Source organism: Hyaena hyaena, unplaced genomic scaffold (genome assembly GCF_003009895.1).
Source record: "Hyaena hyaena isolate Hyena2069 unplaced genomic scaffold, ASM300989v1 scaffold_73, whole genome shotgun sequence".
In the NCBI taxonomy this organism is placed as follows: Eukaryota; Metazoa; Chordata; class Mammalia; order Carnivora; family Hyaenidae; genus Hyaena; species Hyaena hyaena.
The window spans coordinates 367,356-473,804 of NW_024080705.1; the positions used below are offsets into that span (position 1 = coordinate 367,356).

At 55.3% G+C, this 106,449-nt stretch overlaps 1 protein-coding gene across 1 annotated transcript; it reads right to left on the bottom strand.

Annotated features, from left to right (window-relative positions):
• Positions 1-4,855: 4,855 nt before the first annotated feature.
• PALD1 (phosphatase domain containing paladin 1) lies at positions 4,856-78,959 on the bottom strand. The gene is made up of 20 exons (XM_039233219.1): positions 78,908-78,959; positions 41,709-41,922; positions 38,945-39,047; positions 37,543-37,722; positions 36,628-36,792; positions 35,612-35,772; positions 35,322-35,397; positions 34,039-34,190; positions 33,584-33,683; positions 33,274-33,378; positions 30,664-30,759; positions 30,112-30,240; positions 29,439-29,555; positions 29,206-29,361; positions 28,703-28,885; positions 27,513-27,653; positions 27,211-27,282; positions 25,025-25,165; positions 8,183-8,338; positions 4,856-6,468 (listed from the first exon to the last, which is right to left on the bottom strand). Exons 2-20 carry the CDS (start codon positions 41,891-41,893, stop codon positions 6,316-6,318), a joined length of 2,571 nt encoding a protein of 856 aa, XP_039089150.1. The 5' UTR covers positions 41,894-41,922; positions 78,908-78,959; the 3' UTR covers positions 4,856-6,315.
• Between the last annotated feature and the right edge of the window lie 27,490 nt (positions 78,960-106,449).

The following is a 106,449-nucleotide window of genomic DNA, read 5'->3' on the forward strand; positions in this document are numbered from 1 at the left end:
GTGTTGAGGGGAACCTCTTGAAAGCATGTAGGGGTTTGAACAGCATCAAGTCCGAGAACCACAAGCCCTTGAGGGAGGGTTTTTCAAAGAAATCTTCCTGTCCCCCTCCACCCCTCCACCACCCAACCGAAGATGACTCGGGCACCCTTCCAGAAGGATTCCACTGAAAATGTCAAAGACGATGCCAGGACCAAAGGGGATTCCGATATTGCTGGCTCCAACTCCCACCTGCGAAACAGGCAAGGGCTTGGAGTCAGATTCCCTCCAGCCTCAGCATCCTGATCTAGAAAATGCAGATCATAACATGGCCTTGTGGTATTGTTGGAGTGTTCAACGGGACGATGACCATCCACAAAGCCAACTATAGTGCCCGACAAATAAGTATTGTCATACAAACAGAATAAAATAACCCAAGGTTATTGATCTGAGAACAGATCGGCTGCAGTGTAGACGGAAGGCACAGAAGAATGGAGAGGACGTTCCCACTAAGGGAACGTGTGTGTCTGATGATATTTTAAAGCTAAAAATAATTCAATGTATAGGGGAAGTGAAGTGTCCCCATTTATACAAATCAAGAAGAAAAAGACAAAAAAGAAAAAGGGTGGGGGGCGCCTGGGGGGCTCAGTCCGTTAAGTGTCAGACTTCGGCTCAGGTCATGATCTCATGGTTCATGAGCTGTAGCCCTGCATCGGGCCCTGTGCTGACAGCTCAGAGCCTGGAGCCTGCTTCAGATTCTGTGTCTCCCTCTCTCTCTGCCCCTCCCCCACTCTCGCTTGCTCGCTCTCTCTCAAAATTAAACACATTTTAAAAATTTAAGAAGAAAAAGACAAATACCCTAAAGGAAAAAAGTCAGCAAAAGACACAGACAATTCATAAAAGAGAAAAATGTAAGTGGCCAATATCCATGAACTACTACAGTTCAATCTTACTATCAATTTATAGAAATATAAAATTAAACAAGTAGGAGATTCTAATTTGAGCTACCAAACCGGCAAGAACTCTTAAACAACGTAACAGGAAGTGCTGGCGAGAGTGGGGAACAGCATGCTCATCACCTGCTCCCTGGGAATGGAGGTAGGATATTTCTAGAATACACACTGGAAAGTGTGTAGCCAAAAACTTTGAAATGGGCATTCCTCTTATTTAGAAAATAATCAGAAGTTTGCGCCCCCATATGCATCAACTTCTTTCTCCTCCACCCTTCTATCCACAAAGAAGACTGAGCAACGATTTCCTGGCCCCAGTGGACAGGACCAGGGGCTCCTCACATGAGGTGGGGGGGGTGGGGGTAGGGAGGGCAGTACAAGAGACAGAAAGACAACTGAGTCTGGCTGGAACCAGAACAGATAAAGTTGGAGACAGGCAGTCGGTCATTTTCCCAGAGGCTGACCTTCACCAGAAAAAAGGACAAAGCAGCTGCTGGAGGGTGGGGGACAAGACAGAAGTGACAGTGTGTCGTCAGGTCGTCAGAGTGACAGACAGACACCAAGAAGGGATTCGATGGAGGCCAGATTTACTGGGGAACTCCCTGTGAACGGTAAAGGGGGAGGGGAAGAAGGCAGAGAGGGCCTTCAGACCACGATGCGGATCTGGCGGATCTGACAGTTGTGAAAGGAGAGAGGGAAGGAAGGGCCCCACGTGGCCGTGAGGCCTGAGGCGCCCTCGGGCAGGCCGAGCACTGGGAGGGACACAGGCCAGGCTGTCAGCTGGAGAGGCACCTCCATGGGCAGAAAGCGCCCGGCTCCAGCGCCCCCTGGAGCTTCCTGACCCAACCCTGCCCGGTCCCCGGCCACCCAGAGGCAGGGAAATTTTCCGGGAGCCTGCGGTCTGGATCAGAAACGCCCTCCTGTAGCTCAGCCAGGGTCCCCCCACTGCTGGCTTCCTGCAGGACACCCCCAAGTGAGCCCTTCCCAAGGCCTCTCCCGCCAGGCTGCCCCACACCTGCTCTGGTCATTTAGAAGTCCACACAGCTTTCTTAGGAGAGCAGTGGCACGGGACCCTGAGGAGTGCCCTTGTCCCCTCGTCCTGGCTCCCCTAGGAGGGAAGGAGCCGCGGACAGAGCTCTGCCCGCCCCCCCCCCCCCCCCCCCCCCCCCCCCCCCCCCCCCGCCCCGGGCCCCTGACTCCCTGGCAGTATTTGCCGACTGGCTCCAGCTTCCAGGACTTTTAAGGAGCTTCCTGTGTTCACGTGACGCCTTTGGTGGCACCTGAGCTGGGCTCCTTTGCTCCGGTCTTGCGCCCAGCATTAACCTTGATCTTACCCTACAAAATAAGTATTTTGATCCCACTCACAGTTGAGGAAATGGAGACTCAGAGAGACAAGGGGATCCACCTGCCAGGGTGTGGATGCTAAACCGCTCTTGCTACCTGAGCAGAAATGGGGATGTGTCTCAGTATTCGGGGCCAGACAAAGGGGCGGGGAATGCCACAGCCAGGGACGGGGAGGCATGGGCTGCTCTCGTGACCCAGGTATCTCTCTAGAGCCAGAGTGTGGAGAGGGGGTGGGACAGGGGGGGTACAGATACTGGCTGGTTTTTCACACCTAGCAGCCGGTCATGCTCTATTTATGTGAGTAAAAGATGAACAGCCTGGGCGCCTGGGGGGCTCAGTCGGTTAAGCGTCGGACTCTTGATGTCAGCTGAGGTCATGACCTCACGGTTTGTGAGATCGAGCCCCGCGTCAGGCTCCGTGCTAACACAAAGACGGCTTGGGATTCTCTCTCTTCCTCTCTCTCTCGGCGGCTCCCCCGCCCATGCTCTTTCTCTCAAAAATAAACATAAAAAAAAAAAAAAGGCAAATGGCCTTTTGTAAGGTAAAACCCACGTAAAGCTACAATGGTGCTGATTCCGCAGGAGAATCCGGGGGACCCCCTATACTGGACACAGCAGGGAAGATCTGTTGGGCAACTTCGGGGCAGGCACTCCATTTTCCCAATTCATCCTAAACGCGTTCTTGGGATGAGGAGAGGAACCAAAGGCCCTCTAGGGCTCCCTCCTGCACGGAACATGGCCAATTCCTGGTGTCTGGTCAAGGCTGGGGGGTAAGCAGGGTCAGGAGGGGCTCGGATCATGGTGCTGGGGGACCCCGGGGTGAGGTGGCTTGACGCCAGGCACAGCATGCCCGCAGGCTCCATGCCCGCAAGCTCCATGACCTCCATGTCTCCTCATTCTAGAAGCTCCGTCAGAAGAGAGCAGTGGAAGTCAGGGCCCCAGCCTGGACTCCGACCTTGTGCTCTATCTCACGGCTCCCGTCCACCCGCACCCCATGCCATACCTGTCCTCACTATACCCAGTGCCAATGACTCGTTCACTCCCTTCCCTGAAATACCGCAGGCTCTGGAAGGCCGGGTATCCCTGTACCCAGACCAACTGGTATCTGTTGAATCACTGCCCACAGCCCACATACGGGCATCTCCAACTTCCACACCCACCCGTATGTACAGGAGCTTGCATGTGCTCATCGGCCCCCGCGGGTACACCCCTGAGTCCCGGCTGAGGCCCGTCTGGTCAGGGCACAGGGACACTCTGGTGTGGCAGGACCCCCAGCAGACCCGCAAGCCTTTGGGAATGAACACGGCACACGGATGTGGGAGCCAGGCCCTCGGGGGGCAGTGGGAGGACACGGTGGCAGCTCACCCAAGTCACAGAGTCGGGCTCCTTCACCACAGGTGAGTGCAGAGCCCGGGCCCCGCCCGGGGTGAGACCTCCCAGCTGGGCGCCGGAGCGGGGCGGGGGCTTCAGCGACGTCTCCAGGCCTGGAAGCAGCAGGCCTGCCCACACGACCGTGAGCGGACATGTGTAAGTGAGGGACTCTTCCTGAGCATGCCAGGACCGGGAGAGAGACTCTGCAAAGTCGGCCACAACTGACGGCACAGCCCACAGTGTGTCAGGGGCCGCGGTAAGGGTTCGTGTGTACTCCTCATTGAACCCCAGGCTCCGCGTGCCCTCCACCACAGGCACTACCGGAAGGTGAGCCAGTGCTGTCACTGCTGCATGCCCTCCCCCAGACTGGACGGGCCCAGGGAGCCCAGGGACACAGCCGTGAACACACCACCCACTCCTGTGTGTCCCCACCCAGACCCTCTTCCCCCAGGCAAAGAAGTGCCCCTCCCCCGCCAGGCATGCACACACAGACACACACACACACACCCTGTGTGCATGTCTCCATGCTCACTCAGAAGCCACACGGGGCATCCCTGGACTTTACTGTGGGGGGAGGGGGGTGGGGGGAGGGGATATCCCCAGGAGGCCTTCCCTCCCTGGCTGGGAAGATCACCAACTCCAGCTCACAGGGCTCTGGGTTCCATTCTGAGCACCCCCAGCTGACCTCGGAAATAGAACCCAGAGGTCTTATTCCTCTAACCCTGGGAGAACGTGGGGAGAAGCCTGGGGTCATGCTCTCTGCCTCACTCTCCTCACTGCCTTGTCACACACTAATCAATGCAATCGTGTCTGAGCATTTGGGGGCCTGAAAGGGTCAAGGAAAGCCTGCAGGGCTGAGAGGAGGGAGTAGAGGCTGAGACCCATCCTCTGTCATAGCCCATGAAATTCCATTTTGCTCCATGTTCCTGACCACAACAGTCCTTCACACTTGAGTATGAATTAGCCTATTGTGCTGCTTTCTTCAAGGAAGGGCTCAGCATGACAGCCCTGGGCATCCAGAGTGAGATGGTCACACATGAAGGATGTGAAGGAAGGAGAGGGATGTCAGGAAAAACTTACCTCCTCTGAGAACTGGGAGTTCTAAGGGCTGGTACTTTCCACTCACCTTGCCCCCCCACCACAGCTGTATTGGGTCTGTAACATCTGCCCACACTATAGACATCAGCAGGCGGGCACATTTCACATTTAGCCATTTTTAATGCTCAAAAGCTCTGTACAAAAAAAAAAAGTCACAAATGAGTCCTCACAACATCCCTGTGAGGTAGGTAGGCAAGTATTATTCTCCCATTTTACAAATGGGGAAACCGAGGCAGAGAGGCGCAGTGACCAGCCAGGGGTCCCAGCACAGCTGAGAGTCAGGGCCAACCGTGAAAATACAAAGGATCCCTCTCGGTTCAGCCTGAGCTCTGACCCCTCCTCTAGACCTGGTCTGCAAAGAAATCAAACCACTCTAATATATGCAAAAATAAACAAGACCGGCAGATCTGAAAAGAGAGCCAAGGGGCATACAGTAGTTCGGCAGACTTCAGCCAAGATGGCCCAGTACTTTCCAATGCCAGGCGGGCGGCCACAACACAGACACCCCACCTGCTTTTCCACAGACGCGCGCGCCCAACCAGGGAGGGCTCCGGCCCCGTGGGCAGTCTCCGCCCGGCCGGGCCCTGGGCTTTAGCGGACACGGGTCCCCAGAGGAAGAGCCAGACTCAACTGCACAGGGCCGCGCCCTCCCGCCGTCGGGACACAGCGGCTGCGGAGGTCTCCCGCTCACCAGCCCTCCGCCCCTTCTGCTCCCTCTGGAGGGAAGCTCGGGGGTCCTCAGCTCGGATGGCCTACAACCCAGGTGAGCCCGGACACCCTCCTTAGCCCACTTCACCGTTCCCTTCCCTTGGGATCCCCCAGCAGTGCTTGGGGCTCCTGCTGCAGCAGACGGGGACTGAGGTCACCTGGGCCACCAGGGCAGGGAAGTACAGAGGGACCCACCGCTGGGAGCTTTGATTTCCTCAGTCCTTCCCGCCCTGGCTCCTGGGGGAATGGAGCAAGCCCCTTCCCGGGGCTGCAGCCACCTTCTAGAAGCTCTTTCCTCCCGAGGGAACTCCTTCCATCCAGCTCCCTGGAGACCCTCAGAGTCCTACCAGCCCCAGAAGATGGGCAAGTGGAAGGAAGCAGAAAGGGCACGAGAGGCCAGGGAACTGGGTGAAGCCGTCATTAAGGTGGCCAGTCCCCCAGAGCACCATCCACTCCCCAGGGCCCCAGGGGCCCCAGGGCCGTGCTCAGGCAGCAAAAGGGGAGAAGCAAAGCAGGGAGCAGCAACCGACTCTGCACCTGAGGCTGTCAGGACCGCTCCGAAGCGGGAGGGGAAGGCGCGTGCGTGGAAGTGGAGCGTGGCTTCGTTTGGTGGCTGCTTGGGGCCTGAGCTCCTCGGAAGCCGTCTTCGGTCCGCAAGGCGCACGCTGGGCCGTACACCTCTGGTTTACAGGTATAATTGTGTGCTAGTCGTCCTACAAAAACCTCTGTTTAAAAAGGGGTCCCGGCCCCACTGCAGTCTCTGTGGGAAGCTGGGGAATGGGTTCCTCAGGACCGCTCCCAGGGAGGAGCGCCTGGAGCACCGCCAGCCTGCGTGGGGCCCCGTGGGAGGGGCGCATGGGGGGTGGTTCCTACAGGAAGTCTCCAGCAGCAGAGGGCTCGAGGCCGTGGCTCTGCTCCTGCCACCGGCAGCGCAGCCTGGAGAAGGGCAGGTCCCGCACGCTCTCCAGCTCAGGGAAGCCCAGCTCGTTGAGGATCTCATAGACTCCTGCCTTCGATGCCACCTGGGGAAGACAGCGGAGATGGGGCCGGAGGTCCCAGGGGGACAGGTCACCCCAGCCCCCACGACATCACCCCACCTGCTTCCCTACGCTAGGCTCCAAAACACGCCTCCCGCCAGCTCGGTGACCCAAACAAGTTTGTGTTTTGATCACCAGCGATGGCTGAGGTCAGCTCCCTTTTAACAGGGACACGGTGTCTGCCTCCCAGGACGATGATGGAAGTCTACGGGAGCACAGGGAGCACCCAGCGAGGATACAGGAGCCAGCAAGCATCCTTTGGCTATGTGTTGGGGCCATGAACCGGGCAGGCCCACCACAGGCCTCAGGGCAGGCAGGCGGGCTGGGGGCTCCCTGGACATTCTCCGTGCCGCCCCGCTGCCCAGAGGCCCATTGCCTGGCACTAGACTCAACCCATTCAACAATCAGCCCCCTCCTCTCTCCTCCATCTTTGGAGATGGGGAGGACGCAGGTTCCACTCCAACCAAAGGTCCCCAGGCAACCCCCCCACCTCCATTCATCCCCAGAAGGGAGGGACTGAGGGCCCCAGAGGCCGGAGCCTGCACTCTGGACTGGACCAGTTCTCTCCTTCCTTGACACCCCCTAACACAAACCACCCAGGGTCAGCTGGGGAGGGGATCAAGTTCCTGCTTCTAATTTCTACTCTCCAAGCAGAACCCAAGCAGAAGCGTCCAAGGTCCCCCACTACCTCCATCCATCCCACCCAAGGGTCCAGAGAGGAAGCTGAGCCCAGGCCTACTCAGGAGGGGGGCCCTGACGTGGACTCGTTGTGATCCATCTCCATCACGTCCCCTGACTCAACACTCATCTGCGCAAGGACCACACGTAAGGCTTGTCTTCGGCACAAGCAGCCGGCCGCCAGCAGGCACCGCCATGGTCTGTCTGCAGCTCTGACCTCCCGCGCTCCTGCCCGAGCCCCGGTGCCCTTCCTATGCCCACTCTGGCGGGGTCACCAGCTCCCACTCTCCCACCCACCTGCCCCAGGGGGACTAACTCCAGCCTTGAGTCCAGATTAGAACTGTCAGGACAGGCCGGCAAGGTCAGGAGAGGCCGGCGTCTGGGTGGAGGGTAACGACGGGCTGCTTTGCCAAGTGGTGGGAGGAGGCCTCTCTCCTGGCCTAGAGGTGCCAAGGCAGCCGCTCTGCACCCAAAACCAGCCAAGCCGGAGGAAGAACGAGACGAACCGGGAAGCCAGGCGTAGAGAGGGGCAGCAGAGAGAGGTGGGCTTTGCGGCTAACTGACCGGCCCTGCTGCTGGCCGTGAACAAGGTACTTACCGTGTCTGTGCTCCGCCTCCTCCTCTGTACAATGGGAGAGCAAGAGTGGCCACGGAAGGCAGACCTGCCTACCCAGGGCCTAGCACGTGGCACCGGGGGATCTCATGGAGTCCCCCCCACAGCGCTCTGAAGCGGCACCGACTGTATCAAGATGCACCTTACTGTTGAGCACTGCTGGGTAGAGGGTCACCTTGTCCGAGGTCACAGCGGGAAGGTGGCAGGGGCCAGGCCACCATCTTGCCCCTCACAGGGCACAGGTGAGGGGTGAACACGGTAATGGGCATGATGCACCCGGGGAATGGCAGCCTGGGGGACGCAGCTGCTCCCCCCTGCCCCCTCCTCACGCATCCACTCGTCCAGCCTTCCCCAGCTGCCTGCCGCGCGCGGGTGCCTCGGGGGCGGCCTCGGCCCCCCGCGTCTCACCTGCCGCATCCAGGTGCTGAAGGGCCTCTGCCAGGACTCGGCCTTCTCCAGGTGGAGGTAGGCATTGAAGAGCACCAGGTACACGTAGCGCTCCAGGTACTGCAGGCTCCGGAGCTGCAGCCTCCGGGCCTCCGGCTCCGACTTGGCCGCTTTGGCCTGGAGGACGGCACGGGGTGGGAGTCAGACGCTCTACACGTGGCACACTCACACCCGCTCACGCGCCCACTGCCCTCAGCACCAGCACCGGGACAGGAGGAAGGGATTCAGCCGGCAAGGGCCAAGGGCACCGCCCTGGTTACAGCAGAGACCAACATGGCAAGGCTAAGCCGTCGGGGCTCTGATTGTGGATGCAGCACGGCCTCAACCCCCATGTTTCCACACCCCCGTGGCCCAGGCTCCGTGGCCACCAGCTGCTCACAGGCAGGTGAGTGTATCGCTGCCTGGGAGGGGGACCGCCTCTTGGCCTCCGACCCCAACTGGTCCCTCACTGACTTCCCTGCCCACTCCTCAAGTGGCTCAGGATCAGGGGCAGGAGGGGGTGAATACAGCCCTTGGCCGTGGCCGCACCTCCCCCAAGGTCAGGACAGATCCCAGAAAGGCCACCAGGGCTCGGGATCAACCAGAGATACAGCGGCCGAGGGAAGAAAGAGCCGTGTGCACGCTGGGCGGAGGGACATCAATCAGTTTAACGAGCCATCTCGAGCACCTGCTAGGAGAACAGCACCAGGTGACATGCTGGGGAGAGAAGGGACAGCCATGCAACTAAAGACAGGCTTCCCAGAGAGCGTGGGATTTGGCTGGGCCGTGGGGGTGACACGGGGACCAGAAGGGGCTGGCCTGGCTGGAACGAGGGTGTGAGGGGACACGAGGGGAGCTGAAGCGAGAAGTGTGGAAGCCCACCCTCTAGTCCAGCCCAGTTCCCACCAGGCATGCAGATGCCTGGGCCCCCACCCAGACTGATCAGATGACAGCCTGGGTGCCTACACGGCAGGATTAGGAGAAACTCCCCGGTAAGTCTCTGTGGCCAGGGTGTAGCAGCATGGCTTCAGCAAGGAGGAGCCACTGAAGGTTTGGGGGTAGGAGTGACCTATTAACAGAAGACGCACGGGCAGCTAATGCTCAGGAGGAAGGGGGCTTAAATGGGGTAGTGGCTCTCAGGGTGGGCATCAGTGGGCACCCCAAGATACAGTCAGCTCCCCCGCTGGACAGCGTCCCATCCACCACGCCTGAGTTGTTCCTCTGACCTGCCACAGACACAGCCCAGCCTGGAGGTGGAGCCCCGGAGAGGGAACACTGCGCCTTATCTCACACCCGCCCCTTCTCACCCCACACCCTCCAGGCCTCCACCCAGGGCCCACAGCAGGTCTCTGTGCTCCAGGAAGAAGAGGTAGCGCCGAGGCTGTTCCCTGCAGTGCCAGGAACATCTGCAGGAGGGGGCACAGTCAGCCCAGGGCCTCCCAACAGCTGGGCTGCAGCTGGAAGCCCTCTCGCACGGACACACCTCAGCGCAGTACGTCTCCTCCAGCCGCTGCAGGAAGGCCCCGGGGGTGGGACCTCGCCCCAGACATGACATGACCCACAGCTGGATGGGGACAGTTTGCAGGGCCTGAGCTCCCCTACCCCCACTTCCGCCTCAGGTAACAGCCTTCCCAGGGTGGGGTGAGTAGACAGCAACTTGCAGAGCCAGCCCACCCACACCATCCAAAAGGAGCCCTGGGGCCCTAGCGATGGGGCAGGGGTGGAGGGTGGGCAGTGGATGGGGTCCCAGAGCCAGAAGGGCGCACAATCACCGCTCTGACTCCCTGGGAGACGTGACGGGGCTCTGGTCCCGGCTCTGCCATTTAAACTGTCAGCCCCCGTGGTTCTGGAAGTGCGACAGCTCAGGCATGTAAGGAGCGAGAAAGCAGAGTGCTGCAACAGGAAGATGACGCGTGCACAGGCCCTGCCTGCAGAGGACACTCACAGTCTGGGGGGGTGGGGGGCAGAGGACACCCGCAGAGCACCCAGAGCCGCCAACTTTAGCTCAGGTCAGACTTTAAGGTCTGACTTTAGATCAGGTCATGATCTCACAGTTCGCGAGTTTGAGCCCCGCGTCGGGCTCAGTGCTGACAGCTGGGAGCCTGGAGCCTACTTCAGATTCTGTGTCACCTGATCTCTCTGCCCCTCCCCTACTGGCTCTCCATCTCTCTCAAAATAAATAAACTTAAAAAAAAAAAAAAAGGTGGTGATATTAGAGGTGGGTTAGGAAAAAGCAGGGCAGGAAGGTGCCCTGAGAGGGGGAGGAAAGGCGTCAGAGAGTGAGGTGCGTCCAAGGTAGACTGACACGGGAGGGGGCGATGGGGGAGGCCAGGGCCCAGAATATGGCGTGGAAGCCACACCAGGCCCTGATGCTATGGACAAAGAGGCCACTGAAGGCTTCCAGGGGACGTGAGGGTGGAGATGACCCCAGGGCTGCTATAGGAAGATGAATGGAGCAGGGGAAGGCAGGTGCCTCTTGTTTTAAGGATCAACCAACTGGGTACCCAAAAAAAAAAAAAAATGCAACTTTGCTTAAAAATTAGGAAGTGGACAAAAAAAAAAAAAAGATTTTACCTAGATACAAAGTATGGCTGATACACCACCATCTGCCTTCCCCTAAGGGTGGCCGCGCCGTGCTGCCCTGCACTGGACACTCACCACCCCACCCCTTCCGCTGCCTTCCCCATCTCCATCCCTAGAGGCTACTGAGCTCTTTCTTAGAGGAGAAGAGGAAGTCACCCACAGACCCACCGGGCAGGAACCCTTTTAAACTACATTCAGCCACCGCACTCGAACGAAATGTCCCGCGCGGCTCTGGGTCAGCCCGTGGGCACAGCCACACCTGCCCTATCCTCTCCGAGCCCCAGCTCCCATGGGCACAGAGGCTTGCTGCTCCTGGACCGAGTCTGAGGAACGTTCAGGGTGGGGAGGTTGAGTGAGTCCTTCCGAGTGCTCCTGGCAGGTAGGGTAGAATTATCTCTAAATTTGGACTATGAGTAAAAGTGACACGTGACACCCCTAGGAGGTGCTGTGGGCTATTCCTGCGCCATCGCAGGCTATGATTTGGGACGGTGACCCATCTTCCTATCAAAGCCCTGGTTTCCTTAAAATCACCCCACATTGGCACCGTCTGGGGAGGCGGAGAGGCCAGCCTCCTCCGGTTGATAAAAATAGTGGCACTGTTTTTAAATGGCCCAGCCGGCCAGGCTGTCATTAGCTGTGGTGGACCAGGCTTCCTCATCCACTGGGCCTGAGCCCTAAAATAGAAGGGGCCTGGGAAAGGTGGCCGGGGTGCTGGGCACTTCAGCCCTCTCCAGCCTGCGATCGGCCAGCCTCGACGTGGGCCCAGCATGGCAGGCGGTGGCTCTCCTCAAGCTCTGCTCTTTGCTGGGCCACTTGGGAGAGGCCATGGAGGCAGGGCTGATGTCCCTCCCCAGGTGTGCCCAGGGCCCACTGCACGCCACATGCCAGGCAGAGCACGTCACACCCAGAGCTCACAGTTAGATCCTAAGACACCCTCCTAGTGACCCTGTGAAGGAAGAGGGACATCCCATTCTGCAGATGAGGCTGGGCGAGGCTACGTAACTGCCCCACGCCAGAGTTTCCAGCGGGGACGTGAATTCCAAACACCCAGCTCAGCTCTCTGGCCACCCTGCGCCCTTTCACCACAGCTGAGCTCAACCACACTCTGTGTCACCCTTGCCTCCACACCTTCACCCCGCACCCTCCCCCCTGCCTTCCTCCCGCTGGGAAAACCCTTCCCCTCCACCCAGGCCTGGCCCTGCTCCACTCATCCCTGAGCCCTGGCTCTCCTGAAGCCTGCTCTGAGTGCTCCAGCCCCTTCTTGGCCTGCTCTGCTCCTCAAGGAAGGATGCAACCCAAAGACAAGCCTGGGGGCAGGCACCAGATTATAAGTAGGCTCCCATCTTCCCTGCTCCCCTGAAGGCCAGTGTCAGGGCTCAGACCGGGTGTGCAACAGGCATGGGGTTGGTGGGTGAGCACAGACTCCCCGGCCCATCTCATACTCCCAACGCCATCTGGAATCGGGATTCCAGGCAGGACAGCGGGGACCCCACATGTGCACCTCCTCCCCGGGGATCCGGACTTGGACGTGCTACCCCTGCTCATGGGCCCCAGGTGGGTATGGATCTGGCTTCTCAAACTCACAGAGCGCATCCCAGGCAAACCTCCTGAGCTCTCCCCAAACCTGCCCGTCCACGTGTCTGCCCATCTTAATGCCCATCCTTCCACTGCTCAGCCCAAAGCCTGGCATTCCTCCCCAGTGTTGCCCTTTCTCAGCCCTACATCCAACTAGTCAGGGCGTCTCGTCAACTCCACTTCAAACACTCCCAGGTGAAGCTCACCTCTCACCACTTCAAGCCAAGTGCCTGCCTGGCCTCCCTCCTGCCCACTCCCGTGGCCTGTTCTCAACACAGCACCAGAGAGACCCTGCTAGAACCTTAAGTCGCCTCCTCTGCACAATCCCCTGCACTGGTCCCCCACCCGCACAGAGTAGAAACCCATGTCTGTGTGATCGTCCCTGCAATCCCAGACCAGGCCCCATCCGGCCTGCCCCCTGCCCACGTAACCTCTGACCTCCTCTCGTGTCCCTCCCTGCCCCTCAAACACACCAGGCAGCCCCCACCTCAGGGCCTTTGCACTTGCCGTATCCCTCTGTCTGGACGTCAGCATGGCTCCCCCATTCACCCCCTCAGGTCTTTGAGCAAATGCCACCTTTTCATCAAGCCCTTTTCTGAGCCAGGCCCTACGTTAAACAGCAAGCCCTAGGCCCACAGACGTATTGCCACCTGACACAACGTGACTTTGACTCGTATACTGTTCCTTGTGTGCCTCCCTCATAGGGTGTGGGGTTCACGAGGGTAGGAGCGCCCCTGACCTGAGGTATGCCCAGGACTTGCACAGCACCTGGCACTTAGCAGGTATACAATAAACGCTTGCCAAATCAGTGCCTTACTAACAGTTCTACCTTCCATGTTTATTAAGCTCCAAATCACAGGCTGCCCGGGGTTACCTAGATCAACCCTTCCACTTTCCAGAAGGGGAGACCAAGGTCAGAGAGATGAATTGACCTGCCAGGGTCACCCGGAGAGCCGGACGAAGCATAGGCTGCCGGGCAGACAGAGCCCAAGAAGAGAAACGAGAGGCATAAGTGGGCCAGGCTCAGGGCCTGAATCAGTGAGGCCGGACAACACCCGCTACTAGAGTGTCCTTGCCGCCGTCCTCCCGACCCACTCAACTGCAACCAACATGGCCTGGTGGCCTCTGGGGTCCAGGTGAGGTGGAGTCTGGGCTGGGCCGGGAAGTGACAGCCCTCAAAGTCAGTTAGTCTCTACAGGGCAAGGTCCCAGAGCTCAGACCCCATCGTTCTCAAGGTTCACCACCACCCAGTCCTGGTCACACACTGGCCCTGAAGTAATCAGTGGCAGCTGCTTCCAGGGCTTTCTAGAGTCCCTGCAAACTGTCCTCGGGACAGTCCTGGGGCCTCGAGCACAGGATGTTTTCCGTGCCCAGCACCCAGAAGAGAGAAAATGGCCCTCGGCCCATACACCAGGAACCCCAAAGAACACATCCCGTTCAGCACTTTCAAAGCAGGAAGGGACTAACCTGGCACCATGGGCCTCTCTGTGTGTCATTCATTCAACAAACGTTGTTCGTGGCCAGGCCAGGCTCACTTGCTTCAGGGCCAAGCACAGTCCCAGCCCTCAGGAGCCCCCGCCCTGCACACAGACTGGTGAGCTGACTAGGTGTCCCAGCCCTGCTGCCCCCCACACCCTACACACCCCACTGCCACCTCACCTTGTACCCCGGCTGGTGCTCACCACCACCCTTCAAGGCACACAGGGCAAGCAATAGTGACCCCAGGTGACAGATGGAACAGGAGAGGCCCAGGCAGGCCAAAACAATGCGGCCAAGGTCGTGCAGGGAGCTGCTAGCAGAGCCCAGGCTAGAGTTCGGGTTTCCGACCCATACCCAGGGCTCCTTCTGTCGCTAGAGACGACTGCCCTCTCCTGGCAGACCGTCAGGGTGGACAAAGAACAAGAAGGTGTAAGGAAGATGGGGCTGAGTTTTCCTGTTTTATCACACAAGGACTCATTCACCCTCCGGCCCACCCATCTGCTCACTAGACAGGCGTCCTGGAGACCCCTGCGGTCAGGGTTTCAGAGCTGAGCCCCTGCACAGCAGACGCCATACGAGCACAGAAAGAGGCAGCCCCGGTGACAACCACAACCCTAACAATGACAGCCAGGCACCCAGAGGCAGGGTCTCGTAGACGCGGAGTGGGCGCGGCTGAGGTGTGTACTCTCCCAGACCACCGCAAGTTCCAACCCTCGAGTGCGCACCTAGGAACAAGCCTGGCACACCACAGGTGCCTGGTGGCTGCATGCCGCTGCAGAAACCAGGAAAGGCCCCTGCAGGGTGCAAACCGTTCCAGGCCAGCTGTGCAGCACGGAGGAAGGGAAAGCAAGAGACGGCTCAGCTACTGGGCACGTGTGCGCCACACGCTCACATGCACTTGCGCATGCATGAACATACACATGCATGCGCATGTGCACATGCACAGACACGTACACATGGGCGCGCTCTCTCTCTCTCTCTCTTTCACACACACACACACACACACCCTGATTCTGGTCACCACTCACCAACCCCCTGGCAGGCTTTGGCCAAGCCAGAATCTTAGAGAGACTGACGAGACTGACAGAGACCCTGCCTGGGGCTCAGAGCCAGAACTGTCCCACTCTATATTTTTCTCAAGATAATAACCTTCTTCTTTGTGGGCACTGAGCCCAATCTCTGACCTCCTGGCAAATATGGGCCAACCCAGGTAGTCACATGCAGGAAGGCCTGGGGACTTCCTTGCCGGCCCCTCCTTTTCCCACCACGATAAAACTGCTCCCTGGGTCATGGCCATCCAGAAGGAAAGGAACATAGGCGGAGGAATTGGAAGACAGTTCTGGTCCTGCCTTAAGCCAGTCACAGTGTCATTAGGCCTCAGTGTCTTCCTCGGTAAAGTGGGCCTCATAAAACCCACTGTCATCTCCTTACCAGCTGCTCTGAGGACCAAAGGAGACAAAAAAGGAATGTCTGAGAGAACTCAAAAAGCACTGCTCAGAGTAAAGGCACTATAGTCTTCATAAAATAAATCTCAACTTGAGACCAAAGGACAAGTTTCTTTCTCTTTGTGTGGCTTTTATCTCAGCTTTTCTTCAAACTTTTTTTTTTAACGTTTTATTTATTTCTGAGAAAGAGAGAGAGAGCATGAGCAGGGGAGAGTCAGAGAAAGAGGGAGATACAGAATCTGAAACAGGCTCCAGGCTCTGAGCTGTCTGTCAGCACAGAGCCCAACACCAGGCTCAAACCTACAAACTGTGAGATCATGACCTGAGCTGAAGTTGGATGCTTAACCAACTCAGCCACCGAGGCCCCCCATCTTCAAACTCTTTCTGAAGGGACAGAAGGGAGACACATTAGCCTGTTTTAAATACAGAACACTAAGAATGAACATCACCAGCCAAGGCTAAGGAGAAGGCCCCCGGGCAACAATGATTCTAGCTGGACTTCGTCCAGGAGCCCTGACCTTGGTTTCTGTCACGAAACAACTAATTCACCAGATGGTGTCACCCCTGTGCGCTGGTGGCCATCTTGGATTCTCGCAGCCTAGGGCCCAGCCTTCTCACCTCTATCGAAAGAAACCTCAAGGAGTGGCTTAGTTCAAAGAGTTTTCTCTTTCTTTTTTCCTTTTGAGGTGGTTTTCTACATGGCCTGAGCATTCTGGCCCCTCACACACAGGACTGATCAGGCCCTGACCCGCTCTCACAGACACTCTAGAGAATAGAGGAGGCATCACTGGGCTATAACCCCCAGAGGCCACGCAGCCCGAGGGGGGCCCAGGCAGAGAGGGTGGCCAAGACTCACACAGGGGAAGGCCTGTGTCCATGGAAAACATGTCTGCAGGTTTGGTCCCACCCCCGCTCTGCACCTGGCACCCAAGGCTGGGACGTGCTCCCATCCTCCGCTTCTCAGGCTGGGAATACAAGGGCGGGGATCATGGCTTCTAGTTCTTATTTTCCCCCACAGCAGGGCTTGAGGTGAGAGGGTGGTGAGACTGTCCCCCCGACTTGGGAAGCAGTGTGGCACAACGAAGTGGACGTCATCTGGGAGGGGGTCTGGGGCCTCGCTCTCCTCCTGCCATCCACCAGCTGTGGGTTCTTGGGCACCCCCAGTGCCCCCCTTCCTCACATGCACTGTTACAGCCTGCCCTTCATCAGGCACGGGTATAGAGTAGGACTGAGCCAGCAGTACCCCCACCGCTGGGGGCACCTCCCATGCCGGTTCCCAGTTGGGACACATTGGGGCTGGGTCCCCCGGCCTCCAGCACTGGCCTCCAGTAACTCCCAGCCTCCCCCCAGGAGCCCCTCCATCTTCCTTCTCCCAGCCCCCCCAGGTCGCCCAGACCCTCATCACCGACTCCGGGTCCATCCGCGACGGGAGGAACCTTAGGGCTCACCAAGCCCAACAGCTTCCCCTCGGCTTTAGGGAAGCCCCTCCCAGACCTCTTTTGAACAGGAGCAAATCAAGTGAAAAAGCCAGCTCTGGGGGCGCCTGGGTGGCTTAGTCGGTTGAGCGTCCGACTTTCGCTTAGGTCATGATCTGGCGGTTCATGGGTTCGAGCCCCGCATCGGGCTCTGTGCTGACTGCCAGCTCAGAGCCTGGAGCCTATTTCAGAGTCTGTGTCTCCCTCTCTCTCTCTGACCCTCCCCTGCTCGTGCTGTCTCTCTCTCTCTCTCTCTCTCTCCTAGAAATAAAAAATAAAAATTAAAAAAAAAAAAAAAGAAAAAAAAGAAAAAGCCAGCTCTGGGCCCGCCTTCCTGCTACCACTGCACCCGGGCCGAGTATCTTTCCGAAAGTACTGCAGTTAATCAGTGGAGAGGGAAGGAGAGAGCCAGTGTGTCACCATTTTGCAAACCCTCAATGACACAAAGAGCGCAGGGAACCAGTCGCAGAAGCTGCCGGTTGCAGAAGAGACCACGGGGCCTTCGGAACCCGCGTGGTGGCACACAGCACCACTGCGACACTGGGGCCAAAACAAGCCGAATCTGATCGAGCCTCTGGCTCCATCCGGGGACAGGAAGCATGGGAGCTGCGACTTGACTCAGCTAACCGGGGGGGTGCACTGAGCAAGGTCCAGACCGCGGGATGCCCAGCGAGCAAGCCGGTTACCTCAGCAGATACACTTTAGGAGAAGAAGGGCAGGCAGAGGGCTTCTAGATTCCACGGGCCACATCTGTCAAAGGTGAGCTGTGGCTCTCGTTAGGATCCTGCTCCAAAGCAAACAGACTGGGAGACCAGGTGAGAAAATCTAAGCACTGACCAGGTGCCGGATGGTAAGAAATTACTGTCATTTTAAGTATGATAATGGCGGATGATGACCGTTTTAAAAAAGATCCCTCCTCCTTTAAGGCATGTGCTGAAATATTGACAAAGGAAGTACCAGGAGGTCAGGGACCTGCTTCGAAATAATCCAGGGTGGGGAGGGCGGAGGTGGGGCCTGCAGGGGCTTTAGGTGAACTAAGACTAGCCCCGACTGCTAATTCCTGAAGCTGGGAGGTGGGCACACAAGGGTTCATGAAATCACTCTCCCTATTTTGAAACTCTCTGTTTGAAATTCTCCAAAATAATTAAAAGAAAAATGAGGTCTGACCTTTCAACTCCGTCAACAGTCCTACTTCTAAGCATCAGCCTACAGAAATTATCCGCACCGATGAAAGAGTAACACGCACCCCGACGCTCAATGTGCCACCATCCACCCAGGGAACAACAGGAGGCAATCTGACAGGCCACCTCTATGGGGACAGCAAGTGACACTGAACGCTTCCACTCTACAGACTTTGTGAACATTAAATAGGATGATGTAAGACTCTTCAGCAAACAGGATAAAGTGTCCATGAGCTGAAACTATGGTCTAACAATGTCTTTATAATAACAAACAAGCTGTTTAAATAAGCAGCCAGGTACTTGGGGCGCTTGGGGAGCTCAGCCGGTTAAGCGACCAACTTTGGCTCAGGTTATGATCTCATGGTTCGTGGGTTCGAGCCCGTATTGGGCTCTGTGATGACAGCTCAGAGCCTGGAGCCTGCTTTGGTTTCTGTGTCTCCCTCGCTCTCTGCCCCTCCCCCACTCATGCTCTGTCTCTCTCTCAAAAATAAATAAACATTAAAAATAAATTTAAAGAAACAGCCAGGTACCAGGGGTGAGATGCACCTGCCCGTTTCTAGAGGAGGCAGTCCACTGGAGGGAAAGGGTAGAGGAAGCAGCTGCCTTTCTTAAGCCTCAAGAAGCAAGGCTCGCAGATCCTCAGGTGAAGGGTGGTGTGATCAGGGGAGGGGAGTGAGAATTTTTGCATCTCATCCCCGCTCTGCTATCAGCTCACATGGGACCCTAGACAACCCACACTCTAGCTCATCTGTAAACAGAGGAGACAGACACTCTGTAAGTCGTTCAGCTCGAAAATCTGAGGGTCTGCATGGGGACTTTGAAGCTCCGGGAATGTCACAGGACACTCAGGCACTGCAGTGGTCCTCAGAGCTCTCCTGTTAGCTGACCGCTTCCTGTGCTCGGTGCCACAGCCCTGTCAGGAAGCGGTGCTGGTGCAGCCTGGTGGGGGGGCGGAGGGCAGGGGGGGAGACACAGGCAGTCAGAGGGGCTGTCGGAACCCAGACCCCTCCCACTCCCACATCCACATTCCTTCTGCTAGTCAGCCCAGAACCATCTAACCTGCTTCCTTAATGAACTCCATTCCAGAGTCCACACGCACACACGCGCGCACGTACACACACACACACACACACACACACACTAAGCGTGTCAGCCGCCCCTTCTAATCTGGAGACAGCAGGGGCAGCTCTGGCCAGCCTGACCTCAGGCAGGACACGTGCTCTGGGTCCAGCCAGGTCAAGTGCAGGGTGACCTTGAAGGAGGCGCTCTGCCTTTCTGACCAAAGGACATAGCAGCCTGGTCGCCAAAAGCTGTGATTCCCAAATCCGGGTCCATAACTGGTTTCACGAGTCCACAGGAATTTAGAAACCTGAACCTGTTCAAGGACCATTCTCTACTCCGAGATAATGTCCCTTCTCTTTTTCCGGTATGGACATATCCTTTCCTTCAGGAAACGCCAACCATGTTAGATGGTTTTGCTTCTTTCCTTCCTTCCTTCCTTTCTTGAAAATGGATACATTTAACAAGGTCATACACTGGCAACCTTAGAAAGGCCCTTCCCTTTTTAAAACTGGCCTGGAAAATCCCCACCACTGGGGTTCAGATTGCTTTTAGCTCCTTCTTTATTCTCCGCCTGCAGTTCCGGGACCTCTAAGGTTAGTGTCCTTATAAGAAAAGGCACCAGAGGGTCCCTTTCCTCTCTCTCTCCCTCCCTGCTACCTGTCCACATATCCAGGGCACCAGGGAAAGGCCACGAGGGGACATGACGAGAAGGCGGCCATCTGCATGCAGGATGAGAGCATTCACTAGAAACCAAATCGGTCAGAACCCTCATCCTGGGCTTTCCAGCCCACACACTGTGAGAAAATAAGTTTCTGTTGCTTAGGCCACGCGGTCTGTGGTATTTTGTTGTGGCCTTCCGAGCTGACTAATGCTCTTAGGATGGCTTCTCTCCTGTCTAGGTTTCAGTCTCCTCTGCAAAAGTGAGACCGTGACATTCCACAAGGCCAGCATCACTCTAATGCCAAACCAAACAAAGACATCAAAGGAAAAAGAAAACTACAGATCAATATTTCTTATAAATCTGATGCAAAAATCCTCAACAAACCAAATCTAGCCACATAAAAAAAATACACATCATGACCAAGTCGGATTTATCCCAGGAACGCAAGGCTGGTTTAACATCCAAAATCCAATTAAAGTAACATACCATATCAATAGAATAAAGAGCAAAAACCATAGAATTATCTCAACAGACATGGAAAAAGCACCTGACAATATTCAATGCCTCCTCGTGGGGAAAAAAAAAAAAAAACACTCAATAAACTAAGAATGGAAGGGAACTTTCTCAAGCTGACAAGAGTATCTATGAAAAGGCCATAGCTAACAGCATACGTAATACAAAAGGCTGAAAGCGTTCCCCCTAAGATCAAGAACGAGACAGGGATGTGTCCGTTCTAGCTACTTTTATTTAACATTCTGCTAGAGGATCTACCAGGGCAATTAAGCAAGAAAAGTAAATAAAAGCCATCCAAATTAGAAAGGAAGAAGTAGGGGCACCTAGGTGGTTCAGTCAGTTGAGCATCCAACTCTTGATGTCAGCTGTCGTCATGATCTCATGGTTCATAGGTTCAAACCCCAAGGTGGGCTCCAGGCCGAGAGCACAGAGCCTACCTGGGATTCTCTCCCTCCCTCCTCTCTGCCCCTCCCCTATGCTCATGTTCTCTCTCTCTCTTTCTTTCTCTTAAAATAAATAAACTTTTAAAAAACAGAAAGGAAGTAAAACTATCTCTATTTGTAGATGACGTGACCTTATAAATAGAAAACTCTAAGAATTCACTAAAAAAGTATTCAAACTAGTGAATTAGGTTAGCAAGGTTGTAAGACAGATCAAGATACAAATATCAGGGTGCCTGTGTGGCTCAGTCAGTTAAGCATCTGACTCTTGATTTCAGTTCAGGTCATGATCTCAGGGTTTGTGGGATCGAGCCCCATGTTGGGCTCTGTGCCAACAGCATGGAGCCTATGTGAGATTCTCTCTATCCTTGTCCATCCCCCACTCACACTCTCTGTCTCTCAAAATAAGTAAACATTAAAAAATATTAAAAATATTTATATACAGGGGCGCCTGGGTGGCTTAGTCGGTTGGGCGTCCGACTTTCGCTTAGGTCATGATCTCGCGGTTTGTGGGTTCGAGCCCCGTGTCGGGCTCTGTGCTGACTGCCAGCTCGGAGCCTGGAGCCTGTTTCCAATTCTGTGTCTCCCTCTCTCTCTGATCCTCCCCTGCTCACGCTGCCTCTCTCTCTCTCCTAGAAATAAATAAAAATATTTAAAAAAAAAATTTATATACAAATATCAACTGTACTTCTATATAGTAACAATGAACAAACTAAAAATGAAATTGAGAAATCAGTTCTATCTATGATAGAACAAAAGCAGTCAACTCCTTATGAATGAACTTAACATAAGAAGTGTAAAACTTACAATCTGGAAACTATAACATGTCATGTAAAAAAGTAAAGAAGACCTAAGTAAATGGAAAGACATCTCATGTTCATGAAGCAAAAGAAGTATTGTTAAGATGGCAATACTTCCCAAAGTCACCTACATGTTCAATGCAATCCCTATCAAAATCGCAGCTGTAATCCTAAAATTCACACGAAATGCAAAGGACCAAGAATAGGTCCTTAGCCAAAAAAATAATAATAATCTGAAGAAGAAATTCATAGTTGGAGAACTCATTTCCTAATTTCAAAATCCGCTACAGTATTATAGTAATTAAGACAGGGGAGCGCGGGCACAGAATAGACAAATGGATCAATGGAGAAGGATTGAAAGTTCAGAAATAAGCCCCCACAATTCCAGTCAATGGATTTCTTGAGGGGCGTCACAGCAATTCAGTGGGGAAAGGATTGTCTTTTCAACACATGTACCAGGACAACTGGATTATCTACATGCAAGAGAATGAAACTGGATCCCTATCTCATGCCATATATAAAAATTAACTCAAGATGGACCAAAGGCCAAATGTAAGAGTTAAACTATACAACTCTTAGAAGAAACTATTTGCCTCTTAGAGGTAAATCCTCATGACCTCCAATTAGGCATGACACCAAAGCACACAGCAACAACAAAAGAACAGATTAAGTCAAAATGTAAAATTTCTATGCATCAACGGACACCATCCAGAAAGTGAAGACAGCCTAAAGAATTTCAATCCCAGTCACTGGAGAAAAATTCTGCAAATCATTTGTCTGATAAGAGATTTGTATCTGAAATAAATAAAGACCTCCTGTGACTCAACAATAAAGACAAAAAAATGTTTAAATGGGCAAAGGATCTGAAGAGACAGTTCTCTAAGACAGACAAGTGGGGGCGCTTGGGTGGCTCAGTCAGTTAAGCATCTGACTTTGATCTCACAGCTCGTGAGTGTGAGCCCCCGATCAACACTCTGCTGTCAGTGCGGAGCCTGCTTCAGATCCTCTGGCCCCCTCTCTCTCTGCCCCTCCCCTGCTTAACTCTTTGTCTCTCTCTCAAAAATAAACATTAAAAATTCTTTTTAAAAAAGGAAGCTAGACAAATGGCCAATAAGTTCATGAAAAGATGCTCAACATTATTAGTCAAAAGGTAATGCAAATCAAAACCATGATGAAATATCACTTCACACCAGCAGGAAGGCTACAAATGAAAACGATAATCACCACTGTTAGCAAGATGTGGAGAAACCAAAACTTTCACGCGTGCTGCGAGGAGGAACGTAAAATGGTGCAGCCACTATGGAAAGTGGCATCTCCTCAAAACCTTAAACGGAGAATCAGCACATGACCCAGCAGGTCTACTCCCAGGTGCACTGCATGTTCACACAAAACCTTGTATATGAACGTCTGAGCAGCATTCTCTTCCTAATAGCCAAAAAGTGGAAACAGCCTGAACGTCTGTCATCTGAAGAACGATGAACAAAGGGTGAGGTAGCCACATGATAGAGTATTAGTCCTAAAAAGGAACGAAGTAGTGGCCCAAGCTACAACACGGACCTGAAAGCACCGTGCTCAGTGACGGAAGCCAGTCACAATGGAATACATATTGTATGATTCCTTTTTATGAAATGTCCAGAATAGGCAAATCCACAGAGCCAGAAAGTAGATTCATGGTTGCCTAGGGCTGAGGGGGGTCAGGGGGTGGGGGTGGGGTGCTGGGGTATGAAGTTTCTTTTTAGCGTAATCAAAATGTCCTAAATCTGGCTGTGGTGAGAGCGACACAGCTCTGTGAACGTCCTAAAAACCATCGAATTGCACACTTTAAATAACTGGAGTGTATGGTATGTGACTTATTGCTCAGTAAAGTTTTTTTTTAAAAGAGGCAAGAGGGTGAGACACTATTGCAGCAGATCCCCCTCCCAGCATGCCCCTCCACCCCACCAGGAGGATCAGCATCATCTAAGAGTTGGCCAGACATCCAGACCTATGGAATAGGCAACTCAGCACAAAAGCTCAGCAGCATGCATTTTTCCAGGTGATCCTGAAACTCACTGAAGTTGGGGACTTCTGCCTAGACTATGTGGTTCTCAACCTTGACTCTGCATTGCAATCATCTAGGGAACTTAAAAAAAAAGACCCACTCCCTGACCCCCCAAGCAGTCGTACTAAATCAGACTCACTAGGCAGAGAACTCGGGCATGGGCAAGGTTTAAAGCTCCCAGGTGAAACTATGTGCAGCCAGGGTGAAAAAGACTAGGTTAGAGAGTAAAGACCTTCTGCTTGTTCTTCATCCTCTTTGAGTGTGGCCCAGGCCCAGCTCACTAAGGCCACCTGGTGGTCATACTAGGGAACGACTCTATATCTTGCTTCTGCTTCCCATCCACCCCTTCCCACTACTACCCCCGCCACCAGGAAGCCCTGGATGGGGTTCAGGGATCCCCATCCTCCCACAGCTGAGGTCAGCAGCATCCTGGCCCTTGGAATGGGGGTGGGTGAGCCTGGTTACCAAAAGGTAATGCCAAGTCACATGACTGGGCCAGGAGGGCTGTATATGACAGAGCCCTCCAAACAACTAAGTGAAAGGCACATTTTTTTTCTAAATAGGCTAAAATCCTGCATTTTTCATAAAATTTGTACTTTTATGGAAATATTTTATTTTTTGAGAGAGATAGAGAGTGCATACACATGCACACACATAGGAAGGGCAAGAGAGGAAGGAGACAGAGAGAGAGAGAGAGAGAGAATCCTTAAGCAGCCTCCATGCCCAGCATCACATGCTCACGACTGTGAGATCATGACCTGAGCTGAAATAAAAAGTTGGACGCTTAACCGACTAAGCCACCCAGGCACCCCAATCTTTTAACTTTTTAAAAAATTTTTTAACGTTTATTCATTTTTGAGACAGAGAGAGAAAAAACATGAGCAAGGGAGGGTCAGAGAGAGAGAGGGAGACACAGAATCCGGAGCAGGCTCCAGGCTCCGAGCTGTCAGCACAGAGCCCGACATGGGGTTTGAACCCACGAACTGCAAGATCATGACCTGAGCCGAAGTCAGACACTCAACCACCTGAGCTACCCAGGCGCCCTTTTAACTGAGCAGGTCACAATTTTTAACTGAGCAGGTCAATCTGGGCCCAGCCCTGGGCAGCACAGACATACACAGGTCCTGAGTGGGCAGTCATGGCATCAGGTGCTAAAACGCTGAGTGGCTTCCCTGCCGGTGGTTACATGCCCACCTGCCAAGACCTTGGAGTGGCCCCATCTACCAACCTGACTCCTGCCCGAGACCCTCGGAACCCCTCATGACCCAGAAACTGAAGGGTTAACACCCAGTACCACAGAGGTCTAGAAGAGGGTGTTCGCTCTGACCGGCCACACCCCTGACTGGTCCCAAGGCGCATATCGCCGGTGCTGGGCACCAAGCACTCCAGAAGCAAGCCAGGATGAGTGGAGGCTGGGCGTGTGTCCATGTCACAGATCACTTCCGGAAGGTGAAGAAGTAACTAAGAACTGAGGAGGGTCCCCCAGGATCCCTAGCCACCTCATACCCAGCCAAGCACAACCCGGGCTGTGCACATGGGGAAGGACAGCTGGGTCGGGGCGAGGCTCACCTGGCGGTAGGTGCAGATGATGATTTCCCGCAGGTGGTAGTGCATGGGCGTCATGGTCTCACTGACTGTGTCCAGGGCCGCATCCACCTCCTTCTTCACGTGGTGCCCAGCAGGCAGCAGCTGCACCACCTTCATCACCACCTGGGACCAGAGGAGCACTGAGAAAACCAAGGGGAGGAGGTGGGGCCCCCAGCCCCAGGCTCACCCCACAGGAAGGGCCACCTCAAGGCCCATTTCCAAAAAAAAAAAAAAAGCAATGCTGGATATCGTTTGACCGGATATCCAGCATCTGGATATTTGCATGGATGTTCACATGCAAATTTAACTCAAACTGGATCAAAGACCTAAGCAAAGAGCTAAAACCATGAGACTCTCAGAAGAAAATACAGAGGAAAGCTTCATGAGGTTGCATTTGGCAACGACTTGTTAGATATGACATCAGAAGCAAAGGCAACAAAAGAAGACACTATCAACAGTGTAAAAGCGCAAGCAACAGAAGGAAAGGAAATATTTACAAATCACGTATCTGGTAAGGGATTGATATCCAGGATATATTTAAAAATTCCCGTAACGCAATAACAAAACAAGCCAAATCAAAAATGGGCAAAGAACTTGAACAGACACTTCTCCATAAAAGACATGCAGGCAGCCAACAAGCACATAGAAGGATGCTCAGCATCCTTCATCATTAAGCAAACACAACTCAAAACTACAGTGAGGTGCCACCTCACACCCACTAGGGTGGCTGCTATCAGAACAGAAAACAAGTGTGGAGAAATGACAACTCTCATGCTTTGCTGGTGGAAATGTAAAATGGTGCCACTGCTATGGAAAACAGTGTGGCAGTTGTTCAAAAATTACACAGATTGCCACAGGATCCAGCAATTCTCCTTTGCAAAGTGCAAGCAGATATTTGAACAGACAGTTGTACTCCCCTATTTACAGCAACATCATTCACAATAGCCAGAAGGTGAAAACAACCTGTGTCCACCAACAGATGAACTGAGAAACAAAATGGCGTCTGTTTAAACAATGAAATGCTACCCAGCCTGGAACAGGAGTGAAGTTCTAATCGACACTCAACACGGATGAACCTCGAGGACACCATGCTGTGCCACATGAAATAAACCAGATGCAAGAGGACAAATTCTATACGATTCTACGTATACGAGGTATGTAGAGCAGTGAAATCCATAGAGACAGAATGTAGGACAGTGGTCCCCAGGGGTTGGGGGGAGGGAGGAACGGGGAGCTACTGTTTTATGGGTATGGTCAGGTTGCAATGAAGAAAATGTTCTGGAGGTGGGTGATGGTAATGGTTACTTGACAACGTGAAGGTACTCGATGCCACAGAGCTGTACGCTTAAGGATGGTTAAAACGGTACATAAGGTAGTACGTATATTCTACCACAATTAAAAAAAACCAAAAATCTAAGAATCAACAAACTAGCGAGGGGAAAGAAAAGAAGAGTTTCAGGAGAGGGAACAGCATATGCAAAGGCCCAGAAGCTGAGCGAGCTTGGCAAGTGTGAGGGAGTGCGTGGAGGCCAGGGTGACAGGGGAGCGGGAACGGCAAGGCACAAGAGCGTTGTGACGAGGCCAGCCGGCTAGGCAGGAGCACCGGCCACAGCAGCAATGGCACAGAGCCACGTGCCAGCTCTGAGCTCCACATCCCCACCTGTAAGACAGGCACATGGCTGCCTACTTGCGGGGTGTCTGGGATGATGACATGTGGCAGGCACACAATAGGGGGGGGTGACTAAATTGGAAATGTTAGTGGCTGTCCCTTCAGTGCCCTGGACTGAAACGGGGGTGGGGCAGGACAGGCCCTGGCCCGGCATTGAGGTCACCAGCCACGGCTGGGTCCCGGGTACCTGTGGGGCAGTCATCAGTGTCACCCAGACAAGGTGGTGGTGGCCAGAGGCCTCCCCAGGGCAGAGCAGCCAGCGGCAGGGCCAGGCTAGAGCGACCACCCTCTTCTCCAGTGGCCGCTGGCCAGGGCCCGGAGCCGAGCAGACCTGTGCTTTGGTTTGCACACTGCGAAATGGGACAGGGGAGCACGGAGACGACGAGGTGGAAGAAGGTGACATATTAGGAGGAGCTCTGAAGATCCCCAAGCCTGCCAGCGACATGCGCCCTCTCCCCTCGCCCAGGCATCCCCCAGGGACCCCTTAGGGCATGCTTACCTCAAATTCACCCTTGGTGAACTTGGCATCAGGCACACTCACCAGCTCCTCCTCGCCCACCTCGGGGAAGCCCTGAGAGAGGACAGCTGCTAGGAGAGGGAGCACCTGTGTCCAGTCCACGCCCTCCCCCTGTGAGGAGCCCCCACATGCCCCCTGTCCAAGAGGAGAGGCTCTGGCCCCACAAACCCTCTGCCCAAGACTGACGGGAGAGGTCCCAGGACCATGCCACGCGCTGTCTCTGCCCCCCACTCCTCCTGGTGAGCACCACCCTGCCCCATCTACACGTGACAGGCCACACATACTTGGATGTGCCAGAAGGCGAGCACAGCCACCACCATGGCGGTCGTGGTCCGGCCCTGGCCACTGAGGCAGCTGAACACGAAGCCGGTGCCTGCATCCTTGGCGAGGGCAGCCCGCAGGGCCTCGAACAGTCGGTCAAAATCCTGGGTGGGGAGACCAGGGGCTACGTCGGCAGGTGCTCCTGGCTGCAGACTCCCTACATGGCCCGCCCCCTCCAAACAGCAACCCCAGCAGCTGTCCCGGGTTCTGACACCCAGCTGCCAGGTTCTAGGTCAGGCTCACAGCCTGGGCACTCACAACTCAACTCACCACATGCATGCAAACAGCCACAGCCCTGTGTACTGTCACCCCTACCCCAGGCGCCAGGACCAGACATGTGAGCTCTCTCTCTCTCTCTCTCTCACACACACACACACACACACACACACACCTTGGGCTCATGGTGCCCACCCTCCACCAGGCAGGACACGAAACATGTGAATGCTGCCCCCACGTGCTGTGCTCCCCAGGGCTGCATAGGGACCCCTCCCCGGCCCTGCTGCCTGTATGGGAAGGACCCAACCCACGACCCAGCCGATCACTGCAGCACGTGTCCACCAGGGGGAGACACACCACAGAGGCAAGGCAACAGAGCCCCACTCAGGACCTATCACAAGGTGCACCTCAGAAGTCCCCACACACGCCCTGCACAGAGCCACACCCTACACACACATGTCACCCAAACAGCCAACATATCGCACAGGCACCCAGCGACCCACAGGGAGCAAGTGGAGGGCACACACAGCACAGACCCTAGAGGCACACAAACTACACAGACGCCTGCAAAGACACAACCCTGCAGAGACCACACACACACACTCACACACGTGCGCGCGCGCGCACACACACACACACACCTGGTCACCCACCAGCACCCCATAGCTCCCTCTTCCACAAACCCCGTTCACATGCCCCGACACACAGTTCCCCAAAGACCTGCTCGCCACATACCCCCTGGAAAAGCCGGGTCCCACACAAACATAGACACACACACATATGCATACCTACTCCAAACACATTTCCCCGACAGACGCACATTCACCACTAACACCGTGACTATGCTTTCCCCCCACGGCCGAGGCCCAGGCCAGAGGGGAGGCGGGAGAGGGCCTCCCCTCCCCGCACAGAGGCCCGGCCTGTGCACCCCCCTCACCTCCTCACAGGGGGCGCAAAAGTCCGGCACGGGGATGCGGCGGTAAGTAAGGCCGGGGTGGGCCCCGCGGTGCCGGGCGAAGACCTCCTGCGTGGTGAGGCACGTCTGGAAGCTGTGGGCCGGTGGGCCCCCCGTGCCTGGGAGAGGCGCACTCAGGTGGGCCTTCAGCTGGATCTCCAGGTGCTGGCGGAGGGTGGGATGGAGGGCTCAGGCCACCGAGGCCACCTCCAGGCCGGCCTGGAAGGCCAAAGCCTGCCATGGCCAGGACCGACCGGTTCCGGCTGCTGCGAGCAGCCCTGCCCCTTCCTGAGCCTCCAGGGGGCAGAGCCAGACCCAGAGCCAGGGACACAGCCGAAAAGGGAGTCCTAAATCAGTCCCTCCCTGAGTCTGCTCTCCCTGCGGGCCTCAGTTTCTCCATCTTACAGGAGGAGCATAGAACCTTCTGGAGATCCTCCCAGGCGAGGGTCCAAGGTAGGGGCATGCAGAAGGCAGGAGAGCCTCACCTCAAGCTGGTCAGGGGCCATGGGGGGCCCAGGCCACCGCAGGCTGTGAGTGTTCCCGTCACACTCCAACACAGCCTCCTCCCTCAGGTTGACCCACACGACATGCCGCAGCTTCCTCTTGGCATCGGTCAGGTAGGCCAGGATGCTCCCCAGGGCCTGGGGGGACAGGAGGGCCATCAGCAGGAAGGCTCCAACCTCTCCCCCGAGCCCACCAGGGCCCCTGGGGTGGTCACCTTGGCACTGGGCTGGGCCGTGCCATAGATAGGCATGCGGGGCACCCGCCGGAAGTTGGCCACGTCCATCTCTCTGACGGTGCTGAGTGCGTCTGGGGAGATGAGGTCGTCCGCCCGCTGTGGGGAAAGCAGCAAACCCGTGACCACAGCGGCCGACTGGGATTCGAGGCCTGGCCCGAGGTGGGCCAAGGAGGGCTGGGAGCAGTGCTGTACAGTTTACAAAGCACTTCTGCACACTTGGAATGTCATCCCCACCCGGGCAAGGAGAAGAGCAATAGTGCCCACTCTCCAGGTGAGGAGGTGAGGCTCAAACACAAGAGGCCGATGGGGCAGACATCCAATCCGGGCTCCCTGACCGCCTGTCCAGGGCACCAGGGTCTGAGAAGGAGAAGAGGGGACTACAGCAGTGGCCAAAGCTGCAAATGCTTCTTGGGCCCTGAGATCAAGTGCAGGGAGAGCCACTCTTGGCATGGGCAGGGAGAGCTGGGTCCCCAAAACAAATGTCCTAAGTCACTCACAGGAGGATTCTGCCACCCCAAAGGTCATCACCCCTTGGCCTCCTGTGAAAGGGAGCAATGTTTAACCCACCCCGTCAGGAATCAAGGACACACCTGTCCCGCGGCCAGCCCACACCCATTCCCACCTCCCCGGACAGCCAGCCGGCCACACTCACCAGAGAGCCCTTAGTGAGGAGGTCCTCAGGGGCGACAGGCCCCGCTGAGCTCAGTGTCACGGGCAGGCGGTACAGCTCAGGATGGGCACAGAGCCAGCGGCTGAAACTGAGGGCAAAGGCCAGCGGGTACTACAGCCCGAGGCGGAGAGAGATGGGAGTTCAGGGGCATGAGGCCACCTCAAACTCTCCCAGCCTGCCCTGTGGTGGGGAAGCCCCAAGGGATATCCATCATGGTCCAGGGCGGGGGAGGGCGGGGGGTGGAGAGGACGAGGAAGTCCAAAGCGAGCTTCTTCCAGGCCCTGAGACCCTGGCTAAGGGTACAGAGATGAACCCAGGGGAGAGAGAGGCGGCCCTCCCTTTGCCTGACCTCCTCTATGTGGGTCCCTCCTTGCCTGCCCACACCCACCTTTCTCTGTAACCACCACACATGCCCCCACACTCCTCCCCAGCTCCAGCGGGGTCCTTGGTGACCCCATGCCAGTCGTCATGCTGGAGAGGCCTGGAGGGACTCCAGGAGAAGGGGTTGTGGGCCCACTCATCCCCCGGCCCCACCTGCTCATGCAGATAGTAGTTAAACAGGATCAGGTAGAAGTACCGCTCCAGGCTCTGCAGCGCCCTCTGCCGGACACCGTGCTGGCTGCTGCTTCCCTGGGAGGAGGAGAAGAAAGGCTGGGCGGTAAAGATGGGGCTCCTGTGGCCACCCCGTTCCCATCCCCAGAAAGGCAGGAGTTAAGCCTCAGAAATCCCCAGGACACAATCTCCCCTCCCTTTATAACACAGTCCTGCCAGGCTGGAAATTCTTCCAAGCATCTAACCCTATCCCATTTGCTGGGATTAATCTGTGGCACCGGGAAGTGACCCCACCAGCACCACCACTATCGGAGGAGGGGGCTTCCCCAACAGGTTCCGGGCCAAGAAATAGGCTGGGACCCACTCCCCTTTGCGCCAAGACCACCCCCCACGCAGGGCCGTGCACAATCGTGTTGAAGAAACACTTTCTGTAAGCCAGAGGCTTAAGGACTGTGACCCTCCCCGCAAGAAAACAGAAAGACCCTCATAACGGTGCTCCAAGGGGGGCATTATCACTATCCTCACTTTACAGAGGTTCTGAGAAATGACGTGACTTGCTCAGTCACGCAGCTGATGGCAGGGAGAGCTGGGTCCCCAAACAAGTGTCCTAAGCCCAGCCCAGCGTGCTCCGGGTAGGGAGCTGTCAGAGAGAATCGCAGAGTCCCTCTCTCCGCCCTCGGATCTCAGGGTTCTCCTGCTGGGTCAGCAGTGCCACCTCCTGGAGGGTAAGCCCCACAAGAAAGGGCGTGCCCTTGGATCCCATTTAATCCCATCGTTGGAAATCTAGGCCAGAGGCCGGCAAACTTCTATTTCTATAAAAGGCCAGGCAGTAAACATTCTAGGGTCTCTCTTCCAGCTGTGCCACAGACGGTCCTGAAGTGAACGGGCAAGATCGTGTTCCAGTAAAACGTATTTACAGGGGCGCCTGGCTGGCTCAGTCGGTTAAGCAGCCGACTTCGGCTCAGGTCATGATCTCACGGTTCATGGGTTCGAGTCCCGCATCGGGCTCCGTGCTGACAGCTAGCTCAGAGCCTGGAGCCTGTTTCAGATTCTGTTTCTCCCTCTCTCTCTGACCCTCCCCTGCTCACGATGTCTCTCTCCCTCTCTCAGAAATAAATAAAACACATAAAAATTTTTTTAAAAAATACAAAGCTAAATAAAACTTAGCTACAAAAACAAGGTGGCAGGTCGGATTTGGCCTACGGGTCATCATTTGCCAACCTCCGATCTAGGCGAAGGGAGAAAACCCTAAGTGCACAACAGCTTCATATTCATGAAGGTATCTTGATGCAAAAGAATTCGCACTGATGAGCAACTCCAGTGTCTCACAAGTGAACCACGGCAGATGACATCCAGGGACATTTGGGCCAGGCTTCCTGCTAAGCGCTCTGTGGCCGTCACTCAGCCGATCCTCCCAACAACCGTATGGGGTGGCTGTTACTGGTGGTCTCATTTTACAGGAGGGGAAACTGAGGCACAGGGCAGTTAAGCAGGTTGCCCATGTCCACACACCTGGACGTGGCCCAGCCAGGACCGGAACCCAGGCGCTCAGGCCACACACAGCCTGGCCACACCCCACCAGGCCAACAATGGCTGAGCCAAGCAATGGGCTTAAGTGACACAGCCAGCAAAGACCTCGATGGCAACGAGCAGGGACGCATGGGAGAGCAAAGCAAAAGGCAATACGCATGGGGCGCCTGGGTGGCTTAGTCGGTTAAGCGTCCGACTTTCGCTTAGGTCATGATCTCGCGGTTTGTGGGTTCAAGCCCCGTGTCGGGCTCTGTGCTGACTGCCAGCTCAGAGCCTGGAACCTGTTTCAGTCTGTGACTCCCTCTCTCTCTGACCCTCCCCTGCTCATGCTGTCTCTCTCTCTCTCTCCTAGAAATAAATAAAAAAACAAAACAAAACAAAACAAAAAAAAAAAAGGCAATACGCAGGACACAAAGCGTCCCCCGGGGCGCCCCGCACGAGACGTCACAAACAGACCCCACTGAAGGAAGCTGGCCCCAGACTCGCACGGGGATAACGGGTGACCCTTTTCCTTCTCTAATTTCTCAACTTTCTGTACGATACTGTTGCTTTTAAGAGATATTTTTTGTAAGTGTGAAGAAAAAGTCTCCGCCGGCCTTAGATTCCTTCCATGCGCTGTGTGCAAACACTGTCAAGAGAACCCCCTCACCCCAGAGCGTAGGGACGGGGCCGCTGAGACAGCCCAGAGCCCATCGCTCTTCCAGAAGCAGCGTGCTGGACCAAACCCCGGCCTCCCCAAGGACACAGCGAGGGACCGACTCGCAGGGGGGAGCCGTGAGCAGTCTGGGAAGTCTCCGGGCCTCAGGCAGCCCCGCCAGCGGCCCCCTTCCTCCGTCCTGTTTATTCTGCAGCGAGGAGACCTGGCCAGGGAAAGTAAACTTCCACACTTCCTTGTCCGTCCTTCCTGCAGGCCCAGCGCCTCTATCTGCCCGACCCCTGCACACCTCTCTTCTTCCCGAGAAGCAGCAAGCAGGAAAAGTCAGTCGGAAAGAAACCTGTCAACAGGCCTACCGACGTGAGGTTGCGGGACCCAGGCGAAAGCGGACCCTCTCTGTGCCTCACCTGGGCTGGGCTGTCCGGCCGGACGCCTTCCAGCTCCCTCTGGCTTTCCAAGACGACCTCCTTCAGGTCCTGCATCTCCGCACAGGCCGTGATGGCTCTGTCCACCTGGTGCCCCGACCAGGGCAGAGAAGAGGGGCGGGCGGCAGGGAGGGCACGGGGCCGGGGGGGGAGGGCAGAGACGGACGAGGGGGGAAAAGGGAAAAGAACGGTTTGCCTAGAAGGGGGCAGTGTCGGGGAGGAAGAGACCCCAGCGGGGGAGGAGTGACCGCCCCTCCGCCGGCCGCCCCCGCCGCCAGCCCCCCTCACTCACCTCGTCCACCATCTTCCTCCCCTGAGGCACCATGTGGAGAAAGCTCTGGATCACCCGGAGCTGCTCCATGGGCAGTGGCCTGGTCTGCAGGGGGACAGCCCTGACAAGGAAGGGGCCGGTGGCACGGTCAGTGCTCCCACAGGCCTCTACGACTGTCCTCCGGACCCTGGTCCGTTCACGTGGCCGCTGAGGGGCACCGGACCACCGGCTCCAAGTCTTCCCTCCCGTTCAGGTGGGAGGAAACAAGGGGCCTTTTCCCTCCTGGGGAAACTGAAGCCCAGGAAGGTCAAGCGACTCTTGTCACGTCACTCAGCAAGTCTGTGGCAACCCAGGGAATGGAATGAACCCCACCCGTCCCATCTCCAGCTCTGGCCCTGGGCCCCGGACCCGTCCCCAGCATTCTGGCAGCCCCGCACCCTCTTCTACTCATCCCTGCAGCATCCTGGGACACTCACTCCGGCCTCGAGGCAGCCCGGCTGTGGTGAAACAGGATGAGGGTACCCAGGGTCATTCCCAGGTTGGCCCTGCCCACGCCCGTCTGGCAGCTGAAGAGGAGAGCAGGGGGAGGCCCGTGGGCATCTCGGAGCAGCAGCAGGCTGGGGGTCTCCTGGGAGAAACCGCAACCGTCAGCAACAGTGTGACCCCGAAACCCCTTCCGCCGGGGCCCAAGACAGGGGAGGGTGTCACGACACCAGCCCACCCCTGCCCCACAGTCTTGGGCAAGGGAGACCCGGACAGGTGGCTCAGCCTCTTTTACTAAACTTCAAAGCCCACCTGCCCCACCTGCCCCTCTCCCCCACCCCCACACCCCCACCCCTACCCCCCCACACACACACCCCCGAGCGTGGCCCTGCCCCCTTCCCAGGCCCCGGGGAGCTCCGCGAGCTAGTCCTCAGTCCTGGAAGTGAGACTGCTCAGAGGGGCCAGACCTGGACTGAACAACCCCCGACCCCAGGAGATGCACATTAAATAAGGTGGCCTCCCACAGGGGCTGGGGACCAAATGCCACCAGTACTCAGGAAACACCTGCTCAGGAGCCTGCGCTTAAGAATTGTTTAGCTCTAGAGAGGTCATGTGACGTGTCCAAGGTCACACAGCAAGTCAGCAGCTGGGCCTGCCCAGAGTCCAGTCCCTCAGACCGTCCATGCCGGGGCTGTCCTTAGAGAATATACAGGTACACTCCCCCCCACACCCCCCCCACACCCCACACACCCCCAACCTCCTACACACACACACACACCCTCCTACACACACACACCCCCACACACAGCCTCCTACACATACCCCCCACACAACACACACAACCTNACACACACACCCTCCTACACACACACACCCCCACACACAGCCTCCTACACATACCCCCCACACAACACACACAACCTCCTACACACACACACACAACCTCCTACACAGACATACACATACACACAACCTTCTATACACACACACAACCTCCTACACACCCCACACCCCCACAACCTCCTACACACATACACAACCCATACACAACTTCCTACACACCCCACACCCCCCCACACACACACAACCTCCTACATACACCCCCACTCACACACACAACCTCCTACACAACTCAGAAGGCAGCCTTCCTCTGAGGAAAGCCAGAGGCCACACTCGCCCTGAGCACCTGCACGGAGACCAGGCCTAGACGCGGGCCTGCTCCCCAGGGACCCATCCCTACTCCGTGCTCCCACCACCCCCTCCTGCCCCGACTTACCCGGAGGACACTCACAAAGGCATCAAACTGGGCTTCCAGGGGGGCCCCTTGCTCTGGCAGGGGCAGGCGGTGGTACCTGCCAGGCGAGGGGAGAGACCCATCAGGCGGCCTACCCACCCCGGGGCACCCCCCCGCCCCCACAATCCCATGGGAGAGGTAGGTGTGGGGAACTCGGCCCAACCTGCAGACGGTGAACCTGAGGCCAACGGCTGGAGAGCGAGGCCAGAGACCCCCCATGCCCCGCACACCGGCCGCTCATGCGGCGGCCCAGGCGGGTCCGCCCCCAGCACCTGTAGGAGGGCTGCAGGAAGAGAGGCCGCTTGAACACCTCCTCGGCCACGTGCACATCGTCCTCGCCCCGGATGGCCACGGCGTGGGGCTCCCCCAGCAGGTCCTCAGTGTCGTGGTACACGTGGTACGTGTTCTCACTCAGCTGGGCAAAGTCATGGATCTGGATGGAGGAGTGGGGGCCAGAGGGGGCCATGACTGACCTCGAGGCCCTGCCTGGCCATCCAGGCTGAGCTGTAGAGCGAGGAGGCCACACAGAAGCCACAGACGGGCGGCTCCCCTACCAGGGGGAACTTCCCGGCCACAATGCTCTGGGCTCTGGGAGTCCTGATGGGACAGGGGCGGCCAGTGGCCTGAGGACAGCCACTGTGCCCAAGGTGACATGGCCCGTACCGGGACCAGGGAGGAAGTACCCTTCCCGGGGGAGGGGGCAGGGGAGGGAGGGACGCAGGAATTAGTGAAGCCATCACACTGAAGGACAGGGAAGGCTCAGGTGCTAGAGGAGACAAGGCCTCACAGGGAGCTGGGCAACAACCAGGTGCCTGCCTGTGATGGTCTCCGGGGGCACCATGACCGCACACTCATTTACACACCTCTGCGGTGGCTGTGTCAACAGCCTCAGACACCTTGACGGGCCTCCGTGTTGTGAAGGAGGAGAACGAACAGAGGCACCCCAGAAGCAGACAGAGAGAGGCCCATGGAGAGAAGTCTCACCCGGGCCTCACAGCTCACAGAGGGCCGAACGTCAGTGTCGGGGCGCCTCGTCTAAGTAAGGGTGCCGAGCGTGGAGGAGGTGTGCAGGGTGAGAAAGGGGCAGAGGCAAGCAGAGCCAGGAGTGGCAAGTCCCTCCTCTGGCTTCCCGGGAGCTGGCCCTGCAGACAGCTACTCGCCCAAGCGAGGCACAAACGTGGCTGAGTGTGGGCCAGTGAGAGCTAAGCTGGGCTGGGGGCCAGGGTCCCAAGTCGGCCGCCCGCAGCCTACCAGGGAAGAGGGCCTCCACCGCGCCACTGACCCTCACCTCCTTCCGGATGGCCAGCTCCAGGCTCTCTGCCCGGATGCCAGGCCCCAGGCCCTGCAGGTTCTCACGAAGGTTCTGCTTCTCTCGGGGCGTGTAGGGCACGAAGTCTTCACTGGCACGCAGGAACAGCACGGGCTCCTCCCGCACGCAGAAGATGAGGCACTCCTGCCAGGGCCGGAGGGGGAAGGAAGCCATCACCGCTACCCGGCACGGACCCCCAGCCCACGCCTCCTTGTGGGACTTGCCGTCAGGCTGGGAAGATGGGATCTGCACAGGGCTCGCACCCCACCCCACTCTGGCTCACTCAAGGACTCTCCAGCTACATCCCAGGTCAAATGAGACCCGGGCTGTCCACGCTGAGCGTGTGGTCACAGTGGACCCTCAGCCTCTGCCCTGCAGACACTCAAAACCCCGCCACGGCCTCAGGCAGGACAGAGGAGTCACCAAAAGCTGGCATTTCAAGTCCAGATGTCTGGTTTGGGTCTTGGGAACACCACTCATAAGCTATGCCATTTATCCTCTCTGGGCCTCGGTTTTCTCAGTGAAATGGGAGTAACTGCCCCACCTTCATAGAGTTGACATGAGGATAGAAGTGTCAACTGTGATGATCAAGCTGCGATTCTCTTGTTATGACCTGGACCCTAGTGTCACCGTCACTTCTCCAAGGTTCTCAAAGTGGGGCGTATAAGGGGCTTCTGACCTCAGCACTCCCATGACCACACATAACAGAACAATTAATATTCACCCAGAACTTCCCAACCATGCCCGACCACGATGATCATCATGGCACTCGAGGCCTGGCAGAGCCAGCTCTGGGTCACCAGCCACCCTTCCCGTCACGTGGCCAGGCCACTCCAGAAGTCCCTCCCCCAGACCTGGGGGGCTACCCCCTGCCTGGGAAGCAGTCACGCTCACCCTGTGTCCATCCTTCTGGAGTTTCTGGAGGACCCGCCTGAATCCGGAGAGGGTGGGCTGCCCCATGCCGAACACAGAAAGCCCACCCCGCACCTGCCGGAAGTTGGGGGCCCCACAGCTCTGCACGGTGCCCAGCACATCCATCTTCTCAGTAACATCTCGCACCAGGAAGTAGCGTCCCTGGCAGGGGGAGAGACACGGGATGGGGGGTCACTCAAGATGGCTCAGGGACATCTTCTACAGCCCTGTCCCAGGCCCCAGAGGATAAGGAACAGAGAGACGGGGCAGGGGACATGGTCTTCAAGTTGTCTGCAGACTTTTGGAAAAGACAAACAAAATACATGACCATCTGTGATCCCAGGAAAGGTCTTATTTGGCATGGGAAAGGGAAAGACAACTCCTTCTGATAGACAACCAGAGAAGGCTTCATGTAGGAGGCAGCATCAAAGCCAGGCCTTGAGGAAAGAAAAGCAAGGAGAGGCACACTAGCAGCAGGAAATGGAGTGTGGCTCTAGGGTAGGGCCCGAGGCCCTCCAGGAAGAAGGCCTATGTCTCCCCCAGCCAGAGGAAGGGCATGGAGAAGGGGCCCAAACAGGGAGGCACAGCTAGGGCCCCAGGAATCAGTGACAGGAAAACTGTACCAGCTCCTTCTTAAGGCCCTGAAGTTCTGAGGCTGGCCAGGTCTCTCCCCTCCCCGGCTGGGGTGAATGGATGCAATTACTGCCGAGTAGAAGAGGGAGGGCAAGAGGAGCCCGGAGAGTTCGTTCCTGGGCACAGAGGACCTCTGGCATCCTCTGTCCAGGCCCCTGCCTCCAGTACGACCCACAGGACATTGCCTGACAGATCAGAAATGGATCCAGATCTTCCAAATGCCAGAAAATCCCAGCTACTCTTTCAACAAGTATGGTTTAATCGGCATGACTATTCATTATTTATTGAGCACCTACACTGCTAGAACCAAGCACCCCCATTCTAGGGCTGGGGGCTCAGCAGTAAACCGGAAAAATGAAAGTCATCTGTTCTTGGGGACCTCGTTTTCTAGGGGATATTGGGGGGCAGGGGGAACAGCTAAGAAATAGAAGTTCTGGAGCTTAGAGAACAGGATGGAGATTCCCCAGGCTGGGGGGAGCAGTCTGGGGCCCCATGGCTGTTCTCCCTGCTGCTCCGAGGGAGGGGTGTAGGCAGGCTGGGGCCAGGCGGGGACCTGCCAGAAGAGAAGAGTAGTGGCCCCAGGAAACCAGAGGGTGAGAGGAAGTGGGTGAGGACCCCAGAGGGTGGGGTGGAGATGTGAAGCAGAGAAGGGGCCAGAGGGGAAAGCAGGAGGGAGGGAACCTGTGAGGAAGGAGGACAGGAGGGGGTGGGGAAGGCCGCGGCGGGGAGGGCAGGGCAGGGCTGACCTCACCTGCACCAGGTAGTGCTCAGGGGTGGCGTCTGAGAGCCGGCCCAGCGTGTAATGGGCCTTGAGCAGCTCATCGTGGATCTGGAACTCCTCCCTGCAGTTGTACCTGCCAGGCCAGAATGGAGCCCAAGTCAGGATCCACCCTCACCAGACCCTTCAACAAGGCCACCCCACCCCAGCCCACGCAGCTACAAGGTTGTGGCAGAGTGGCCTGTTTTCCCCAGTACAGAACCCTGGAATTGTGATCGGGCATCCAGCTGAAGACTACATTTCCCAGCATCCTTTGCAGCTAGGATGGTCACGTGGTTAAGTTTTGGCCAATGGGATAAGAGGAGATGCTCTGTGTGCAACTTCTGGGTCACTCCCTTAAAGGGAAGGTGGGTGCCTCTACTTTCTCTCCTCCCTGGCTAGCATCCAGAAGAGATGGGGAGAAGCAGATGCTGATGATGGTGGAGCAACAAGAGAGGAGAAGCCTAGCCGACCACGAAGTGGCCATTCTGGCCTGGAGCACCTTCCTGGACTCCTGTGTAGACAGAAAGGTCTTGCTTAAGGCCTCCGATTCAAGGGTTACTTGGATCCCACGCTGTCTCTAAGCAATCCCACAGCAAACTGAGGTGGCACAGGATGCTGCCTTCGGGGTTTCGTGACCTGGGCATGAACCCAACCCCAGTGCTCGGCAACTCTGTGGCTTTGGAGTTCCTCACTCTCTCTGTGACTCCGTGTCTGGTAATTCTCACTTCCTAGGGCTACTGTGAGAATTCAATGCACTGCCACGTGCAAGTGCTCAGCCGAGGGCTTTGGGCACAGTAAGTGCTTATTAATGTAACAATTCTTTTTTTTTTTTTAATATTTTTATTGATTTCTAGGAGAGAGAGAGAGAGAGAGACAGCGTGAGCAGGGGAGGGTCAGAGAGAGAGGGAGACACAGACTCTGAAACAGGCTCCAGGCTCTGAGCTGGCAGTTAGCACAGAGCCCGACGCGGGGCTCGAACCCACGAACCGTGAGATCATGACCTAAGCGAAAGTCGGACGCTTAACCGACCAAGCCACCCAGGCGCCCTAATGTAACAATTCTTACTAGTAGCAGTGCTGCCTCCACACAGGGTCGTTTCAAACAAAACCCACAGGTATAAAACCAGATATCTGCCGATGCTAAAGCAGGGTGGGTCTGTGCACTCAAGAGACAACAAAGGTTCTGTGCTGATTATGACAGCAATGTGGCCTCCCAGCACTCGGGCCATGGCGTCTGCTCTTTACAAAAGAACTGCATCTAGGAAAGGCAGGGCGGTGGAATGAGCGGGGCAGGGGAGCACTCAGAGAGGAATCAAGAGACTGGAGATCCAGCTCCCAGCTCTGCCTCCATCTCACCACTTGCTGGGCAAATCCCTCGACTCCCAGAAGCTCGGTTTGTGTATTTAAACCCACTCTTCACAACTGATCTAAAACGTAACAGATCAGGAGTCCGCAAACCTTTTATATCAAGAACTGGGTAGTAAATAACATTGGCTTGTGAGCCACACACTTTCTGTCGCACCAACTCAGCTCTGCCACTGAAGTGCTAAGCACCCACAGAGAGTCTATAAATGAATAGGAATGGCAGTGTGCCAATAAAACTTTATTTACAAAAACAGATGCTAGGTGGGATTTGGCCCACAGGATACAGTTTGCCAAGCCCTGTGTTGGATGCTCTCTAAGGTCCCTTGCACCCAAACATGCTATAGCCCACCTGATCTGATACGAAAAATGAGACCCAGAGAGGGAACAGGATTTGCCCAAGGTCACAGAGCAAGGCCCAGGATGTGTGTGGCTCCAATACTACCCCCGAGAGCCAAACCTAGATTTCACCTCTGGAAGAGAGAATACATCATCAGGTCTCTTGTATGTGACATCTCTTCTCGTGCCCTGGCCGTGGGCACAGCAATGGATCCCAACAATGTTCCTGTTGGCCCCAAAGCCAGCAAGGCCAGATTTATCATTCGCACCCCTCGGGTTTCCTCACGCAGGAAGTCCCGCCTGCTGGGTCTCTGCCCAACTTCTGTGTATGGAACACGGTTCCTTCTCAGCTCATCGTGTCCTACTTCCTGCATCCTGGAGGGCCCCAGAGCAGATTCGACGTAACACGAGGCTTCCTGATTCACGAGGAGAGGGCCAATGCCTCTTCCATCCTCCGGGCCTCTGGTTCGCAGCACCCCCTCCTTCAGTGATCCCCACAGGGCAGGCAGGGTTCCAGAGCCCCCTTCCTGACCCTCTTCCTCTGGATGCACGTAGTGTACCCAGGTGTCTCAAAATACGGTGTCAGGGCAAACCCTCGGCCTCTTCCAGGACTGCCCCTGAAGGACCCAATTAAGAGAGTTGGCCAACAGCTCCCAGCCCTTCAACCCACAGCCCTTTAGCCACCTGGTATTAGCCTCAGTTTTGAACCATAATTACTAGCTGTGGAAAAATAAAAATCTAAATTTTATGCATATAAGTATAGAAACTCCCCTTGAAAATGTTCAGCCAAAACTTATTTTCAAAAGGGTGTCCCCTCCTTTAGAAAGGATGTCCCAGCCCACCCCCACAGCCATTCCTCCCTTGCCACGCTTCCAAGCCCTATGACAGGAGAAGTAACACGAGCCAGGAGACACACGACAGAGACCCACTCAGCCACTCGCTGCTGGCCCCAGATCCACTGCTTAACCTCCCTGGGTCTCAGTGTCTTCATGCGTGAGAGCAGCTTGCAGGCTAGGCGCTGCAGGCCACCACCCCTCCTCTCCCCCTGCACTCACGTGATCACGACAGGGGCCACTTTGTTGGGAATGATGGACTTGGCTTTACTGTTGTGCAAGCCTGTGGTCTGGAAGGAGTGGACGCTGGGTGAGTGCTGACCATCCATCGAGCCGCTGCCCTGGAGGCCCTCGAGGCGGGCGCCCGCCGAAACCGTCTGCTGGGCTGTGCTGGCCGTTGTACCCATCGTCTGCTGGCAGCCTCAGGGCCCAACACCTGCAGGATGAGAGGGTGTGCGGTGGACAAAGGGGTGGGAAAACCCACACAGGAGGGGACCCGGCCCACCTCCACTGCGCAGACGCCAAGTCTGAGGCCCAGAGAAGGCCAGCTCACCCTGCAGCTGGAGACAGAGGGCAGGCTTGCCGCCTACCACGTGTTTGCTGTGTGCCTGCGCTGTGCCTGGCCCTTTGCTGCTGCTTTGGGAGGGTTAGGGACATAAGAAAACATAGACACAGCCCCTGACGCCGTACAGTTACACCCCTCTGGCAAAAACATGACTGTCAGGAAGGGGGTAACCCTCCAAACGAGCTCAGCACCAAGGGCTCTAAGTGACTGGGTCAGGACGCATGGAGGACAGGCCATCCAGACACAGAGAAGTGGGAAGCCTGGGGGCGGGGGTGGGGGGGGAGGGGAGGGAGCAGGTCCAGAGGTAAGTCAGGCTTGGATTTGAAGGATTTGGATGGGAACAGGATGCAGAACACTCGAGACACGGGTATCACAAAATGAGGCTGGGGACATCCAGACAACATGAGCTTTCAGCAAATCAAGGGTTTACTGAAAGCACTAGGCCCTTGAACTTGACATCAAGGCCATCAATACCACCATCAGCAGCCAAAGCTTTTAGCCACCCTGCTAGATGCAGTGATTCCCCAGTGCGGCTCCCTCCCAGAGAAATTCTGAAGGTTGTATGCAAAAATCAGGCTTCGAAGCTGTGTTCGCCCCTACAGGTGTTTACAATGGCAAAACCTCCAGAAAAAGCCTCTGGCCAACAGCAGAGGTTTTGTTGAGTGAAGTGCGGGACATGCCTATGTGGAAGGTTACACAGCCATTAAAAGCCGCATAATGGCGGGTTCTGAAAGACATCTAGGAAATGGGGGTGAAAGCAGCGGGCGGCAAGGCAAGAACGGGCGACAATCCCATTTTCATTCACGAACGTGTTTCAGGAGAAAAGTCCGGGGGATGATACATCAAGAGGCTAACAGGATTATCACCGAGTGATGCAATTACAGCTCTGTTTGTGTCCTGCCCCTTTTGCTCTTTCTCCTCTGAACACTGGGTGATAAACCTAAAGCCTATTTAAAAGAAGTAAGAGAATGGCTGGGGAAGCGGCCGGGGACCAGGGAGGGGCTGCTAGGGGCTGTGAGGGGGCCCGCAGGGTGGGAGAGCCAGGCTAGGGGCTGGGAATCCCACACGGCCCGAAGGGAAGGCGTGGGAGGCGGGCTCACAGAGCTCTGAGGGTCGAGCAGCCCTTGGCCTCAGTGGACCTGATCGTCTAGGATCGGGACAGGAGGGCGCAGCCCGCCCTGCCCACTCCCCAGCTCCGTCTGCCCCCCGAGATGTCCGCTCCGCAGAAGCACAGGGACACGACAGAAGCTTGGACACAACAACTCCTTTAGCTGCCCTCGGCCAGGCGTGAGCTGCTCCACGTCCCGGTCAGCAGGGCCGATCAGTTCCGACCATCCACACGCCCCCTGCCGCCCCTCAAAGCCGGCAGCTGCACCTCAGGAAGTGGATGGAGGAGTCAGGGCTCAGCAGGTCGGTCTGGAGGCCGAACTCACTGTGCCTTCTCTCCCCCAGGCCCCTGGGGAGCACTCGGGCCGCCCTCCCCAGAGCCACTGAGACAGAATGACTAGACTCCTCGGCCCCTCCTTGAACCTTCCCTAAGGACCACCTCTCCCTGTCGCGGTTCCCCCCCCCAACCCCGGTCAGGAAGGGGTTCCCTCTCTCCCTCCGGCCCAGCCTTGTCATCCCTGAAACCCGCCCCCCCGCAGCCACGTGACAGCCCTGTCAACACGCACACCTTGTGTTTATCAGACCCCGTCATACGGGGTCCAGTTTTTCCCTCCCTCTCTCCTCTCCTCCCTCCCTCCCTCTCTCCCCCTCTCCCTGTCAAAGATGGAGGGAATGAGCCTCTGTTCCTAAACAGAAACCCAGGATGCTGCTCACAGAGCACGAGCGGGCCCCAGATCCAGAACCTTCTCTCCATCTCACCTGCTGTGGCAGGACCTCTGCACAGTTCAGCCAAGTTCCCCAGACTTGGGCCAAGGAGGCATGGAGAGGAACAGCCTCCTCCGACAGCAGCTGTCCCAGAGGGCATGAGGGGACGGACACGGGAAGGGCCCACAGGAGGCCGCAGCTGACCACGGCTGCCCGGCCACGGCCAGGCCCGGCTCCCTTCCTGCCGGGATGTGGCTGACGCCTCCACCCCTCCGACCCTAGCCACCCTCGCAGCTCCGGCTCCAGCCACCCCGTTTTTCCCAGGCTCCATGGATGCCGCCAGGCCCCAGCTGGGGCCCTAGCAGGCAGTGGGGAGATGATACACATGTGCACAGCTGTAGGCTCGCGGGTGAGGGAAGGACAATATCCTCTGGCAGCTGACCTGCTTCCAGTCTAGAGGAGGGGTGAAGCCCCGGGATCCCCAGGCTTTCTGCTCCTCACTCTCCCCACAGTGGAGCGAGGCTGGCTAGCACAGGGCCTCATCCTGCTGGCCACATGCTGCGGGGCCCCGGGCAACTTCCCCGCGTCCCCATCTGCAAAATGACAGTGACGGACAGGATAGCCCCAAAGCCTCTCCCAGATTCACACGGATCTGCGGTCGCGGTGGCCCCACCCCTACTGGGTGGTCAACGCAGGGGTGGGTGTGTTGGTGGGGTCCCCGGTGCTCAAGCCCCTGCTTGAGGGGAGAGTGGGGAGGGGTGGGTGGCTGAGGGCAAACGGGAAGAACTGGTCCATGAGCCTGGATGGTTGGCAAGAATCCCTAGTCCAGCACTTCCTTCGATCGCAGGTGAAGGCTGTCCCCGTCAGGCCGCAGAGCCCGGGACACGGGAGCCACCGAGCTCACAGGCAGCTTGCACCACACGGCCGTCCGGAGCCCCCAGGGGCTCACCAGCGGCTTTACCAGCAGGTGAATTCTGAGCGTCCCAGGGTGAAGCCGATCCTCACCCCGAGAGGTGAGCTGCGAAGAGGCAGCTCTACGCCACACACCAAAAGAGCAATCACAACTGCTTGGGTGTCTGTCGCGTGGATACGTGCCCATCAGAGGCACACCCCGGCTCAACATCTCCATCCACGCTTAGGGGCAGCAGCCTTGTCGCTGATGTGTCTTTTCTTAAAGTTAGTTTTTTGAGAGAGAGTGAGAGAGAGAGCAAGCCAGGGAGGGGCAAAGAGAGAGAAACCTCGAGCAGGCTCTGTGCTATCAGCACAGGGTGCAAGCACTCCAGCAGTGGGGGGGGGGGGGGGGGGGGGGGGGGGGGGGGGGAAAGAGAGAATCTTAAGCAGGCTCCATGCTCAGTGCAGAGCCTGAAACGGAGCTCAAACTCACAACCCTGAGATCATGACCTGAGCCAAAATCAAGAGTCAGACATGCAACCAACTGAGCCACCCAGGTGCCCCCAAATTTTCTTTTTAAGACACATCACTAGGGTGCCTGCATGTCTTTTATTTTTTAAAGACATATCGCAGTTTAAGCGTCTGACTCTTAGTTCCAGCTCAGGTCATGATCCCAGGATGGTGGGCTTGAGCCCCATGTCAGGCTCCATGCTCAGAGATTCTCTCTCTCTCCCTTTGCCTTTGCCCCTCTCCGGCTCATGTTCTGGTGCTTTCTCTCCCTCTCTAAACAAACAAACAAATAAAAGTTAACCTTAATTTACCTAATACGTGATCTGGTAAATAAAATAATAACCAACAACATGTATTCTACATTACCAAGCTATTTTTTAGTATTTTGATAGCTCTCTGAATGAAACTTCCTCTGTAATCCCATGTATTTTGTGCACTTGAAAACTTTCTGGAAAGGGGGGTCTATGAGTTTTTGCCAGATTGCTAGGGATTCTTGGAGAAAGGAAGGAAGGAAGGAGGGCAGAAGGGAGGGATGGAGGGAGGGAGGGAGGGATGGAGGAAAGAAAAAGAAAGAAAGAAAAGAAAGAAGGAAGGAAGGAAAGAAAGAAGGAAAGAAGGAAAGAAAGAAAGAAGGAAAGAAGGAAGGAAGGAAGGAAAGAAAGAAAGAAAGAAAGAAAGAAAGAAAGAAAGAAAGAAAGAAAGAAAGAAAGAAAGAAAGAAAGAAAGAAGGAAAGCCCTAATTTGAGGGAAGAGTATTTCCCACCAAACATAGGACCTCTTTCACCTTCAGGTGAAAGGACCTTTACTTCTGTTTGTTAACACGTCAAGGCACCGACGAAGCGCTAGGCACCCAACAACCCCGTACGATCCAGGCCTTACTGTGTCCGTTTTCCGAGGAGGACGGCTGACCCTTGGTGTAGGTCAGGGCTCCTCATCGCTTTGCCTCCCCGCCTCTTCACAGCTCACCCTGAGAGCAGGAGCTCGCCCGCACTCCCCCCTCTCCCTCCCAGATCCGTACGGCCCCCACTCCTCCCTCCATGCTCGGCGGGAGCACCCCAGACACCGCCGACCCAGAGAGGTAGAGGCATGCACAGCTTCCCACGGAGGGAGTGAGGACTCCACGCCCCATCGCTCCCACAGAAGCCCTCAGCCACCGGCGAAAGAAGCCACGGAATCATCTGGGCTACAGCTATCACGGCGTTTGAGAAAGTCCCCCACACAGACACGCACCCCCTGCCTCCGCACAAAGTCAGTCCTGAGAAAAAAGAAACCATCTCTGGAATCCTTGGCAGAGAGGTGACCTTGTTTCCCCAGGAAGAATTCAACTTTAGGAGCTGGACTATGAGCTCCAGCCCGTCAGCACCCCGCCTGATGCTACAGCCTAAGTGCCCAGGCTGCAGAGTGATGAGCTTCTCGTCAATGGCGGTATTCAAGCCGAGTTGGTGCTGCAGATGACCACTCTGGATCCTGGAGTAGGGAGGATAGGCGAGAGGTCCAAGATCAGGTTCCTAAGGCCACGGCTTGAAACACCCCGGGGGTCTAGTTCCTTTTCATCCAGTTCTTGGTAGAACTGGATCGTCCCTATTCTGGTCTCCATTTCCCCATCCCTAATCCAAAGCTCATGAGCCCCGCTCCTCTGCGCCCATCGTGGTGCAGCAGCCGTGACCTTCAGGCTTGGCAAACCCCATGGGCTTTTCCGAAGCACAGTGTGGCTGCTGGGGCTGAAGCGAAAAGCTGCATGTGAGCTACAGACCCCAGCCACCCGTCCTTTCTCAGGCCCTCCCTGCCCACCGGGATGGACCCCAGACCTCCTTACAAAATCTCGAGTCCCTCCTCAGGGAAAGATGTGACTACGGGAGCCACCACAAATGACGGTCACCACAGGCCCCTAAAAGCAGATTCAGAGCCAGCCACACCCCTGGAGGTCAGCAAGTCCCACCCCCTCTTTCTACTGACGAGGAAATGGAGGCCCAGAGAGGGAAAGTGATGTGCCCCCAGTCACAGGGACAAATTAACACCCAGAGCTCCTGCCTCCCCACCCAGGGCTTCCTGGCTGGGCCACACAGACTCTAGAAGCGGGGGGGGGGGGGGGGGGGGGGGGGGGGGGGGGAGACTCCACTGTGAGCACAGGGAAATGGTGTTAAGTAGACAGTGTACACGTGTGTAATTAGACTAGTCAAATCAGGGTGTGGGGCCAAGAGTGTATGATTCCTGCGCCTGCCTTGGGGGGGGTGTCTAAACAGCCCCCCGAGCTAGCCTCTAGTGGCCCTGACTGCAGAGGGGAGGCCTCAAGAGGGCCAATGGGTCCATCTCTGGGAGCAAAGCACTTGACATAGAATATCTCATTTAATTCTGACCCCCCCCAAAAAAAAAGAGGTGCTAACTCTTACAACTTGCTACCAAATTAACAAGAAATCCAATTAAAACTGGGCAAAAGATGGAGCACCTGATTAGCTCGGTCAGTAGAGCGTGTGTCTCCTGATCTCCAGGTTGGAGGTTCAAACCCCACATTGGGTGCAGAGATTACTTAAAACTGAAGTATTTTTTTAAGTAGGCTCCATGTCCAATGTGGGGCTTGAACTCACCACCCTGAGATCAAGAGTCACATGCTCTACTGACGGAGCCAGTTGAGCACCCGGAAGAATAAAATCTTTAAAACGAAAAATTGGCAACAGATTTGAAGGTACATACGGACGCCAAATGCGGCCAGAAAGATACACCCAGCGTCATTCATCGTTGGGGAAATATGTTAGAATGAGAAACGTAACAGGAATAAAAATGCAGGCAAGTGTTGGTGAGGGTGTGGAAGAAGTGGGTCTCAGGCACGGCTGCCGAAGGGGAAGATCACATAGCCGTTCTGGAACAGCTTCGCAGTTTCCCAAGTCCAGCAATTTCACCGGGATCGGCTATGAGTGTTTCAAGGACTTAGCACCAAAAAAGTAAAATAGCCCATTAACAATTTATTATGTTGCTATGTGTCAAAACAATAACATTTTGATATATTAGGTTAAACACTTATTAAAATTAGTTCACCTATCTCTTTTCACCTTCTTAATGTAACTCTTTAGAATGACGCAGGTGGCCCACATCCCTTTTCTAGTGCACAGTGCTGCTGGGTCTCGGGGCTCTGTGTCCTCAGCCACCTCGGGGTCGTCAGAGTCGGGCCGCACACCTGCTGCAGGTGGACAGCATGAGGATGTCGCTGAAGCCAGTGCCAGCCTTCCCACTTACAGACAGAAAAGTGGAGGCTCACGCAAGCTGTAAGGGACTCGCCAATGACCTGGCACCTCGTGGGGGACGCAGTGACTCTGACTCTGCAGCACGGGCCCAAAACTGGCTGGTTCCCATCTCCACCACCCCTTAGGGCCCCTGGGTGCGTGGCTTAACTTCTCTGCGTGTCAGTTTCCCCTGCTATTCACGGAGGACCATTCCGGTGGCCCCCGGGCTGGGCTGTGGGAGGATGACATCGGTGAGCATGCAGGACGCGACACCCAGCCAGCCTGACACACAGCAGGAGCTCCGACTCCTCAGTTGCCCTTCCCATCCCCGGGGCCCCACTCTCAGGCACTTCTCACCCCCCACCCCATGTCCCTTCCCTGCCACCGCTGGGTCTGAACCCCCCTCACCCAGACACGGCCTGTGAAAGGAAGGGTGTGGGGGCATAAGCTGGCGCAGCAGTCCCCTGGCCTCCATCCTGAGCGAGCGACAGGGCAGAGTGGGGCTGGGGGGCCTACCTGGTGACACACAGTTATAACTGCCCATTTCACTCTGTCGGGTGGGCCGCTTAGGGAGGTTGGCGTCTGCCCCCGGCCGCAATCAGGGACGGGGAGAGCCCTACTCCGGGGCCTCGGGCCAGCCTCTGCTCACTCTGGAGCTCTCCCCATAGAAGAACGGGTCGGCTCTCCTCCAGATCCCTCCAGCCTCTGCTGCCACCAGGTCCGGCCACCAGCTCCTCAGCCAGCCAAACACAGCAGCCCCCAGCCCGTCTCTCGTTCCCTCCTGTCCCCTCACAATCCATCCTCCATGCAACAGCCAGAAGGATCTTTTAAAACCCTAAATCAGGGCACCTGCGTCGCTCAATTGGTTACGCATCCGACTCTTGATTTTGGCTCAGGTCATGATCTCATAGTTCGTGAGTTCGAGCCCCACATCAGGCTCTCTGCGCACAGCATGAAGCCTGCTTGGGATTCTCTCCCTCTCTCGCTCTCTGCCCCTCCCCCATTCACACTCTCATGCTCTCTCTCTCCCAAAAATAAATAAACATTAAAAAAGAAAACAACTGAATCAGGTCACATTCCGCCCCCAAGCACCCCACAACACATCCAGCCCCATCCCCCCGTTGAGTAGGCCCACCCCTCCGACCTCACTCGACCCTCCGACCTGTGTCCTTGCCTCGGAGCCCCAGCCACTGGCCGGAGGCCCCTCCTTCTTCTACCGCTCCAGGCCCCCTCCTCCTCATGAAAGCTGTGCACCTACCACCCCTTTGCCTGGAACATTCTTCAGTTTGTTCACATGGCTGCCTCTTCCTGTGGTCTTGGCTCAGATGTCCCTCCTCAGAGAGGCCTTTCTGAGCCCCTGGTGATGCCGTCTGCCCACTCCAGCCCACACAGTCTCTGTCCATCCACAAGCCCTTTGTATTTCCTAGCTGCTTCACTGATGGGGTGATGAGTGTCACCTTAGGCTCCCTCGATGAGCAGGGACAGTGCCTGACTTGTCCCCATCGTGGCCCCAGCACCAGGACAGCGCCTGGGGCCCAGCAGATGCTCAGGAAATATTTATGAGATGAACACGTGACCAGCCTAAGGCACCTGCAGCCTCCAGAACTCACAGAGGAGCGGGCACCTGGCACCAAGAAGCAGGTCACAGTCCTCTACAAGAGGGTGTAGGGAGAGGCAGCTCCCACGCAATCCTCCTCTCGCCCGGACTGCCTTTCTCCAGCACCCCCCCCCCACATTCTACCCAATCCTAGATGTTAAAGCCCAGCTCCTCCAGGAAGCCCTCCCTGACTACACACCCACCTCCACCTCTCAACACCCACAGCCCATTTTGAGCATCACAAGACAGAAGGCTCCATTTCTTTCCACTGTACACTATTCCTGGCGTGTGTCACACAGCCATCCTGTGTCCTTCCCGGCTCCATCAGCCGCCTGGCTCAAGGGAGGCGCTGCACACAGAATTACAGAGCACGTCAGCTCCATGTCTTTATTCCCCACCCTGCCTGGCTCATCATTGATGGCAGAATTACTCCACTCACACAGCCTGGCAGGGTTTTTCGTGTCTCTGTGGTTTTTCTATCTTTGTGACTGTCAACAACCCCAAAAGAAGCAATATAGGGTTTATGACTCCCACCTTAATTTTTTAAAGTTTATTTGAGAGAGAGAGAGAGAGAGTGTGTGTGTGTGTGTGTGCAGGGGAGGGCCAGAGAGAGAGGAAGAGAGAGAATCCCAAGCAGGCTCCATGCTGTCAGCACAGAGCCCAACGTGGGACTTGAACTCATGAACCGTGAGATCATGACCTGAGCCGAAATCAAGAGTCAGACACTTAACTGACTGAGCCACCCAGCTGTCCCTGTGACCCCGCACTTTACAGAAGAGGATGCAGCCAAGCAGGGCCGACGACAGGATTTTCCCCAGGCTCTACTGCTAAGTAGAGGCAGAGTCACCTGGCTTCTGCTACATGGCCCATCCCCTCCGTCTTCAAGGGTTGCCCAAACCCACCCCTCCGCAACCTCCATCCCTCACCCTCCTCTTGAAAACTAGGAAAGCAAAATATAAAATAAAGCCACCAGTGGTCTGGGATCGCAGGAGATCTTTATCTGCTAAACTGTATGTTTCTGAAATGCCTCTGTTTTTTTCTACCCTGAAAACAAGATCTGAAAGTTAAGGCAGAAAGTGAAGGAATGTTCAGCAGGTGGACTGGCACCCGGCGGGGGGGGGGGGGGGGGGTCTTGAGTTCTGGGTTCCAGCCTGCAAACAGCAGGAAGCCTCTGAGGGTCCAAGTTCCAGAAGGGAGAGGTCAGCATCCCTGTCACACCTGGAGATGGCACTTGGGGTGGGCTTGGGGCTAGGAGTGGACAGAGTGGGCAGAGAGACCGGGCAGCCCGCCGAGAAGCTGTGGCAAGTGGGGGCCAGCAAGGGACAGACGGGGAGCCCAAGTGGTGAGGGTGGAGGGGCAGCCCCTGACCTCTGCGAAGGGGAGAAGCTGTCGGTTCCCCCGATGGAGAAGCAAAGACCTTGGCACTTGTCACCACGTGCACGGCCCTGGGGGCTTCTGAAATGTGGGACCCTCAGGAAGGCAAAGGGTCCCTGCCTCCAGGCCTGGGGAGCCCCCCACTTCTGAAGCTCCCTGTCTGGGTCAGCTCTGCCAGACAGAAAGCTCGGCCTCTATGGGACTTGGACTGGGGAAGGAAGGAAAGACTGTAAGGAACATTCCGGGGACCAGTGGGAAAATCTGAATACGGACTGTGTGTTGGATAAATAAGTTAACGATGCTGTGGATACTGTGTTCCTAGGAGACCCAGGTGGAGGTGTTTAGAGATGAAGCACCTTGATGTCTGTCACTCAGATGGTAGAGAGACAGAGAGACAGAGCATGCGCACAGGAGCAAACGGAGCAAATGTCAGCAAGGTGCCAGCAGAGGGCGCCATGGCAGGGAGGCGGTCCTGGGCCCTCCTGGCCTCTCAGGTGGAAGAGGGCTCCTTGGGGCGGCGTGCTGTCCCCCTGTGTCACAGCGTCTGCAGCCCCTCTGTATTCTCCCCAGGTCTGTGAGTCTCCTGGCCTCCAGGCCACCTCCAGGGCGGGAGTCTCTCTTCTCGCTCAGGGCCCAGCAGCCCAGACACAGGTCACGCTTCCTGGGCAGACTCTGACCCCTCAGGAGAGGCTGGCCCACCCTCCTTGCCCTGACCACTGCCACCAGGCTGCCTCCTAACCCCTAGAGGGCTTCTCTGCCCCTTCATGCTGGCCCTGGAGCACGTGGCTTTCTGGTCCCAAGGCAAGACTGACATCCCCTGGGAGAATCTCCCTGGGAGAGACTCAATAGCCCCTGAAGCGCTGGACCAGCTTCTCAGCCTGTTAACGTCCTCAAGTTTGACCAAAATGCCCACAATGCCCCCACCCCCGCACTCCCTGCCATGCGTATTAAACAATTAAGCCTCCCCTGTGACTAGTTCTAGCTAATAGAACATAAGGGGCAGTGTCACATGGCAAGTTCCAGAATCCCTCCTCTGAGCCCCCTTTCCTCCCTTCCTCCCTCCTGCTGTCTGGAACACAGATGTGATGACTGTTATCTCACAGCCACCTTGAACCACGAGTGCGTGAAGCCACACCCGCTGAATGGTAGAGGCCAAGGTCCCCCATGGAATCCATGGAGTGGAACCACCACGGCAGGCGAGGGCTGTAACACTCCGGGTTTGGACAGGACGCAGAAATAAACTTCCAGCTTGTGTAAACCACCTTTATTTGGCGTTTCCTACTACTCGCAGCCAAATCTAATCCTGACTAATGCACTCCATTATTTTTAGGTTTGACCCTCAATGACCACATGCCACATGGCAGCAACAGGACAGGACTGCCTTCTCTCCCCTTTTGCAGGGGAATGTCAAGGTTCCCTGCTGGGAAGAGTCAGGCAGAGCGACGCCGGGAGCCCAGCCCATGCCGGGGTGCGGGGGTTCACGGGATACAGAAGACACCATCTCCGGCCACGGGGGCCGCGGGCAGCTGAGGAGACAATCCGAGCACCACTGCTGGCCGGCCGCTGTGGAGCAGCAGCCTTCCCCAGGCCAGCTGCAGAGATTTAGAAAGTTCTGGGCAGCTGCTTTCTCCCACGCTGTAGACAGAGGCTGGGCCTCCACTGCTCCAAAAAGGCAGAGCGAGAGTGCAAGCATCTCCCTGCGGAGTCTCTCTGTGTCCCTCTGGGTGCCTTAGGGAGTAGGGGGTCTCCCGGGAAATACGAAGGCATTACCTGGATGGGAGGGACGGTGCCTGTTGTCTCCTTCAGGGGTAGCAAGAGGAGGGGATGTAAAAATTCCCGGGGAAGGCCCAGTGAGCTCTGGGAGGGAGTCCTGTCCCTGAGCGTCTGAAGCCCCTTCCACGTCCAGGTTTCAGGAGCCCGGGACTGAGGGCGGGGAGGACCCTGGGGAGAACAGGGTGAAGGGTGCCCGGACATGCTCTCCTGCTCAGCCCCAAGCAGTTGGGCATTTGAGCCTATCAGGGTCAGCGGCAACTCTAAGGATTCCCGCACAGGGCCCGGGCCTCCCTGGCGCTCTCCTCGCTGCCCCAGGGCCAGTGGGAACTGAGGCCGGGGCCCCACGTCTGACCTCCAATAACGCCGCAGGGACCTGAGGCATCTTTCCGAGGAGCCGTGAAGATCCACACCCGGTTCTGGGGTCTGACCCCATCCTTCTACTTCTGCAGCCTCTGGTCTACACTCCCTTGCTAGGCATTCAAGGCCTCTTCCACCCTCACCGCCCCCTCTGACCTCCACATCCCCAACGCTGCAGGCAACCCCTGGTCCCAGATGCTCTATGGTCCAGTGCAGAAAGCAGAAAACGCCCCAGCAGACGTTCCTCTCCAGCTTGGGCCTTCCTTCCCAGCGGCCTCCAGTGCAGCACAGCCCTCTCTGGGCCACGCCTCATCACCACCTGGAAAGTGAGGGTGCTGGACAGGATGGGTGGCTCTTCCACATTTTAGCAGCTGAACCCTTTGTATAAAATCAATCCTTGGGGCGCCTGGGTGGCTCAGTTGGTTAAGCATGCGACTTCAGCTCAGGTCACCATCTCATGGTTCATGGGTTTGGACCCTGCGTCGGGCTCTGTGCTGACAGCTCAGAGCCTGGAGCCTGCTTCGGATTCTGTGTCTCCCTCTCTGTCTCTCTGCTGCTTCCCCTGCTCATGCTCTGACTCTCTCTCAAAAATAAATAAACATAAAAAATTGTTTTTAATAAGAAAAATCAATCCTTCACGAAAGTCCAATGTGTAATCCAGCCCAGTGTGCAATACAGCCGGGAGCAGAGCCCCAGGGCTGGCTGCCCGCTCGGGGAGGGGGCTACACTCTGCCTCCAGACCCAGCACGGGGCTCTCCTGGTCAGGAACCGCTCCGGAGCTGCTGGCCAGAGACTCTCAAAGCCCTTTCCTGCTCGGACCTCCCGGGACACATCCAGCCCTTCCCTGCAGCCCCCCACCCAGTGCATCTGCTCTCCCTGGTCCCACAGGCAGGGACATCATCCCCATCCTCGCCCCCTCATTCCCACTATCAGCGGGAATGCCCCTCTTTCTCCAGGACCTCCAGCGCGCAGCCCGCACCCCAGCATCCTCAGCCCTGAGCTCACTGGCCTGGCGTTTGGTGAGTACGTGCCTCTTCTCCCCACTCTGGACCCAGCGCTCCTCCAGGGCCCCCACGGAGCTAAACCCACAGTAGTCGTGGGTCCCAAATGTCATTTGCTTAAGTAAATTTCACGTTCTCCGTCTCATTTCAGCTTCAGAATCATCCTCTGGGAAAAGCAGGCACACAGGCAATTGTGCCATTGAGCGGGTGGGAAAACCGAGGCTCAGAGAGTTCGCTGCAGGACAGAAGAATGGAACCAGGCCTCTGGGTCCCCAGCCCCGGCTCTCTCTAATGCATCGCCCACACAGCCTGCCCCGTTTCTCCTGACGCCATCCTCACTTTCCCACTAGACGACAGGAAACTTAAACCAGGGACATAGTAGAAGGCCGAGAGCATGCTGGACACAGAAAAGAGTACCCCTTCCAGGGCCACGGGCTGTCACACACCCCAGGCAGCCAGATGCCCTGGGCGGGTGACAATGGTGCTAAAAATAGGGTGGGAGGCTGAGTGGCCAGCTGCGGGAAACATCTGCCTTGCTGCTGGACAAACATGAAGTCACCCGCTGCAGGCTCCCCTGTGGTGGGGCAGGGGAGGGCGGGGGCGGGGGAGGGGAGGAGAAAACTCTCAGGCTGTGCCCACAGCAGGGGCTCAGACCAGCCCCTCCCTGCCCTGGGCCTTGTCTCTCCACACACACACACACACACACACACACACACGATACACAGTTTAAATCCACCTTGTGCACCACCATGTATCTCAGACTCAGACGTACCTTTGAGACCCCAGTCTGTTCCTCTCATTTTGCAGAAGAGGAAACTGAGGTCCAGAGTGGACCAGACAACTGCCCACAGTCACGGGGACAGCGGACCGCAGGGCCAGGACCAGGCGTCTCCTTCCCCTCTCCTCTGGGCCTCCCTGCCCACCTGCTTCTCTGAGCAGGCCCGGCCGGGGCCAGGAACGACCCTGCCCAGGGGGAGCTCTCCTGCTCCGCAGCAGGGACACACCAGGCAGAGGACACAGAGCAGCATCAAAGACTTCAGTTTAGAATCAAGGAGGAACCACATAGCAATTCATGACTTCCCCCCAAGCACCCCCAGCCTCCCCGTCAGCCTATGGCTCCCCAGCTACAACCCTTGTTCTCTGAACTCGAGCCAAAGTGAAATTCTTCCAATCCCTGGAGCAGACATCTCAACAGGCCTTTGCAAAGAATTAGCAATAATAGCAAAAAAATACTAATAAAGCAGAGGCACATCTTACAGCCCGAGGGGGTGGGGTGGGGGTTCTAGAGTCTACGTAGGGCAGAAACTGTGCCTTTGAAAATTCTTAAAATGACCCATCCAGGACATGCTGGCCCATCTCTCAACTGGTCCCACCCAGTCTGTTCTCCCCCAGTGATGGCACACCCGCCAGTTTCTTTGCTGGGCAGCAAATGAAGTTTGCGAGTCACACGCCGGCCTCGCGTTCACTCACTCCACCTCCTCCAGCCCCCTTGCTCTCTCTGCCTCGCTGAGTCCCATCCCAGGCACCAGGAGGCCTCCTTAACCTTCCCCAGACCACATCCCAGCACGGCCATTGCCATCGTGAAGCCCACCAGGCCAGGGCTGGGGTTGGCACAAAGTAGTCACCCGAATGGACAAAACTGGACAGATTTTTAAAGAACAACAACAAAAAGAACGATTCTGTGGGTGTCCGCACTGTGAGCATAAAGGAGACGGTACAGGTGGGCTTCAGCCCAGGGCCCAGAACGCAACAGCCCCTCTGTAAACGCAGCCGTGGCCCCCTGTCTGAGCCAAAGACCCCGCCCTTGCAGGAGAATTGCCTGGCTGAGACCCCCGGGTCTCTCCCGTTGACTCACACTTTACCTGCCTCCCAGAAGGACAAGAAAAATAGGGTCCCTAAAAAGTCCCCTGGGCTCCTCTGTCACTCCTGAGGACCAAACACATTAGCAGCTTGACCAGGATCTGAAATCACCAATGATGAACTTCTAACCCCAATGGCTTACATCTCACCACCACCCCCACGTTATTCCAGGTCTGTTAGCAGGGAGAGGAACACAGCGGCAGCGGGCACGATGTCCCGGAGCCCTAGGCAGGCCCGGGCACTGCACTGAGGCCATTCACCTACCATCTGGTCCACAGCTCCGACGGCGCACTCTGCAGGGCCCGGGTCCCTAACCCCTTCCTGGTGTCCACAAGGTCAACGCTATTCTCAGGACAGCTCCAAGATAGCACTGCCTTCTCTCCGTGAGTGAGAACACTGAGGGAGACAAAGCCACGCAGCAGGTAAGCCCCAGCAAGAGGCATAGCAGTGGCCCTGAACTCGGCTGCCCCAGTCACTCACAGTGACAGAGTAAGCCAGGGTCACCCAAGAGGGGCCTGGATGTAGCAGGAAAGCTAATTTCATGGAAGCTTGGCCTTGCGTACACTATTTACTATTCTGTGTGACGACGGCGTGTACCCGGGCTGTGTAGGGGTATGACAGGTGTCTGGGGGGAAAGCACCTGTGAGCCCACCAGAGCTGTCTGCCAAACCAGCCTCTGTGCACAGGAAAACAGCCGACAGACAGACAAACGCCAGTTACTCAGAATTCGGTATCTGGTGGACATTTTCTCAAAAGTGAACAAGACGAGCCTGTCCTTTCGAGGAACAGAACGGACGGCATTTGTTGCCAATGATCAAGTCTGAGCTTAAAGAGAAACATCAGAGCTGTGGAAAAACTTGCATCAGCCACCGTGAGCCTTGACAGCCTCTCAAAACATAAAGATTTTGCGATGATACGGGTGATGATGTCAATGTAATTTCTGAATATTGCCGAAATGTCCAAATTTGGAAGATTTGTGTAACTCAGTGAACCAACATTTTCCCAATGACCACTATTTGATGCTACAAAATCACTCCCGTGTCAAAGGTCCACTCAGATCGCAAGACTGCCCCATGGATTTTAATGCAATGAAACATGAAAAATTCGTTAATACATTTGCAGAGTCTGCATTTCGACCAACCTGTAAGAAACTATCACATGCTGAATGTTTATGTAGTGTCAAAAGAAGATATCCAGAGCTTAAGAAAATATTCCTCCCTCTTTCAACCACCTATCTGTGTGAAGCTGGATTTTCTTCATACACTCCCATTGAAACAACGTATCACAAGAGTTGAATGCAGGGAGCAGATAGGAGAATCCAAGTGTCTGCTGTTAAAGCACACATTAAAGTGATTTGCAGGGCACCTGGTTGAGCCTGCGACTCTTGATCATGAGTCTGATGAGCCCTAAGATGCATTTACAGATTACTTAAAAATAAACTTCTTTTAAAAACATGGTCTTTTAGGGGCGCCTGGGTGACTCAGTCTGTTAAGCATCCAACTTCGGCTCAGGTCATGATCTCAGAGTTCGTGGGTTCGAGCCCCGTGTCAGGGTCTGCGCTGACAGCTAGCTCAGAGACTGGAGCCTGCTTCGGATTCTGTGTCCCCCTCTCTCTCTGACTCTCCCCTGCTCACGCTGTCTCTCTCTCTCTCTGAAAAATAAATAAAACATTAAAAAAATTTTTTAAATGGTCTTTTAACCAACAAACAGAGGAAAACCACAAAGCTGAAAGGCAAATGGTAAACTGGCGAAAGATATTTTTGACATGTTTCTATTATTTATTACATTCAATATAGCTTTTTTCAAACAGGAAAGCAAGTACATCTTGAGAACATAACAGAAAAAGTCCCAAAAAAACCAAAAACCCAACAGAAGAGCGATACAAATGGACAATAAATGTGAGCAAAAAATGTTCAACCTAACTAGTAATTTAAAATCTGGAAACTATGAAATGCCGCATGTTGCCTATTACGGTATCACAGCTCAACAGCAGGAAAACACCCAAGGTCAGCACGGGTGGGGGGGGGGCCGCTCTCTCCCAAGCACCTGGCAGGATGCAAATTAGCACTGCCCCCTAGTGGCCAATCTGGCAATTATTCTAAAATACCTTCAGAACATGCACCCCTTTGATCCAGCAATTCTATCAACAGATTCAAAGGAAATAATCAGAGATGTGGCCACAGAACTGTCCGACACAGCTTTGTTTACATTAGTCAAAGGCAAAACATCTTTCACATCAACAGTGGTCAAAGTCGAATCTATCACGGACATCATCACGCAGTCATTAAAATGGATAGAGTGAGGAACGTCACTTAAAAGAATGTGGAGTGAAAGAAGCCAACATAAACAAATACTATATGATTCTGTTCTTCTAAAACTCAGACAAGATGTCCCATCTGGAGCAGGAAGGAGGGGCTGGTGACGAGGTGCAGGGGTCCGGGTGCTGGAAAAATTCTGTTCTTTGACCTGCGGGAAGGTCTCATTTTGTAGACTCATCAAGCTCTATAGCTGGGATGTGTGTACTTTTCTGTGCAGGTCAAACCCCGATTTAAAAGTTTCAAAAGTAAGAAGTAACAGTTTACTCACTCACATAGGAAAATATCTATTGTATTTTTAGTTAGGAAAAAAAGATACAGTGTAAAGTATACACACAGGAAAAATGTCTAGAAGGATAAATATCCAAACATGAATGGTGAACTGTAGTTATCCGTAGTTATCGCTGGAAACTGGGGTCACGGATGGGTCTTCTAATCTTCCTGCATATGTTTACTTTCCCTGATTTTTCTAGAATGAACATATACCATTGATAGAAAAAAGAAGAGCCCCTGACCCCATAGAAGAAGGTCACGGGAGTGAGGTTACTCCCGAGTTGCCATTGCTGGGAAGCTAAACACCTTCCCACGGAAATCATTTGGGTATCAGAGTAAGAAAGACCTGGGTGGACCCCAGCACTGTCCCCCGCCAGAGCCCTGGGCCTCCTCCCTGAGCCTCAGTTTCCCTGTGGTGGAGAAAGGGTTAAATGAGCTCATGGATGTCCTGGCCTGACCCAGTGAGTGCTCAAAGCTCATCTGACACACAGGCTCCCTCAGGTTCCACAGAGGAAGAAGTGGGGGCCCAGGAGCCTGAGAGACAGCCCTGGGGGATGCCCACAGAGCCCCCCAAGGCAGTGTCCTGTCCTCCCTGGGTATCAGTGCTCCCAGAGTACAGTGCAGGCTGGACATTGGACTTGACCTCAGATAGCCTCCCTTGAACCCCACACCCATCATTCCCGTGAAACTTCCACATGGAAGGCCACCGCAGGAAAGGTGGACGGCTGATCCAGACAGGAAGTGACCTCACCGGATGAATGACAGGCCAACAACATTCCATCGAGAGCCCCACCTGCTGGTGACCTTCGGGGTCATGGGAGCCAGGAGTGGGTGGGCACATGGAGACCAAGGAGGAAACAGGATTTATGCAGAAGGCCAGGCACACGGCAGACCCCCGGGCAGGGAAGTGACTTCATTCCACACTCTGTCGCCCTCGCTTCCGTCCCTGACATGGCAGGGAGTTAACCCTGAGAGTGCCATTCCTCACTGGGCTCTAGCCAAGTCCACACACACCAGGGCGAGAAAATCCAGGCTTGCTCCTCTCCCCGACTCCTATTATCCCCAGTCCACAGATAAGGAAACTGAGGCTCAGAGAGACTGACGACAGGCCTGGGACTCTAGGACCTTTCCCACTACACTGAGCTGCACAGAGGAGGGAGATGTTAATTCAGGGTCAGGAACTCAAGGAAGCCTTCCTGGAAGAGGAGACCACTGAGCTGGGCCTCATTTGACAGCCAAGAAAGGCATTCTGCACGGAGGAAACAGCACCGAGGAAGAAGGCCTGGCACTGTACAGAGCCTCCTAGAAGAATCAAGGTACTTGGAAGGCCAGAATACAGGCTGGGGTGGGGTCGGGGTGACCCTCAGCTGTCCCGGGCACTGTGCCAGAGAGTCAGGATGTTGCTCTGTGGGGTGAGATGCGCTGTCCAACAGCAGGGCTGCATGATGATGCCCTGTGTCAATCTAAGAGGGCTACCTGGAAGAGGCAACCTGTGGGGAGCCACCTCAGCAACTAGGTATGACTCTGGGACCACCGGGGCCCAAAGCTGCACAGGCCTCACCCCACCGCCCCACACCCCCAGCTACACTGGGTTTCTCTGTGAAGGAGAAGGGAAAGGAATTCATAGCACCAACAGTACTACACGTCTCGCCGTGTACGCGGCGCCAGATCAGAGCATAGCCGGGCGCTGGGGGTGCAGACTGCGCTCCGGCCTCAGCTCCACCACCACCAGCTGTGTGACCTTGACAGAGCAACCTCTCTCTGCTTCAACACCTGTTGGACGAAGACAAGAACCGTGCATGCCCGGAGGGCTGTGAGGATTAACGGAGAGGGTGCTCGCCCAGCCGCACACACGGCCAGCGCTCCGCTCTGGCTGTCCCTCCGGACTCTCCCCTGGGCCGCGTATCACTGCCACTCTGCCCCCCGGACAGGCCGAGTGGACTGGCCTGCATCACACAGCACAGAAATAGTGGAGCCGGGGCTCGAACTCAGGCCTGCCTGGCCCGGACGTCCAGGCTTATCCCAGCCTATCAAGCAGAACAAACTTGAAATCCTAAAACCTGAAACCCGCCTGCTGTGGTCTCTGGGGGAGGAGCTCTGCCACTTCAAACCTCCTGCGACAGAGGGAAGGGCAGGGAGAAAACACCAGGGCACAGCAGGGGAAGAAAAATATTTTTGAGTTTCTCCCTCTTCCTGTTTATCTATCCTCTGGATCCAGAAGCTCCTGGTCGCTAAGCTATTTGTACAGGGAAAGTTCTGCCAAGAGCGACATCCTGCCGGCGGCCGCCCTGCCCTGGCAGCCCCTGCCAGCCTTGTGCGGGGGACACTGAGGACCCCGTCCCTGCAGTCCCCGCCTAGCCCAGGGCGGCTGCTTCCTAGAGGCGCCTTTAGCAGAAGCTGGGCCCAGGGACGCGACCGGCCAGGGAGGAGGGGCCGCTGCCACTGCTTCCTGAGCACCAGCTGGCACCGATCAGCTCCACGCTCGGCTGCGGACAGAGGACGAGAAGGATTCAAGGAAATGACTCTGAGCCTGGCCCGGGCACTACACTGGGGGCCGGAATGCAAGCACAGGCTGTGCCAGCAGGCTGACCCGGCATCCAATCCGGGCTGACCTATGGCTTGCTGTGTGACCTTGGCCAAGTTGCTGAACTTCTCTGAGCCTAATCCCCTTACCTGTAAACCTAGGATACTACTGGAACCTACTTCATAAGGATGTGGTGAGGATTACATGAGACACCATGAGGGAAGGCAGAATCTAGTAAGTGTGACTAAATATTATTTTTTTTTAATATTTTTATTTATTTCTAGGAGAGAGAGAGAGAGAGAGAGCGTGAGCAGGGGAGGGTCAGAGAGAGAAGGAGACACAGACTCTGAAACAGGCTCCAGGCTCTGAACTGGCAGTCAGCACAGAGCCCGACGCGGGGCTCAAACCCATGAACCGCGAGATCATGACCTAAGCGAAAGTCGGACACTTAACCAACTAAGCCACCCAGGCGCCCCTAAATATTATTTTTTAAAGTTTATTCATTTATCCTGAGAGACAGGGAGCAGGGAGGGACAGAGAGAGAGGGAGAGACAGAATCTCAAGCAGGCTCAATGCTGTCAGCGCAGAGTCCAACATGGGGCTTGATCCCACGAACCATGAGATCGTGATCTGATCCGAAACTAAGAGTTGGACGTTCAGTCAACTGAGAATAAATACTATTGATTCCCACTTCCACCATCAAGCTGATACCTTCACTCCATCCTGAAGATCTAAGGTGCTTTAAAATACGCTAAGAACAATGATCGCCTCAAAAAAGGAATGAAACTCTGACACATGCTATGACATGGGTGAACCTTGAAAATGTTATGCTAACTGTTTAAATAAGGCAGACACAGACGGACAAACACTGTGTGGAGTGGACGGATGGCTGCCAGGGGCCGGGGGGGATGTGGGGGGGGGGAGGAGGGTAACGGGGAGTCAGAGCTTCACAGGCACCCAGTTTGGATTCAGCAAAGGGAAAAGTTCTGGGTGTGGTGGTGACGGCTGAATGACGGTGTGAACATACAGAACATTACCAACCTGTGCAAGTAAAAATGGATAAAAGCCTGGGAGGCTCAGTCGGTTGAGCATCTGACTCTTGATTTCGGCTCAGGTCACGATCCCAGGGTCGTGGGAGCAAGCCCTGCATCAGGCTCTGCGCTGAGCATGGAGCCTGCTTGAGGTTCTCTCTCTGTCTCCCTCTGCCCCTTTCCTGTGCATGCTCTCTCTCTCAAAAAACAAAATGGTTTAGGGGCGCCTGGGTGGCTTAGTCGGTTAAGCGTCCGACTTTCGCTTAGGTCATGATCTCGCAGTTCGTGGGTTCGAGCCCCACGTCGGGCTCTGTGCTGACTGCCAGCTCGGAGCCTGGAGCCTGTTTCAGTCTGTGACTCCCTCTCTCTCTGACCCTCCCCTGTTCACGCTGTCTCTCTCTCTCCTAGAAATAAAAAAAATTTTAAAAAAAAATGGTTTAAAGGGCACATTTTATGGTTACATATATTTTATCTCAATTTTAAAAAGGGCTCATTCAAAAAAGTGTTTTTGCGGATGCCCATACTAATTTTTGTCCCTGCCCTTGGATAGTTCAGGGTCAAGAGGTGGGAAAGGCACGGAAAGAGCTAAAGGTACCACCTCCCAGGGCACTGAGCCATCAGAGACTTGGGCGGTGGGTGCTGAGGAATGAGGCACACACACTCCTCCTGAGGCCGGGAGTCAGGGGTACACCGATCAGCCCGAGCCACTCTCGGCTCCTCCCTGTACGCCATGCGGCCCCGGGCTCCTGCATTCACCAGGAGCACAATGAGTGTGAGAGGCAGGGCCGTGCTCACACCTCGTGTGTGTGTGCGTGGTCATACATGCGCGCGCGCGCACACACACACACACACACACACACACTCCCAGGTCGAAGATGCCAAAGCACCCCAAACACACCACCCCCAGCCTGCACCCGGCCAGCTGGCCAGCCCCACGCAGCAACATCCAATAAACAACAACAGCTCCTCGTAGGTCCCACTGTCCACCACCAAGGAAGGCAAACCAGGGCCCGCCCACCGTCTCCAGGGCCAGGGATGGAGGGCGGGGGTGCCTGAGCGAGAACTCAGTGGGCTCGCCCAGAGTAAGGAGACCCAGAAATATGGCCCTCCAGAGCCGCCCCGCCTGCCGCCTGCCCGGCCACCCTACCCGCAGGGCTGGAGGGAGAAGCAGGTGCATCCAGGGGGCGGGAGGTGGGTAAGAACAGGGGTGAGAGGGCCTGGGGCTGGGGTCCACCCTGAGTCACTGTGTGGGCAAGTCCCTGCCCCCTTCCAGACCTTCTGAAGTCTCCTTTGCTTCCTTCTAGGTAAAATGAGCCCTCTACCCCAGCACCCAGCAAGCGCTCCCGGGAGTACACACGGCCCAGAGAAGTGAGTCTGTGTGTGTCCGCCAAGGACAGGCAGGAGTGTCCAGCAGCCTTTTTCACAATCACAAAAGCTGCACACGAGCCCGAAGTCCATCTCTAGGGGGAAAATCAACGCGTGGTGGTGTACGGGTGCAGTGGGAGGCTACACGGCGATGAAAGGGGCCACGCTGCCAATGCCTGCAGCATCACGGATGGACCTTACAGAGCTCGTGTAGACAGAAAGCATCCAGAAGCATCCAGATAACAACAGTTCATAGTCTATGGCTCCATTTAAGTAAAGCGCAAGAGTGAGCAGGACGAATCCCTGGGAAGACACGCCAAAGCACGGACACGAGTGTGGGGCCGGGTAGCTGGCGGGGAAGAGGCCCCAGGGAACTTGCAGGGAGCTAAAAACGTTCCACGTCTTGGTCTGGGTAGGGGTCACGCAGGTGATACATCTGTAACAATCCATCACACTGTGCTCTGACTTCCTGTCTGTAAAATTAGACCTTGATTTACAAAATGAAATACATAGAGCTAATAACTCACACTCTGTCTTCCTCTAAGGACTGCAGCGAGGCTGTACGGAGAGTCCGTGTGTGGACAGGGTTGGGTGCTGGCTGAGAATGTGGGCCGGGAGGCAGAAGGGCCAGGGTTCAAATCCTGATACTCCCTCTGCCTGGGTTTTTTTTTCTTTTTTTCCTTTTCTGATTTCTTTTCTTGCTGGTGCCAGATTTTTTACTACATAAGTATTTGCACTTGCTGTCCAGGGAAGATGAAGATGTATAAAGAAAAAATTTATGCAAATTCCATTCTCCTCTGAGCCTACTTCGTAAACCACAAGGTTTTTTCCCCCTTAACTAGACAAGACAAATGCCCCTCCCATTCATACACGGAAATCCAACCCTGTCTGTCTAATGATGGCACATCCACCCCTGCGGCTAATAGCTACTAAGTATCCCCGGTGTCAATCAGCCAGCACAGCCCTGCCCCTTCAGGGAACAGACATCCCAGTAAGAGAGAGAAAAGAGAGGGAGACAGGGATGGAGGGAAACAACAAAGAACGAGAATCATGACACACTGTATGCCTCGTGCGGTGGGACAGAGAAGCTCAGACAGGAAACGAGGGAGGTGGGGAAAGGCGTATTTTAGACACCATAGTCACAGAAGGTCTATGCTGATAGCTGAGGACGCGGAAAGTTCTGGCCACGTAAGAAAGCATGCCAGGCAGAGGGAGGGCAGGGGCAAACGCCCTGGGGTAGAGAGGAACAGACCTGAAAGGGGACAGTGTCGTCTCCAGCACACTGCCACAAAGTCCCTGCGCGCAGACTCACCTCCTGACAGCGTGCATCTTGAGAAGAGGCTACCAAAACTCACATGGCTTAGATATAACAGCATGTGCGTTTAAAAGCTATAGTAGCTTCTACCATCTCACTCTTCCAAAAGGCGGTGGCATTGTGCCCAGCAACCAGCATTGCTTAAAAGGGCTGGTTTCCCCACATCTTTACTGGTTAAAGAAGTTATCGATCTTTGTCTTTTTTGTCCATGTGAAATGTCTCCACTTCCTTGTCTGTACGGTGGGGTCAATGACAGTTCTTCCCCTCAGGATGCTGTGAGATTCAAATGAGACATAAATTCATCGAATCTGCTCCGTGCCTAGCACTGAGTGAGCTCCGTAAATGGGGGCAGCTGACTGTCACTTCTGCACAAATGCAGGAGACACACCTGTCAAGTCCATAATTACCATACTAACAAGGTGAACTTCCTAAGAGGAGCTTTAGAGGCTCCACGCAGCTTAGCATGGCTTTCCCTGCAAACAGGGATACAGGGAGAAGGAGGTAGAAACCATGCCTCAGCAAAAGAGCACCGAACTGGCTGAGAGTCAAGAGACTAGGTTCAGGTCAGCCCGAGACGCCATTCCCTCATCTATAAAACGGGCTCATTCATGGGGCTCCTGGGTGGCTCAGTCAGTTAAGCGTCTGACTTCGGCTCAGGTCATGATCTCACGGTTCGTGGGTTCAAGCCCCGCGTCGGGCTCTGTGCTGACAGCTCAGAGCCTGGAGCCTGCTTCAGATTCTGTGCTTCCCTCTCTCTCTGACCCTTCCCTGCTCACACTGTCTCTCTCTCTCAGAGATAAATAAAAAACATTAGAAAAATTTTTTAAAAATGGGCTCATTTCTTGCCCTCTTCAGGCAGACATTCTACAAATGTTTGTGGGGGCACCTCCTAGGAGGGGGATTTGCTCTGGGAGCTGACAATACAGAACACAAACCCTACCTTATCCATGCTAGCTGGAGGCACAGAAATACATAATATAAATTAGTAAAGTATATAGCGTATGCAGAGATGACAGTGGTAAGTAAGAAAAGGTCTATGGAAGTGAGGCATGAAATTTTAGACAGGGTATCTCAGGGAGGCTTCACGTTTGAGTAAAATTCTGAAGGAAGTAGCATGGGAAGCTAGGCGGCTCTGGAGGAAAATCATCCCGGGTGGAGGTGACAGCCTGTACAAAGGCCCTGAGGTTGGAGGAGCCATGAGGCAGTTTGGGTGGTGTGGGGTGAGTGAGGGGGTGGGTATTACACGAGGATGTCCTGGAGGCCACCGTAAGGATGCTGGCTCTCACACGCTGAGTAAATGGGGAGCCACCAGAGTAAATGGGGCAGAGAAAAGCCTTGGTCTGACTTTGGCATCCTAACAAGGTCACCCTGACTGCTATGTTAGAAGAGCCTGTCAGGGAATGAGGGAGGAGCTAAGATGGGAGACAAGGGCCCTGGGTGGAGCCCTCCGTGATAATGTTAGTGCCGCTGGAGGCTGGGCCAGCGGCGGGGGGAAGGCAGGGGAAAGTTTCACCCCGGGTCCACTGCGAGGGGTAGGCCGACGGGGCCCGCGGACACGGCGTTGTGGAGGCGTGGGAGACACAGAGGAGCCGTGGATGACTCAAGTGTTTGGCCTAAACGACGAGATGAGACAGACCAGGGGAGGCGAGTGTGCAGTGAGGACCGAGCAGACGAGAGAGCCACGGTCTCATCCCCCGCGGCCACCTCGCAAGAAAGCAGCGGCCTAGAGACCCGCCAAGAAGGACCAGCTGTTGGGGCGCCTGGGTGGCTTAGTCGGTTAAGCGTCCGACTTTCGCTTAGGTCATGATCTCGCGGTTCGTGGGTTTGGGCCCCGCGTCGGGCTCTGTGCTGACTGCCAGCTCAGAGCCTGGAGCCTGTTTCAGTCTGTGACTCCCTCTCTCTCTGACCCTCCCCTGCTCGCGCTGTCTCTCTCTCTCTCCTAGAAATAAATAAAAATATTAAAAAAAAAAAAAAAAAAAGAAGGACCAGCTGCACCTGAGCCTGCATGGAAAGCAATGTGAATGACAGAGAGGAGAACAGTGCATCCAGGGGGAAGCCAGCGCGGCCCGTCTCCAGGCTTCACCTGCCCGCAGAGCCCGGGCCACAGCCAAGGCCGGCTGCCCACAGGCCCACTTCACAGATGGGGAAACTGAGGCAACAGAGTTCTGCAGTGAATACTTGGGGATGAGAATCCAGAAAGACACGGAATGGGCTAAGGTGGAGGGCAGGTGGCCAGCTGGCCCCCTTGGTTCCTATAGATCCCACCCACCACCCCAAACAGGGGCCGTGGGGCTGGTCCTGTGTCCCCACTACACAGGAAGTCTGTGGGACCGCGCTAGGCAATGCAGGACTGGGGGCTTTCCCACACTGACAACATGGCTCAATCCTGACTCCATGGACCTCTGCTCTGGGATCTGTGAGCTCTCTCGCTCTCTCTCTCTCTCTCTCTCTCTCTCTTTTCTTGGGATTTAATTCACACACCATAAAATTCACCCTTTTAAAGTACTGGCACTTAGTACATTCACAATGGCATGCAACTGTCACCACTATCGAATTGCAGAATATCAAACCCAAAAAGGTAAACATGGAATTACCATATGACCCAGAAATGCCTTTTGTAGGCATATACCCAACAAAATTAAAAACAGGCAGCCAAGCAAATACTTGTACACCCATGTTCATAGCAGCACCATTCACAATAGGCAAAAGGTGGAAGCAACCCAAATGTCCACGAACTGATACATGGGTAAACAAAACGTGGAAATGTAGTAAATCCATACGATGGTTTTTATCATTCTGCAAAAAGGAGCGCCTGAGCGGCTCAGTCGGTTAAGCATCCAACTTTGGCTCAGGTCACGATCCTGCACTTTGTGAGTTTGAGCCCCGTATCGGGCTCTGTCCTGACAGCTCGGAGCCTGGAGCCTGCTTCAAATTCTGGGTCTCCCTCTCTCTCTGCCCCTCCCCTACTTGTGCTCTGCCTCTCTCTCTCTATCAAAAATAAACATTAAAAAAATTCTTACGCAGGGAAGAAAAAGGACTGCTACATCCTACAACACAGGTGAACCTTGATAACATGATTCCAAGTGAAAGAAACTAGACCCAAATAAAGTCACATAAGCCACTCGCAAATCCAGAGACAGAATGCGGAGTAGGGGTTACCAGGAGCTGGGAAGAGGGGCAGGGATGGGGTAGATCTGGACTGACTGCTTAACAGATGAGGGGTTTCCTTTTGGGGGTGATGAAAATGGTCCGGGTGCTCAACATCACCAGTGAAGGAAAGACAAATCCAAACCATGAGGAGACATCACCTCGTGCCTGTCAGGATGACTATTAATTAAAAAAAAAAAAAAAAAGACAAGTGTTGGCAAGCACGTGCGGAAACTGGAACTCAGGCACGCTGTCGGCAGAAACGTAAAATGGCACAGCCGCCATGGAAAATGGTACCGAAGTTCCTCAAAAACTTTAAAATAGAATTGCCATAGGATCCAGCAATCACACTTCTGGGTGTTTACCCAAAAGAATTAAAGTCGGGATCCCACAGAGACATGGCACACACGGGTTCACTGTAGCCCTCCTCAGTCCAGCCAAGAGGGCGGAGGGACCTGAGCGCCCATGGACGGAAGAACGGGTAAGAAAATGCGGTAGAGGGGCACCTGGGTGGCTTAGACAGTTAAGCGTCTGAGTTTCACTTAGGTCATGATCTTGCGGTTCGTGGATTCGAGCCCCGCGTCGGGCTCTGTGCTGACTGCCAGCTCAGAGCCTGGAGCCTCTTTCAGTTTGTGACTCCCTCTCTCTCTGACCCTCCCCTGCTCATGCTGTCTCTCTCTCTCTCTCTCTCCTAGAAATAAATAAAACATTAAAAAAAGAAAAAAGAAAAAGAAAATGCGGTAGAACCGTGCAACAGACTATTACTCAGTCTTAAGAAAGAAGGAAACTCTACAATATGCCACAACATGGATGAAGCTTGAGAACATGATGTTAAGTAAAATAAACCAGGCGTGGAGAGATAAATCCTATAGATTCCATTTATTCAAGGTATCTATAGTCAAATTCATAGACTCAGAGCGTGGAATGGGGCCTGCCAGGGGCTGGGGGGAGAAAAAATGGGGGTTGGAAATCAACCGGCATCAAGTTTCAGTGAAGCAGTATAAGTGCGTCCTGGAGATCTGGTGAACGACACTGCCTCTATAGTCTTCATGTACTGTACCCTTAAAATTTTATTAAGAAGGTAGATCACATGCTCTTACCACGATAAAATGTTAAAAAAATGTTTTAGAATTACACGGAGGTGATGGTTGGTTGTACAACATCATGGATGTACTAACTACCACTGAAATGCACACTTTAAGACAGTTAATTTTGGGGCACCTGGGTGGCTCGGTCAGTTGAGCGTGCAACTCCGGCTCAGGTCATGATCTCACAGTTTGTGGGTTCAAGCCACGTGTCGGGCTCATGCTGACAGCTCTGAGCCTGGAGCCTCCTTCGGATTCTGTGTCTTCCTCTCTCTCTCTGCCCCTCCCCTGCTTGCTCTCTCTCTGTCTCAAAAATAAACAAACATAAAGAAAAAATTTGTAAAGATGGTTAATTTTGTGTAATGTGAATTTCACCTCAATCTTTTACAAAAAAAGTAAAGAGCGCATGCCCTGGGGCCAATGGTCTCAGAAGCAAGTACTGGCTGCTATTTGGGGCTGAAGTCGGCCCCCATGTTTACAATCAGTTCCTTTTCTGTAAAGACCAAATGACATCACAGCACAGGGCTTAAATAAAGGTGGAGGTTCAAGCAGAGGAGGGGGTGGCTCGGTTCTCCACCCCACACACAGCCCGTGGCAGCCTGGATGTGCCCACAGGCCCAGCTTCTTAGGAGTCGGGACCATGCTCGTGTAAACAGCATCCGTGTGAACTGAGCAAAACCCACCTGTTTGTGCCAAATACGCGATTCCCACAAGAAGTGGGTTTGAGAGCTACCATATGCAGATTTCAGGAACACGGCTAGTCCACCCTTCCCCTCGAACAAGCCGGCTTGCCAGGTACCAAGCAACGCACTACTGACGCAGGCATCTGGGGATTCCTCACTGGCAGTCTGGGCTCTGACGGGAGTGATCAGATTACCCAGCCAACATCATTAATGCCACTCTGTACAGCAAGTTCAGGCAACAGAAGCAAGGGAAACAGAAGAGGCCCAGCTCTCTACCAGCAACTCAACATTGGCAATGTAGGCGCAGCTTACACCCTTTCAATGAGTTAACACTGCTCCTTTGCAATGAGTTGGCTTTCTGGTTTTATTGGTATTTCACATTTGTTTCACAGTCATATAGAAACTATGGAAGCCTGAGGCATTTACCTAGTTTTATATCTATCCACATATAAGTTATCTTCTAATAAGAAAACTTAAATCAACAAATGAGGCTTTTCTTTTCCTTTAAAAGGGATCCACAAAAACACACACACTGTATGATTCCATATGAAATGTCCAGAATACTCTATGTCCAGCAACTCTATGGACACAGAAAGTAGACTAGTGGGCTGGGGAGAGGGAGTGACAATTAATAGATACAGAGTATCTTTTGGGGGTTGATGTAAATGTTATAATTAGACAGCAGTGACAGAGGCAGGACTCTGTGAATATACTAAAAGCTACTGAATCGTATGTTTTATTTATCTTTTTAATGTTATTTATTTATTTTGGAGACAGAGAGAGAGAGAGAGAGAGAGACAGCATGAGCAGGGGAGGGGCAGAGAGAGAGGGAGACACAGAATCTGAAACAGGCTCCAGGCTGTGAGCTAGCTGTCAGCACAGAGCCGGACACAGGGCTCGAACCCACCAACCCTGAGATCATGACCTGAACAGAAGTTGGACACTCAACCGACTAAGCCACCCAGGCACGCTGAATCGTATGTTTTAAATCAGTGAACTGTATGTATAATATGAATTACGTGTATGTATAATCTGAATTATATCTCAAAAAGCTTTTTTAAAAAGGGTAAGGGTCCACATGTTACCAGGTTTGAGCAGCACTAAGCTGAAGAAATCACAGAAGAAATCAGCAAACCCACCAGTTGCTAGTTTCAAGGCTCACTCCCCTCCCCCTCCCCCTAGACCATCCCTGAGGGCTCAGAGAGGGAGGTTGAGATGAAACCCCAAATCACAAGACAAGCCCATATCGGAACACAGCTCAAGATTCCTATCTCATGGGACTCGCTTCATACAACAGTAGTGAGATACTATGCTGAATTATTAAACTAGGAAAAACTTGAAAACAATGAAAACAACCGATGTTAGTAAGTATGCACAAATAGAGACCCATTTATACATGGATGGCAAGGGTCAAGGAAAGAAGCCTGACAATATAGGTGCAGAGCTCCGACGGCCCCGTTGGCTGGGGTCAAGCAGGGCCGGGAGCATGCAAATCTGAGCCCCGGAGGCCCTTCTTCCTCAGGGGGCCACAGACTCCCCACCTTCCACCTTCATACCCAAGGCAGGGCTCCTGTTGCCTCAGTAAGGCGCATCTTCATGGCATCCAGAAGGGAGGCCTCCAGAGTCCATCTTTGATCATTCTCTCCTTGGACCTAGTCCTTCAAACGACGCATCAGGAGACAGGAAGAGGAAGCCCCTGCGGCCGGCTGCTGGTGGGAGGCGGTGGTGACAGAAGCGGGAATGACGTCCACCCAGGTGCTCAGCTACCAACCCACCTGCCCCCAGGATGGTCTGATCTCTTGTGTTCCAATGCCTCCCACCTCCAGAAACCCGCTCTGAATGGACCACCTTTGGGAAACCCTCACTCTGTCTCCCCAAAGCCTGGATGAGCCCCAGCTGGAGCCAGGGGCAGAGGGACACCTGCTGGCATGGCCCAGGCCCCTGTCTCTGGGCCCTTGGCTCCCATGGGATGTGCCTGAAGCTCCTACAGCAGTGCTGGGATCCCCCCAAGACCAACAGCTGAGTGGCTCCATGCCCACAGACCCAGTATGATTGACATCCCCAAATCAAAACTACACAAATTCACCCAGAGGCACAGAAGAAACACCCAGGATACTCAGCAAACCGCTGATGGCGTTACCTCCAGCGAAGAGAAGGAAGTGGGCCCGGGGCGGGGGTAGGGGCAGGGAGGGTTTCCATCTTACTCTCCCTACAAACTACTGGAATCTTCCATCAAGATAATTGCTATATATTATTCTTTAATTGACAACATTTTCAAAGGCAGGGCGGGCCCGCATCGCCTGGGAACCTGATCAGCAGACCCTCCATGCCCAGGAATACTACTCAGCGGTGAAAAAGGAAGGCGTGGCCGAAACGTGCAGCAATGAGGGCACCTCTCAACGTCATGAGGAGCGAGGAAGTCAGACAGGGCACTACCCATGATGTGAGTCCATTTATGTGACCATCTAGGAAAAAGTAAGACCTAAGTGACAGAAAGGACAAGGGGGCCCAGGGCCACGGGTGAGAGTGGTGACTGGCTGCCCCGGGAGCCTGCAGGCAGTGAAGTACTCTCAGACCTGACCGAGGCGGTGACTGTACGTCCCTGGCTGTGACCAACATTCATGCAGCTGTGCGCTGAGAATGCACGAATCTCATGGTACACACACCTCCAAGCCACTCGTAAAAAGTAAGGTCGAGGTGGGAATGGAGAGTAGCTGCTCGGTGGCCAGATTTCCCTTTGGGGTGCTGCATGTGTTTTGGAACTTGACAGAGGTAGTGATCGAATGACATTGTGAATGTACAGGCCGCTGACCCGTATATCTGAAAATGATTGATTGTGTGTCCAGTGAATGTCACCTCAATTAAAAAAAAAAAAAAACTTTTTTAAAGGAAGGGAGGGAAAAAATTATTATACCCATTTTGCAGATGAGAAATTGGGCTCAAAGTCACAGCAGTGAAATGCCAGTCCAGGGTTTATCTACCTGTGCCTCAGGCCCAGTTCAGGGCCCAATGGAGGAGAGATCTGCTAAGCATCTCCCTCAAGGGTGCTGCACCTCAGGGACCCGATCTCCAGGGAGGGCCCTTCTCTCTGAGGCATCTGAAAACCAGAGCTTGCCAACAGGCCCCGGAGTGAGCCAACAGAGCAGCCCCTGGGAACCCCCAAGACCCCCAAAGTGCATGAGCTGGGCTGCCAGGAGGGCCAGGAGTGAGCACCCACTGAGAAGATGGTCATGCTGGGGCTGAGAAGCTGCCAGGCCAGGACGCGGGCGGGGAGGGCACCCCATCAGATCCAGGCTGGATGAGCCAGGGCCCTGGGGCTGTGATGGAGGGCTGCCCCGGAGAATGAAGAGGTCAGCACCAACTTCAGGGACCCCAGGGGGAAAGACTCCCTAACTCCAGGGGGCAGGTCCAACGGCCACTTTGCCACCAGCAGGAGAGGGTTAACTTCTTCAAGGGGTCTACAGTTCCCGGAAAAGGAAAAGAAAAGGAGGGGGAGGGGAGTCCCCTCTGTGCTTTCTAAACATCCAGCAATCTTCAAAGCATCTAAGCGTCCCTGTCTTCCACTCTGGGGAAGGCCTGGACAGAAGCCACACAGCCTGCAGGCAGGCAGGCCCTGGGGCTTGGCAGAGGCTGGCAAGGCCCAGGTCATCTGAGGGCACCCACCTCTCTCCTCCTGCACGGGGCCAACACAGTCCCTTGGCAGTGGGGCCGCTCCTCACGGGCGAGGGCAGGAGGCACCGCAATGGACCCACAGGTCCACCACACCCTCCCTCCTGGAATTTCCAAAAGCCCTCATTCCCCGGGAGTCTTCGGGGTCAGCCTGACACACCCAGTTCCCAGATGCTCGCCACTGCCTGCCTTGGGCATGCACGGCACCCCAGATGCCCTGTGTCTCTCTCATCAGAGTACCCCAGCCAAGAAGGGGCACCCCTCGTAACTTACACCAGTCCACACGTCAGTTACAGGAAATATATAAAACACCTCCCAAGGTCCCAGAATTCCACCCTTAGACATTCACTCCTTGGGAAAAGCTAAGGAGTTTTCAAAGGCTTTCAGTTTGTTCCCAAGAAGGGAGACCTATTAACCTATGGGTATCTTAACTAAGAGCAAAAATAAGCACGTTCCTGAGGCAGGAGCCGTCTGGAGCCCCAGCTCAAAACCGAGCGCCCCCAGGGAGGGCAGGCAGCCATTTCTAAGAGGCAGCAGTGCCTCTGGAGAACGAGGGGAGAGCAGACTTGATTCCTAAAAGGAAAGTGAGAGGCCTCCAGCTTGTGTCCTAACAGGGAAATCAGGGCTGCCTCGGAGCCCAGAGGGGGAGGGACAGAAGGTCCCAGGGTGCAAGGACTTTCCTGACAAGCCTGGATGCTAAGTGTGGGTCCCCTCCCCAGGTGCAGGGATCTGCTCACATTCCTAAACACACTGAGCTGTCACACCTCGGCTGGGCTGCTCTTTCTGCCGGAAGCCTTCCCTCACCCTTGCAAACTCTTGGCCACCCTTCAAAGCCCACCCGAAGCATCGCCCCACCCCCAGGCAGGCCACTCCCTCTGGCTGCCTCTGGCTCCCACCACAGAGGGCACAGGGCTGGGAAGGTGCCAGTCAGGCACGGTACAACGTGTGAATGTGCCTCTCTTACCCAGAAGGGACGGGGTCTCACTCACCTTTGGTCCCCTGCCCCTCATACTGAACCCAGGGCCAGCAACTCCAATCTAGAAGCATCCTGGCGCCTTCATCAGGCACTGGGCAAGCACCCTGGCCTCACATGTCTCTCCCTCTGCTGAGAAAGTAGTAACCAGGGTAATGACAGCAGCACCTGATGTTTACTGAGCACTTCCTATGAGCCACTCCCTATATTCCTATGAGGGAGAAACTCTCATTAACCCTGATACACAAGGAATCAGGCACAGAGAGGGTAAGTGAGCTCCCCAGGGGCACACAGCTAGTGGCAACAGGGCCCAAAATTTTGGAACCAGTGTTCTTAATCACTACAGATCCACTGGAGGGTACTGCTCGGGGAGCACATCGGAGGACGAGCTCAGAGTGGAAGAGGAACTGGAGACTCTAACAGCCAGCGCTTCCCAGGCCCTCTCTTTCCCCAGGTCCCAGCCAAAGAGCCAGGGACAGCAGCAGAACCCCCTCGCAGTCTGAGCCTGCTGCTCCGGGCCATCCCTGTGCGGAGCGCCAGTAACATAAAAGGCCCTGCAGCTCGGCCCATACCCGAGAGGCACAGGGCTGCCTGCTGGGAGGCAGAGCCGTGATTTGGGGCTATTCTTAGCAAACCACTGGCTCCCCTCCCAGAGGCCTGGCGGGCGGCAGACTCAAGCTTCCATACGCCCTGCCTATTTCCTGACCCTGCTCGTAGAGATCCCACAGGGCTAAGGAATGGCTGGTGGGCAAGGGGCGAAGACAAAGCCCTCCAGCTTTCAGAGGAGAGGTGTCTGCCTGCCCGGCCTGCTGAAGCAGCCCTGGGCCAGGGTCCTGACCGCAGGGGAAGGCTTGTCCTCAAAGCTCCACTGCAGAGCACTCGCTCTGGACCACACCCTGGGCCATATGCCTTCTACCGATTTTCTCCCATTTAACCTGCAAAATCCCCGCAAGGGCTAAGGGCTTACTGGCCCCATCTTAAAGATGAGGAGTTTCCTGCTAAAGGTAAGTTAATGCAGACATTAAGTAATTCGCCCAGGGTCGTGAAGTGGGTTGGTGTCAAGCTGTGTCGAGACTCTGAGCAGGCTCTCAAACTCCAGGATGGGCAGAGCAGAAGCGGCCACAGCCAGAAGGTGCCCCCTCTCCGCCCCCCGCCGTCCAGGCCCAGGGTTTAGAGGAGGGGCAGTCCACACCCGAGGGCAATGGTCTCACCAATGACCCCACTGCAGGTCTACTCTTTCTTTCCCCTAAGAATGATCCTTCCTGGGGCACCTGGCTGGCTAGGTCAGTAGAGTCTGAGACTTATTTTTTAAGTTTATGTATTTATTTTGAGAGAGAGCAAGCGCATGAGTGGGGAAGGGGCAGAAAGAGAGGGAAAGAATCCCAAACAGGGCTCACGAACCGTGAAATCATGACCTGAGCTAAAATCACGAGTCAGACACTTAACCAACTGAGCCACGAACCTGAGACTCTTAATCTCGGGGTCATGAGTTCGAGCCCATGTTGGGTGCAGAGGTTACTAAAAAAAGAAGAAAAAAAAAACTTTAAAAAAAAAAAAAAAAAAGAATGGTCCCTTCCCTGCCACAGACCCTGAGGTTTGGGCTCAAAGGAGAGTCCCCAGCCAGGTTCCTCCTCTACCCAAGCCACACAGCCTCACTGAAGAAACTTCTGGAAACCATGAGAAAATGAAACTCAAAGGTTCAAGGAGCCCCTATGGGAGCTGACAACATATGCCCAGCCCTGTAACTTAGGGAGTGGGGAGGTCCAGTGCCTCTTGGAGTAAAACAGAGAATACCATGCTCTGTGGGGGCCTCAAACCCCAGTGGAGATCTAGAAACAAAACCACACCACAGATCACCCCCACCACCCAAAACAGGACCACTTCCCTCTGCCCCACGGAGTCACTGAAATAACTGAGCAGGGTTCAGTTAATCCAACTACATCTTGAGACCCAGCTCCGTCCATGTCCCGGCCTTGCTGTCAGGTGACTCAGCGGGGGTATGTGTGTCCATTTCCCCGCCGGGAGCCCACAGCCAGCTCCATGTCTGCCCAGGCACTCAAGCCACTTCCACGTGACTCCGGGGCTCGTGTCCATGAGCGTCAGCTCATGTCCATGCCCATCATCCATACACCTACCCATTATGCATCTGCCTCTTGTATGGGGAGGTTCAAGTCACCGCAAAGGCGTCATCTGCCTGTACAGTGTCTGTGGCCCCTGGGCGGTCCACGTTTATGTGTCCACATTGTTGTCCCTGCACACATCTGTACCCCTGTGTTGCCTGCCCACTTCCATTCCTTTCTTGCGTGTTTTCACTCTCTGTCTCAGCCCACACAGCCTAGACCCAAGCATATGCACATCTCTGCGCACGCCAGCACCTCCACCTGTGCCCGGTGACTCTGTGTGCACCGACTATTTGGAGGCGGGTGGCTGGGTTCACACAAGTGCTCACAATGCCAGCCAAGGGCTGTGGGGTGAGCTCAGCAACGCCCTCTCCCAGAACAGCGCCCGAAGCCATGGGCGCAAGCACAATGCCACCTCCACAAAGTGTTCCAGAAAAGCAGAAACCTGCCAGAGATGATGGGGGAGGAGACAGAGCCCCAGACATAGCAGAACCTCAGAGTGAGGTCAGGGCTGCCCCGGTACCACCCTCATCGGGCCAAGCCTGCCCGACCCACCCACCGCCATCACCCCAACTTCGATACTCGATGGCCAGCAAAGGGGCTCACGGGACACTCTGGCTCAGGGCCTCCCGCCCTCCAACGGCATCCCCAGCCCCCAGCAATAGAGGCTCTTCAGAACTGAAGTGAGGACTTCCCCCTGCTGGCCTCTGAACCTCCTACCAGGTTGGACCTAGACTTCAAACCTCAAAAAGCCCCAGGGAAGCTGGGGGAGTCCCATGCTCAGCATGACCCCAAAAACCAAATGGGTTTCTTTGGAAATCTACCAGCGGGGAAAAGACGGCCTGAGAGTGGGGCTGGGGGCGCATACAAGCAAGAGAATCTTGCTGAACCCTCGTGCTGCTCAGTGCCCACAGAGGTGGTGGGTGAGGGGTCCTCGCTACGAGCAGGGTAACAAGGAGGCATGGGAGCATTTCACACCGCTTGGAACATAGGCATGTGACTGCGTGAGAACTGGACTCCAGCTCCCCCAATGTCACAGCCTGTGTCACTCAGGTAGCAATGAATCATGGGAAGCCTCTCCGCTTTCCATTATCATCATGAGTCCAGGACTGGTATGGAAAGCCCGAATCAGCAAACTTTCTGTATGTCTGTCTTGCATTCCCCATATGGCTGAGCCACCGGAGGACAGCACCCTCGAGTCCTCCCACACTCCGGTCTTCCAGCAGAGCCGGGCCTGGCATTTAAGAGGTGCTCAGTCACTGCGTCTAGCTCCTCCGAAGCCAGAGAGGTGGCGAGAGGAAAGAATCCCAGAAGCTTCTTGAAGCCAGGAAGCTTTCTTCCTTCTCTGACTCCCCAAGAGATAAGAACGCGTTTCAACCATCCTGGCTACGTTAGAGTCAGGTGCGCCATGTCTCCCACACCCCACTCTGCTTGCCTACAAGTCACTGACTCTTCAGGAAAAATCTCTGAGAATGAAAATGGGATCTCCTGGGAGACTCAGGCCTAGGGAGGGAGAGGGCCAAAGGGGCTCAGGATCAAAGCCCACTGTGACCTCTTAACTTTGACCAGTTCCATGGGCCCCCAGCCCCTTAAAGATGAGCCCAGAGACCCCATGAGTAGATCTTGAGGCGGTTTCCCTCCTCCCAACCGCACCGTGAGACTGGCTCAGGCGCCGTGCCTCAGGCCTAGCCCCCAAGAGTGGAGCCCACACTTACCCCTGTGCGGGGGAAACCTTCGGGGAGGAGATTGCCCAGCGCCCGGCAAAGGACTCGATAACCTCCCACTCTTTAGTGAGATCCAGCTTCTCTCAGGCATTAATTCCGCGCGGGTTTGGATGGGAGCCCAGAAGGCATGCACTCCCGGGGACGGGGAGTGGGTGGTCTGAGCAGCCCCGGGCCGGGGTTGCCCAGGGACTCCAGATTTGCCCTCCCCTCGCCAGCCCCGGGTGTGGACGCGTCGGTACCTGCCAACCCGCGGCTCCGAGGAACATCCGCGCTCCTGCGGCTGGCGCGTTGCGCCCGGACTGCGGGCGCCGATTCAGGCGGCAGCGGGGCGCGCCCGGCGCGGGCTCCGGCTCGCTCCTCCCCACTTCCCCAGCCCATCCGTGGGCAGCGGCGGCTTCGGAGGCGGGCAGGCCGGGCGCAAGAGGCGAGGCCAGGAGAACCACAGCCCGCGCTAGCCAGCGGCGGGAGACGCGCGCCCCAGGGCCAGCGCGCAGCACCGTGCCCCGCGCCCTGCGCGCCCCGCGCCCCCCGCGCCGAGGGGCGGACCCGGCCAGGCCGCCAATCAACGCGCCTGCCACCACCCCCAGACCAGCCAGCCTGAGCCCCCGCCCCAGCCGCCTTGGAGGCGGGGGGCTTGGATTTAAAGACACACTCACCCAAGCCGCGTCCGGATTGGCATCCGCGGCTCCCAGGCGGAGTGGGAACGGCTGGCCCCACCTTCTCCGGCCCGGCTTCCTTCTTCTGCCCGCCCACCCTCTGCTAGGAGGAAAAGTTCGGGGGGCGGGGGAGACTGCCCGAGAAGCCAGTTCCTCTTCCCTTGTCATTAGTTCGGCTCCTTCTGGAAGATCCCCAAACCTTCCATCCAGCCTCCCCGGCTGAAAGAAGCAAATGCTTTGGGCGCCACACCCCCCTCCCAAACTCCAGCTTCCCGGAGATCTGCAGGCCGGGGCTTCCCTCGCCCCTCTCTGCTTTTTAAAGCCAGGCTGTGCCTCGGTGGGACCCAAATGAGCATCAGGGAGCCTGAATAAATGCCTCACAGTGCTGTGCAACCTACACTAGGCGAGTGCCCTCTCTGGGCCTCAGCCACCCCAGTGTCAACGCGCGTAAAGAGCAGGCTGTCTGCTCAATCGTGGGTTTTTCCCAAGCCCTGGACTCCCCTCAGCTCCCAGAGGCTTAAAGGGAAGAGCGAAGCAGAAGTTTTGGAAGGGGAGGTCCCTCTGCCCCCATTCCAGGACTGCCCGCAGTGACACGCAGCATCCCCGCCCCTTAGGTGGCCCCGCTCCCACCCCCACGCCCCAGCAGCCCACGTGGGCCAGTGGCGGCTCGCACGCCCCCGCGGGTACCCACGTGCGGTCACTCTCCCGCCGCTGCTTCCTCTCCGGGAGACTGGCTTTGTTGTGGTTAGTGAGTCACTTCCTCCCTCTCTCCACACGGGAAATCCTTCTTCCTCACCTGTCACTACCTGCCTCGCCCCCACTCAGGGTCGGGAGTCGCTGGAGCCGGATCTCGCCAGGACGCAGGCCGCGCGGTCCTCGCTCTTCCCGAAGTCGGGCCGGAGGGCACTGGGCTGGAATAGAGGCACGCAGCGCCCGCCGCGCCCGGCCCGCCCTGGGAATAAATGAAGACCAAAGGAATGGTTGTCGCTTATGGTTCTATTACCAGGTGTCCAGCACCCTTCAAATGTTTCATTCGCCTCGATGATTTTCTGAGCGAAGTACTGTTATTACCCCTATTTTAGTGGATGAGGAAATTGAGGCCCAGGGAAGACTTGCCCTCCTCTCCAGGTCTGCCTTTATCCCGGACGGCGATGTGTGAGAAGACGAGCAGAGAAGGTCCAGGAAGGGCCAGAGACGCACACCTGACGGCCGGGCCGTCAGAGGCCAGCAAAGCTGGGCTCACATCGGCTCACGGCCTCCTGCTGTGTGGTCTGGGAAACGTGGCACAAGCTCTCGGATCCCCAAGTTCCTCATCCATAAGCTGGCCTGCCCTTCCAGGAGGTGCTGAGAAGCCAGGGAGCTGGGGCGCCTACCTCACCCCACCTGCTGCCTGATTCCCCACTGACGCCCCTGCAGCCACCCTGAGGATGCTGCCTTCCCGGATAACGCCCCCTTGAGGCCAGGACTAAGTCAGGGTCTAGCACTAGCATGAGCGCCCACAGAAACCCGCGCGCAGACACGCAGGCGCATGTGCACACACGCGTGCAGGCACACTGCTCTTTCTCCCTCGCTGTCCAGCAGATGCTGGGGGCTGTAGCGGCCTGTTTCTCTAGACTGAGCTCCTCCTGGAAGACGAAATTCTGACTCTGAACTGCCTTCCGGTCCCCAGCGCAGCGCCACACTCATTCATTTGTATTCACTGGGCATACAGTAGGTGTTCTAGTTGAATCAAGCAGAAGAGCCCAGGGCAGAGGTGTCCCCAGGAGAGCCACCAAGCAACGCCCTTTGAGCCCTAATACACAGCCTCGAGGCTTAGCTGGAAGACCCCAGAAGTAAAGGGTTGGGGGCTTGAAGGTGTTTCCGGGCCAGGCCACAGACTGCACGAGACCACAGTGCCCAGCCCCCCTCCCCCACAGCCCACTCCTAGCCCCTGAGGCTCTGCCCAGTCCCTGCTGGTCATGGGGCTGGGGGTCCCCCCCAACCACAAGAAAACCTTCCGGACCAGATTCGGCCCCATCCTGGGCCTGGGAGGGAGAGAGGGCTGAATGCTGAGGAAGGAGGAAAGGACACAGAGAAGCCCTAGGTATACCCAAGAGAAGGCTCCGTTCTCTCCCCAGCCCCAAGCAGAAGGGAAGAATCCCTTGTGCCAACTCTCTGGGCCCAGACTGCCCCAGAAGCTTCCAGAGAGATCTGGAAGCTCAAGCAGAAGCCCAGAAGTTCCTGAGAAAGGATTGATGGTCCCAGAAGAGGACCTCAGAAACTGGAGGGCCAACGCCCATTCTGCCGGCACCCCCTCCAGCACTACCACCACCCCACATCACACACACGCACAAGCACCCAAGACATCACCTCATCGACTAAAGAATGGCAGGGCCCGGTAAGTGGCCCAGTACAAATGTATGCACCTGTGTGTGCATACCTACATGCTTGTGTTGCTCATGCGTGAGCTCATGTTTGCAGAGATGTGAATAAGCGTTTGCACAAGGGTCCAATGGGCATGAGTGTGGGCATACAAGTAAGCGTGCATCTGCATGTGTAGCATACCCACAAACCAACCTAGCACAGCCCAAAGCTACAAAGGATGGCCAAGAACCCCACTACTCACACTTCCAGAACCTCCTGCCGTCTCCCCCTCCGCCCAAGTGAGCAAGGTGCCAACACCCTTGGAAAGGAACTCCCACATTCAGTCTCTGCCCATAAACATAAGCTGTGGGAACCCCGGGTCCCTCGTGGGAACACTCGGGCCAGAAATCATTTCCTGACAGGCACAAATGACTCGCCGGAAGGCAGAGGAGCGGAGTTCAAACCAGCAGAGATGAAACTTGACGAAAGATGAGAAACAGGCCCTCCTGCTCGTCTCTGCTCCTCCCTCCCTGCCAAGCCCACTGCAGGCCGTGGGGCCCGGGGAGTGGACAGAGGCAGGGCCGGGAGCCGACCTAGCCTTGCTCCAATGGCACTGTTATGCTCGTGATGTGGGACCCACGTGGGCCTGCCAGGATGGGTGGGTGTCTCGGAGCCTGAGGTCCTTGCCCCTGAGCCAGGTGGTATGACACACCTGCTGCCGAGTCCCAGCACAGCCCCGTTCACACTGCCTGGCTGCCTGGAGTCCTGCAGTGGCTGTCTGGCCTTCCAGGCCCCCTGCCCCCTCTCCAGGACCCAACACCCCTCTTCTGTTCTAGCCCCTTCCGAGCACGGCCCAGGGCTTCCAGACACAGGCCGGGGGCAGAGCCGACGCAACTTTACCACCTCAAACTTCCCACCTATTTGGAGTCTCATATTCCTCATTTGTAGAACGATATGAGCAGTACCTGCCTCCCAGGGATGCCTGGAAGATTTAAGGGGTGCCTGGCACTCAGCCAGAGCTCACTGATGTCAACTATTGCTATTGTCACCATTACTGCCATCTGAGCTTTGCCCTCTGCCCCAGCCCTGACCCTGCCAGGGCCGAGGGGTTCTTCAAGACTGAATTCCACCTCCTCCAGGCAGTGCTCCCTGCTGACGGGCCCTCTGTCTGCTCAGGACTCTGCCCCTCTCCTCTGTGCCAGGCCCTGGGCCCGAGCACCCCTCCCTGCTACAGAATACAAGTTCCGTAACTGGCCTCATAGTTATCAGCAGGATCATTCCTTTTATTGGGTCTAGGTTCGAGGGTGACATCTCCCACAACTGAAATTCATACCCTGGGTTCCAATTTTTTTGACTTATACTCAAAGAAAGAAATATGCTTTCCATTGGGACCGCCAGCTACACAGAGACTTGAACCTGTGTGTGTTTCACCAGAAAAAGCGTAGCCTTCTGTGTGTGATGCCTTCTGACACTTTGTAATGTATCCTGTCCTGCTTTTTGTTCTTGCTGATTGCACTACACAAAACTGATTTTACCTGTGACCGACGGTTGGAAAACTCTGTCCCTGGGGGCAAGGGGACCTCCTCTCCCTCCCCCAGTGCCACTCGGCGCCTGACTGAAGACTGCCCAGGACATATGGAAAGAGGTGATTCTGTTTCCAGAACCTTCCTTGAGAACTACAGAGAGAGTTCTCCATCAAAAGAAAAGAGAAAAGGAAGAAGAAATCCTGCCTCATTCGTTCAACAAATATTCCATTCAGCCGGTCAGTCTGGCAGTCAGTCAACAAACATGTACAGAGCCTCTTTTATATGCCAAGCCATGTTCCAGGCCCTGAGCAGTGAATGGGACAGATGCGGTCTTGCCTTCATGGGGCTGACATCTTAGTAAGGTGGGGGTGAGGGATACAATAAAGAAGTAAACAAGAACAGAAGCAAGATCATTTCAGAGGGATTCATGCTATGAAGAAAATAATACAAGAGAATGGTATAGAAAGGGGTACGGGTGGGGCTACTTTAGAAATGATGGAGGCCTCTGAGAGCCTCTAGTAACTCACCCTGCCTTGTCCCTCCCCATGCTCCCCCCACCTCCCTCCTCACCACGGTTCAGCCCAGCCCAGTTTGAGCTGTCCTCTCTCTAAAAGCTAGGGCACTGAAGAGATAACTTCCTTCTAGTGGGGTGACCCAGACCACCCAGCGCCGATACCCCATGCTCCCGCACCACCCTGTCCTGTGCTTCAGAGGGCTCCCAGCAGATCAGACTGTGCCTGCCCAAAAAAAATAGGTGCCGGGTCCCCACGAGACAGTGAGAGGGTGCAGATCTGAACCCCAGCTCCAGGCAAGTGCTGAAAAGCCCAGGTCTGTCCAACTAGTGAAGAGAAAGCTGGGGGGGGGGGGCGGGGGAGCTGCTCAGGCATCTGAACTCTATGTGACAATGTTCTCTAAGTACCTACAATATGCCTGACCCTGGGTTCAGGGCACAGAGACAGGCAAGGTCCCGCCCCATCCCAGGTACTCAGAGACCTGTGGGAGAGGCAGGCAGGCACACTGATCGTTTCAGGGTGAGGTGTTTCCTGCAAGGGGGAGGAGGGACCAGGATTCTGGGCGAGCAGGGATGGGGGCACTCAGCATGACCTCAAAGCGGGTGCCCTGCCAGGGTCTTGGCGGCTCTAGCAACGTGCAGTGACTTATTCCAGCTTCAGCATCAGACAAACTCGAGTTTTATTTTTTATTTTTAAAATTTTGTTAATGTTTATTTATTTTGAGAGAGAGCACGGGCAGGGGAGGGGCAGAGAGGGAGGGAGACCCAGAATCCGAAGCAGGCTCCAGGCTCTGAGCTGTCAGCACAGAGCCAGATGCGGGGCTTGAACTTACCAACCGTGAGATCAGAACCTGACTGAGCCACCTAGGCACCCCCAAACCCGAGCTTTAATTCAATATCTGCCACTTGTCAGCTGTGTGACCTCAGGCAAGTGTCTGAGTGCCTCTGAGCCTCTGTGTCCACATCTATAAAATGGGGGTAGTCACATTTACCTTCACAGGGTTGTTAAAGCTCCCAAAACTTAGTTGTCTGAGGGGCGCCTGGGTGGCTCAGTGGGTTGAGCGTCCAGCTTCCACTCAGGTCATGATCTCACGGTTCGTGGGTTCAAGCCCCATGTCCAGCTCTGTGCTGACAGCTCAGAGCCTGGAGCCTGTTTCAGATTCTGTCTCCCTCTCTCTCTGTTGTGGCTACTGATATGGTCAGAAGATTCCCTCTGAGGCCTCGTCCGTCTGCCTTTACTTCCTCCCCCGTCTGCCTTCCCTAGTCAGCACCTGTCTAGTCCCTCCCTAGAGCGAGCAGAGAATCCCCTGCCCCCACTGCTATCAGAAAGGAGCTCCAAGTGGCCTTCTGCTGGGTCTCACTGAAGAATCCCAGGCCCCGGACACTGGGAATAATGCGGCAGGAGGTGGGGGGAGGCAGCGAGGGGGTCTGCCAAACCCTGCAGCATGGAGATCATCCATTCCTGAATAAACAGGCTGTCACCCCTTCCCTCCCTCCCTCTCTCTCCTTTAAATAACCCAGATCTGTTGCCCAGTTGTCTCCAAGCAACACCACTCAGGCTCCCAAGGATGCCTCAGGCGGACAGAGCCATTTATGAAGATGCTGTAGGGGAGGGGGTGGTGAGAGGTGGGGGCAGGGCGGGGTTGAGAGGCCTGACACAGCGCCTTCCCAAAGCCTTCATGTGGCAAGCACCTGGGCAGACCCCTCACCGGACGGGCAGGCAGGACTGGCTTCCCAGGAATGTTCCAGGAGAGGCCAATGCCCCCGGACTTGCAGGGGAGGTCCTAGGCTCCGAGCGGCTCGGACGGATGGACACACAGGCCAAATGCCTTGGGAAGATCACTGGCAGAGGCTCAGCCTCCGGGTTCTAGTCCCAATGTTAGCGCTCACTAGCTGTGCATCGCGCCCCGTCATTCACCCTCTCTGAGCCCCAAAGAACCATAATGCTAGAAGACAGCTTCCATGGGGGGCAGCAGAGGAACCCTGCCACACTGTCTGGCGATATGTCCGAACTCTGCCACAGCAACTCCATTTCCGGGAAGTTCACCCACGTTTGTACACACTCGCCAGCTGACAACTGTATGAGGTTACTCACACTTGGCAGTGGTGAAAGACCGCAGCAACCAAAATGTCTGCGGACAGAGAGGTGATCGGCTGGATGAGTTACAGAGCGTCCAGCAATGGAAAATACCAGGCAGCTGTTTTAGAACACGAGGCAGATGTATGTGGGCTGATGGAAAAGGGTCTGTAGAGCTGGGAGCCAAGTCCAGACGTGGCCGTGGCCACAGATGGTTAGGGCCATGTTGTCTGTGACAGTGCGGGGCCCGCCTCGAGAGGAAGGGATAAGTCACATGGATGCCAACCACAGAATCCTGCACAGCGGTTCCCCCCAGCAACCCAGGTGTACACACAGAAACAGGGAGCGAGCGTGAAAATGCAGTGCTCTGGGGTAAACTCATCAGCAGGGCTCCACTGGCCACAAAATACCCACGGTGGAAAGTAACAACGCTACACACGGAAAAGTACCAGGGTCTTCCTAAGTAAGGATACGTACATTATGTGAAAACATTTATCAGACGTACTACGATGGGTGCCTATGAGGAAAAGGATGAGATGAAGGGAAAATAAAGAGAACCACAAAAGAGAAAAGCTTTGCGTACGTCGATTATGATAAGGGCTGCGGGTTCAGGAAAATGATTCCCTCGACTCTGCAGCTGAGTTAAGAAGGAAGGAGGGGAGGCAAGCGGGAGGGAGGCAGGAGAAGAAATTGTAGGACAATATGTCTAATATTCTAGCACTTAGGAGTTGCAAAAAGAGTATGAAAAGATAGATTATAGATATAGATATATACACATATATATTTTTGCTGCATACCTTCCCATGCACTTGAATTTTGTTCTATGTGTATATATTATCTATTTTTAAATAATTTTTAAAACGAGCTCATAGATTTCTACACACATGCTCAGTCTCTGGCAGGCTGTGGACGACTCCAGGGAGAAGGCTTAGTCCTCGCAGGGGAAATGGGGCCTGAGAAAGGGAGGCCCACTTTCCTTCCACTCACTAGCCTTTTGTACAGTGGACCTTTTTATCCCACGCATCTATGACATATTCTTTTTTCTTTAATTTTTTTAATGTTTATTTATTTTTGAGAGAGAGAGCAAGGAAGGGCAGAGAGAGGGAGACAGAGAATTCGAAGCAGGCTCCAGGCTCCGAGCTGTCAGCACAGAGCCTGATGTGGGGCTCGAACTCACGAACCATGAGATTATGACCTGAGCTGAAGTTGGACACCTCACCAAATGAGCCACCGAGGTGCCCCATTTATGACATATTCTTTTACAACATTTTTTAATGTTTATTCCTTTTTGAAAGACAGAGAGAACACAAGCAGACGTGGAGCAGAGAGAGAGGAACACAGAATCCAAAGCAGGCTCCAGGCTCCTAGCTGTCAGCACAGAGCCTGACACGGGGCTAGAACTCATGAACCACGAGATCATCACCTGAACCAAAGTCAGACGCTTAACCGACTGAGCCACCCAGGTGCCCTCGTTTATGACATATTCTAATGATTATGTCATTTTTATTTTTATTTTGAATATTTTATATATGCACAATGATATAGACTAGTATACTCGATTCTATGTACCCATCAGTCAGATATGACAACTATCAAGATTTTGGTTCATCTACTGTTGTCTTTTTTTTTTCTTTTGGTTTTCTTGCTGGAGTATCTTCAAGCAAGCCCCCAACTCACACCATTTCCCCCCTACCCACATCAGAATACAATGGGTGTAATACATGAGGTTTAAAGAAACAAAGGCTGAGAGGCGAAGCAGTGCACCCTGCCAGACATGGAGGGGTTCCCTGTATGAAATCCCCAAAGGCAGGGGTCCCTGCCTCTGCTTCAATGCTCTCAGAAGCCAGGAACTCACTACCTGCCCCAGTCTCCTTCTGTGTCCATAATGGCCTAGATCTTGGCCTCTCAGAAGGGACACCCACCACCCCACTCTCCCTGTGCTGTCTTGGAAACACCCGGCAGTGGGTGTGGGCAGCTCAAAGCCACAGGGAAACAGGCCAGCTCATTAGAGGCTGTCCCTCTCCAAAACAAACTCAGAAGCACAATGGCACACCATGCGTATTCACAGAAACCGGAGGCCACCAAAGCCCTGCTGGCCTGGAAGGCCCGAATGGGCACCCCTCCCCCACCAACCCCCTCCCCCACCTCCACCCCAGGGGCCCAGGCCGTCTGAGACAGGCATTCATTGCCTTGGCAGTCGGGGGTAAATCTTGGGCCAGGACTAGACAGTTGTTCCCTGGCCTGCCTGTGTGTGCATTTGAATCGCCAGCAAGAAAGGTTAACCCCAGACCCCTGGGCTCCACCCCAGTCCCCCTGAGCCAGGATTTCCAGGGTGGGACACTGGGAAAGCCCCCTGGCTGGTGTCAAGGCCGAAGTTGAGTCTGGTGTTTGGGAACCTCCAGGCCAGTCAACTCTGAGGCGCTCTTCCAGCCACAATAGTCCACTCCAACTCTTAGCCGCCTGCCCTGTCCTAAGATTGTGCCTTCCCCACCCATCGGCATGGATGCAACATTCCCACCTGCAGCTGATAGGGGAGCGGATGGTGGCACCCCCTCTTAAGAGTGTGCTGGCTGAGTGGCGCCTGGGTGGCTCAGTCAGTTAAGCATCCAACTTCAGCTCAGATCACGATCTCACAGTTCGTGGGTTCAAGCCCCGCATCGGGCTCTGTGCTGACAGCTCAGAGCCTGGAGCCTGCTTTGGATTCTGGCCTCTCTCTTGCTCTCTGTCCCTCCCCCATTGGCGCTCGCTCTCTCTCTCTCAAAAATAAACATTAAAAAAATTAATTAAAAAAAAGATGAGTGTGCTGGCCGAGGCTCAGGAGCATACGCAGCCCCCGAAATCCAGGGTGCTTTCTGGAATGAGAGGCAGCAGATTCAGAGGTGGTATCTTGTCCCCTCCGCACAGTCTTCCCTCCCACCGGGAAGGATAGACACTGAGCCTTCACTCTGGGTCGCAGTTCGTGTGCATTAACTCACTTCACTTCGGCAGCACACGTAGTAACTCACTGAAGGCTTCCCTCCTTTCCGTGAGGCAGGAGTAGCCTTAGCTCCCTTTAGCAGATGAGGAAACTGAGGCTTAGGAAGGTGAACTAAGCGGTCCAGTGCACACAGCTGGTAAGGGGTGGAGTGGGGTTCTCACCAGGCGGCCTGGCCTCAAAGTGCACCTCTCCCCGTCCATAACACTTGGCTGTCCCCGTGACCCAGTGAGATGTCTGATGCCCCCCCTCTGGCCTGCTGCCAGAGCGAACGCACCATTTTATACTGTATGTCAGTAATGACCCACCGGAAAGCCAACAGCAAGGCAAGGTTAGCCATGCAAGAGCTCGCTGGGGGGAAAGCATGGGAAAAGCTGGGGGGGAGGGGGGAGGCAGGGGAAAGAGGGAGAGTGTTCAGAGAGCAGGGCAGGCTTGTCATCTAAAAGACGTGGGGCAGGGAGGAGGGCGGGGAGGAAGAGTCCAGGACCCAGCACAGCCCTGAGAGCATCGTGGTCAGGCCAGGCGAACATGGCCCGTGCTGGTGCCTCAGCTGGACTCCGCCACCGGCCGGGAGCAGCCCAGGGACACTGTGGTCTCCGTGTGCATGTGGCAGTGGATCCCAAAGTTGTGGCGGCCGGGGAGAGGGTGGGGGGTGGGGCAGTCAGCTCACTGCATCTGGCGGCAAGTTCTCTGGAAGGGCTCTCGGGGCAGCATGCCTCAAGGCTGGCACTCCTGGCATGACCCACGGGTCATGGCCTGCCTGTCCCCTCCACTGATAGGCAGCGACCTCCCGTAGGGCAGGGGCCATGCCCTGTTCATCTCTGTGTCCCAGCCCAAGGTGTGGCATAGCCTAAGTGTGTAAGCCTGCAACCGGCCAAGCAGTGCTTCTGCTGTGAAAGCTGGTCTTGGAGGAGGAAACAAGGAGGAAAATCAAAGTCTAGAGCGCTCACTGTAGGTCAAGCTTGGTGCCAAGGGCTGTAAGATGCTTTTAGGCTATGAAGGGCTTGCTCAAATCTATAATGCGGGTTGTTCTCAGCCAACCTGAGGGGTAGATGCCACTCCCACCTCCCAAAGCAACGAGGCTCCGGGGGCGACGTCCCTCATCCAAGGTGGCCCTGCTGATGCTAGGCTCTGCCGTGCCCTGTCTACCGGAGCAGGAGGGCAGGAAGCCCCGGGCAGGGGCTCTTCCCAGGAATAAGACAGAGAAATCCACACCTGAGGCCTGAAGAAACAAAGCTTCTTTGAAAACGTTGATGGTGCTCTTCCCGCCCCCCCCCCCACCCTGTCTTGTTCCCAGCAGGACAGGCAGGCACCCCCTCTAACCAAGCCAAGGGGGCCATGGATGGGAGCCATGACCAGACAGGCTGAGTGTCCAGGGTCCTGACCAGGCTTCCAGAGACCCAAGCCCCTAACCTAGCTCCTGCCTCCCCGTGTCCGCCCTGGGCAAGCCCGGGACCTCTCTGGCCTCATCTGCAACGTGGAATAAATAGTTCTCGTCTTATACATAAACACAAAGTCCTCCGCTCCCACCACATCCATGGCGGGTAGGCGGACAGGCTGTCCTTTTGGTGGCAGGGGACAAACTCCAGATAACTCTGAACTCTGTCAGAATGGGCCCCCTGGTTCCCCTTCCCTCTCCAAAGGGCTGGAGGACCCGAACTGCCCATGTCACCCCAGTCCTTCATCGGGGCATTCTACGTGCTCGGCACTGGGTTAGGCTCCGTATCCACAACCCCATTACTCAGTTTTGAAAAGCATAGCCCACTACTATCCTCATTTTCGGAAGAAACAGAAGCCCGGAGATGTTGAAGAACTCACCCGGTGGCCCCCGGGCCCCTCTGACTCTGGAGTTCTGTGTCCAGCCAGTGACCTTCTACCTGACGACACAGGGGGCTCACTCCCTGGGGAGTCTTCCCTGGAGAACTGTGACAGGTAGAGGCCGCCCTTCTCTCTCCTAACATGAATCTGACACCCACTTCCCAGTCACCCCCCTCGGCCCTCAGCTGGTCCTGTGACCCCCACCCGGGGACCCCCAGATCCCATTTCATTAAGTACCTCTTTCTTTCAAATATTTGAGAAGTACCCATCTCATACCCCCCGCCGCAGATGTCTTCAGCCTAACACCCCTGGGGCTTTCAAAAGCCAGTGGGAACTTCCAGAACCAGGAGAGACCTGATTGTACCTCCAGACCCCCCGGAAGGGGGCTCCTTTGTAAGGGGGGCAAGACGAGAATGAAGCTCTTCTTTCTCTCACCACTCAGCATGCTTCCTACCTCCCAGGAAGCTGGTCTCCTGGCTCTGACTTCACACCTAGCTGACATCTGACATTTAGAAACCTGTAGACAAGTCTCCTGTGCCCACCAGCCACCTCCTGGGCTGTGGGGGTGCGCTGCTGAACTGCCGCTGGCAGGAGACAGTGAAGCAGTGAAAGTACTCCCCTGTTCCACAGGGGCGGAGAAGGGACAGCCAGAAGGAGGCAGAAGGAAGTAAAGAGCCCAGTACAGGGAGTCAGGAAAACCCCGGCAGGGTCTTGGAGGTGGGTGTGCTAAGTGTTCCACTCAGGGGCTGTGGTTTCCCCACAGACCCCTGTTCCATGCTTTCTCACTTCCTGTCGGCTTCCCCCACGTGACTCAGGGATGACCACCCCCCCACCCCTCCCCCGCCACTGCCCCTCTGAAAACCACTATCCCAGAAGCCTCTGCAAGCTAGTGCTTAATGGACAGAGGGTTCCCCCTGAGGATGATGAGAAAGTTCTGGAGATGGATGGTGGAGACGGTTGTGCAAGGTGGATGTACATGCTGCCACGATACCGTACACTTAAAAGTGGTTGAAATGATCCATTTATATTATGTATATTTTACCACAACTTTGAAAAAAAGATATCCCACAGAATGGAGCAAATGATCACACACACACACACCCCGACAGAAAGCCTACCCAGGCTCTGAGCAGGAAGACCAGTGTGTGGGAGGCAAAGACCCCACACAGCCCCATGGGGGTGACCCTAAAATCCCAAAGCCGCTTCTCCCCTCCCTGCTCCCTGCTAGCTGGAGCACAGGGCACCTGTCAGGCCAGTGAAGGCCAGGAGACCCAGCCCCAGCCGAGAAGCTCCCGGGAAAAATTTCAATCTCCATCGAGAGGAGAGTGGATAAACGCATCGTGGGGTCATCTCATATCGGAAATCTCCCCAGCAACTGAAACGAATGAACCAGCCACGCACACCCTATCCTGGATGGACAGCGGAGGCGCCGTGAGGGGGGGAGGCCAGGTAGAGACAAGCACACAGCAGAAGATTTCCTCCGCTGAACTGAAGCCCTAGGACAGGCATGACTAGCCTGTGATGGTCAAGGTCAGGGACTGGTCACCTTCAGGTGAGGGGTGACACTGACTGGGAGGGGACCTGCGGGAGCTTTCTGGGGCCCTGGGCATGTTCCCTGTGTTGACTCAGTCAACACAGGGGGCTGTGGGCTGAGTTCTTTTGCCCACCTCCTTGCGTCCCAGCCTAACTTGTGTTAGTTCCTCCAAGTGGCCGACTATGGGTCCCCCTCAGGGTCTCTGCACTTGCTGGTCCCTCTTCCTAGAATGCTCTTCCTCCACAACCTCCTTCCTTCTGCTTAGGCCTTTGCTCAAACGTGGCAACAGGGAAAACCGCGGCACCTGGAGCCGTCATTCATTCCTTCAGGGCTGCCGCACACCCTAGGATGGTCCCCAGCGCAGCACCGTCACCAGGGGATGCTTCCTTCCCTCGGCTTGCCTATTTGTGCCAGCCCCACTCGGATGTCAGCCCCCATGAGAGCAGGAACATGTCCATCTGGGTTCATATCTCAACTCCACCCAGAGCAAATGCTGGCATACGGTAGTAGCCACTTAATAAATATTTGTGAGATGAACAGGCCATCTCTAGAGCAGGTCAGAGTATGTCCTGCAACTTTGCTCTCTTCAAGGTGCTGAGAGGGAATTAATTTTTTGTTTTATCAGTCATCCTACAAACATGCAAGACAGGCCTCTATGTGCGGGGCACAAACGCAACTCTCAGGGGTTCACCACGGGGCCCAACAGAAAGGAGGCCCGTGCCAGACATTTCTAACAGCGTGTGAGGGATGGGCAAGGGGGGCACGTGCCCGGGGCCGGGTACACCCAGAGCGAGCGCTGGCGCAGCCTCCCGGTTCCCAGGGCAGAGCAACGTGGTGGGCTCTGGGTGCCATGGCTGTCCACGAAGGCTGAACGTCCGGGCGGCAGGGGGGCCTGAGCTTTGGCAGGAAGCCGTCCCCTTAGAAAGAGCCAGAGAGCTCAACCAAGGCCAGTCACTGTGCGCCAGCAGGCCCCACCACCCGCTGCCATGGCAACCCGTCCTGTTGAGCCAGCGGCACCGAGAGCAGGGGGCACAGTGCCAGGAAGGTGATGGGGCATCTGCAGGGCTTCCTGTCCTGGGACGGCAGGCACCTGGGCCTGTCTGAGCTGTGGCCAGTGGAAGAGCTGTGTACCTTTCCTGCATTTTCCCCCGTGTACGTGCATGCGTGCACGCGCGCACTGTGCCCAAGCATGTGCAATACTGCCCAGTGACACCATGGGTAGGCTCTCCCGCATCTGGGATTGGGCGTTCCAGCAGTGGGTACATAATTGTCCAGTAATAAAAGCTGTCGTTCACCACATCGGGTACCATTCTAAATACTTTCTACCAGCCTCTCCGTAGGACCCGAGTCACCTCCTTTTCCCACCCGTCATCGGTTTACCGAGCTCTGCACGGTCACCAAGACAAAAAAAAAAGTGGGGGTTAGATCGGGTCTCTAGCTTAAGTTGTCACTAGCCCCCATCCTCAAGAGATGTGGGTAAAAATAACCGTGATGCAGAGCCACAGGTCAAAAGCGCAGAGGGCAGGCTGGCTCCCACACCTGCCTTTTACATCTTCCGCTGGGCGGCGCTGAGCCCCGGGGGAGCGGTCCTGGGAGGCAAGGGCTGATGAAGTTCTGTCCTGGGACGCCACCTGCCGGACAGACGGCGGAGGCACAGCCTCTGCTCCCTTCCCTCACAACAGCTGTTTCCTGGGTGCCAACGGTGTAGGGATGCAGAACAACAGACAGTAAACCCCCAGCAGCCCACGTGGGCTTACAGTCTGCAGGCGGAAGCAGACAGAATAGCCCCACGAGTCTGGATGTACCCTAAACTACTCTGAAGGAAAAATACAGGGTGATCTTTGGATCTCCAAAGGAGGTCATTTTTTTTAAGTTTATTTGTTTTGAGAGAGAGCACGCACCAGAGAGGGGCAGAGAGGGGCGGGGGGATCCCAAGCAGGCTCTGCACCGATAGCAAAGAGCCCTACCAATGAGGGGCTGGAACTCATGAACGTAAGATCATGACCTGAACTGAAACCAGGAATTGGACATTTAATGGACTAAGCCACCCAGCCACCCGAGGGATTCATATTGAAGCAAAGGCTTGAAGGCTAAATAGATGTCTTGCAGGCAGAATGGGAGAAAGGGCATTCTAGGCAGAGGGACGGCAAGGACAAAGGCCCTGAGGTGGAAACAAGCTCATCGAAGTCCAGGAACTGAAAGAAGGCTGGTGTAGCCAGAGAGCAATGAGGCTCATGGTCCAAGGCTTGTATTTGATCCTAGAGGCAGTGGGAGGCTCTGAAGGCTCTTCATGAGTGAAGTGCTACAGTCCCATCCATGAGAGCAGCTCCCATGAGGAGTGGATGGGGGCTGGGGGGGGGGGCGGGCAGAGGACGACCAATGAGAAGGCCACTGCAGTTGTCCAGGCGAGAGACTATAGTAACTGGGACCAGGGTGGTGACAGAGGAGACGGGGATGAGCAGATGGGCTCTAGAGAATGATTTTGGAAGCAGAGTCAGTGGGGCAGGTGTTGGGTTGGATGTTGGGTGTGAAGAGTCAGGGTGTCGGGCGCAGTAACGGGGTAGAGGGAGGAGCTTCATTGAAGTGGGAACAGTGGGCAAGGAACAGAGCTCAGTCCGGGATGGGGCGGGGGAGCTCAAGATGCCCATGAGGGAACCCGGGGGGTATGCGCAGGTGGGCGGTGGATCGGGGGTCCCCAGCTCAGAGGAGTGGTCTGGGGTAGAGAAAGGCAGGGCGCCGTAGGCATCAGGTGGGGGTCAAAGCCTCCAGGAGAAGCTCCAGAAGAAGGAGCAGTGGGAGAGGAAGAGGGCGCCGTGGGAGTGGGGTCCCAGGTAGTGAAAAAGGAAGAGACTAAGAAGACAGGGACTGGGCAGGAACAGCCAGGGAGGTGGAAGGGAAGCTGGGTGGCATGAAATTCAAGGGGTAGGGAAGCGTTTCAACTGTGTCACAGGCTGGCGTGAGGTCAGGTAGTGCTAGAACCAATTTGGTGACGCTGTGTCCCCCATCCCAGGCTGGACAGATTCCTTGGTGGGTGGGGGTGACTGGAGGGCACTCTTGGGGGTGAGGGGAGGCAGGACCCATCAACAAGCTGGCTGTGAGGAGGAGACGGAGCCGCTGGAGGGGCCTGGGGGGCAGCTGTAAAGATGGGGTCTCAGGACGCAGTGGTGTGTGCCCATGGGATTGGGGCATGGAGGCAGATGGACTCCGCTACTTTCCAGAGCCTCCTTCTTTTCTGCTCCATCCCTTTTCACCCTGGTTTCTGCAGTCACCCCTGTAATGACCACCCCTTCCTCTAATGAGGGAAACACAGGGCTCTGGCAAAGCTGACTTCTTCCACAGCAGGCAAAGGGGACAGGGGATGGAGGGGGCGGTGGTGGCAGGCTGTTTGGAGTCGTGGGAAGCCCAGAATCATGGTGAGGTCACATAAGCCCCTTGACCCGGTCTGAGTGCCCTTCCCCCTTGCGAGGCACCCCCCATTGTCCCCCACCCCCAGCCACCCTGGGCAGCGTGACAGTGGACAGCAGACGGAGAAGGTACCCCAGAGAGATCACTTGTTGCGGGGCCTGAGCCTCATTCTGTTGGGGGAGGGAGACTTTAAGAGAAAGAATACAAATGTATAAATACAAACAAAATGGGGGGGGGCGGCCTGGGAAGGGTCTGAAACTTACACTTCATTAGCTTCAGGGTAACTCCGCCTGTGGTTGTCAGAACCTCGAGCAAGTGGCACGACCTCTCGGAGCCCACCCGTAGAGCTGTGAGCACCGAACGAGACAACGGTGCGCCGCGTCTACGCTGGGTCTGCTGTGGCACGCTGCGGCACCTGCTGTCGCCTGGGCTCCCCTGGAGGGCGGCGACGGGGGCTGAGGGCCCCTACTCTCGCTGAGCCTCCACAGCAGCCCCTGGGGTAGGAAGCACTGAAGAGGACCACAGAGGGGTGGTGTGACCCACCCTGAGAGTCCTGCCCACTCCAGAGCCAGCTTGGGCACCAAGTGGGGGCTCTGCATGTGGCCCTGAACTAGGACTTCATCCCATCCAGGCACATGTCAGCCCTCCAGGCCAGCAGCAGGAGAATTAAGCTACTGGACAGAAGCCCAGGGTGGGGGTGGGGGAGGGGGAGGGGGACACATCCAGCTGCCCCCAGAGCCCTGACCACCCTGCTGCCCGGGGTGGGGGGGCTCACCTCAGATTGCCCCCATTTGCAGGGCTCCCGTCCAGGACCCCGCAAGCCTGGGGAGATGCCCGAGGGGTGGCACCAAGACAGGACAGGCAGGACTTTGCAGCCTGCTCAGGCCTGGGCTAGAAGAGGGGGCGTTCCCCGTCCAAATGGCCCCCAGGGGACACTCACCGCCACCTCTGCCCTGCTGTCCCCTGGCAGGCTGCAGCGTTTCGCAGGGCTAGTCCTTGGCTCGCTCTCCCCCAAGGGCGGGTCCCCCAGGGCGCTCACTCCCTGGCCTTGGCGGTGACCTGGGGGGGCCTCGGCTGTGCCCACGCAGTGCCAGGTGCGCCCCCCCACATCCCTTTAAGACCCTCCTCCACAAATGCAGAAGCGAACCAGAGGCAGGCGCACACGCTGAAGGGCACAGGTTTGACTCCAAGGCCAGGGCTCCTTTCCTTTACTTCGGCCACCTCCCTATGACGAGAGCCAACCACCTTCATGGGGAAAGCAAGCTCTCTAATAAGACAAGTACCCTTTTCGGCCTCATTTATTAGCACCCGTTGTACACAAGGCACTGGGTGCAGGGTCAAAAGGAGACTTCTGTCTACTGGAAGCTCATAGCCCGAGAGGAGGTTCATAACAGGAGGCATGAGTTAAGGGCCCTGGAGCCGTGCCAGATGCAGAAACCGGCTCCATGAGGCCATGTGCCTTGGCCAAGGTCACGTGTCGGTCTGGGTTGAGCTGAGATCCAACTCCCTTCACCTCCCTCCAACACACAAGCGTAATTAGTACTAATTTAAACCAATAACTTCTCCTCTGGCCTCTGAGGTTGGTGAGTTTCTTGGAGCGATGCCCCCCAGGGCAGGGCCGTGTGGGTCTCTATGACCAGTCCCTTCGGCCCTGCTGGGGCAGCTCAGGACCTGTGGCAGGTACAGGCAGAAAAAGGGTCCTTACATCTTCCCAGTAGAGGAAGAACATGGTTCTGAGCGTGCGGTCCACAGGGAGGATGAAAAAGCGGAGCCGAGGAGTGACGTGGGAGAGGGAGGGCAGGGTGCTGTGAGCCTGGAGCAGGAGTGGGGCCAGGCTCTCCCTGGAGGGAAGCCGATGTAGACCCTCTCTCACCTCATAACCCTCGGCCCCTGGCTCTGAGTGTCAGCTGCCAGGGGGCCGGGGGGGGGCGGGGGGGGCCGGGGGTGATGGGGGTGATCGGGGCAATAACGTGATCAGGATACGGGAGCCGCAGGATAAGGTGTGGGTGGGGGGATCTTGTACATTTATAACATCTCTAATCGTGGGACATTATCTCTGCATTGATTACCCAGTCCCTGTCCCCCAAAGATGCTAATGTGGTAAGTGGGCAGCCAGGCACATGCCACCTCCTGCGTCTGCACCAGGCACAGTCCCACCTCCTGCGTCTGCCACCCTCGCACCAGAGCAAAGGAGAGGCCCTGGGACCTTAGCTCTTTGTCCGCTTCCAAATGACAGGATGGAGAATGAAGGTTAGAGTCGAAATGGACCTGGACTCCAACTCCAGCTCGGCTGCTTAGTACCAACTTGACCTTGGGCAAGTATTTAAGCCATCCAAGCCTCAGTTTTTTCATCAGTAAAATGGGAATAATTATACTTAAAGAAGATCATGTGAAAGATGCTTCTTGGAATTGTGTGTGAGGCACGTGTCCAAAGCACTCAGCACTATGCCTGGCACAAAATCGGGAACAACTTTGGTAAACAAAATTGGTAAACAGTTGGTTTCTACTACGTTTTTCCATCTATGGAATGGACACAAATTTGGTAATGCCCCAACCTCACCCCTAATTCTCAGGCATCTAGAGTGTTAGTAGCCACAGAATGAAAGATGCTGAGGGTGGGTGGTGGGTGAGAACGTATTCAAGTTCCTTCCATTGAATTATCTGCTCCATGAAGACTCTTCCCGCCCCGTTGGGTCTCCGGTTAATCATATTAGCTCTCCGGGCTTTCCTGGGAAAGCCAGGTATGTGCATCTCCCCTCAACCTGCCTTTGAAGCCTGGGGCCCTTTGATGTGAGTGGGGGATGCACCAGCCTGGGGTCCTGCCAGCCTTGTGCAGCTAAGGGGGCACAGACCTTGGTGGCATTTGGAAATGCACGTCCCCTCACCCTGCCTGAGTTACCCCAAGTGCAGGCTTTGAAGTCAGACTTCCTGGGGCTGGGGTCCCAGCACTGCTTTTAACGACCAGGATGACCTGGGGCAATTCACCCAGCGTCTCTGAGCCTCAGACCCCTCAGCTGTAGCAGGAAGCCAACAGAAGCCCCGATCTCGAGAGTTTGTGGAAAGACAGAAGAGAGAAAAAAAAGACAATGAAATGGCACTGTTTTCCTTCTTAACTTAAGACTAGCCCAGTGAGTCTATAGACGGAGCAGACTTTTTTTAATAGTTTATTGTCAAGTTGGTTTCCAACAACACCCAGTGCTTATCCCCACAAGTGCCCTCCTCCATGCCCATCACCCCCCTTCCCCTCCCCCCCACCCCCATCAGTCCTCAGTCGTAGCGGACTTTGATGTTCCAGAAGGTCTTAGTGCACTTTTAAGCTTCAGCAGAAGTACAGTCTATTAAATACACCTCTATCTCAGAACTATAAAAGCGACAAATTTACAAAGAAAATTGCAGCTTAATTATCTAAATTTCTTTTTTGTGTATTTAGTCTTACAGATTTTGAATAATAATTTTTATATTTCAAAGGTTTATTATATTTACGTTCATCATCACAACTGTATTTTCTTTTTCTTAAATATTTCTGTAAGTAATCTCTACACCCAACGTGGGGCTCGAACTTACAACCCTGACATCAAGAGTCACGGGCTCTACCCCGTTGTTACAGGGGGTATGTATGTGCGGTAAGGTATGACTGATACACAAGTGTGCAGTTTGCTAAGCTCTGACATACTACACAGCCATCCCCATAATCAAGATGATGAATGTATTTATCACGCCCAAACCTTTCCTTGTGCCCCTTTGTAATTTCTCTGTCTCTCCTCTCCTCCCAGACAATCGCTGAGCCACATTCTGCACGGCTTCTCTGCAGTCATTCCTCTGCATTTTCTAAAATTTGATAGAAGTGGAATCAAACAGTATGTACTATCTTTTGTCTGGTGTCTTTGAGTCAGCATCATTATTTTGAGATTTGTCCTCACTGCATGTATCAACAGTTCATTGTCAAGTCGTATTCCAATGTAAAAATATGCTACAATTTTTTATCCGGTCACCCACTGATGGACATTTGGGTTGTTTTGAATTTCGAATAATGAAATTTTAACGTCATGTTTTTTGGAAGATAGCAAATGTTGGCTGAAGCAGGAAAAAAACTTAAAATGTCTTATTAAAAATTCACAAAACCAAGTAAGTACAAGAGGAATTTAAGTAATTACACTTACCAAAGGATGGTTTTTGTAAGTTTCCATCATTCACGCTGTTGATGCGGTGAACATTTCAAAGAACACGAAAAGTGCACCCTGACTCTTGGGGCTCCCTTTATCTTTACGAAGTGCCCCAGGGGATTACTGTGGTCAAGCAGTGACCCCAAGTCATACTGCACACAGAGCTCTCAGCATAGCCCACACCTGGCACCCGGTGGCACTCCCCAAGCACTCCTTATTCCCACAGTATGTGCTCCCTTGAGAGTTTGTCCTTAGTTCTGATTCTTTTCCTTGCCTAAGGAGCACGTGCGTGCAATACACACAGACACGCGCGCGCACGTGCGCACACGCCAGCACACACTCCAGCAGGCTCTCCAGCCCCAGACTAGGTTGTGTCATCCAACTCCAGTCCAACTTCAGCACCAGCGAGTCTCAGTGGGAGGAAGTGGGGAGGTGGGCGGCAGGAGGCCAGGGTGGCTGGCGGGGCTGTGGGAATCTCTGCGAAGCTTCCCAGTGCGAGGAGAGGGATTCTCCTGGTGGTCTCTTTGTTTGTTTCCCAGGGCGGGTGGAGCCTTCACCTCCTGACCCTGTGGGAAGCACAAGTTGAGTCCGAGCTCTACCCAGGAGGCGTTGGGAAGGAGAGCCAGGGCTGGAGGGAACATGAGACTCAGAGTCAGACAGGCCTGGCCCCTACCAGCTGTACCGTGTCAGGCTGGTCCCCTTCTAAAGAGGGTGATGCCAGCCCTGCTCAGATCACGCAGCTGGTGCAAGGGTCCGGAGCCCGAATAGAGGTGAGGGGGTGGCATACAAGGCTCCCTAACATGAATCGTGGTCCTAAGGAGCCAGGAGCACTGAGGAGGCATTCTCTTGCCGATGTCAGACATCAGCCTGCCAAGAAAGGGATACTGAGCATGAACATCTACTGTGTACTCTCCTACCATGTTCTCAGGAAGAACTTGAAACCAGAGGAAGCCGGTGACCTGTGGGGCTTACCTGTGGCCACTGGATCTTGCCTTCTTACCTCTGTGTCCCCCCCCAACCCCCCCGTCCAGGGACTAGGTTAAATGTATGCACTCATTAAGTATGCACTGAGCACTTATATGTGTCTAGAACTGTGCTAAGCCCAGGGGTTCAGTGGTGAATTGAACAGACAGAGAATCTGGTTTAAAGCCCATTGGGGGAGGGAACAGACCAAAAAATGAACAGCACCAAACAAAAAACAATTTCTAAGCAGGGAGGAAATGCACATGGTGATATTGACAGAGTGCAGGAGGTCAGCTGAGAGGGGGTAAGCAGGGAGAGGTCTCTCTGTGCAAGGGGGCTAAGAAATGACTGTTTGGTGCATGGTCATATCCCGTTATCACTTCCAGAATCAGAATAAATGGCCTGAGCAAGCTCTGAGCCAGTTTCTTCACCTGTGAAATGGGAGTAAATACCCAATCCGCTTCACAGAGATGGGAAGGGTAAATGAGATACTGCAAGCACGTTATGATAAGCGCTTCCTAAATAATAGATTATTTCTAGCTCAGCCAGCCTGGGCCCGGTACCTACAGTCCATTACTTAGTCCCTGTGGAGAAAACTCCTGAGTCTGTGTTTCCTGATTCCAGAGTGTCTTTCTCTCACCCAGCCTACAGCAGGGGTCTCAAACCCATCTGTCTTGGGGGCCCGGCAGGTGGGTGGAATATGTTAAGGAGCAATGCGACTGTGGTGTGCTGTGGAGAACAGACACAGCCTAAAGAAAGCAGCTCCTGGGGTGCCTGGGGGGCTCAGTCAGTTAAGCGTTCAACTTCGGCTCAGGTCATGATCTTGCCGTTCGTGGGTTTGAGCCCCGCATCGGGCTCTGTGCTGACAGCTCAGAGCCTGGAGCCTGCTTCAGATTCTGTGTCTCCCCTTCTCTCTGCCTCTCTTCTGCTCATGCTCTGTCTCTGTTTCTCAATAATAAATAAATGTTTAAAGAAAAAAGAAAAGAAAAGAAAAGAAAAAAGAAAAGAAAAAAGAAAAGAAAGAAAAGAAAAGAAAGGAAAAGAAAAGAAAAGAAAAGAAAAGAAAAGAAAAGAAAAGAAAAGAAAAAAGAAAAGAAAAGAAAAGAAAGCAAACAGCTACTATTCAGCTTTAGGGAACATTTGCCGTGTTGAAATGAGGGCCAAGACCTTTCCATTTCTCAAATGATGAACTAAAACTATGTTATTCTGGGGCTGGCTCAGTCAGTAGAGCAAGGGAGGCTTGATCTCAGGGTCATGAGTTCGAGCCCCACATTGGGTGTAATTACTTTAAAAAGAGGCAAAACTATTTTAGTCAAAATCTAAAGCATTTTTAGTGTTGGCGATTTAAATAAAAACCTTTCAAACCGTTGTTGGTAGTGGACGGAACAGTGCTCTAAGCACAGGCATGGTTTGCCACCTCCATCTGGAAAGCGCCAAGCCCTTTGCTGAATGAACACTGAAGAATGCAAAGCGAGTCAGGCAGCGGGCTCCCTGGTGGAAAACTAAGGACTTGAGGACCTCAACCCTCAGCAGAGAGTGGCTCAGCTCAGAGACAGCAGGGGGCACAGTCCACGTAAGGAGGCTCTTGTGGAAGAGGAACTGGACCCTCAGATAAATAGGAATGTCTTGTGTGAATGGAGAGTGGGCAAAATTACCCTGGACAGAGGAAGAGTGGCTTTGAACTTTGGGGGAAGGGCCAGGGTCTCCATGGGGCTGGAGTGCATTTGGGGAACTAGAGCCCGTGGAGGGAGGGCAGGGTCCCTACGGACGCCAGATCGCAGAGGGCCGCGTGTGCTCTGCAGGCGTAGCTAGACGGTGCCTCTCAGCTCTGGGTGTTGGCCCCCAAGATCAGCAGGGTGGGGCAACAGAAAGGGGGGACAAGTACTGGAGGTGGGAGCCAGAAGCCTGTGCTGAGAGCCACCGTTTCCACGACTGCACTCAGTCATCTGTGCTGCAGATCGCAAGCCATAATCCCGCGGCTGGAGCTTCAGAAGTGAGTCAGGAGCATATCCCTGCTTCTTGGCAACTCACAGTCCAGGGGCAGCCACTGAAGCGGGTTTGGACAACTGCTCTAGCAATGCTGTACTTAGAAGGGCCTCTGCCAAATTGCTGGGGAGTTGGTGAGAGGTCTATAGAGGAAGGGACTTTGTTAACTGTTTATTATTTATTTTTGAGAGAGAGAGAGAGAGACAGAGCATGAGCAGGCGAGGGGCAGAGAGAGAGGGAGACACAGAATCTGAAGCAGACTCCAGGCTCTGAGCCGTCAGCACAGAGCCCGACGTGGGGCTCGAACCCACAAACCGTGAGATCATGACCTGGGTCGAAGTCTGACGCTTAACCGACTGAGCCATCCAGGCGCCCCAAGGAAGGGACTTTTAAGCTGTGTCTCGTAGTTGAGTAGCTCACTGGGGGGGAGTGGGGGAGTAAGACGGAAACAGACGTGCAGGAAAAGGGGCACATGAAATGCAGACGTGTGCTGGGAAAGTGAAGACAGCCAATGTCACACCGGCACAAAGGAAATGCTCATTAAATATGTGCAGAACTGAACCGCCTTCCTGCCCAGCCCCCCATCCTGAGAGAATCTAGCTCTCTTCACCTGCCGTAGACTTGCTAGAAGAAAAGCAGGTTTGTTCAACTAATGAATACACAAACTGCCAATGCTACCGGCATGATGCACTTTACACACACTTACCACTTACGACATTCCTGTCAAGGAGATACTATCTATCCTTTATCTCCATTTTACAGCGGAGCAAGCAGAAGCTTCAAGACTGTAAGTGACTGGTCTAATACACTCAGACAGGGACACAGAGGGATCCCGACTCTGCCTCCAGGCAGCCTGACCTCACCGCCCCAGCCCTTAACCACGCCACATATGTTGCTCATGTAGACGAAGGGCCTGGAACAGCCCTATGGAAAGCATTCAAGAACTTCAAGGGACTTTGCTCCCCACCCTCCAGTCAGCTGGAATGACCCTGAGAGGTTATCTCCCGGGTCAGGTAATCTGTCGGCCAGTCCGTCTGGGGCAGGGGAAGCGAGAAGGTGTCACTCTACACCTGGGAAGAGGGCACTTCTGGTCATTCTTGTAGGACACGGACCCTGGACGGACAAATATCCTTAAAAAATGAGGAGGAGGACTGTTCACCTTTGTCCTGAAGAGGTAACAGATGCGGTTTCCCTAGGGTGCCGGAGCTGCAGAAACATCAGTGACGGATGGGCTTTGTTTGACAGAGTGACTCATGCTGGTCAGAGCCATTCCAGGCCTCTATGTGGCTCTGGGCCAATACACATCAGAAATGGGCTCTGTCTGCAGCTCCCGGGCCCTGGGAAAGGTAAGACTTGGAAAGTATTTTAAGTCCTTAGCACAAGGCACACGTTCCACCTCTCATCTCTGGGGAAGCAATAAGGCTAAAAGTACCTGTTAGGCAGAGGCCTGCCCTTCACACCCTGCCTGTTCCCACCTGTGCAGGTGTGGCCTTGCGCCAATTACCATGTCTCTTCTGAGCCTCTGTTTCCTCATCTCTGAAGTGGGGGTGATGATAAAATCAATACCATGATTAGCAGAGTGCCAATTGCACCGAGTGCTCAATAAAGGTCAGCTGTTGCCGTAATCGTTCACGTTGGCAAAAACACTTATCGAGCACCTCCTATGCGTCACATAGTGCAAGGGACACAGGGTGAATAAAGCTCTCCCCGTAATTTCAGGGAGCTTCTGGTCCCCTATGAGAAGCAGATGTATCTGTTTGGTTGTTCCTTTCCCAATCTTGGCGGGTAAGACTACTTTGTGCTGAATGTCCCTGTTTAAACAGAGACCACCCGGATTCTAAGTCATGTGGGGTTTGGGGAGACCTGGGTTTGGGGGAGGCGGACTCCTGTACCCCTCCTAGCTATGTGCACTCCCCTGTGTTGCCATTCTCGGTTCCCGTGTCCTTGCCAGGGGCTCCGAGCGCACTGGCCACAATCTGTCATTGTTTTTTATTTGTATATTCATAACCCACGTGGGGGTGCCTTCTGCCTCTGGGGAAGGGTCTGACGTGAGGGCTGGGACTGACAATCCAGAGCCAGCAGGCCCCCTGGCTAGGAAAATTGCATGACCAGCCACAGTAATATCCACATGCATAAGGATTTTCAGATACACCAGGTTTTGGAGCTCGAGAAGCACTTTCACGTTGGTTTTATCGAACCTGTATGGAAGGAGGGATCCCCAGTCATGCTTTATACAGATAAGGAACCGGAACTCGGGGAGAGGGGAGGAGGAGGTCCAAACTGTGACTAGAACCCCAGGCCACCCAGGTCCTCAAAGTTGTCGGGTAAGGATCGTGGGGTGCTTGTTAAATATGTAGGTGGCCAGACCCTCTCCCCAGATCCTAATTCTAGAGGTCAGGAGTGGGACTCAGCAATCAATAGTTTAACAAACATCCAGGTGATCCTTCTCTTTGGGCAAGTCTGGACACAGTGCCATTCACGGATTTACTCATTTAGCCAAGATCTTTGGGTCCCAGCTATAATGGTGAAGACACAACAAACAAGGCGGTCCCTAGCTTTAAGGAACTAAAAGCTGCTGACAGAGCAGACTGTCTGGGTCCCCTGGTCTGCCCCCCCCCCCCCCCCCCCCGTGCTCCCTTGTCCCCCCCCTCCTCCCAGTGGCAGGGAGGTACCTTCCTGCTGGGTGGGCCAGCTCCACTCCCGCTGCCTTCCCCACCAAATTTGCAGCCCCAGGCTGAGCCTGCTGGGCCTCCTCCACTGTCTGTACCTGCTCTGGGCCGATCCTGTGGTTCTTTGGAGCCTGAGCGTCCTGGGAAAGGCCTGGACGTGGGGCTGGCACAGAGCATTTCCGTAAATGCTGGCCAGCTGCTAATGTGCCTGGCGAGGCTAAGAAAGGAGCAGGGGAGGAGGAGGCCTCCTGTGCTGAGGGGACCTGCTGGGGCCTCACAAGGGGCAGGGATTTGTATTTCTTTACAGGTACTTCCAGCTCTGATGTGACTGCACCCGGAAGGGAGGCCAGACAAGGATCCGTCCCGTGCAGATGAGGAAAGCAGGGCCCAGAGAAAGGAACTGAGAGGTCCTGAGCTGAAACCCAGGTCCCCCCTCCAGGGGTAAATACCAGGACAGACAGGGGCTGCAGGGCATGGACAACACCGGACATACCTTTCTCCTGCAGTCACGGGGAGGGGGGGGTGACGCCCCCTGCGAAGGGAAGAGCCCGAAGCCACCACACATGCTCGGCTCTGAGGGCCCGGAGCACCCTGTTAGCTATGCCCCAGGCCCCGGCTTTGCTGAACACTTACTTCCCCTTCCTGATGGACAAGTCTTCCGTCAGCCCGCTCACTCCCGCCCTTTGCCTTGTCCAGGTGAACACTTCCACCCCTGTCTGAAGCAGGTCCCCAGGGGCCTTCCTCCGCCGCTCAGCTTCTTGGTTCCGGCAACTCCCCCAGCACCCCCATCACTGGTTCCCCAGAGCCGTCCAGACAGGCCCTGTCAGGTAAGGCCAGGGATGCTCCAGGAGCCCATCTGGGCGGTGTCCCGGCAGGCTGCACCTGGCCAGGCTGGGCTGGGGGAGCATGGAGGGCTGTGTGGGGCCTCACAGGGCCTGAGAGCCCCCAGGGGGCACGGGCATTCCCTGCCTCCTGCCGTGGAGCCAGACATCCATTTGGAGCCTGGAGAAACAGGAAAAGGCAGGGATCCGACCTAAGGCAGAGCAAGGCAGCTGCAAGTCTGACCTGACGGTAAGTCTGACCTGACAGTTGCCAGGGCCTCAGGAGCACGGCCTGTAGTGTCTAAAGAAACAGAGTGCCAGGCCGCCCAGACGCG

What these genes read in the sequence shown, in the direction of transcription:
- PALD1 (XM_039233219.1), bottom strand. Translation starts at nt 41,893, where the DNA reads ATGGGTACAACGGCCAGCACAGCCCAGCAGACGGTTTCGGCGGGCGCC. An exon ending in TTCCTGCAGCCCTCCTACAG is followed by an intron (nt 35,398 to 35,611) that starts GTGCTGGGGGCG and finishes CTCGCCTGGCAG; the next exon opens with GTACCACCGCCTGCCCCTGC. An exon ending in CCTTTGTGAGTGTCCTCCGG is followed by an intron (nt 34,191 to 35,321) that starts GTAAGTCGGGGC and finishes GGTTTCTCCCAG; the next exon opens with GAGACCCCCAGCCTGCTGCT.